This window comes from Rhinolophus sinicus, linkage group LG07 (genome assembly GCF_036562045.2).
Source record: "Rhinolophus sinicus isolate RSC01 linkage group LG07, ASM3656204v1, whole genome shotgun sequence".
NCBI classification, from domain to species: Eukaryota; Metazoa; Chordata; class Mammalia; order Chiroptera; family Rhinolophidae; genus Rhinolophus; species Rhinolophus sinicus.
In genome coordinates this window covers 81,204,933-81,318,744 of record NC_133757.1, presented here as the reverse complement: position 1 = coordinate 81,318,744, position 113,812 = coordinate 81,204,933, and the positions used below count along the sequence as shown (strand labels likewise).

At 55.7% G+C, this 113,812-nt stretch overlaps 3 protein-coding genes across 10 annotated transcripts; 1 reads left to right on the top strand and 2 right to left on the bottom strand.

Annotated features, from left to right (window-relative positions):
• Positions 1–528: 528 nt before the first annotated feature.
• Positions 529–3,956, top strand: LYL1 (LYL1 basic helix-loop-helix family member). 2 transcript variants are annotated; one of them, XM_074338063.1, is made up of 4 exons: positions 529–900; positions 1,752–2,173; positions 2,257–2,348; positions 3,267–3,956. In XM_074338063.1, exons 2-4 carry the CDS (start codon positions 1,842–1,844, stop codon positions 3,680–3,682), a joined length of 840 nt encoding a protein of 279 aa, XP_074194164.1. In that variant the 5' UTR covers positions 529–900; positions 1,752–1,841; the 3' UTR covers positions 3,683–3,956. The 2 variants fall into 2 exon arrangements, with proteins under 2 accessions (XP_074194164.1, XP_019601781.2); XM_019746222.2 differs by having other exon boundaries at positions 530–900; positions 1,821–2,173.
• A 225-nt stretch (positions 3,957–4,181) lies between these two features.
• Positions 4,182–98,184, bottom strand: NFIX (nuclear factor I X). Of its 7 annotated transcripts, none has more exons than XM_074338060.1 (11): positions 97,821–98,184; positions 69,939–70,470; positions 27,285–27,347; positions 26,900–26,974; positions 26,409–26,529; positions 25,133–25,269; positions 22,477–22,599; positions 20,353–20,528; positions 14,857–15,004; positions 12,610–12,701; positions 4,182–8,422 (listed from the first exon to the last, which is right to left on the bottom strand). In XM_074338060.1, the coding sequence occupies exons 1-11, from the start codon at positions 97,845–97,847 to the stop codon at positions 8,408–8,410; spliced, it is 1,509 nt and encodes a 502-aa protein (XP_074194161.1). In that variant the 5' UTR covers positions 97,848–98,184; the 3' UTR covers positions 4,182–8,407. The 7 variants fall into 7 exon arrangements, with proteins under 7 accessions (XP_074194161.1, XP_019601771.1, XP_019601770.1 ...); XM_019746212.2 differs by lacking the exon at positions 97,821–98,184 and adding an exon at positions 71,467–71,898; XM_019746211.2 differs by lacking the exon at positions 97,821–98,184 and adding an exon at positions 70,822–70,970.
• An 11,339-nt stretch (positions 98,185–109,523) lies between these two features.
• DAND5 (DAN domain BMP antagonist family member 5) lies at positions 109,524–113,062 on the bottom strand. The gene is made up of 2 exons (XM_019746210.2): positions 112,000–113,062; positions 109,524–110,438 (listed from the first exon to the last, which is right to left on the bottom strand). The coding sequence occupies exons 1-2, from the start codon at positions 112,324–112,326 to the stop codon at positions 110,193–110,195; spliced, it is 573 nt and encodes a 190-aa protein (XP_019601769.2). The 5' UTR covers positions 112,327–113,062; the 3' UTR covers positions 109,524–110,192.
• Positions 113,063–113,812: the final 750 nt, after the last annotated feature.

Here is a 113,812-nt window from a genome sequence, read left to right as displayed (position 1 = left end):
GACATCTCCCGAAGCTGTGGCTCTTCCTGTCACCCTCCTGGGCTGGAAAGGTGGTGGGATAGTACACTGGGGATGCAGGACATCTGCCACACTGGACACCCAAGATCAGACTGTTAGAACTGCCTTCCCACCAGTGCCCCACTCCAGGGTGAGGGTGGCAGTAAGGCCGGGAGGGGCTCTGTAAAAAGAGGAACCAGGCAGGGGGAGGAGAGAAGGAGCAGGAGGGAGCCCTGTGTCTGTCACGAGGCCCCAGCAGGGCCGGAAAGGGCTCTCCACCCCCATCAACATGGACATAGCTGGGGGTGTTCAAAGCTGTAGGCCAGATCCAAGCCACACAGGAGGCTACTGCTTCCCTGCCTCAGTTTTCCCTCTGCATGCACCTCACTCTCAGCTGTGCACTGGGGCTGGGTCCTTGGAGGGTCAGGGTCCCTCCAGTGATGGGGGAAGGGAAGGGAAGGCCCTGAGGGGTGAGGGCCACTCCTGACTGCCGGGGGCGGGGCATGAGGTTGCTCTCGGAGATCCCCGCCCTCCGGTTTCCTCCGGGGTCAGTCCGGCTCCTTATCAGTCTCAGCCAGGCAGCCAGGCCCTTATCTGCACTGGCCCAGCATCCTCCAGCCACTGCACCAGGGGTGAGAGGGAGGAAACCGGGCTGCCGGGGGCGGGGAGAGGGCAGGCCAGCCCGGAGCCGCTCACTTTCTCTCGAGGGACCCAGGCCCCTGCCCTGAGGCCCTTGGGAGCCTAAGAAGAGGTGAAGCCCAGACAGGGAGGCCAGCTGCCAGGGGCACAGAGTGAAGAGACTGGACGGAGCAAAGCCACGGAGCCTGGCCTGGAGCTGGAACCACATCTTGGCTCTGACCGACAGAGCCAGGGCACTCAGCAGGCAGCAGGACCAGCACAGGGGTAAGAGGGGAGCCGCATGAAGGTGGAGGATCCCCAATTCGCCTGCATTCATTCATTCATTCCTGCCTTCATTCATTCATCTATAAGAATTCACTGAGAGGCCAGGTCAGCTTCCCCAGAGACCTGCTAGGGAAGACAGGGAAGAGGGACTAGGTGTCCCCGATATTGCTGGGACACTCTAGGCCACGGGGCCAAGAGTGAACAGGGACATCTAAGCAGGGTGCAAAGGGGTGGATGCTGATGGGGCATGGGTTGGGGGGGGGTCACCAGGGCCAGGAGGATTGAGGCATGACTATTGTGTACTGAGCATGGGGTCACAGGGTTAGTGAGGTGGACACTTTCAGTGGGAGTGGTGATCATTGGAGTGATTATGGAGGTTGTTCCGGGTCTGACAGGGAGGCAATGGGAAAAGCCTCAGGGTCCTAGCTGAGGGCCATATGGTCCACCTGGGAAAGAAGGGAGTGGTCTGTGAAGGCCAGAGTCAATTATAGAGGGATCCCAAGGTCACACGGTGTCAATGAAGGTTGTCAGGATCAGATCTGAGGGTTACAAGGTCACCTTGGGAGCCTCAGGATCTGGCATGGGTTCCCTGCCTTGCCCCTCCCTACAGGCTCCAGGTGAGGGGATTCTGGAAGAAGAGAATTTGCGCAGGGGCTGGGCAGCTGAGTTCTTCACGGGTCACAAAGAGCTCAGAGACGGCACTGCTGGGCTCATTGCTGCACAGAATCTCATTGGGCACCTCCTGCCCTTGTATCAGACCCTCCTCCCATATTGTGGCAGTTTCTGGGCCTACGCTTCTACCTGCCTTTGCCCACTGAACTGTCACCTCACCACTATCCCTTCCATTGGAGGGCTCTGCTGGACTAAGGGAGTGTGTGGCATCTGATCCTCCTCCCCACTGGCTTCCTTCCCTTCCACAGGTGAGCACCCCCTTGGGGTCCATGTGCCCGCCCCAGGCCCAGGCAGAGGTGGGCCCCACCATGACTGAGAAGGCTGAGATGGTGTGTGGCCCCAGCCCAGCGCCTGCTTCTCCCCCAAAGCCTGCCTCCCCTGGGCCCCTGAAGGTGGAGGAGTTGGGCCATGGAGTTGCCTCATCCCCCAGGCTGCCCCCTGGCGTCCCGGTGATCAGTCTGGGCCACACCAGGCCCCCAGGGACAGCCATGGCCACCACGGAGCTAAGTGCCCTGCGGCCCCCGCTGCTACAACTCTCCACCCTGGGAAGCACCACAACCCCTCTGGCCCTGCATTACCATCCTCACCCCTTCCTCAACAGGTCAGTGGGGGGCTGGGGCCTGGAGGCAATCCAGGGCCAGGGTCCTTGCCCACAAGGCATTAGTGACCCATGAACCATTACAGCTTCTACATTGGGCCGGCAGGACCTTTCGGTATCTTCCCTAGCAGCCGGCTGAAGCGGAGACCAAGTCACTGTGAGCTGGAACTGACCGAGGGTGAGTGTGGGTTTGTGTCGGCGTGGGGCCCATGTCTGTTCCACACCTTTCCACAAAGAGAGGTGTGCGCACACACACACACACACACACACACACACACACACTCACACACACACAGGACAGCCCACACAGGCTCAGTACTCATGTTACACCCATGCACAAAACCAGTCCCATGGCCAGTCCCACACAACCACAGTCACCCAACAAGCCATAAAGAGTCTTGGCAAACAGCATGGCACAGGGGCCACAAAATGACAGCTCCACTCGAATGCACAGCCACCCAGGAAGCAGCTACACAACAATCACTATGCAAGAGACACCCACGGGACCACAACCACACAGGAGACAGCCACACAACCACAGCCACTTAGGATCATGGCCACACAAGAGTCAGCCACACAACCACAGCCATGCATGACCCAGCCACATGGCAACAATCACACACAACCACAGCCTTTTAGACAGACCATGAGTCACACAGCCACCTGCCACACGGACAGGACCACAATCACAATAAGAGTATCTCTCAGACCCACGAACTCCATTCCCACCCCCGGCCCACAAACAGGGGCACACCCAGAATGAGAACTACAGGGACGGCTTCCTAGACTGGCAGCCACAAGGAAACATTTCCCTGGGGAACCTCAGCCAGTGACATAAAGATGCAGACAGTCAGAGGTACAGAGGTCCCAGCTGTCTGCATTCTGAACCTGTCCTTGTCTAGGTGGCTCAGGATGAGGGGCGCCCAGGGTTGTTAACTGGCAGGGGAACCACACACAGATCCTATACATGGATCCTTTGGGTGGAGAAAGCCCCAGCTCACCGCCTGTGTGAAGTTCCCACCAGGGTGCTGGGTGCCTGAAGCGACGGCATGAGGGGGAGCCCCCTTGGCGACAACCCCGTCCCTGCTGTCCACAGGGCACCAGCCCCAGAAGGTGGCCCGGCGTGTGTTCACCAACAGCCGTGAGCGCTGGCGGCAGCAGAACGTGAACGGCGCCTTCGCCGAGCTCAGGAAACTGCTGCCCACGCACCCGCCGGACCGGAAGCTGAGCAAGAACGAGGTGCTCCGCCTCGCCATGAAGTACATCGGTTTCCTGGTGCGGCTGCTGCGAGACCAGGCGGCTGCTCTGGCCGCAGGCTCCACCCCTCCCGGGCCCCGCAAACGGCCGGCACACCAAGGCCTGGACGAGGGTGCCCGCCGCGGGCCGTGTCGCCGGGCAGAGGTGGTGGTGCGCCCTCAGCCAGCGCCCCAGTCTAGCCCCGATAGCAGCCCCGGTGGGGCTGCCCGGCCCATCAAGACGGAACAAGCGGCTATGAGCCCGGAGGTGCGGTGACCTCTGAGGTGTTGCCTCTGAGCCGAGGGGCACTGGGAACTCAGCGCAGGGCCATCGAGGAAGGGGCGGACCACGCACTGGGCCTGCTCTGGAGCGAAGTCCCCCGAAGAGGGACCAGTCAAGACGTCCCCTTGAGGGGAAAGGGCCAGGGGTCTGTCGCCCCCTGGGGCCCTGCAGACCTTTTTGTCACCTAACGCCCACTGCAAGTGGCCTTGCCCGCGTCCCCCTCCCGGAGGCGAGGTCCAGGAACCAACATGGCAGAGAGGTCATCGGACCCAAGTGGTGCCTCTTTTTTGCGGGCTGGGGCGGAGGTCACCGAGAGGTGGGGAGGGGCCCGGGAGCCTTCCCCTTCTCGCTAGCAGACTCAGGAATATACGCACCTCGACGGCGTCAGCAGCGCTCTTGGCGCGTGAAAAGAGGCACAGAGTCCGCGTGGGGCCCTATCCCACCTAGCCCGACCCGGCCCCGCACGATCGCGTTAGCGAAGGCTCAGGCGCTCTTGCTTTTGTTTTTCTTTATTTCTTTATTTCACATACACATTAGCCATTCAATGGAGAAGCCGGAGAGTCAGGCAAAGATGGTATAACAGAAGCGCAGTGACGGGGGCGGGGTTAGGGCGGGGCGGAGAGGGGACAGACGGGCTGGCTGCCTACTTGCATTCCGCTAGGACACTGAAAACCCAGAAAACAAAACAGACAGTAAACTACCCTTGTTTCTTATGTATCTCAGTGCAGAGACGGGGGTGGAGGGCAGAGAGAGGGGGAGACCAGGCTGAAGGAGGAAGGGGGGGACAGGGGGCGCTAAGGGGAAGCACACCAAATCCATTAGTACTATATATAGAGATACTCGTATATACTGCGTTTCTTAGCCTAAGAAGAAACTTGTTTGACGGGACGGGCGGCCTTTGCGGTCCGCGATGCTGGTGCTGGTCGGGCGCACGGATCTCCCGGGAGGGGCCGAAACGGGGCTGGCCCAGGCTGGCTTGCGGGGGGAGGGGGGGCGCCCCGAGGGTGGGTAGGTGGGGGGAGCAGAGGTGGGGCTGGGGTGCCCCTTGGGCTCTCGATTGGGGGACGAAAGTTATCGTGACTTTATTGCTCCTTTATTTTCTTTCGTGTGTGTGTGTGTGTGTGTGTGTGTGTGTGTGTGTGTGTGTATCCGTTCAGCACGGTCGGGGTGGGGAAGTGGTGGGTCGTCTGAGCCACCCGACCCCTCTGGGACCCAGAGCGCGGCGTCCGCTCCGCCAGCACGGGGGTGAGAAGAAGGCACTAGGTCGGCCGGCCAGCGCGGGGGTGGGTGTATAAGGCAGTCAGTCGACAGGGCTGGTTTCCGGGTGGGGTGGGCTGTGTGCGGGCCGTGTGCGTGCGTGCGGGCGGGCGCGGGCCTGGGCGAAATCGACCTGTCAGCTTGGCTGGTCCTGTCCTGGAGCTTCCAGCCTTTCCCGTGCTCCCCGGAGGGTAACGGGGGTGGGGATAGGGTGGGAGGAGTGATGTTGAGTCGGGGGCGCCGGGGAAGGCGGGGGAGGAAACTACCAACTTGCTGAGCGCGCTCCTGATAATGCTGGTGTGGGTCAAGTTGGCGTCTGGCTCAAAGAAGGGCGCTCGAAGCGGAGAGGGAGGGGAGGGAGGGGACATTTGTTCGTTGGCATTGACCTCTGCGGGGGAGGGGCTGGGGACCCCCGCTGCTCCCCCGTGCCCGGAAGGGGATGGGGCGAGGAGGGGGCGCCGGGCCCCGGGGATGGGGCGCCCGAGGAGACCCGCGGCCAGAGCAGCCCCGCCGCCGGGCGCACGCCGCTGTCCCGTTCCGTTAAACTCAACAAAGAAGGGATATGCGTGTTCCTAACAAGTGCAGGATATTTAATTGATTCATAAACTTATGTATAATAGTTTGTGGGTTTTTTAAAACGTACTTTATAATGTAAGAAGCACCAGGGTTTTTATGTTGAATTATCTTAAAAATAATTTTCTCTCGTCCTTTTCCTTTTTGATTTTGTGTTGATTTTTTTAAATGTCGAGGTGTTTTTATTTTTTTAACTCTAAAATGTGAACGTTTCCTTCAGCCCTCCCACCGAAACCGAGAACGAACGACGAAACAAATAAAAACCCCAGATCATCCTTGTCAACGCAGGAAAACGACTTAAAAAAAAAAACAACTGAAAACGAACAAAAAAAAAAAAAAAAAGGAAAAAACACTCAGCTTTCGTTATCCCCGCGAAGGGCGGGGCAGGCCCGGTTCTTTTAGCGTCCCCAGAGCCGCGAGGACATTACAACAAAAATAGAATTTTTTCTTAACAATCTCTTAACATACAAAGATAGGAAAACTCTCTGATGCATTGCACTTGGTTCAATGAAAAAAAAAGTTCATTTCCCCCATATATATTTTTGTGTTTTTTTTTTTCTCTTCTAACACGTCCCCACATCTCCTGTCGCCCTCGTCGCCACTCGCCTGCCCCTCACAACGACTCATGGGAACGGAGCGGCCCCCACCCCCCTGTCCGCCGGGGCAGCCCCGCCGGCGCGCTCCGTCCCGGCCCAGCTGGCCTGCAGCTTCCGACCTCGCCGGGGCGGGCGCCCCGCAGACCCCGGCTCCCGCGGGCCCGCACGCCCGCAGCCCCGATTGTCTTCGAGGGAAGGGGCAAATGTGGCCGGGCGGGGGGGGGGGGTCCCTTCCACTCCCCTCTCAGCTCTGACCCTGTTTAGCCAACCAAACTGAAAAATCATTGCACTTTGACCGCGCGTCACGCCCGGCCCACCCGGCCCCCCACCCCCCACCCTACTCCCTACACCCTCCAGGCTCCCGCAGGATCCACAGCCCCCGCTTCTCAGTCCCGGTCCTCCCTGAGGGCTGCACACGGATGGGGAGAGGGCGTTTGCTCAACTTCCAACAAAAGCCACCCTTGGGGCCAGCCACCTTGTGGCTTCCAGCTGGGGAGGAGACCCCACCCGCTGGCCCCCTCTGCCCCAGGTGAGGGTCCTTCTCCCCTCCCCAGCCAGCTCCCTCGCCTGCTTCCTTCCCCAGGCCTACTCTGCCCACAGCCTCACACACTAGATTCACAATAAATAAAGCCCATAACCCACCCCTGCGGTGCAATGTTGGGTTGATTGACTTTCGGAGGATCCTGACCTGTGTTTTGTGTTTTCATACGGTTAAGAAAGAGAGAGAAAGAGAGGCACAAGGACTTAGAAGGGGGCCAAGGAGGGGGAGATGCAGGGAGGAAGGAGTAAGGCACAGAAAGACAAGCCAGAGGGGCCAAGTCACACCCTGGAGCCGGGCTGGGCGTGCTCGTGCTCCCTCCCTCCCAGGGGGGGGCTTCTGAAGACCCTCTGGAGAGACCCCCAAACCTTCCCTTGGGGGAAGTGGGGGCTACAGTGGGGGGAGCTACTTCCTGTGGTGTGTTACCAAATTGTTCCCAAGTTGCTCAAATGGAGGAGTTCTTAATTGCAACAGCAAAAGACCCGAACAATGAATGCCCCACCCCGAAATAAAGAGTAAAGACATTACAGCTGAAATCCAGAGAGAAGTGGCCATGGGGGCGATATGGTGGGAAAAGTTGGGGAGGGGGACAGAGAAAGCTTCAAAACACTTTTGAAAAAGGACGACACCCAACACCCTCCAAAGGAACTGAAAGTGGGCGAGCAGGACGCCTACCTAGCGCAGGTGGCGGCTTAGCAGAGGGCAGCGGCGGCTGCCTGATCTTCTCGCTCAGATCCAGGGTCCCCTTTCTGCTCCACTCTCCGGGCCCGGCCACAGCAGGGCTGTCTGCATGAGGGGCAGGGGCAGGGACCAATGGGGTGTCGAGAGGGCACCTGCATGCGGGCTGGGGTGTGGGGTGACCTGGGACTCATCTCCCCTCACTTGGGCCACAGCGGGAGAGTGACCGCCCCAGCCTGCCAGCAGAGAGAGAAGAGGGGGCCTGTCCCAGGCTGCGACGGGACCTTCGAGAGCATTCTGACTTTTTTCTATGGACTGTACAGAGGGGTCTGGGGCTCAGGGAACTACCCCCGTGGCTCAGGGTGGGGTGGCAGAACACCCTCCATTAAGGGAGGACGAAACTAGCTCCAGGGGACGCCCCCTGTCCACCCAGGGGTCTTCTAGCCCAAGGGTGGGGCAGGGGAGTGCGGAGGTCACGCTGCCACGCCCAGTCCGGAGCAGCTAGGGGAAGAAGCCAGAGGCAAAGGTGGTCTGGGAGGGCTGGGGCGGGGTCTGGAGGGGAGGACCCTCTGGATCTGCACCCCTCATCTTTACAAGCTGGTCCTCTGAGCTCCCTAGTGAAGCTCCGGCCCCAGTCGAGGGTGGGATTCCCCCAGGAAGGACGAGGATGGGGTACAGGCCCCTTCGGAACGGTGCTGGTTGCTTTGTTTGGGGATTTCCTTCCTTCCCCAGAAGGCCAGGATGGGATGGGGAAGAAGGCAGTTCTGCTGCATCTTTTCTTTCTTTCTGTCCTCTGCTTGGCAGAGTCCGTTTTGCATGTTTCTTTCTGCTTGGCTGCTGGTGCACAGCTCCGCTGAGACCTCTTCCGAGGGCTCTCTGAGAACTGGGCTGCTTCGGGGGGCCTGCAGGGGTCCCTGGGCTGGAGGAGAGAAGGGCTGAGTGGCTGACGACGTCTAATTTTTGCTTTTCGGTGGGACTGGGCTGGGCTGGGGGATTATTTTCCACGTCTCAAAATTTCTTCTCCCCCCGTTTGAGGAACCTCTTCTTTTCATTTTGTCATTTCTTTTGTCGATCTTATCAGAGGAACCAGGACTGAAGCGGGACAAAAAAGAGGCAGTATTGAGAACAGCAGGGTCAGGTCCCTGCTCACTCCCACCTGGCCCTGTTACTGTAGGTGGTGCCCAAGGCCCCTGGAAGGTTTAGCTCCAGTGGAGGAAGGGACACCAACATACCATGCAGAAGTACGTCCCCATTCTATTGGTCCCTCCTGTGGGAACCCTGCCCCCCCAAAATACCCTGCCCCCCAGTGCTAGAGTCCAGCTGGCCTTCCCTTGGGCGCTGTGCCCAGCGGGTGGGACCCCTGTGGCTGGCGCTGGCACAGGCACAGACCTGCGATCTGGCCATGTTTCCAATTGTTTAGGTTTTTGTGTGGGTCCTGGAAGATGGGGTGGATGCCAGGCTGGAGCTTTTGTCCCCAGCAGTGTTTTCGGAGTGGGGTGGGGGTGGCCTAGCTTCTCGCTGAGTTTTCTTTCTGTCTCTTTGGATTAAAAGCAGAAATTCCCATCTGTACACCCCAGCCAAGGTCCCACAGGCTGAATGGCTGGGGAGAGGGGGACACCACATGGCTTCAGTCTCCAGCAGTGCTAGGCCTGTGGGAGGGGCCTGTAGACACCCACTCCTTTGATCCTCTGCCCTCACTCAGGGCAACAGCACTGGGGAAGGACCTGGAGGCTTCCTGGGGCAGGTGTCACTTCCCTTAGGATGCCAGCAGGGGGCGCCGCCTTCCCACAAACAGGCTTTGGTGGCCACTCAGCACAAAACATACCTAGGATGGACACCCACCGCAACAGTGGAATGCCTGGGAATCTCCTTTACCAAAGGCTCTGGCCCCACCTCGTGGCCAACGGCTGGGGGTGGGGGTGGGGCCGTCCTCTTCCATGGTCTACAGTGCCTGACCTGGGTACACCTGGTGGTACCCTTGGGGCAAAATCCCTGAAATGCATCCCAAGCTCTGGGTCACACACTCGGATCTGCAGGGGCATGCAGCGCTAACCACAGAGCACACAGCAGGACCTGACCTATTCTACCCTCACTCCAATGCTGCACAGAAGCAGGTAAAGAGAGGGTGGCTGACCTGCCTGAGGCCGCACAGGCTGAGCCATGACGCAAAAACAGGAGGAAGTTCAGAGGAGATGCTCCTAACTGCTGCATGTGGTGCTCACAGGGTCTGCGGTGGCCAGAATGCCCACACCCTGCCTAGAGCCAGGGCTGCCACATCACAGTGAGGGCCTGGGGCGGTGGCTACATCAGCCACCTTTTCAAAAGAAACTAAAAGTCCAGATAGAATTTCATGTGAAAATTTCTGATATTTAAAACATTTGTTTGGGTCACACAGATTATGCCTGCAGGCCGGACCTGTCCCTCAGGCTCTGGTTTGGGACCGCAGGCTGTTGTCCACAGTGAGATGGAGACACAGAGTTTTACAGTTAGAAAAGGCCTCAAAAATCATCTAGAACTTTCTGCAACAATGGAAATGTTCTCTATTTGTGCTGTCAAGTGTAGTAGCCGCTAGCCACGCGTGGCTTCTAAGCACTTGAAATGTGGCTAGTGTGATGGAGGGACTAAATTTTTCTCATTATTTTATTTAAATTTAAACAGCCACATGTGGCCAGTGGCTACCCCATTGTATGGTGTAGATGGAGGGCATTTGGAAACATGGGAGTTTGGGGTCATCACAGTGATTGGGGTGCTGTTGGTGCTTACTGAGTGGGCAGAGATGCTAAATTTCCTGCCACGTGCAGAACGACACGCACAGAGACCTGCCCAGAGTCCAACCCCATCAATGGCCAAAGGGAGGCTCACAGGGGCCTGGCAAGGCGTGAGAGAAACCCGGGCCTGGGCATCCCCAGTGTGGAAGGGGAGGGTCAACAGCCAGCTCTTGGGCTTCTGGTCCTGGACAGCAGAAGTGGGGAGCTGCCTGGGTGAGCCCCCTACCCAGCCTTGGTGCTCTCTGGGACCCCATTCCCAAGGGGAGGCTACACTGGAACCTTACACTAGTGCCCTGGCTGTGAGCTTACCCCTCCCCCTCCCTGTGAGGGGAAAGGCGGCTTGGGGACACCCAGGACAGCGAGGACCTGCTTGGCCCCTCTGCCCTTGGCTGACCAAGCCAACGCCCTATGCTGGCCCCTTTGGGGTCTCCTGAGCTGTGTGGCAGGGGGACAACCACCAATGCTCCCTCAGAGGAGGAAGACTTCTGTTACAGGCCTGGAATTAGGGACAAAGGCGGCTCCAATGGGGTCCCCAGCACCTCCCCACGAGTCCCAGGAATGGGGGATCTGCTGCCAAGCTCGGGGTGGCTTTTCTGCTCACCCCTCCCTGCTTCCTGAGCCAGGTCCAAAATTGATTAAAACTAAGTAAAAAGCGCTGCCCAGGGAATGACAAAATTGCTAAAATTTTCTTTTCTTCCCTCATTCTATTGTTCTCTCTCCATCTGGTGCTCCAGAGATCAGCTAAAGTCACTGGTTACTGTGGAAACCACCCCCCACTGTACCCCTGGCGCCCGCCCTGCCCGCTGCAGCCGCTTGCCTGCCCCCAGGCCCAAGGGCTCCCGGCTAGGCTTGTCCAGCTCTGGTCCCCCACCACCCCTGGACACACCTGCCTGCTTCGGGCTCAGGGCCCAGGCCCCTTGTGGGAACAACAGGGAGAAAAAGTGTTTCCCAAACTTGCTTCAAACTCTGACTTGGCCCCAAAGTCCAAGCAAAGTGAGCAAAGAAAGTGCAGAAGGGCGAACATATGGAGGCAGAAACGGGGTGAGCAGGGAGCTCTCGTGGCCCTGGTCCCTAAGAGCAAGACGAAAGCAAGCAGGGGAACACAGAACTGCAGGCAGCAAGCCGGCAGCAGGAGGGAGGGAGGGTAGGAGCGATGGAGCCCTGCCGCCTGGTGCCAGCCCAGAGCTGGGAGGGGAGGCCTGCCCGAGGTCCCTTCCTCTGGCACCCCCTCCTGCTCTCTGCCAGCAGGGCTCTCTCGGGCTCCCTGGCACAGAACGGAGGGGGCTGGCTCCAGCCCCTGCTCGGAGCCATTGTTTTTCTTCTCAACACCCCCAAGTTCAAGTTCATCTGGGTGTTACATCATGTCTGGTTGCTCCTGGAAACCAGACGGGTCAGACGTGACTCTGGGGAAAGGGGGTGGGAAGCTGGAGGGGGCTGAAGTTCTCCTCCCCTCCCCTCCTTGCCACTTGGGAGCTCTGAAGTTTGAAGTTTGACAAAGTTTTTGCTTTTTTTTGAGGGAGGGAAAGGAAAAGGGAAAAAAAAAACCCTCAAACCACACATACAAAACTTCTATCCACCAACTTTCTCTGGACTCAGGCCTCAGAGCAAAGAAGAAGCAGGAGCTGAAAGAGGTGGCCCAGGGCTCCGGGCCCAGGCGGATTTCCTGGGACTAAGGAAGCCTCCAAGGCCCTGGGCTCACAGGACGGTGTTTTTGTAAAATGTGCAAAAAGAAGCCCCACACTATAAAAGCTGCCTCTACACTGTTCCTGAGGAGAGTCCTCCCTGTGCCCTAAGGGTCCTGGGCTCTGTAGGCTATTCCCAGCCTCTTGGGGACAGGCATAGGAAAGGGGGGAACATATGTGCGTGTGCAGATACCTATGCAATGCGGGGTCCAGGGGCATCCAGCAGGAGAGCTGGGGGGTGGTTGGGTATTTCATTGTGAGAACTGTGGGGCAGATGGGAGCAGGATTGCAGACTCCTGCAGTCTGGCTGCCATTCTAACAGGATTCACAGGGACTTGGAGGCGGGGCCTCCAGGGCGGCAATGGGCCTTGCCCTGCCCTTGGTGCCAGAATCTCCAGGCACGTGGCCCACCAGAGTGGCTTTGTCCCTCCTCCACCCCTCGCCCAGCCCACCCAAAGCCAGGAAAAAGGGGAGGACAGGGGCCAGGGCTTCCAGTGGAGGAGAGCAACGGGGCAGATGCTATCCTCCTTCTGATGAGGACTCTGGCGTCCATCTTTGCTTTCACTACGCCTAGCGCTCTAGCCTTGGGTCCTTGGTCACTTTCTCCAAGTCAGGGGTTGTCGGAGCTAATTATCCAATTAGCTGATTAGCCGGGGTTCCTGGGGACTGCCTGAGGAGGCAGGCTCAGCTGGCCTTGCAAAAGCCTGGGTCCTCTAGCCCTGCCCCAGCCCCTTCTCCGGGACTGGCCCTAAAGACCCTGGCCTCTTCCGTGATACCAAGATGCCCCCACCCTGGCCTGCTCCCCCTGTGCCTGCCTCCACACTCCTACCTGAGACTGCTGTGGGATGTTCAGAAAGTTGCCGTCCCGGGGTCCGATGCTGACAAACCGGTTGGCAGAGGAGGCGCCTGTCGTTGCGAATGCTGTGGGGAGCAGGGGAGAGAGGAAGAGACCCTGTGAGGCCTTGGGGCCCACCTGGGCACTGCCCTTTGGGGCTGCTGAGAGAGGGAGAGACCGGGTTAGACCATGCTGCCCAGCCTTAGGCTGGTGGCGGGAAGGACAGGCCAGAGGGGCCCCCTCATCCTCTCACTGACCTGGAGCACAGTGTCCCCCAACCCTGGCACTCCGCCTCAGCCAGGCGTCTTCTTTCCTGCCCAGGGATGAGGGAGGGGCCCTGACGGCTTCAGCTGAGGTCCCATAGACCCAGTGCTGTCCCCTAACCAGGCACTGGGCAGGGCCAGAGATAACCCTCCTCCTGAAGGAGGAGGGTTAACCCACCCCAAAGGGGTGCCCTTGCTTTCCCACTGGCCCTCTTGGAGAAGAAGGAGCTTGGGGGAGTGGGAGTCTGGCGGACTGGCCCCACCCTGCTTGGGGAAGGCCATCTCAGCCAGGCCACCTCTCCAACAGGGGCAGTTAGTTGGGTTCTGTACCACTTACCATCCTGGGCAGTACCAAGGATTGGACTGGTGGCTCAGGGAACTTGAAGGGGCCCAAGGGAGGTCTAGCCTGGGTGGGATGGGGTCAGAAAGGGGCCTAGGAGCTGGCTGCCAGCGCAGGCCCAGGGGTGGCAAAGCTCAGGCCTGGCAGGCATTCTCCTCCTCTGATGGATGAGTCAGTTCCTTTGGTCCTGTGGTCTCCGGAGCCCAAGATGGGCCAAGGCTCAAGAGGGGGAGGAGGCTGGAGAGCCTGGCAGAATCCCCAGGCTTGGGTGCCCAGGGGCAGCTGTTCTGGGGCCTGAGGGAGCAAATGAGCCAAAGACCCCTGAGCTCTTCTCGGGAAGAGCTTGGGAAGCTCCTAGGGGTGAAAATGGGCCCTGCACCCCAGTAGGGAGGACACCCCCAGAGAGGACAAGGAGGGCCAAAGGCTGCCTGGGAGCCCCCCCCCCATACCCCACCCTGAACCAGATATACCCCAGGGACCCCACGCTCATTAGATTGTATCCAAAAGTGCCTCCCAGGCAACCTGTAGCCTGGTCTCCCTCTCCCACCCTGCCCACCTCCAATGACCATGACCATGACTGGATGTCTTATGGCAGATGCAGATGGGAAGATGTCATGAAGAGGATGGAGAGGGGGAAAGAACTCAAACCATGAGAGAGAAGGCGAGACAGAGAGCGCAAGACGGAGAAAAGTGGTGAGATGGGCCACCCCTCCCACCACTGCCCCGGAAGTCCTGGCCTGCGGCCTGCCAGCCCCCAGAGTGCCCAAAGCGCTGCCCACGCCCTGCCCGCAGACGGCACGCCGCCCACCCTCCACCTTTCCTGTCCCTCACATCGTCGGGTCTACCTTGGGCCTCCCAAATCAGATTTTTCTCTTCCCTTGGACAAAAGTTGTCATTGGTTTAAAAAAAAGAAAAGAAAAGAAAAGAAAGAGAGAGAAAGAGATGAAGTAAGCCAAGGCCCAGAGTCCTCCCTTGTCCTTGGAACATCCAACCACGGGAAGGAATTGAGGGAGGGGAGAGGGATGGGAAGGGAAAAAAAAAAAAAAAAAAGAGGAACAACGAGAAACCAAATGTGAGACTGAAGGGGTGGGGTCAGGGGCTGGCCTGCTGTACCTTTAGAGGCCTGAGGGCCCTGAATGGAGGGGTGGGGGGCACGGCAAAAAGGGGATGGTGGTGGCGTCGCCTTGTGGTCACATTTAATTTTCTTGGTGTGGGGGCACGACAAAACAAAAAAAAAAATCAAAAAACAAAACGAAAAACGAAAAAAACAGCAATCAGGCATGAAGATGGCATGGCTGCGCCTCCCTGTCCCCTCCCGTCCCAGCCAGCACCTGGCCTGTGCCCCACTGTGCTCCCCCTCCCGCCCCCCCAGGGACCTGGGCCAGGGGCCCAGGCTGGGAGCAGCGGGCAGGCAGGGGGGGCTCGTGGGGTGCTGGCTGGTGCGACTGAGGCCTGGGTGGCCGTGGTAGGGGGGTTCAGCTCTGCTCTCATCCGGGTGGGAGGCTCCGTGGCGCTCTGGGTTGGGAGGGATTTGGTGGTGGTGGGCGGGGGTAGGGGGGCTTTTCTTTTTGCAGTAGAGACTGTTTAGATGGGCCGGGGACGCTGGGCGTTGTGGTTTCGGTTTCATCGTCCACTTACAAGGTGATGGAGGAGTCAAGGCGGCGCCGTCTGGGGCAGTGCTGGTGGATTTGGAATCAGGCATAGGAAGGGGCACAGGTCTGGCCACTGGAGGCGGCGGCGGTAGCAAAAATGACCCCGGGACTTTGCCCTGGCCGCTACCGTTGGGCTGCGAACAACATAAATAGAGTGACGCATGAAGGCACATCACACACAGACACACGCTCCCCTGCGCGGCCACGCCAGCTCGCTCCTGAGAGCCGGCACTCCCGGCGGAAGGTGCAGGACAAGGTCCTCTCCTCCAGGACACGGGGTGCGTGAGGGTGGGAGGCCTTGATTTGGTCTCTCAGGTGTTTCTCTCTCTTTTTTTTTTTTTGTGATCTTTTGAAGTTGTGGGAGGAGGAAGGGGGGTGTCCGACGGGTTGTTTGTTATTTCTTAGGGAATGTGTTTTAGGTACCAAAACGTGCCACCTAACCACAGAGCAGCTGCACTTAGAACTCTCATGCTCCTGAAGACATCTAAAGGCAGGAAAGATGTACCAGCTTGCCCTCTCCCTTCTCCCTTGTGTCCCCTGAAAACGCACACGTGCCCCACTCTGCGGGTCCGTGGGGTGGGGCCAGCTGACTCAACTGAAAACGGCAGGCTTGCCATCACCTGCCCCACATCAGGGCGGGGAGTGGGGGAGGGGGGACACACGCGCTGGGCACTAGGGGACTCTCCCTCAGCTCCAACAGCCTGAGGATGGTAGGGCACTGGCCTGTATGCTACAGAAGAGCCCAGGAGGATCGTCCATTGCTGCCACTCCAGTTCCCATGAGGTTCTTCAAGTGGATTTCCTTGTACAACTCTCTCAGAAGCCAGGGATGCCTGGTCACTAGATCCACTCCTTGTCCTTTATTTCCTCTTGTGCCCCAAATTCCAATTTCCTCCTCCAGTCCCTGTATGTGGCCTTGCGTGCCTCAGCCTTTGGGCTTCTGGTGCCACAGGTGCCACAGGGGGTATAAAGGTCCCCAGCCTCTTGCAGGCACAGCTTCCCTAGAGAGACCTCCCTGGAGTTCTGGGCACACTCCTCTCCTGCTCTGGGCAATATCCTCCAGGACCACCGACAGCCGGAGCTCTGGCTGCAGACTGGCTCCTATTCCATGGGGCAAAGCTCTGCCCTCCCAGCCAGCCAGGTGCGAGAACTTGGGAGGCTCCTGTTCTACTTCTGCTGGTAGGCAAGTCCTGTGGAGCCCCTCTTCATGTCTCCAGTCAGCCCACCTTTCTGTCATCACTGGTTTTGCATGGACTATGACAGTGAAACGCGCAAGGGGTCTCTTCTATGCCAACAGTGCTCATCAGCTCAGTGCCCTTGGCGCCCGGCTCTGTACCAGGTGCTTTACTCAGTTTTTGTTTGGGGGCACTGGCCATGTCTATAGACATTTTGGTTAGCACAACTTGTGGGGTGCTACTGGCATCTAGTGGGTGGAAGCAAGGGATGCTGCTTAACATCCTACAACACCCAGGACAAAAGCTCTTGGTCCAAATGTTATCAGCGTTGTGGCTGGAAACCCTGCTGCAAGGGCAATTCTATTCTCCCCCTTTCACAACCAGGGAAATTGAGGCTCTGAGCAGCGAAGTGGTTTATCCAAAGTCACCAGCTGGAACTGGCTAGGCCTGCCATTCACAGCCATGTCCTTCTGACTCCAGGGGTCCTATCAATTCTCTTCAGCAGGTTCATCAATCCTCTTCCCCAAATCCAAAGGTGCTCAGACTTCTCCCATCCCCTGAAACCTTCCACAGCTCTGACTGCATCTGATATAAAATACGATCTCCCGAGTTGGGCATCCAAGGCCCCTATGGTGGAGACCAATGGGGTCTCCCAGCACGCATGCCCCATACTCCCTTCCCCCAAGTACTTCCCATTGCAAACTGACTGGGGCTTCCAAACACAGCCGAAGCAACTGGGCTGCACGCTTGCTCACTGCAGAACCCTGTCTGGAACGCCCTTTCCCACACCCTTCAAGGCCTGCTCCAAGAACACTGTCCCCAATGTGGGGACCAGCCAGACTCCCTGAACCACCATCCATCTCTCTCTGCCCTGTTCTTCCAGGATGCTCTTGACCTCCATTAGAGCCTTAGAAACACACTGCCCCCAGGTTCTCCAGAAAGCCACAGAATGTCACCACTGTGTGGCCCAGGCGTGCAGCATTTAAGTCCCTCTGACTGAGTTCAATAGACAAGTCCATCCTGCTGAACTTTAAAACCACAGAGCCCCATGGCTGACCAGTGTAGGCCACGCCCTTCTGAACTCTGGCCATTCCACCCATTGTCCTTCATATCTAATGACCAGCATAGGTCTGACACTGTCTCTCCAAATGGTTCCCCTGACTTGATCCTTCCTGCCTATTCAGAGGCCCCTGACAAAAGCAAGTAGTGGCTGCTGGTCCCTGCCTGTGTCCCAGGCTGGAGAACCCCTTTGTGCCAAGTGTCATTTTGGAAACAGACCATTCATTCCTAGGCACAGGCCAGAAGGATTTCCAGCTTTGCAGAGGTGATGCTGAGACACAAGAGGCAACTGTCTTCCTTCCTTTTTATAACCCATCTGATTCCTATCTCACTCTTCCATCAGGGCAGGAAACCCCACACAGATCATAGCCTCACTTCTCTCCAGGCCATCTTGAGCCTGGGCCCCTGGGGTGGGGGTGAAGGTGGGGGGAGGCTGGGGCACGGGGGCTTTCCAGATAGCCCTTGCTCCCACAGGGCAGCCTCTGCCTCCTCCTAGTCTCCAGGGTCTGTCTCCGCCCAGCGGGATCCATATCGCTAATCCCACCAATAAAGCTAATCCCAGCCCATATGGCAGGACATCGAACCTGCTGATTTACAGTATTCGGTTTCTAGAAGCAACTTCCAACCAGGTTAGGGTGTCACAGCTCTGGTTGGAGTACAAGTTGAGGTCTTTAAAATCTCAAGGTCTTGTGACTTTGCAACACCTTAAAACCTCGTGAGTTAAGAGCTAGAAGGAACCTAGAGGCTGGAGAGCTGCTTGCTTTCATCTGACAGATGAAGAGGCGGGCCAGGCTGCTCCCGCGTTGGTGATGGAGGCAGAGCTAGAACCAGGCCTCCTGCCTCCCAGAGTCACGCTCTCCTATTGGGCCGTGACTTCTCCATCGCATTCACTTGGCGGTCTCTTCTGTCTTTCAGAAATACAGCTAACCAGGCACCCTCTCTCTGCCCTTTGCAGGTCTTCTGAGTGGTGTCTCCATTTGGCCTTGGCTTTTACTGATGTGGTTCTTGTCAATCAGGGCCTTAGGCTGGGATCTGAGGACAGTCCACAGGGGAGCCCTTCTGCAAACCATCTGTAAAATTCTTGTGTGCATATATTTTTCTGCAAAGATGACCTGTAACTTCAAATTCTCATGGCAGTTATGAATTGACTCCCCTAGGCTCTTAGATCTGTGGCTCTCACAGTGGGTTCCCTGACCAAACGCAGCAAACACCATCTGGGAACTTGGGGAGAAATACAGATTCTCAGCCCCACCCCAGACCTGCTGAATCAGAATGAGGTGAGGCTCAGCCACCTGTGGGTTTGCGAGGAGTCCAGGTGACTGTTATACATGCAAAGACAGACCTACTGCTCCGGAGGCGGCCGCGGAGCGAGTGCAGCCGGTAGGACCATCCCCTGCTGCCCAGTCTCTCTCCTCCACAGCATGGTGCCATCTCTAGCCTCCTCTCAGAAGTGGGGCCCCCTGGAGTGGGCTCACTATAGACACCCCCTCCTCTCTTGGGCACAACAGACCACAAGAAGAAACCCAGAGAGGCTGCTCCCCAGCTGGGCTAGACTCCCTGTTTAACCAGGGTGGCTGTTTCTCCTCCTGTCTACAGTGTTTTGTCCACAGTCTACTCAGAGCAAGCACATGCCTCGAGAAGAGAACTTTCTAGGCCAAGTGAGATCCTAATTTTGAACAGTCAAGTCAAGGGAGAGGCTCAGGACCCAGCTGTCAGAATGCCCAGGGGACGGACTGGCTCTCTGGGCTAAACTGGTCCCCCAGGTTGGTCTCATTGATTCAAAAACCCCAACTGCCTCTGGAGGTGAGAAGGCGGGGTTCCTGGCCTCTGCTCCATACTCCAGACCCCAGGCTCCTTGGGGACTGGGAGTGGGGCTGGCAGTTCCCGTAGACACTGCCGGCATCTATGGAGGAAGTGCAGTAGTTGTCAGGGGTCACATTCGCTTTTCCCTGAATGCCCTTAAAAGTGAACAGAGCTTGTCCAGAGAGGCAGGCAAGGCTCTGAGTGTGCTAAGGAGCTGAAGAGCTAGCAAAAGAAACCCTCACAGGGCAAAGGGTTAAAGGAGCTGGAAAGCGGAAGGAGGGAGAGCAGGAGGGAGGGAAGAGGGAATGAGGAGACCCCTCCCCATAATCCACCAGCACTTAGCAAACTCCCACCCTGCACAGGGCACCCGGAGCTGGCACTGTTCTCCCTGGCGTCCTCTAGCATGGGTTTCTGACTGGCTTCCTCCACTGCGGTCCTTTGAGCCACCTCCCCACCCAACCTCACAGCCAGCAGGCTTCCAGGCTGGACAGGCTGCGGGAGACGAACTGGGCCTCTCAGAACGCAGCATACTGCTGGGGCTCCAGAACCTTCCCAGAGAGCACGAGACCACCGTGTTCCAACCCAGAGTGGTCTCCCTGGAACTGAGGACCACTATCCCATCTAGAGCGTTGCCTCTGGCCTACCACTGTCTGGGATAATTCCTTTGCTGAGCAATCCCCGCATTTCTGCTCATCAGTGACTGGACCCTAGGGCTCGTTGACATAGAAGGGCAGTGCCCCCCAAACCCCGCAGAGCACCACAGGAAGCCAGACTTTCCCAGGCTGAGGAGCAGGGCTTTGCTCCAGAACCATAAGCGACCTGGGAACCCCTTGTTGAGAGTCCTGCCAACAGGAGTCTCCATGACAGCCCCTGTGGACTGGGCCCTCTCACCCAGGGGTGATGATGCCCCCAGGGCACCCTGAGGTCTGTAGACATTCTTGATCATCATAACTGGGGAGAGGGCAGTGCTGCTGGCTTCCAGTGGGTGGGGGCCAGCACCCCAGTGCCCAGGATGGCCCCACACCACAGAGAGTGTACAGCCCCAAATGTCAAATCCTGAGGTTGGGAAACCTTGGTCTAGAACCTACCATGTTCTTGGCAGCCCTGAGGTTTAAGAGGGGTATTAGGAGGTAAGGGGCCTGGCCTAGGTTGGACAGCTCCCGGGTGCACTCCTGCTGGGGGAACAGAGACTGTAAGGAGGGCAAGGAGCCTGAACAAGGTGGGCCCAGCCGCTGCCCCCACCTTTCTGGACGGTAATGGAAAGGCCCCGGCAAGATACACAGACCCCTACCCCAGACCAGAAGGCTGAGGTGTTCGCACTTCTGGCTCTCTGCTGCTCCAGCCCCAGGTGGGCTCCTGGCTCTGGGGCCCTTTCCCTGTGACCCTGACACAGACGGACAGACGCAGAGATGAGCTGTGGCGGGGCTCCTGGGCCTCTGGACTCACCTGTCCAGTGGCCTGGCCCGAGCCATCTGAGCACACGAACTGCACAAACTCCTTCAGCGAGTCCTGCCCGTGGTGGTGGTGGTAGCGGATGGTCGGGTGCGTGAAGTACGGACTCGACTGCTGGATGATGGATGTGGAGGGGAAGTGCAGCGCTGACGCTGTGGCCCGAGGGCTCCCTGCATGCACATGGTCAGGAAGAAAAGGGCATCAGGGGATAGAAGATGAGGGGAACTGCTGGTCAGGGCACTGAGGATCCAGAGAAAAAGGGAAAATGGGCAGGAGCAGGGCTGGGACCAGGGTCAGGAGAGCCAGGCTCTGGTGCGAAAGTTGAAATGGTGCCAAAAAACCCAGTAATCAAGGTAAATAACATTTTAATGCAATATTTTTTAAAAAATCAAATTGGCAAACGAGGGCCTGCACGCCAGCTGCTTGTCTTCATAAATAAAGTTTGATTGGAACCAGGACAGGGGTTAAGGGCAGGATCATGCAAGTGCAGGGTCAGTCCCTTCTTTTGTGTAAAATGTTGACTGTTTGCTCATTGTCTGTTTTTGCAATAGCTGTAATTTTTAAAAATACTGCATTACAACATTTTTTATCTTGACAACTGAGATTTCTGAGGCCCCCTGACATTTGGTGCCGAAAGTTAGTAACTTATTCCCCTCACCCTGGTCCAGGGCTTGGGTGGGAGCCTGGATCAGGGAGGAGAGGAGGCAGACATGACCCCACACCTGTGCAGGACAGGCCCCCGCAATGCACACACATGGCTCCTGCATGTGAGCATGTGTGCACCTGGCCACTGCTGCGCAGGCCACATTCCTGTGTGTTCAGCCCTATCACACTCACACATGCATCCTTACACACCAGACCTCGCACACACGATCCCACCCCGGCAGTGGCCCCAGCTCCTCCCCAGCCATCCTCCCCCTCCCGTCTGTTTTCAATCAGCTTGCTCTTGCTCTCGGTTTCATTAGGGGGCTGAGGAAACTTGGCTTCTCTCTGGAGTTCATAAAAGCTGAGTGGAGCTGGGCCTGCTGCCTCCCGCAGCCCAGGGCCTGGGCTCCCTGCCCCCACCTTGAGGCCACCACGCCCTGCCCCAGCGCAGGCTGCCTCTGGGCTCCCAGCCAGGAGGCCCTGAGGAGGAAACTGGGAGGGTAAACCTTGCTATTCTCTGTGTCCTATTGAAGGGCCCAGGAGACGGCGGGCCGACACAGGGCAGCGTCCAGAGAAAGTCCAGGCCTCTTTCTGCCAGATGGGTGCCGAGGGCAGGAAGGAGCAAGTGAGGGAGTGGCAAGGCTGGGCACTCAGCTCCCACAACTTCCTGCCTGATTCTATCCCCTCAGGACACCGAGGTGTTCTCCCCACCAAGCGCCTTCTCTGGACACTGAAGCGAGATCCCCCAAGTCAGTGGGCAGGCCCCGTTCCCAGGAGAGCAGCTCAGGTGCCACCTTTGGTCCTCTTGGCCCAGCCCTTCACTTCTGGAAATGGGCTGGGAGGCCCCAAGAAGGAAACCTGGGCTCCTCTGAGTGAACTTGTCAATCTGCGCCCCACACCAATCTGGGTTGGTTCTAGGAAACCAGACCCTGGGCTTGGCCAGGAGCTGGGAGAGAAGAGCTGAAAGGAGGGCAGAGGAAGAAGCCTGAACTTTCCCACTCACAGCTGGCGGAGGAGAGGAGAATGGGGCAGGCCTGAGGACTCTGCAGTCCTCAGAAGACAGGCCTGTGCCTCACACAGCATACGTATGTACACACATCCACGCACACACACAAGTACACACTTATCCTGGCACCCATGTACGCACCCATGTGACACATACACCCAATGCATGCACACACACAGTACACGCACAAGCATACATACACATGTGCACATGGGGAGTGAGAAGCAAGTGGGAAGGTGCTTGGGAACAAAATGAGGAGGCCCAGGGGCCGGCTGGTGGCTGGTTCTCCAGCTGGTGCTGCAGTGGAAGGAGGGCCCATTCCCTTGCCCACCCGCTGCCATACCACAGCCCCCTCAGAGAGCTTGGGGCTGTCATTTGGGTGGACTCCGGCCCCTTCACCTGGCCAGCTGCCCCTCAGTGCTCGGCCACCTCCCCCATGGTCCCCTTCCGGGGCCCCCATTTCTCACCTGGTCTGACTCCAGCAAGCACAGGCAGCGGGTGGTGGGTGAAAGCCATGCGCGGGGAGCTGCCCTGAGAGGAGAGGGCACTGCAGAAGTCCAGCTTTCCTGACTTCTTTAGAGAAGCCGGGCCTGGGGGGAGGAATCAGCAACACAGGGCAGGTTTAACTGGGCCAGGGCGGGAGCAGGGGAAGGCGGGAAGCCAGCAGCTCACTCTTTCTCTCCTCCGCCCCCTCCCGGCTGCCCCTTCCCCCACTGTGCGCCTTCCTGCCTCCTCTGCCCCATCGGGCTGGCCGTGGGTGCTTCTCTGATAGGAGAGGAAAATGAGGCTCTTGGGAGCGCTGGGCAGGGAGTAAGTGGGGGGGCCCATCTTGCCCCCTGATAAGTGGATAACAAGCTGAGGGGACACAGATGAAAGGGCTCCAGGAAGGGCACTGGGGGCAGAGGCAGACAGGAAAGGTCTCCCTCCACCAGAGGACCCAGATGCTGGGTCATTTCAAGCCTTTATTTTGCTCTCAGAGCCAGAGATGGGGTGGCATTCAGCAGGAGACAGGGCCACAGCGAACTCTCCTCTAGGAGCCTGAAGATGCCAACCAAGGTCATCTCTGTGCCCAGTGGACACCATGTCCGAATGATGCTATGACAAAGCAGTGCCCCAGGGCCAGGTCCTCTAGGAGAGCTTGTCTCTTGCCTGGGCTGAGCCTCAAGGCCGTGCCCAGCCTGGGAGGGGTAAGGTGGACTCCGGGCAGATCTCCAGAGCTGCCATCTTGGAGACACAAATCAAGGCAGTTTGGGTGGGTGGGGGGGCTGCAGAACAGAGAAATAAGAGCCATCTTAACCACAGAGGGAAGAGGGTGGGGAGCGAACTCCCAGCCAGAAGAGGTGTTATCTGGCGGCAGCTGTGTGCCACCTGATAGCTGGCATGGTGAGGGGGGGGTGGAGTGCCCCCACCAGCTGTGCACAGCTGTTCCTGCTGCCGCACAGTGCCTCCCCAGCTGTTCCCAGTCCTGCAGCTGGGCTGCTTAATTGGCGATTTGTCTCAGCACAGGGAAACAACATGGGAAGGGGGTAAGGAGGAAAAGAGGGAAAAGCAAGGAAGCTGGGGTGCTGCAAAAGAATGTTGGGGGCCATGCATGGCAGGACTGATGGAAGGAGCAGAAATGATGGGCTCTACAGCAGACAGCCAAGAAAGGAAAGAGCAGGAGCCTGGAGGGGAGGGCTCCTTGGGAACCAGGTCTGGGCAGCAGTATCTAAGGGCCACCAACCTTGGTGGGGGCACGTGAGGCCTTGTGGAAGCAGTCACTTAATTGAGACCCTGGCTGGAGAGTCTTTAGGGCTTTCTCAACCCCTTCTCTCTGCACCTCCCGAGGTTCCTCAGGGAGGCATCTGGGCTATGCTGGCCCAGGTCCCCTCCTGCCACCACGAGATCCTGGAAGGGGCACCCAAAGTCATGTGGAGCGATGTCCCACAAAGGTGAGCCTCAGTGGTGGTCTAGAGCCTGTTCCCTCAGCCCAAGGCCTGGAGGCGAGCCCTCCTCCCCTCCTCCTAGGTACCGAGAGCAGAAGCTGATTCTGTGTCTGGGGCAGCAAAAAAGCAGGAGTGCTTCCCCCACCCTTCTGCCTTGCTTCTCCCCCAGCCCGGCCCTGCCCATCCACTTGGCCCTTCCCAACAGGGGCACATATGGAAAACACCAGGCAAAGCCCCCATCGGGTCAGACCCTCATCTTCCTGCGTTGAAGATCGAAGCCCCTGTCCCTAGGCCTGAGCAGAGCAGAAGTGACCTGTGTACATTCCACACACTCAGGGCTGAACTCCTCAGCCCCACATCTCAAGGACACACACAGGCTGCACCACCAGTGTGTAAAGCAGAAGTATCCTGCAGCCAGCCTCCTCATACACACCTGCACACACACAGGCGCAAACACACACACACACACACACACACACACACACACACACTACTCCTTCTATTCCACCTGGGCTCTCCCGGTGAGCCCACGCCTCCTATCAAGACCGGAAGTGACAGTGGGTGGGTTCGCTAGGAAGAGGGTGGTCTGTGGGGGTTTGGAGGACTGAAGACAATTCCCCTCACTCTTTACTCTGTGAAGCCGGGCTCCTTAGACCAGTAGCTCTGAGCTTGGTCAGCCCAGGGAGATTCTGTCCCCTGCTACCTGTGGGACATTCAGCAATGTCTGGAGACATTTTTGGCAGTCACACCTGGTGTGTGTGGGGTGGGTGCTACTGGCATCTAGTGGGTGGAGGCCAGGGCTGCTGCCCAACACCCCAGAGTGCACAGGACGCCCCCCCACCCCCGAGAATGCTCTGGCCCCAAATGTCAGCAGTGCTCAGGCAGAGAAACTGCTTTAAACCACAAAGACCATAGGGTTGGAGCAACCTTTCTAGAAAAATACCAAGAGAACCAAGCTAAGAAGGCTCTGAAGAGGCCATAGCCCCCACTTCTTCCCGCCAGAGCAGAGTGGACTCTGCTGCCCACTCAGGGACAGCCCAGCACCTCATCTCTGCTCCCTCCTTTGGCCTAGATCTTCCTCTGGAAGACCAGGAGATGAGCAGCTGGGTAGTGCCACCGACAGCGGGAGAATCGCCAGGTAACCTGATGGGGAAGAAGAGGCTCTGGGCTGCCCTTGCTCTGGGTCAGGCGCCCATACCTGCATCCACATCGTTGGGCCACCCGCTGGACTGGCTGCTGCCAGCTGCTGGGGAGCGGCCTGTCCCAGGATAGAAGACATCGTCGACAGGGCTCTCCATCTCGCTGTCATCGATGGACTTGGGGCGCTTGGTGGTGCTGGGAAAGGAGAAGAAGGATCAGGTGAGCCAAGGTACTGGTACTCAGGCTGGTCCTCTGTGTTAGGAGCAGGCGCCTACTGACAGCAGCACTTCAGGGCACTCACTGTGTGCCCACCCCAAGACCAGCCCTAGAGCCCCTTAGGCCCAGCCTGCCCACTCCTTCTCCTCCTCCTCAAGCCTCTTCTTGGTCTGTGATGCCATTAGCCACCAAGCTGCCCAAGTCAGAGAAGCGGGCAAAACCCTCAAATGCTTCTTTGGCCCTACCTTCTACTTCCCATCAGCCCCCAGGACCAGGCGAGGTGACTGAGGCACTCACCAGTAATAAAAATGCCAGTGGATGCCACAAAACTCTGTCATCAAGCTATTATTTGATATTAAATATTAAATATGAAAATATTGCAGTTTTAATGCAATATTTAGACAAATCAAAATGAATACCAAAAAACCACACAATGAATGAACTAAAATGTTCAAGTGTTTTTTATAAAGAGACAGGATCCCACCCTGTCCTTCATGACTGGCCATGACCAGGAGCTACTGTGTCCACCCCCAAATATCTCTCAACTACACCCCTCCCTCTCATGCCACTCCCCCACCTCCAGGACTCAGCTCTCTTCCACCCCAGCCTGGCCAAGGCTGCAAGGAGGTGCTTTCTGGAACACACATCCCCAGATCTTAGAACCCTTCAGTGGGTTTTAAGTCTAAAGGCCTTCCTCTGGCCCCCGACGCCCTCTGTGGGGTGGTCCTGCCAGCCTGGGGTGCCCTCAGCTGGGACAGAGAGCACTGTCTGTAGCTGGAGTGTCTACCCATGTCCTTACCACCCCCCTGTATATCTGGGCTCAAATGTCACATCCCCAAAAGAGAGATCCCCATTGGGACTGCCTCCCAGGCAGAGCCCTGCCTTGTTTAGGTTTGTGTTCCCAGGGCTGAGGGCCCAGGACAGCACAAAGTAGGACAGCACAAACAAAGTAGGAGCTTCAGGGGGTGGGGAGCACAGTGGGCCCTGGCTGCTCTGGAGCCAGTGCCCTCCATGAGGGGTGACATTTTGAAGCACCCAAGGAACTGTGGTACAGCTGCCCACAATACCCGAGATGGCCTGAGGGGCAGGGGGAAGGAAGGCTGCAGGACTCGGCTCACCTGGTGGAAGGAGGGGAGGTGATGGACCGCCGCCCCAGGGTCACCTGGTTTATGTTGTAGTAGCTGGGACTTTCCAGGTCCGCCAGCGAGAAGTTGGGCCCTGATGCTGTTGCAACAGGAGCTGGGAAGAAGAGAGAGGATGATTAGCTTGGAAGGTATGGGAGGCCCTGTGGGGCCTGTTTTGTTGCCACGAGCAGCTCCCCAGAAACCCCAGGGCAAGTTCACTGGGAAGCCGGCTGAGGAAACCTCCTCTGGCTGAGGGTCATTGGAGAAGAGCCCTTAGTTGTGATTTTTTTCCCTCTAAAGCAGAAATTAGAGATGGGGCTCTCTGGACGCCTCCGCTCCACCCAGCCTGGTGCCAACGTCGCAGACATTGTCCCAGGAAACCCTGTCTGCCCCCTCCCCCAGCAAGACCCCCTCAGTGGGAGGCCACCTCCTCACCCCTGTCCCTGCGGACTTAAGTCGTGACCCCAAAGGAAGGACTCACTTACTCTGTGATACTCTGACCAGCTCCGTCACATTCCAGACCCCAGAAGTCACAAAACAGTCCTGGAAACTTAAGTGCCCTGAGAGGGAAAAGAGGGAGTGAGTGGAGGCGCTTCCACTCACTTCCACCTCCCCACTTGCTCCATCCCAAGCCCCAAGTCCCAGGCTCAGGCTGGCCCTCAGGGGTCCTCAGGTCTACAGGGAAGAGGGGGTATGCTCCAGGTGAGCCCCTCCCGTCCAGCTGGCAGTTCACCTGAGGGACAGCTGAGTAAAGGGGAAGAACCAGGGAAGGATAGACCAGCCAAGGTATGGGAGGGCAGAGGACGGCGTGGGGGGTAGGGTAGGCAGGGAGGTTGCAGGCGGGAGGGCAGGTGGGCCCGGGACACTGACCGTTGGGCAGTGGTTTGATGTCCGCATCTCCTTGCTGGTTTGAACTATCTGATTGTCCGGATTCTGCAGGAAACACAAAGGGGGTTTGGGTTAAGACCAAAGTGCCTCACGAACAGCTACTCCTCCAGCCCTGTAAACGCCTTCACCCTCCCTCTCCCAGCAGCCCAGGGAGACCCATAAGACCAGAAGAGGGAGAAGAAACTACTGTGGTGGGCAGTCCTGGGCAGTGCAGGGTGTTTGGTAGCACCCCCGGCCTCCACCCACTAGATGCCAGTAGCACCCCAGTTGTGATAACCAAAACTGTCTCCAGAAACTGACTGATGTGCCCTGGGGGCAAAGCCGTCTGTGGGTGAGCAGCACTGTCAGAGTCAGGGCAAGAAGGGCGCCCAGGAGAGAAGCCAACGACCATCTCTGCACAGCTGGGATGGACCCAAGGGTCCCCCATCCTCCACCCGGGTCAAGCGCCCAGAGAAGCAACCCTTTCCTTCCCTCACTTCATTAATTAGAGCCATTCCTGTCTGCCTGCGCCACCCCCACCTCACCTTTATGCTTATAGGCAGTGCCTGGCAACACGGAGGGGGGAGATCTGCCCTGACGCCGTCGCCCGCTCTGTGCCAGCCTGTCTGGGCTGTCTCATGCCCCAGTGCCACAGCTGCTCAGAGGGAGCCCCGAGACAAGGGCCCATTGTGCGGTGGGAGCTCACAGAGGACTGGGGGCAGGGTGGAGTGTGTGTGTGAATATTTTGCTGAGCTTGGGAAAGCCCCCTGCCCCCGCCCCCCAGGTCCTCAAAGCTTTGTATGCCAGGGGCACAACGGGGACCTCCAGAATGCCTGCCTGGGCATGACAGCTGGAGAGAGGGTGGCGGAGGGGGGCCAGGGCAGGTTGTGGGGCAGGAGGAAGGCAGGCATTGGGTAGAGAATCAGCTGCTCGCAGTGGGACAACACAGGGTGGCATTGGGAAAACTGGGCACTGGTGTTGGTCAGGGCTTTGCCTGATGCTTTGGAGCAATCCTGCCTCCTGGGTCTCACCCACCACCCTGCGGTCAGTCCGCTGGCCAGGAGTCCGCCCCCCCGCCCCGCCAGCCTCACAGCTGAGCTGCTCACGTTGGGGAGTGACCAGCAAGGAGATTCCTAAATGGTAACGTGGGACCCCACTGGGGCTGGCATGCCGAGCAGCAGCCTTCTCAGAGCACAGGCCTCATCACGGCTCCAACCAGTTCCTGGCCGCCTGCCTCAGTGTAGCCAGTGGGGAAGGATAGGCTGCCCCCAGTACGGTTTCAGGCTCCATTTCCCCCATTCTTTACCTTGTTCAATTTTTTTATGTCAAAGATTAATAATAAATTTTGTCACAAACCAAGAAAATAGAGGTTTAAAGGGAAAGTGCTCACCCCCTCTGGTTTGGGATGCATCCTTCTGCACTACCCCTTTGGAGTGGTGTGTTTGGAGATGGCTGATCCCACCCCAGGCCACCTCTTTGCTAGTGGCACTCTACTCTGTGCTGTGGAGAGACCCTACTGGACCTCCTCCTAAGTTCTGGGGAGGGCAGCCTCTGCCGTGGCATCTCGTGGGTGTGAATTTTCTGTTGCTCTCTCACCTTGGTCCATTCCTGGCTTTCTAGGTCTGACTGAAGCTCTAGCTGGGCCAGGAGGGAGCAGGTGAGGGGTCCAAGGCAGCAGGCAGCTCACCCTAGGGCCTCACTGGACCCAGGCACGGAGCCTGCTGCCTCTCAGGGCTGCCTTTTCCCCAATTCCTAAGTCAGGAAGGGCAGAGGCCCAGGACCAGCTTGTGGAGCCTAGCAAGGGGCACATGCTCTAGCCTCTGCTGCCCAGAAATCCCTGCTACCAAACCACCTGTCCTAGGACCGACTCAGTCCCCACCAAGCCCTCCAGGCCTGAGTCAGTGAAGTGGGGGAGACGGAGGAGGCTCTGGACTCCACCCCACAGGAGTGGTTCTCGCCCTCTGAAAATGGACAGGTGGAGACAGAAAGCCTTGCGCACGCGCACACCCAGCACAGGGACAGGAAGACTAGAGAGAACCCGACAAAGAGATGGAGGTGGGCCAGCGACTGAGGCAGAGACAAATGGGGCTCCAGGAGAGCGCGACAGACAGGAAATCCTCCTAAACCAGGACACTGCCCCGAACGTTATTGCTGTTATTACTATTAGTTCCATGTAGAGAAGCAAGCAGGAGCGAAGATCGGCGTGGGCGAGGCGGCTGCCACGCGCCTCTGGGCGCTGCTCCGGGCACTGCTGGCAGCCATTTTAGCCCTTGGCAGCCATCTTACGGCTGGCGGCCCCAGCCGGCGGCCCCACAATGCCACCACCGCCGGCCGGGCATGCTCAGCTTAGCTCCAGGACAAAAGGCAGAGACACTGGAAATCTGGACCCAGACTCAGAGGCACAGGAGCCAGCCCTGTGGCCTGGGCAGCTGTGGCCAGGGCCCCGCCATCCTGTTCAAGCTGCACCCGCGCAGAGCAGAAGGGACAGGGAAGGCTGAGCCCAGGCATCTGGGAACACCATGCCTCGCTCAAAAGCGGCTGAAGCCCCCACGGGCCGTCCTCAGGCCCAAGGGCTCCACTAGTTCAGCAAGAGTGGACCCCTGTACCCCAGGACAGTACGGGACGTGATGGGGGCAGGCCTGTGTCCACCTAGTCAGTTTGGACAGAGAGGGGAAGGGAGCTGGCAGGAACCCAGCCAGCGGCTGCAGGGCCCAGACAGGCTGCTGGGCCCATGGTGCACAGGCTCCCGGGGAGGACATGGAGAAGCCCTCCCCACGCAGAGGTGGGGGATAGCCAGGCCAGCTTTCTTAAACGAGGGGCTCTTTGGGGAGCCATGCCCTCAGGTCAGGGCCTGCTCTGGACAGCCACTGGGGAGCACACAACGCCCCAGCACCTTGACTCCCTTCCCTGTCTGGGCTCCCCAGGGGAGGGGATAACCCCAGGCCTCGGGACAGACAGGAGGAAGGCTCCAGGCCCCGCCTCATGGCTGCTCAGCTTTTATCTGGCAGAATGGGGCTTATCAGAACCACCAGCTGAACAAACACACAAATCCACGGTTAGTGAGAGAAAACCCTCTGCCTGAACTCTTTATCTCCTGTTCGCAGGCCCCACGCACTGCCCCCTGCCAACAGCACAGGAGGAGACCTGACTGCTACACAAGCGGGGGCTCTTCTCTCCACCGCCCCCTTTCTCCTCTCGCCCCTGACCCAGCACGGGGTGGCTCTCCCCTGGCAGTCCCTGCCAGGCAGGCGTGCATGAGTGAGCTTCTGCCACATAGGAGCCCCCCTCCAGTGTCTGCTTTCTCACCGGGGACAATGGGCCAGCTGGTGGCCTTCGGGCCAGTGGAGGGGCAGGGACGGTGTTGGCTGGCACAAGGCAGGCAGGTGCCTAGCTCCATCTTTTATCCTCTCCCACCCAGCCCACATCCCCGAGGCTGTCACTCTGATTCCCCAGCCTTCCGGGGCCACATCCTCTGGCAGACTTTCCAGCCTCAGCCTTCCCTCTGGCCTGGTCACCCTAAGCACCCCCCTGCCCCCAGTTCAGGGCCACCCTGACTAAGGCCAGCACAGAAACCCAGACACCCCCCCCCCCCACGCCTGCACCTCTCTTCAGAGGCTACTGCTGCCTTCACTTCCTACAGAGACTAAATATGGGACAGAGGGGCTAGGACGCCACTACCTCCCCTCAGCCCCGAGACAACTCAGCGTATTCCTACATCCTGCATCCTGTGTTGAGGACCGGAGAGTGCCTTTTGTGTTCTAAGCTTCCTCCCACAATGCCCATCCTATGAGGCCTCCTCAAAACTGAGTCCAGCCGCTATGTCCTACAACGATGGATGCCTGGGCAGACATCAGGACCCCTGCCAGGTTGGGGATGGAGAGAATTTTGGAGCCCACAGCTCGTTTGTATGCTTCCAGGGGGTCAGGCCGGTTCGTGTCACACACGCAAGCATGCTCTGCTGACTGTCCTCCATAAGTCTGCCTCTCAGGACCTGGGCTACTCGTGAGATCCACACTTTGGAGGCAGAGGCCTCGCCTGCCAGTGGTGCCTGGGGGCCCTGGCCACTGAGAAGGCTCCCAAAAGGGAGGACTATGCAGGAGCAGCTGACAAATCTGGACTGTCTCAGCATGGACTTGAGTGGGCTCTGTAGAGCAAGGCTCTGAAATTGGATTTGGCTCCTGGGTCTGGGGCTTCTGCCATTCACCCACACACATCATCGGTCACCCCCATGTCAATGGCTTGTGGACTGGCGGACATATGTAGCACCTGGGTGAGGCACAGTGGGCAGTTGGCAGTGTGGGCCCCTCTCTTACTCTGCCCCTCCATATGCCCTGGAACAGCCAAAAGCCCCGCCAGTACTGTTTTTCTCACCCTCACCATCCCCCACCCCCCACCCACCAGCTCTACCTTCTCAGTCCTTGAAGTCCCCACTTCATTCAGCTCTTAGCCTTTCCCTTCGGAATCTGCTGCTTTGACTCTGCACCCCTCTCACTGTCCTTTCTTCTCCTTTACTTTCCCCCTCTCCGGCCTCCTTTCCTCTCCCAATCCTGCCTGTTTGCATGCATGTGTGCATGTGCACACGTGTGCGTGTTTCCAAAAGGGCTCTGCCTCTTTGTCAGAGCTCTGGAGCTCTCCAGCTGCCACGAGGAGCCTAGCGCCGCACATGCACCCGACTAACAGCACGTTTTTTTATATATATTTTTTCCAGTCACAGGCAGGGAGATATTTATGGCTCTTGCTAGGTGAGGAGGAATTCCTGCTCATTGCAGCAAACACTCTGCCTCAGCTCCCACCCAAGACAAATTCTGAGAGAAGGCCACATGTAAGTCGTGGGCCAGCCAACCCCACACTCACTGATGGAACAAGTTCTTCAGGGCTGAGAGGGGCACACAGACCTGGCTCAACTACACTCACACAAGCACACGTACCCGAGCACATGTGACCACAACTTGGAGATGCCACTGGCCACTTCCTGCTGTGCTTGGCGCTAAGCAATGGGCCAGAGGAACCACCTCTAGTGGCCTTTCGGGGCTGGAGAGGACAGCCCTCAGAGTGCGCCTGTACTTCCCCTGGCTCTCCCCAGGCCTGAGGTTCAAGAAGCAGGTGGGGTGTGCTCTGTTCTGGGGGTGCCATCCTTTGAAGGGCTGATGCAATTCAGGAGCCAATCCTAGCCCTCGCCAGCATGGCACACCCCTCCCCCACTCCTGTGCGAGGAGCGTCCAGGGCACGGGAAACCCAATCTCAAGGGGAACCAGAGGCCCAGCCTGCAGCAATCAGAGCTGCAGAATGTAACTATTGTGCCTCTTGAAACCTAAGTCCGAGAATCTGAGACACCCTGAGGAGGGGAGCGGGACAGATGGGGGGCTAGGAGGATGGGTCACAGAGGGGTTCGCCCCATCTCAACAAACAGGAGACTGGGGACCAGGAAGTCCTTGAGAACACAGGGCAGCCAGAGGGCAGAGGGGGGCGGGGCTTAGCCTGGGCCAGGCCCAGGGGGCTTCTAGGATCTTCCCCTCCTTCCTGCCACTCCTCACTCCACCCCCAAAAGCCAGTTTGCATTGGCACAGGCCCTGGGGCCATCCTGAGGTTTTTCCCTCCTGTCATCCCTAGACCCCCGTATGGTTGGAGACAGAAGCCTGACCTAGAAGCAGAGCCCTGGTCAGCACTGAAGCTGTGGGTAGGGGGGGTGGGCGTGTGGGGAGACATGTAACTCCCCATATCACCGTCATCTCTCCTTTTCTCATTTCTCCTCCACTCATTGATCCAAAGGGGCTTGAGCCTTTGACCTGACTCACCTGCACAGAGGAGGAGGGGATGAGTGACAGGGAAGAAGAGGCCTAGTCACAGGTGGTCTAGATCTGTTCTGGCTGCCCCTGAGTCCTGGGCTCAAGAAAGGCCATCAAGGCGGAAGCAGGAAGCAGATCAAGCCACAGGGACCAGGCAGGCCAAGGGCCAGCATCTGGATGGAGCATTTCGACAGTACCGCCTTCTCCACCTCAACCCAGCCCACCTCCATAGGTGCTGTGTAGGGTCCCCTAGGAACTAGGGCCAGGTCTGGCTACTGCAGAGCTCACCGCCTGGCCATAAAGCTACGGGAAGGGAGGGGAAGGTTAAGTCTGTGGGCTCATCTGGTGCCCAGAAGACCAGCAGAGTGAGCTCTGATGGCAAGAAGCCCTGGGGCCTCCAGGGTGCTCCTGTGGTGTGAGCTGCTCAGCATTCCCCACCCTGAACCTGCCAGGAGAAACTTCCTTAGCATTGCCCCCAAGAACTAGAGATGGGGCCTGGGCACTGGAGCCTAGGGGCACTGGGTGCCCAGTTGCTCATCCCCATGGGATGAATCAGTGGCCAGCAATGGAGAGAGGAGGGATGCACCCCAGTGCAGGGCAGAGCAGAGCACCCAGCAGGTGGATAGAGCCTGTCAGCTGCCAATCCAAGCGCAGCCCAGCATTAACGAATGAGACCCCCTACCCATAGCAGCACTGGGAAATGAGGGTGAGCCGGCAGGGGACCCAGTGCTGACCAGCACCTCAGACATCAGGGCTCCACGGCTATCTGTGCAGTGAATGAGCAGACCCAGGACCTGGCAGTAACACCATCCCAGATGTTCCAGAGGTGCCCAGAGGCTAGGAAGTCCCACCAAAGAGGGATTGAAGGTGAAGCAGCCACTACTGAAGGATGCAAATGGAGGAAGCTGCGGGGAAATGGAGGGAGGCAGGAAGGAGGTCCTGGCCCCAGGCCTGTCTCCACCTCTGCCCTGAGCTCGCCTTTGGCCTGCCCAGGGAGGTGTCCTTGGTCTGGACCCCATGCCTGCTCAAGGGGGTACAATGATGCTCTACCAGTAAGGACACCCCACCCTGGGGTGGGCGGGCTGGACTTACCCCAGCACAGAGGGGACAAAGGGGGCACACCAATAGCAGGACGAGGGGAGATGGAGGTGGGCAGCCAGCCATAGTGGCAAGGGCTCCCTGTTCACATTGTGCTCCAGAACCTACCGGCCCAGTGACCTTGGCCAAGTTCTGAACTATTTCCTCATCTGTGACGTGGAGATATACCACCCATTCCCTAGGGTTCCTGGGCAAGGAATAAATGAGAAAACAGGTCTAAGGTGCTTAGCTCAGGGCCTGGCTCATAGTAGGGGCTCCATGAACACCAGCTGTTCTTCTGCCTGGATCACCATTTCCCTTCACCTCCATTGGCTGAAACTCTACTCCTCATTCCGGGCTCAGCTCAAATGCCTCCTCAGTGGGGTAACTGTGGCTAACCCTCAGCTCCCCTCCCACAGGAGTTCAAACACTATGACACATTAAGTTTGCCCTAGATTATAGTTTTTAGTGTCTTGCCCCAGAGACTATGGCCAGTGAGCCGAGGGGCTCCCTTGGGGCCTGGCCCATTACCATCTGCAAAGAGGGGCAGAGAGGTTTTCCTGCAAATAAAAGACAGAGCCAGACACTTTCGACAGGTGCATCCCCCACACTGTCAGCAGCTGCAGTATATGGTCTCAGGATGGTCACCACATTGGAAATGGTAAGAGAGGGGCAGGGGTAGGGAAGGCCAGGAGACAGGCAAGGCCAACAGGGAAGGGGAAAAAATGCTTGTGCCCCTAGATTCTGAGGGTGTTGGGCCGTAGGCCCTGCCCATCTTAGCACAACCCTGGGGATGGAGAGAGCCAAGGACACACGAGCATAGGCACTGCCCCACCGGCTGCTGGGCGCCATTCCTGGCAGCACTTCCTGGTGCCACAACTCAGCTGCAGCTGGAGCCAGCACATCCGGGAGGGCCTGGGGCCAGGAGTCATATGACAGCGGGGTCCAGAAAAGTGGCCCCCAGCCCCTGCAGCTTCTGTCCCCTCTCCAACCTGATGGATAGAAACTGACGGTAGAGAATGTCCCCATACCCTGGATGTCAAGAAAACACGGGGGCCCGATGGAGCAGGTGCCCACATCCAGGCCAGAAGCCTGCAGACCTGCTCCCCCACTCCCACCATTCTATTTCCAGCACTGCCCTTGCTGGCCCTTTGAGCTGCCCAGGCCAGGCCAGGCCAGACAACGGCCGCCACCCCCCAGCTGCTCTTAGGACTATTAATAGTGTCCCTACCTCCCAGGGCCGGGCATCACCCTCCTCCACCCCCCAAATATACTTGCCCTTGGTCTAATTATTTGTAAAGGGAAAGAGTCCTCCGGATGCTAATGCCAACCCAGGATGAGAAGGGGGAGGCAGAGGCTCTGGAGGCCACTTAAGGGACAGGACTGGGACGAGCCGTAGTTTGGGGAAAGGAGAGAAGGAAGCATTAAACCCCAGAGCAAGAGAATGACTAAAAGACAAAATTAAAACTATGAGAAAGGGAGGAGACAACACAGAAAATCAGGGCCAAAGCAAAGTAGTTCAAAAAGAGAAGGCTAAATTAGAAAGGATCAGAGGAGTAGAAGGTTCCAAGAGAGGCAGGGAAAGGGGGAGAAAGTAGAGCGAAAGAGAAAGCAAAAGAGGAAATGACTCCTTAAAAAAAAAAACTGAAGGGGGAGAAACTTCCCTAAAAAATACTTAGGAGTGGCTTCGTGAATGCAGCTGCCAATATGTGTCTGGAGGGTGCTCAGCAGTGGGAGACCCTCCCCATGCTCTGGGGAAGAGAGGGGAAGCAGGACAAGGACGAGGTGCAGAGAAAGAAAAACTGACCGGGAAAATAAGGTGGTAAAAGCAAATCCACACAGAGAGAAAACTAACTCTCAGCCCTGTGGAGGGGAAGGCCCCACACTCAGCATGTCTTCACCTATGGAAAGGGGGCCAGGTGGGCCAGAGGATGGCAGGGATGAAGAAGGAGAACACACCTACCTCCATTCACCCTGTGGCGAAGCAGAAACAGGCCAAAGCCACCTGCCTCCCATCCTTAGGTGCTCTAACTTCCTCAGCCCCTAAGGGACAGCACCTGGTACCCAGGCCAGTGACCCCCAAAGGAATTTCCTCTACTGGGGACTTGCCTTGTTAGGGGAGATGGACTCTGGCTCCCAGAAGAGCAACAAACACAAAAGAATGCCATAATCAAATGTCTAAGTGGAGCCCTTCTGCCTGCAGGCTGGAAGCCCAGCAACCCTTCCTTCAAATCCCGCCCCCACACTGACAGCCTCTGGACAGCACAGGAGCCCTAAGGACCTGGTCACCAGGACTCCCAGGCTGGTGGTTCCTGGCCAGGAGCATGCCACCAGGCCATCAGCCCTCTGGGGGTAAGTCCTGTCCGTGTTGTTCATTACTGTATCTCCCACACCTCAAAGCACAGTTGAAGTAGATACGTAGCAAGACTCTGAAGAGACACTTCTAGATCCTTCTTCCAACCGTGGCTACACTGACCACGCAGGAGACAGAAGAGCCAGTTAGTTGGCACCTACCCCACTCCCGAGAAGAGAACATCTTTCCTGCAGACCCAAACCTTGACACTCACACCCGAGGACGTGATGTAGAAGCCCCGGTACAGCTAATCCTCCTGCGAAGCCCAATTGGGCCCCGGGTGCAGGATTGGACACACTGCCCTCACGCCTGAGGGTTGGACTGACCAGAGGAGGGAATAGAAGGTTCCCTGTGAAGGGCAGGGCAGGGCAGCACTCTAGCAGGTCTGCTCCTTTCCCCACCCTGGAGGCCTTAAGGCAGCTGCTGTCCAGAGCTGTCCAGATGAGACATGAGGAATTTGGGCCTTTGACTCCAAATCTCCAACTCAGCCCTGAGAGCCCAGGCTGGGCCAAATGGGTGGGCGGGCAGGTGTCCTCCCAAAGAGCTGAACAGCGCTGGGTGCTGGAAGGAGCCCTGAACCTGGAATCAGGAGCCTGAATGCTAGACCTGCTGCTACTGGGTACCCAGCGTATCTCCTGGGCCTCCTCTCCCTCCATGTGCAACAACACAAGCCAGCTTTGCCTCAGACAGCAGGATGAGACGGTGAGATGTGAGCAAGAATTTTTTTTACCGAGAATGAAAAGTGAAGGTTTTATACACCGTAAAGCACCAAGCACACATAAGGAAAGCATGATGGGGCAAGGGGAAACTTGCGGGACCCTGTATTTCAGCGTTGCTGCTATCCTGAGGAGCAGCCAAGGGGCGACTTCCAGAAGCCTGGACCCACAGAATACAGAGCCTGGCATCTGGTGGAGAGCAGCTACCCAGACTAAAGGCTGGGACAGCCCAGGCTGCTGAAAGGACAAAATGACATTCTCCAGGCTGGCAGGTGCCAAATTCCCCACTCACAACTCCCCGAAGGACCAAAAGGAGCCGCGGGACAGCAGGCTCAGCGACCGCACCCCTCGGGAGCCGCGCGACGCACTCCCCGACGCCGTAGCTAGGTGGCGCAGCGAGTTAACACTAACTGCCCTTCGCCTGCCGCGGCGGGGTGCGGGGTGGGGGCGGCGAACCTGCGCGCCGCCCGCGAGGGTCTAGGGGGCCCGGGTTCCTTCTGTACACCCACGAGACCGGAGCAGGAAGGAGGAGGACCTGCCCAGGCCTAGGCCACTCGGACCCCGGGTTGTGCCGCCCAAGGCAGCGGCTCTCGCTGCTGCTGCCAAGCACATCCCGTGATGTGATGTGAGGGCCGAGCTTCCCGTTCTCATTGATTAGGAACAGCTTGCGGTGCGGGGGCCGGATGGAAGGGGGCCGGGGAATGGCGAGCTAGGAGAAGCGGGAGGTGGGGGGCTGCCAGGTGCATGGCTGGGGGGATAATCCAGTGAGCCGGGGCCCGCCCTGCGCAGCCGCCACTGCGGCTCTGAGTCCCGGTTTGCCTCCCCCAGAGCGGGGCTGCCCTGGGAGAGTCTGCGGCCGCATGACTCTAGGTGTGTTCCCAACACGTCCACGACGTCCCCACCTTTTGGCTGCACAGACCTGCCTCTTCGATTGATAAATGCTCGAAAAGGGAAGATTTCCTCCCCACCTCCATCAAAAAGTGAAAAATGGAGGCTAAAAGTCAGAGATCAGGAACCAAAGAGGGAGAGAAATGGAGAAAAGTCAGGAAGAAAAAAAAAACAGAAACAGCGCTTTCTGCAGTGGCGGCAGCAGTTGGGCAGGCACACCCTCCAGGGCAGGCGTGGAGAAAGGCCGCTTTGTTCAGCAGGGAGGTTAGCTGAGGTGAGGCCGCCCCCCCAAACCCCCCCTGACCCTGGCCAGTGCAGATTGCTTCTCAGGGCTCCCGACTGGCCTGACTGCTTCCCCGGCCCCCCAATCCTTCTCCCAGTCCTCCTGCCAGCCGGCAGAGCCGCCTGGGGAGGACTGCTCCCTACCCACTGCCTTGCCCAAGCACCAAGGGTCACACATGCGGGGCTGGGCTGGGCTTCTCTAATGGGCCCCCTGAATGCCCGCACTGTGGGCCATTAGTAGTTTAACCAGGCTGCTCTTAAGCTGCGCGGTTTGGGGGTTAGATTCTGCACTCAGCAGGTCCCCCACAAAGGCTAGTGAGTGCTAGGAGATTGCGCCCCAAGAGGCACAGGCCGGCTAACCAAGCCCCTGTCACCTACAGTGAGGCTGCAAGGGGCTTCTCCTATACCCTTTCCAGAAACGGCCCTTTCCAATGCCCTGGGCTAAAAGTGGCTCTTCTGGGCTTCCTGAAAGTGAGGGCTGGGCTCTGGTGCTGGGGTTACCTTCAGATAAGAGGCAGAGCCTGAGCTCACTCCTTGGCTTCCCGAGGAGGGGCCAGGATGGGGTCATAAAGGGGGGCTGAGAACAATTTCACCCCCAGAGTCTACCAAAGCAGAGGCTGAAGAGGGGCTAGGCAGGGGTGGAAGGGGAGAGATACTGAAAAGCACCCCTTTGCTCTGCAGCACACCCCACCCCCATCACACCCACTGGCTCAGGTAGAGCAGGGGACCCTAGAGATGGCAGTCCCCCAAATCCAGTGTGCCTTCCACTGCACCCTCACCCCACCCACTAGGGTTTCTGGCCACTCTTGCAGGGATGCAGGATCTCCAGAGCCCTACGACCTTTCAGGCAGAGCTTAGTGGCTTTACACTTGGCCAAGAAGCGCATCCCATTTCCAACTCCCTCCAGCTCCCATCACAGACGAGGGCAGCAGAAAACCTGGAATGGGGGATTGACGTGAATGGTTTTGCTCCCTACATTCCCCAGGCCTCCCTCATGCTGGGGGTGGGTACCTGCTCCTCAGGAGGCCACAACCGCCTTCCAGCAGCGATGGAAATCAAGGCTGTGAGAGAAGGGAGGAGTGGGGTGTTGCCAACCCTGCCCTCCCTTGGCCTCTGGCCTGGGAAGTGGGGGAAGGGGAGAGGGGAGAGGAGCAGCAGCAGCTGGAATCGCAGGGAGCCCCCGTCCTGTCCGGCAGCGCTGAACCGGCTGCAAGAAGCTGCAGCTCAGATACACAATGTCCTGCCAAATCCCAGGCCTTTAATTCAATTAAGTGCAGGACAGACTTCCCAGATTTTTCTGTGTGTGAGTGCATGTGAAAACCTTGATGTGTGTGAATCCCGGGAGCTGTGAGCATACACCCATGTGGATGTGTGAATCCTGATGGTGGAGGCAGGAAGACTCGGGGAGAGTGGGTACCTAAATCTTCTAGCAGGGCCAGACTCCAGATCAGGATTCTCAACCCCCACCCCATGGACCATTCTTGATAGTGGGGCCATCCTGAGTGGATAGGATGCCAGTATCTCTGGCCTCCACCCACTAGATGCCAGTAGCATCACGCCCCCTCAGTCGTGACAGCTGAAAATGTCTCTGCCATTGCCAAACATCCCCTGGGGGCAGAATCAACTCTGGTGGGACCTGCTGCTCTGGGGCACCAGATGAAACAGCCTGTGTATTTACCACCGGCGCTTCGCCTCACCTCTCCCGCTTTGGGCTTAAATACCAGTGTGCTTGGCTTCCCAAGTGTCTCTGGTCTGGCTCTTTTTTCTAAGATATTCTCCCCACCTTACCCATCTGGCCAGAGGCTGCCTAGAGCAACTCCTGTTCAGTGATAATTTTATAAAGCAGCACGGTGCTGGGAAGTGTCTGGCCCCCTTGGACAAGGGAAAGGAAAAGTCAGAGTGCCTATAGTCATAAGGTCATGCCGGGTCCAGACAGAAGTCTGAGCTCTACCTCGCTGGGGGCAGAGCCCACAGGAGAGGTGGGGACTTGCCTGGGGTCAGACTCCTGGAAAGGTGCTCTGCTCTGCTCAGTCCCTGGAGGCCAGCGGAAGCCCCTGCACAGCACTCTCTCCATCTGACCACCTCTCCTGCTTGGGGGCTCCAGAGAAGCAGGAGCTGGAGACAGCTCAGCCCCAATCCAGGCCAACTCCCCTTCCTGTTCCCGGGGTCACCTGTAGCTGTCCTGGCGGGGGTTAGGGGGAACCCAGTTCTAGAGGCTCATCTCGCCTCAGGCCCAGGAAGCTTGCCTCTTTCCCCAGCCCTCCAGGAACCCTGAACAGCCCCTTTCTGGGAGCAGAGCCAAAAAGATGGGAGAAGGATGTTTATAAGCTGCTAAAAGGAAAAAGGAAAAAACTGGGAGGTGGGGCAGAGAGGCCCAGGCCTCCAGGTAGTGTGGACTGGGGCCTCGGTGGGGAGAGGGTGAGGGATGTAGCCTTCCCCAGGGAGCCCGACATCCACCTAATCAAGCAAGGTGGCACACCCCTGCCCTGCCCCATGGACCACAACCAGGCCTAACTTATGCACATACGGGGGTCTCTCGCCCCACAGTGCCCTGACAAATGAGTTTCTTGACATTCTTATCCTGACCCACAGGACTCTGAGACAATTCTGGTATTAGCTTAACAAGGGCAGAACCAGGAAAGGGCCCAGGACCCTGGGGAACAGGGGCTGGAGGTATGGCAACAGGAGCCAGGCTCCGCAGGATCAAAAGCTGAGTCCCCAGCTCGTAGGGCTCGGCACACAGCTAATGGGAGGCTGGCAGCAGCAAATTGTTGTTTACTTTTAATTAAGTAAACAATGTCGGCTTTCCGCCTCCTCCCCTGCCATCCCAGCCAGTAATTTGGGGGATGACAATGGGGTTGTTTCCTTCCTCCTGCCTTCTTCCCTCCCTCCAAGCACTCCTGCTCACTCCCTGCTCTGCTCAGCCGTTATAACTTGCCAGTGCAGGGTGAGGCTCCACCCCAGGGATGGTGGGGGACAGGAAGGTCCTGGCTGACCCACTGCCTGCTAGGCCCAGTGGGAAGCAGTTTCCACCGTCAGGTTCACCAGAGGGTGGCAAGGGCCACCTTGCCCTGAGAATCTCTAAAGATGTGGCCCATTCTCTCTCTGCCTCTTCCCCCTACAACCCTCTCTCTAAACTTCATCTCAAAAATCCAGAAACGGGGGCATCAAGACTCTGAGCTACTCGCAGCAGAGACCAAAGCCCCAGGTGAGGAAGAGATTTTGCCAGGAGTCAGGTCTGCTTCAGAGGTAATCAGAAGGCAGAACCTTCTGGTCCACCCAAGCAGGTCAATGGCTGGTGGATCCGTGGGGCCAGAGCTCACTAAGCCACCTGGCTGCTGGGCTGTGGGTACCAGCTTTCCTCGGAAGTAGGGCTGACTTCGTGGCTTTGGTTTCTGCCATTCCTTGACATTTTAAATTTTTGAACAATGGGCCCTGAATTTTCATTCTGCACTGGGCTCCACAAATTTTGTAGGTGGTTCTGCTCAAAGGGCCAAGTGAGTGAGGAACAGGAAGAAAAGAAAGCTAGGTCCCCCAGCCTGGGGTAGGGACACTGGGCTCTCCTGAGTGGAGGGGCAGAAAAGAAGGGGGAACCCTGAGTCTCTGGGGGAGGCTGAATTTCAAATGACTCCACATAGACAGACTCATTCGTACACAGGATCTATGCAGAAACAAAGTGCTCCTCATGCCCTTTCTCAGTAAGACTGTACATGGGCCCACCTCTCCAAGAACCTCTGTGCAGTGGGTACTCTGCACGCCCCGAAAGTGAGCAGAAGGGAGAGGAGGGAATTTGCTCCGTCCCCTCTCCTGCCTCTGCCTCCCAAAGATCCAGCAGTCAGGTCCCGAGCCAAGCCTGGCCCGGGCGCTCACACGCACCCCCTCCTCCCTGAAAAGCAAAGGAGTCTCTCCAAGGTGTTGGGGGGTGGGGGACGGCTGAGTCGTGTGCAAGCCCTGCTCCTTCCCCGGCCTGGCTGCTCCCCCACCTCCTTCCGAAGGGCGGGGACTGCGGCGGCAGAGTTGGCTGGGGCTGGATGCAATTTCAGCCGCAGAGCAGGGCTCCCTGGCTGGAAGCAATTTTCTCATTAGGACCCCAGGCCTGCCTGCCCGTTGGTTCTCAGCCCTCACTCCCCTCCTGCGAAACCGCACCCCACAGGCCTCCCCACAGACCACTCACACGCACAGGGAACCACACATGTACGAGTTGGAGGGGCGACGGTGGGGTCACCGCAGTGGGGCCCGGTGCAGAGGGGTGCCGGTGCAAAGCCCCACTCCCCCCCAAAAAAAAGACTCAGCACGAGGTCAGGACTTCTCATCCACCTCCTAGTCGTCCGTTTCAGGCTCTTCCACCCTTCTTGCCCGCAACAGGGAGAGAGGATCCCAGACCCCAGGACTGAAAGGGGAGGTCGGAGACCCAAAGCCGGGCAGAGCACAACACACTCGAGAGAAAGCTCCCAGCGCTCAGCCGTTTCTGGCCCATCCCCTTCTGGTGCAGCAGGGCCTGGGGCGAGCAGATGGGCTCTCGGGAGGCAGCCCCCCTCCCCCAGCCCCAAGGCTGCTCCGAGTGGAGGGTGGTCTCGGGCAAGGGAGGGGGACCGAGGCCCTGTGAGGGGCGGCTCCGTGCTCCACAGACACATGTGGTTGGACTTAAAAAGCTATTAGGGAGCGAGGCGCTGGCGGGAGTGCGGCAGCCCTCGCACCAGGGGCGGGGGGAGGGCAGATGCCGAGGTGGTGAGCTCAGCACCTCCCGCTCCCTCCCCGGCGGGGCCCCTGGACTCGGGGAGGACTCGGGGGACCCTCACTCAGCAGGAGAGTGGGACAACCCCTCGGGGAGGAAAGGCAGGCTGCCGGGCCTGGGTCCCAGCATGGAGTTGGGGAGGCACTGCCATCTAAAGACTCCAGGGCCTTGAAGGCAATTTCTGGGGGCAGAAGGCAGGGGGGCTTGGCTGGGGCCCTGGAGGCACAGACAAGTCCTCGGCCTTCCTTCCGCTTTCTTGGGGTGACAGCCGGCTGGAGATCCCCTAAAGGGTGTGTGTGTGTGTGTTTGGATGGGCTGGGGAGGGGGTATTATTAGGAAAGCGGGAAAGGGAAGGGAAAAGTGGGCCCCACCCATCACGAGGCCAGAAAGAACCGACGGAAAGTTCCCTAGAGCGGCCAGCTTGTAAAAAGCTCCTTTTCTTTCCAAATTATGAACATTTTTTTTAACGAGGGGGGTAAAAACCCAGAGCAGCAATCTAGGACTTCATCAGGACCGTGTGTGACTGTGAGTGGCTGGTGACTGGAGGTGACGGAGTGTATCTGCAGACCTTCCAAAACGTTCTACTCGAAAAGCCTGGCCTTCTCTCCCTGGGGCTCTGACTTCACCCTCTTCAGGTCCCCTTATTTTCAAGATATAACCTCCCTGTCCCGTGCCTAATCCAAATAGGGTACCCCCTGCTGTTACAGATCAAGGTCGGTACCAGGAGAGGTGGGGGCACAGGAAGCAGGCCCAGGCCTGGGATCGGTGGGCCACTTGCTAAGGACCCAGCTCCATCCCTTAGGAGGGGAAGGAATCCCTGGGGTGCTGGCCTCAGTGCCCTCCAGGAGTAAGCCTTAAGCTCTAGGTCCCCCACAAGACTTTAGGGAAATGTCCCACTCAAGGCTCTCAGGACCCTCCAAACTCCTCAGCCATCCACCGAGGTCACCGCTAGTCCCCCAGCCCCCCAGGGATCAGTGTGGAAGTGGGAGCTCGAGTTACACAGTGCCTCCGCTGTGTGGCAGGCCAGAGCTGGGTGTTTGGGAGACATTTAATCTGCCTGACAGCCCCATGGGGTGGCTGTTATTTTCCCCATTTTTATAGGTGAGTACATGGAGGCGAGGCTGGGTGGAACTAACCAGATCAGTCAGAGCCCTGATGAATGGACTCTCCACTTGCCCCTGATGGCTCTGCAGCCCCAGGGGCCAAGCTCCTAGGGCTCTCTCTTCTTGGCCCAGATCCACTGACAGGAGGGATGTGAGCTATGGGAGGAGGGATGTGAGTTGTGGGAGGACCCAGGGCTAGGCGGCAAAGCAGGGACTGCTCTGAGTCCTGAGGAGTCAGCCGGCCAGTGGGGGAGGAGCTGACCACGGAGGGAGCGGGAGCAGGGATCCGCGCTCAGGAAACACGCAAAGAATGCAGCTGGCAGCAGGCCAGTGGGCCAGGACCACAAAGAGGCCTTTGTTTTAGGAGGTGTCCAGGGAGTGGATGGACAGAACAGCAAAGGTGGGGGGAGCACCCCTTGGGGTGGGACTGGGGGACGGAAGCGATGCCTGTGCTGTCCCCACATACCCCCCTCCCGTTGGCCCCCCTCACTCCTGGCCCCCAGTAGATTCTCATATCAGGCCTCAGACTCCAGGGGAGGGAGCCCATAGGGCCAGGATTACCCCCTTCTCAGCTTCTGACCTCCGTTAACTAGGGGGGTTGGTCTGTCCCAAATCCACCCTTCTGAACCCCAGAAGTCACTTCCCTTATAATGAGAAGCTGCAGTTCTTGGAAACCCTGCTGACATTCTCCTCTGACTCTGCCTCCCTATGCAGGCTGGGGATTTTCAGAGTAGGGATGGCTAAGGGGCTCTCTGACCTCCAGGTGAGCTATCTGGGGCACCCGAGTACCCCTGCTCCCCTAGGTGTCTCCTCCTTTCACCAAGGAGGAGAGGGAAAGGTCTTGGAACATGTTCCCTCTTCCTCCCCGCTCTGCAGTTGCAGGGTTTCTCTGGCCCCTTCTTGGCATCTGGAAAAGTTTGGGAAACTTAAAAAAAATTTTTTTTGAAGAGTTTGTCTATTGCTCCCCAGCCTTGCCAGGGAGCCACGGCCAAGAGGAAGAAGGAAAGGAGGGGTGTGGGGGAGTAGGGGACAGAGCAGAAAGTCCAAAGAGAAGCAGAGCATACAGGGAAGGTGGGGAGCACTCTAGGATGCCTCACTAGCCAGCCACCCTGACCCCCAGCTGGGTTTCCTGGGCCTACTAGTGTCTCACAGCAGGTAAGAAAGACCCCCCCATAAAACACTGTCAAGCACACCCGGCCTGTGGGCCTGTGGTGGCTGCTCCCTTCAGAACCCCACCCAGTGCTCTGCTCAGCACCTTCCGAGGGCTACCCTCTGCCAAACACTGCACACTGTGGCTGTGGACCCAGGGAAGGAGGACGGCAGTAATAGCAGCTCCATGTGGGGACGGTGGAGAAGCAGGGGGACTCTAGACCTGTGGGGTTTCCATCTCCAGATGAGCATGAGGGCAACATGGACGCCAGGGGCCAGACAGGATAGGGACACCAATCAACGTCCTGTGCCCAGCACTCCCTCTCCTCTGGTGTGTGTGTGTGTGTGTGTGTGTGTGTGTGTGCATGTGAATGGGGTGGGGGCTGGCCCCAGCAGCACAGGGCAGCCGGGCTGGGCTGAGATAGCCTATAGTTTGGGTTGTTCAATGGTTAGGGTTAATGGTATAGTATAAGCAGACGTTTGGGTTGTCCCAAGAATGGGGAAACATGTGACACATGACTGTTTCTCTGAGAGGACCCAGATCATCTTGCCTAAGTCAGGGGGGTTCCCCCTTCACCCTGACATGGCTCCCAGAAGAGTGAAGGCCAGGGGTGGCAGGAGGCTCCTTTGTATGACCCCAGTGAAACATGGTGGGCCCCATCTGGCAGCCCCTGCGTTGTCACCAGGCTGTCCTTAGGTGACCCACCCCTGTGCTACCAGAATGCAATGCTCAGAGAAGTTCATACCCCACTGGACGGCTCCTATCTCAGCTCCCAGCACAGGTGGCCAGCAGTGTGCCCCCTTAGCAGTACCTGGGAACTAGCTGGAAATGCAGATGCCCTAAGGAGGGCCCAGGGATCTTTGCTGTAACAAGCCCTCTAGGGAACTCTGATACAGGCTCTGGCCCGGGGAAGGATCCTGACGGGGCTACAAATAGGAGAAGGAGAAAGAGAGAGGGCGAGCAGATGGGGGGGTGATGAGGGGATAAGGGCAGCACCACCTGTGCATAAGGGGGCATTTGGTTCCAAATCCTACAGGAAGAGTGGAGAGCAAAGGACAGACAGACAGAGGGGAAGTGGTGGTGGAGAGGAGAAAACAGTGGGCAGGACAGGATCTGCAGAGGAAGGACAGAATCCTAGAGAGCAGGACAGGGGGAGTGGGAGGGCGGGCGCAGTGGGGCAGGCGTGTTGTGGAAGCTCCTTCCCGCCACCCCGCCGCCTGCACTCCCAGGAGCTGCCCCGCCCCCTCTAGGCACCTGCTAAGGCGGCAGCAGCGGCAGCGGCAGCAGCAACAGCAGCAGCGGGTTGTGTTTCTTTAACCCCTGGGGCCTGTTGACACAGATTAGTATCGCTGGTCAGGGGTCAACAGGGAAGGCTCTTGAGGTCAAGACCTGAACAACTGGAGTTGTAATGAGCCACGTGGGGAAGAGGCCCAAGGAGAGGAGAGGGGAGGAGGAGGAGAGCCTGGCTACAACTAGAAGGCGGCTGTCACCAGGAGGGGGGCCCCTGGGCCTCCAGCTCGCCTGGGGAAACGCCTGCTTGGGGCTTAGAGACAATGGGTGTGAGAGATGAGCTGGGAGGATGCAGTGGGAGAAGATAAGAGGTGAAGCGTAGACCACTGACTCGTGTGGACCCCCTCAGGTGCAAACGGCATCCCTCTCCAGTCTCTCTCCATCCAGCATACGGCACCCCTATTCCTCCCTGGGCCTGTGGTGGGGTGGCTGGGGTGGCGCTGCACCCACTTGAGCTGCCTGCTTGCCTTGGGCCACCTGGCAGAGCCTGAGCTCGGTGACTCATTTGGAGCCTGAGTAGAGCTGGTGTGCGTGTGTGTGGGGGGGGCGGGCGGGCGGGCAGCATCCCAAACACCTTCTACAAGGGGATCTGAGGTGTTGAAGCACTCACCGAAGCCCAGGGCAGCTGCTCCCCAACTCCTCTGCTCACCCCCATCCTGGCCTCAGGAAGGTCCCAGAGGTACAAGGTGCTCTAGGCCAGCCTGCGCTCACAGCAAACAACACCGGGCCCTGGAGGCTTCTCTGAGGCCACCTCCAGAGGGGCTGGTCTGGATGGGAGGAGAGCACAACCCCTCTGTGCTTAGAGGAGGAACGAAGGAGATCAGCTAGAAACCAGGCCACGTGTGAGCTGCTGTTCACCTATTTGGGTTAGAGGCGGCTGGATCCCCCCAGAATTGCCTCTGAAGCTCCTGGACTCCTGTAACATGCACTTCCCTTAATTGCTCCTGGGAGGCCATGGGAAGCATATGCGAGGACCCTGACACCCCAGGGCCCAGAGGGTGATGGGAGGCACACTGCAGAGGTATGTTCATTTGTAGGTTTGCAGGGGCACCGGAGTGGGTACATACAGGTCTGTGACATGCAAGAAAAGTGAATACAGTCTTAACATTAATTCGACACAGTTGTTAAGCACCTATGACCTGCTAGATGCTGCAAATACAGAACCAGAAAAGCTGCCCTGGGCAACTCTCCCTGCAGTTGGAAGCTGGGTGAGTAATGGACAAAATGCAAGGCCCCTCAGAGAAGGAGGAATGGGCTCCAAGCGTGAGAAGTGAGGTGGGAGAAATCTGCACCAAGGGGGATGACAGCTGGACTGGGTGAGAAAGATGGAGGCATTTGGACAACGGGGGGAAGAGAAAGGCAGACTGGAGAGAAGTGTGAGCATAAGCCCAGAGGCACGAAACAGCACGGCACATGCAGGGTCTGCAGAGAGCTCTGTGTGCTGGAATACAGAGCCAGGGGTATGATGGGAGATGATGCTAGAATGGACAGCAGAGGCCCGACTGTGAGAGACCCTAAGAAGACGGCACCTCTGGGAGATGGTGGGACCAGCTGCCCATTTGAAGGTGGTTACAAATTCCAGTCGAGAGCAATTCCCCTCCTAGGTATATACTCTAGAGAATCAAAGACATATGTCCACGTAAATACTTGTACACAAATGTTCACAGCAGCACTATTCACAATCGCCAAAAAGTAGAAAAACCCCAAATGTCCAACAACAGAAAGATGGATGAACAAAATGTGGTCCATCCATACAATGGAATATTACTCAGACACAAAGAGGAATGAAGTCCTGATGTGTACCACAACATGGATGAACCTTGAAAGCATTGTGCTCAGAGAAAGAAGCCGGTCACAAAAGGCACATTGTGTGTGATTCCATTGATATGAAATGTCCAGAACAGGCAAATTCATAAGAGACAGAAAGCAGATTGGTGGTTGCCAGTTGCTGGGAGGAAAGAGGAATTGGGACAAACTGCTAATAGGTATGGGGTTTTGGGGGAACAGGGGTGATGGAATTAGACAGTGGCAATGGTTGCACAACGTTGTGAATTGTGCACTTATTTCCTGGACGAAGCAGCCAAAATCGTTCTGCACCTTTGTTCGCGAGCATGGTACACTCGGAGCCGACATTTTCTAATGGGGCCGAGGAAGAGCAACTCAAAATGGATTCAGGGAGGATGTCGGCTGAGGAGAAGCTGAAACGCAGAGCATTCGCAGGTCTGGAAGGCTGATGGGAAAATGGACGTGGCCAAGTTTATAAAGTCAAGTACACCACAGTTTTTAGTGAGTTTGCTGTAAATCAAATCCTGGGATAAGCCACCTGAAGCTTTAAAAGGAACTGGTTTGGGGTGGCCGGTTAGCTCAGTTGGTTAGAGCGTGGTGCTGATAACACCAAGGTTGCCGGTTCAATCCCTCCCTGCATGAGCCACTGTGAGCTGTGCCCTCCTTAAAAGAAATGGGGGGGGGGGAATGCTGGTCTGGCATCCAGTGAAGATGGTGGAGTAAGTAAATGTTGTGCTCACCTCACCACAACCACAACAAAATTACAACTAAACTACAGAACCGCCCTCATTGAGCATCGTCTGAAGTCTAACGGAACAGAAGTCCTATAACTAAGGATATACAGAAGAAGGCATGTCGATACTGGCATTAGATATTATTTTCATTGTCTTTAAAAATAATGACAAGTGAAAAATAACCACAGAAACTAAAAAAATTGGGGGGGTCATTTAAAGCAACAGTCTTAAAAAAAAAAAAAAAAAAAAAGAACAGGGAGTAGCCTTCTAGCTAAGAGACAGCCTCGTGTCCAGGGAAAAACGGGCTCCCATTCATGGGTGGAAGACCAGCATTGCTCCTGAGAATACAGGGCGATCGATCGATGCTGAACAGGAGGAATAATTCCCTCCAGAACCCACCTCTCCGGGCCTTATGGGGGAGGACAAGCCCACCGTCCCATTCCAGCTCTGAACAGCCAGTCCAGTGACGGAATGCAGTGGCTTCTTTTTTGATGTTCTCCTTGGCCCTTAAAGGTTCTGAGCCTCTGGCTGTCTCCTGCTCAGGGCCTGTGATTTAGATCGAGACAATGTCCCAGAAGGAACAGTACCATCACAGGGCCCCCAGAAGCCATCCCTCTCCTCTCTCCTTCCTTCTTCTTGTTCTCTTCCCTTTCTCTCTTTCTGCTCCTAACACTCACACGTGCCAAGACGTGCATAGACACAATAAGACGCCCTCGTGCACCCGTGCACCCGTGTAGAATCATCGCCTCGCAGCCTATTTACAGACATTTTACCAAACAAAACATCAACTCCCAATGTTTGACAGGAGGCCCCTCCCCTCTTGTCAGGAGAGATCCCTCCTAACAGGGGTTCCCTTCGATGAGCAGCAAAAACCCCAGGAAAGGGAGAGGGAAGAAAAGGAGCATGTATGAGGCGGGAGAAGGTAAAATTATAAGGTTGGAGCTGTCAAGACAAAAAAAGGGGGGGAAAGCAAAGTGACTCCACTATTAGGGACTCGGTGTGAAACCTGGAATTCACAACAGCTGAAAATTGCCTCGCTTTGTCTGCAGAAAACAGAGACACAGAGGTCTAAGGCCTGGGAGGACATCAGAAGCCCCTCCACCCGCAAACACGCACAGGGTCTGCACGTGGCCCGCTGGCAAGCAGTGCACATACCCTAAGATATAGGGCCGAGTGTCTGCGCCCACTTCAACCAGCGTGCAGGCCACTCCCCATAATGCAATCCTGTCCTGCCACGGGCCACCTAGGATAGTGCCAAAGGTGGAAACAAAAGTGGGAAGGGGACAGTAGTGCTGGCCCATAGCAGCACCCCTTCTGTGGACAGGCACAAATGGTGGAGGAAGGCTTCCTGTGCGTACCCAGAGAAGTGCACACAAGGAGTTACTGGTAAGGCCTCCGCCCTGCTCAGCTCATGCCTCAGAGCAGAGGACGGGCCACATGTGTGTTCTAGAGAAGCCAGGGTGTGGCCGGTGTCCTTGCAGGATGGGAGTGAGAGGGTGCAAGCCCTTCTCATCCCTGCACACCTTCCTCCCGACTCTTCCCACCCAAAGGGGCCTATGAGGCTGAGGGACAGGGTCTGAGCCCCTCACTCCCAGGGGCCACAGTGGGCAATGATGACATGGGTGGGTGTGAGGGGGAGCAAGGGCAAGTGCTCCAATCCAGGCTCAGCTCTTGCTGCCCAAGGAGGGAAGGGCCTGCCAGAAAAGGAACGGGAGTGGATTGTAACGTCCACGGCCTGTAGTCCTCTGACACTCACCACGGAGTCAACATGCTGGGGTTGTCAACCTGGGGTGCCTGCTCTCCTAGTGACAGACCTGCTGAGCACCCTGGGCCGAGGTCTCCAGACACAGCACCAGGGAGTCCTCGGGCCCTCCTCAGGCCTGACTTGCCCTTTCTTCTCTTACGGTCAGGGTTCCCCACCATCATCCTCTGCTCTGAGGGACCGTCCCTTTTGTTGTAGGACAGTTAGCTGCATCCTTGGCCACAGCCCACTAGATAGCTGCCAATAGTGAAACCCCCACCCCCAGTAGTGACAACCAAAAATATCTCCAGATATCGCCAGCAGTCCCCCGGGGGCAGAATCGCCTCCACTGAGAACCCCGGTGCTGTAAGACCACCTGAGTCCTCTTCTCCAAGGAGCACATGGCACAAGCTCTGGGCCAGTGCCGGCATAGACCAGACACTTCTGTTTGTCCACACAAATCAACGGAGGCTGGTGGCTGCGGGGCCCCTCAGAAGACAGCCACTGCCCCACCCTGACGAGTGCCACCATGTTTCCTCCATTCTATGCCTCCGAAGGCCTGTTCCTTCAGCATGGGGCCTGTGAGGTCAGGATGCCCCAGGGGGCCTCCTCTGCTATCCCTGTCCTCAGCCCTGCTGACCTCCTGTGTCATGCCAGAGCCTGTAGTGGAATCCCAGCCCGCCCCCCACCCCACGGCCTGCCCAGCTCCTGGGGAAAGGTTGTTGTCCCTGCATCATATCAAAACACAGGGCTTTTAATAGCAGCTTCCTGTGGGGCTGGTCTCCCCCACCTCTCTCCTCTCACTCAGCCCGGCTCCTGCCGGTGGAGCCCCAGCGCCCTGTAATTACGGCAATTGTAATCTCTTTTACTAACAGGTAGATTAATAGCGAGGCAGGTTCACAAAGAGCCCCAGAAAGGAGCTGCTCAGCAGCTGAGCAGGCAGGAAGGGCCTGACACTCCGCAGCAAGTGCGCACATTGCAGATACAGACACTTACTTGCTCCAGGCCCAAGGTGTTCAGGGCCTGGAGTAGACGGCTATGCCCCTGGGTGATCTGAGTACTCCCTGGGTGACTGGGGGGCTGGTAACTGCACTCTCTGTGGGCTTCTGTGTCCTTGTGAAAGCAACAAGGGTTTGAACCTTATGACCTTCAAAGTTTCCTCTTACATCTTTGGGGTGTGATTCGCACTGACACACACAAACGCCCACCCATACTGGTGCACGCATGCACACACACACACACACTCACTCACAACGCAATGCATGCGGAGCACACACAGAGGAAGAGAACAGACCAAGCTTCGTAAACACGAATCCCACCCATGATGGTACAGACACAGGCCTTCTAGCCGGATGCCCGGCACTGCCACCACAAGAAGAGGGAAGAAAGGCTTCCGTTGCCTCTCCTGCCCGGCAGAATCTCCTCCACTGCTGCACCCCCAGGCTTCCCGCCGGGTCTCAGGGGCAGCTCCCACCATCCAAGTCCTGAGGACAGTCAAGTTCTGGGCAAGACAGAGCATCGAGTAGATGGGATAAGGGATGAGGAGCAGCAGAGACCCAAGACACTGAAGCCTTGATAGGCCAAACAGATGTAGAAAGTGATGTAAGGCCAGGTTCTAGGTCAACGAGCGCACATGTGTGCACACGCGGATATGGGGACACGTGGCAAGAGCCAGCAGGGACAGAACCTGAGAAAGCACTCACTCACACACGCATGCCTAGGGACTTGATGGGGAGACAGTCCTGGCCCTGGGGCATGCAGTCTCTGGAGGCACAGTGTGTGTGTGTGTGTGTGTGTGTGTGTGTGTGTGTGTGTGTGTGTGAAGAACGTCCAAAATCCAGATGGAGGGAAGGAGGGGCTTGCACTCCTTTAACCTCCCCTCCAATCATAGGAGGACGCGCACCTCACCAGGCAAGCCTAGGGTCCTCAGGGTAGGGTAGCCTCAGGGGTCAGCAGCAGCTCCTTCCTGAGGAACTCTCTGGACACCACGGGCTTGCACTTCGGTGGTGGTGCGGGGGGACTGCTGCCATTCAAACGTCTGGCCAGCACCTGCTCACCGCCAGGCAGTCCCTGGTCTCCCCTGCCAGCTCCTGGCCCAAGGGAACCAACACTGTAATGCTGGGGGCCCTGAGGACCCCTCCCCTTCTAGCAGTGCTAACAGAGAGGCCTGTGGGGGGGGGTCCTCAGATTCACATAAAAACATGAGTTTGAGGGTGCAAGTGTGTGGGGTGAGTCCAAAATTAACTCTTACAGAAGACGATAGCGTGTGTCCATCAGGGGACTGTGAGCCGATGGGGACAACATTCACCTATGACAGGGCTCCTAGGTACGTACCGTGTTTCCCCAAAAATAAGACCTAGCCAGACAATCAGCTCTAATGCGTCTCTTGGAACAAATATTAATATAAGACCTGGTCTAATTTTACTATAAGACTGGGTCTATATAATATAATACAATGTAATATAATGTAATATAATATAATATGATATGATATGATATGATATGATATGATATATGATATGATACTGGGTATAATATAATATAATACCGGGTCTTATATTAATTTTTGCTCCGAAGGACGCATTAGAGCTGATTGTCCGGCTAGGTCTTATTTTTAGGGAAACACGGTCATAGGTACGTGATATGGGTGAATGATGGTAGTGTCTTTCTGGGGCTCTGGAATGAACAGGGTACAGCTGGGGATGAGGCAGCATAGGCCCTCAAATGCCATCTGTGGGCATCAAATTTCCAGACAGCAATTTAACAATATATATGAAGAGTCTGTACCCTTTGCCTTGTAATTCAAGTGCTAGGAAGCCTTGTCTGAAGTTCATAAACAGAGATACAAAGCTTAGTGCACCAGGATGTCCATCCTGGCAGAATTTACAACTTAAAGGCCTCCACAGGTGAGGGCTTACATCAAATCTGGCATGCTGAAGTCTCAGGCAGATGTTTAGAAAGCATGTTTGTATTTTTTTAAATAAGCACTATTACATTTATAATAAAAGGTAATTTATCATTTTCAAAATGAAAAGGGGATAGACGTCATTAGAGATGTCAAGAATTAGGGGCAACGCAGCTAATAGGAAGAGATGCTAAACCACCACAAATTAGTTTTTGAAAAACTGTGATGTGGTAGAATACACAATGGGTTACATTTTAAAAGTAGCACCCAAAAGTGTTTATATCATACACTCTAATTTAAAAAAAAAAAATGTACATGAATATAAAAATGCAACAAAAGGTTAACAGTGGCTAAGCGGTAGAATTTTGCTAATTGTTTTGTATCCCTCTAGACCTTGTGCTTATTTGGTATTTTTATGATGGTATAAATGTGCACTAGTCTTACAATCAGAAAAATACCTTTTTAAAAACAGGGCATGGAGGAGCGACTCTATGTATGTGACTCTCTCCCCGAGTTGTAGAACATAATAAGGTGATGGCAAACCACTGTCTGCGGGTCCGGCTGTGTTCCCGTGAGCCAGGCAGACCTCAGCCTCCAGAACTTTCATGCTCAAGTGGACGCCAGGCCAAATGACACAGAACAGGAAGCAGGGCGACACCCCTAAACCACCGTCACACTGCAGCACATCACACTCCCGCAGGCCACACTCCTGAGACTGGGCACTGGGCCACCCCTCCACTGGACAAGAGGGACTTTGGAGGGGAAAACAGCTTTCCAAGAAAGTCCAGGACAGGCACGTGGGGCCCAGAGAAAGAGATTCAGGACCAGAAAGGAAGTGGCTGGCTGCAGAGTCCTATGGTGGAGCGGGGAGAGCTGGGAATTCACTCAAAAACTAATGAGACTAACTCTAAAGTCAGAGACAAGTGAAGAGGCAACAACAGCAGTGCTGACTTTGGGGTTCAGTTCAGAGAAGTGGCTATGCATGTGCAAGTGTGAGAAACGCACTGCTCGCATTTGTCTAACAACTCATGGTTGAGAACGAAATCCAACCACCAGAAGTGGGAGTACATGTACCAGGTAGGGGATGGCAGCCATCTTCCAAATGGGAGGCAGAGGCCCGAGGGATCCTCAGGAGAGAGAGGGCAGGAAGAGCCAGCCACGTGTCTGCCTCTGCATCCACAGGAGAGACCTGAAGACCAGGGCTTCTGGGAAAAGGGGTGGGGGCCCAGGAAGCCTCTGAGCAAAAGGAAAACAATCCGGACTGCTCTGTACAAGCGACTGCTCCCTACCAACCCATGCCTCAGGGCACCTGCTAGACTATCAGGGAGAGGAGGATCTGACATGGGTGGAGATCCCGTCAGGAGTGAGTGAACTTGGACCACAGGCTGTGTCTGTAGAGGATGTGGGCTGGAGGTCCGCGGGCTGGGGGTCCGTGTGCTGCGATGCCTGGGGACGCCCTTCTGTCTAGCAAGGACAGCTAAGGAGACAAAAGGAAGGTCTGGGTGAGGGTAGGGCGGGCTGAGCTGGGCCTGTGGCCCACCCAGCAATGACCCCTCTAACAAGGGGCCAGGGAGTAGAGGAGGGGGCCAGGAAGAGGGCTGCTCTTTCCCCATTTCCTGACACCTCATTCCCATAAAAGGAAAAAAAATGTTTTGCGAAACCAAGTCCCTTTCAACCCATTAACCCATAGTTTTTCACTTGCCTTCCACATCCCTCCAGAAACTGCCACCACTCCTTATCTGTCAGGATTCTCCGCATGTGATACCCACTCAGAAAGCACACCAGCCACTCTCCCTGCCTTCACTCCCTTTATTTATCAGCCCTGTTTCTGACGTGTATGACATTTCATGCCTTTGTGTCCTCTCAAGGATGGACCCTTGGCTGCTTTTCGTCTGAAGGTAATTCAATATTCAAAATAGGTTTATGTATAAAACTATACGCTGGGCAAGAGACCGATGCAAAGGCAGATAAAATATAGTCCCAGTTCCAAGAGTCCAGCCTAGTGAGAGAAGCCTACAAAAGTAAACGCAAAGTGTCACAGGAGGGTAGCAACATTACCCAGCCCCCAGCCGAGCCCTGGGGCCACCTTGCGTTCCAACAGGGCCTCACCCAACTGACTGCTCACTTCTGCCACAGGCTCTCCAGAGAGGCCTGGCTCATGGTGAGACACACAAAGGCAGGACTTGCCCCCATGGGAATGCCCAGCCTCTCCCAGGGAAGGTACACTAAGGAGGCCAAGACATGCCTCTGCCCACTGTCCAGAAACGAGGGAGCGAGGTTCTAGCTCATCACGGGCATCCCTGCAGCCAGAGTGCTTTGTTGGAGGGGAACACAATTCAAGAGGCCTTGCCAAGCCAGGCTGGCATCTGAGTAATTATATTAATGAATCTGAGTTACAAAATCTAATATTAGATGGTGGCTTCAGGACCATCATCCTCAGTTACTGTCCCACGTGGCTGGGAACACTACTCCTGGGCAGCAGCACGGCTTGAACAGACTGTGTGTGTGTGTGTGTGTGTGTGTGTGTGTGTGTGTGTTCGCACGTGCACGCGCGCATGTGTGTTGTTTAATTTAAAAGAAATGCATGTATTTGAAACTATGCCCAGAGTTCTGTGTGCTGGGCCCACGTTATAAACCACAACACCATAAATAAGTGAGAGAAATCTGGCCCATCCTAGGGGCAGGGGCCTCTCATTTGGCCCTATCTCGTGGGCTGGCAATCCCCTGAGAAGCAGTGGAGCAGTGGCCTTTGTGTTGGAAGCCAGCATTTCTCCCCACTGAGTTCCCCTTGGCACAGCAGCAGGGCCTCGCCTGCAAACCTGCGGGCCCTGCCTCCCCATCCGTGCTCATTAGCTGCCTCGATCCGAAGTCCAAACTCAAAAGTTGGGCTTGACACACACAAAGGGCAGCGTGAGGGCCAGCTGATCCTCCTGCTCTGGCCAGCGACCCAGTGCCGACCAGACGACCGCACCGCCATCTTGGCCATTGTCTGCGGCCCTGTCCCAGGCCAGCAGAAACGGTGACCCAGTTGGCCACACTATGCATGTGGTCAGGGCCAGAGGGCGCCAAGCAAACTGCAGCCATGTAGTAAATTAAACAGGCACGAAACACAGGTGAGTAAGAAAGTGTTCACTATAGGCTCGCAATCACAGTTCATATATGCCATGTGCAATGTAATCGGCTAGAAATGATATCAGGTAGCGTAGAACCCAGATTTCTGCAAACTCCACATTCCAGAATGGGATTCAATGCCTTCATCTGGCCCAGTGGCCAAAGTGGCCTGCTCAGGTCTACGCAGGAAGAGCTGGCCTGAAAGGTGTGGGAAACAGATAGGTCTTGCCTCTTGGAAACTATCTGGTAGGCAATCAGGGATGGCTGTTTAATGATTTTTCCATTATTATTTTTTTAAATAACAAGCAAAAGATCCACACCGGAGCCACGCTTCCTGGCAGGGCTTACACTCAGCATTGTCTTAGGTTTGAAGGGCCTCTGAGCTTTGAGAAGGGGAAGAGTCTGTCAGAAGCCTCGTGATTCCGTAGAAAAGGTCTCTCAGCCCCAGAACACTACACACAACCAATCAAATCATGGAAAATAGAGCAGCAAGAAATTCAAAGAGGCCAGGAGGCCCTTCCGCTCGCAGGGGCAAGGGCTGTCTTGAAGAGAAACAGGTAGGTTCTGCTTACTCTCCCTCCAAGGCAGGGCTTCTCGGCCTTGCCACTGGTGACGTTTGGGGCCAGATGAGTCCTTGTGGAGGGCCTGTCCTGTGCACTGGCCTCGACTCACCAGATGCCAACAGCACCCTCCCCTGGTGGTGACAACTAAAAGTGTCTATGGACATTGCCAAATGTTCCCTGGGGGCCAAATAGACCCAGGTTGAAAAACCACTGTTCTAGGGTGATTAACCATCTGGTTTGGGAGACAGAGGGGTTTCTCGAGGACGAGGGACCTTCAGTGCTGAAACCAGCAAGTTCCTGGGCAAACTGGGATGATTTGGTCACTCACCCTCCCTCCCAACTAACTCCAGTGTCCCCATCTGCCAACAAATTTCCTTCTCTACCCTCAGGGCTGGGAAGAGTAGCTCTTCACTGCCTTGTATGAAACTACCTCTCATACACCTACAAAGATGAAACCCCACCCCACAGCTTCTTCTGCAGCCAAAATATTATTATCCTTGTCTCCTCCTTCCCCCGGGCGCCATCTCCCAGTGCCATGACTTCCACGAGGCTCTCTCAGTCGCACGCCAAATTGCTCACATATTTCTTATATTACTAAGGCTGAAATTGGCCTAAAACCTCTGGTAGAGGAAGCAGCTCCGCCCTGGGGAGGCCATGACTGGGGTGCAGAGCTTTGATTTGCCCACGTTCAGCTCCCCTTCGTAAGTGTGACCAGAGCCATGAAGAAGTCACCGGGGAGAAGAAAGGACAGGGAGAGACCATTTGGCTCCCCTGTTCTCCCTGACACAGGGTCTTGCATGGTCTGCTACCCATGGGAGGGGATCTGAGACCCTCGAAAGAAGAGATGAAATGAAATGGAGTTTCCTGCCCTGGCTCTGGTTAAACACCTGAGAGTAGATGGCCTGTCTCACTCCACTCAGTCCTCCACCCAGGGGACCCCACCCCACTCAGCCCCACGCTCAGCACCTTCCACCCAAGCTTTCTATCCATTTGCCTCCTCCCTTTAAAGGCCTCTCATCACTTGGTACCCCTGGAAGCGTTCTTGTTACTACGGAAACAATGATGTCATATGGCTGGGTGAGGCTGCTGTCCCTCCTACCTCCGCCTAACTAGGTACCATGCCTGCCTTCGTCATCGCTTAGAAATTTATAGCCCAGCACCGAGTATTTATAAGGTGGCTCTGGTGTGACCACAGATTCAGTGCAGGGCTGGTGACTATTTATAGCCAGAGGATATACACTTATTACACCCCCCGCCCCTGTATTCTGGGCCATGTGTTATATAACTGCCATTATGCAATAATGCCCATTATATAATAATTATGCGCTAATGGGGATATAATCTGCAGGTATAATAAGGACACGCTCCCCAAGGGCTGCACTCAGTTGGCCTCCTGCAGGCGGCCTCCAGGGATCTTCTGATCTCTCCGCACACTCCGCCCAGTCCAGAAGAGTCACCAGGTGTCACCCTTCTCCCGCCTGTCATCTGCAGCCTACCCTAGACCAGCCGGCCCAGCCGCAAAGCTCTCTCCAGATTCCTTTTCCCTGTCTTGTCCCTGCCCCTGACCTGGAAAGAACATTCTTCTCTCTGCAGTATCTGTAAGCCCGACACAAAGAATTATAATGGGATAAATCCTGGAAGGCTGAGGGACACTTCACCCCCATTTTTAAGAAAGGAAACAAACCACTGCCTCCCCTGGAAGAAGCCTGTAGGGTCTAGAAAAGCCTTAGGACACCAGGCCAGTTGGTAGAGAGTCAGCCCCACCCAGAGGATCACCTTGGCCCTCCAGGAAAGAGCTGGAAAGCCGGCTCCAGAGGTAAGAGTTCGGGACCAAGCTGGTTGACGCCAAGCAAACCACTGCTCAGCAACCCCTCCTTTCCTCAGCTCCTCCCCACCCCTGCCTCGTGGTGGCCACGCTTTTTATTTTTGGTGGGGTCTTAGCGCTGGCTGAGGCTGGAACCCTAACTTCCACTGTCGGGAGTTACACCATTACACCGACACCAGGAATGCCCCAGAGCAGGATCCTGGCTACTCAGACACCAACACATGCTCTGTTGGTCACCCTGCTCGCAGGAAGGACAAGCAGAAACTGTCACCGCAAGGGAAAAGAGGACAGGGACCTCGGCTCTACACCTGGGGTGATGGGAACACGGGTAGAATGAGCAGGGGAAAAGTTAAGACCACAGTGGCACTTGATGGAGCCAATTCAATTAGTCCAAACATACTGCCTGCTCTTAAAATAGTTTATCTCTATATTTAAGTTATTTGATATATGAATTGATGAAAAAAATTAGACAGACTTGGGAAGTTTCTCTCTGGCACAGGAGGGTGGTTTGGGGAGACTGTCTGTCTCTTACATTTCTCTATTGTTTGGATTTTTTACAAAGAGAGTCTTGTACTACTGTAATTTTAAAAAATCAAATACATCATTTAAAAAGAAAAGTACTTTGGCTCAGGTGACATTTCTGATGTCTGCATCCCATACTGCAGAAACAAATGCCTCCTGCTCTTTGGGGTCTGGGATGGGCTTGATGGGGTCCCTGGCTCACCAGCTAGGCCTGGGTCGGTGGGGTAGCAGATCCCTTCTTCCAGCCCCGCAATCAGCAGCCCTGGCACACAGAGACCACAACACAAGCTATCAGAGGGATATTCAGCAGGAGCCTTGGACGGGGCTCATGATTCCCTCGAGGGGTCCTGCTGCCCACAAAGGAGAAAACCACACACGATACGGAGGAGAACAGCTGGGGCTCAGAGGTGCTGTGGCCATGTGAGAAAAGGTAAATGAAGTCCTAAACTGGAGGAGAGGCAAGAGGTGAACACAGGTGACATTCCGTCTGAATCCCTCTGTTTGTCTCAGGCCAGAGGTTCTCAGCTGGAGCAATTCTGTCCCCAGTGACACTTGGAAATGTCTGGAGATATTCTGGTTGCCACACCTGGTGTGGAGGGTTGCCAGTGGCATCTCATGGTCAAGGCCAGAGATGTAGCTGACCATCATGTAATGCACAGGACGGTCCCCATGACACAGAATAATATGGCCACTAAAGTCAACAGGGCTGTGGTTGGGATGCTGTGCTCTGTGGGAGCTGCTATTAATGGTTAAGAGGTTAAGTCCCAGTCTTATTAGCCACGGAAACAGGAAAATCTCTAGCCATGAGCTAGCCTCTCTCACAACCCAGCCCCTCGGCATGTTGGGAGAGTTTTTATACACACGGCCCCGAAGTTTGCAAACTTGAAGAAAGGCACGAGGGCGAGAATTTACGTGGAGGATTATAGAAGGCAATGAAGAGCAGTTTACTGCAAAACTTCCATCGATCATCGGGTTAATTAGGACAACTACATTTTTATTTCAAACCGCTATTCCAAGCAGACTCCCAGGGAAAGGGCACGACAGAGCAAGGATCAGGGATCCCAGGATCCAGCCAAGCCCTCCTGGCCCCATGCCTGGACTTCCTGCACACTCTACCTGCCCTCCCCCTTGCTCCAGGGAGAGGGCCAAGAAGCTGAGCTGGCTGCAGCAGGGTGGGGTGTCCAGCTGACCTTCCCCGTTGATGTGAGCATGCTGCCTCTAAGGTGGGAGGCAGGGGCTGGTGGACGGTGAGGGAGGCCAGTGTCAAGGACAGGCCAGGTGCCCCCCTCTCTGTCTCCACGCCACCTGGTCAGCGGCTAGGGAAGCCCTTGAGCTGAGCCTCAGGCTGGGCTCAGCGCCTCCATCACAGCTCCTAGAGAACAACGGAGACCATGGGGTCCTACATGGCTTTCTCTTATGAGACTCTGCCATGGCCAGCAATCCCGTTCAAGTTCAAGAGAGGTGAGGCCCACAGAGGGAAGTCAAGGTGACCTAGAACCTGAGATCCTTCTGCTGAAAACTCATAGTGTGACCCAAGTGCCTTGACCTCTCTGTACGGTGGGGATAATAAGACCTGCCCTGCCTATATCACTCAACCATTGTGAGGCGCGATCAGCTCCCAGCAGGCCAAAGAGGCTCGGCGAGATGACAAAAACGAGCTAATGCCTCCCATCTTTCAAGGTGTGGTTCAAGCAGGTCACCTTCCAGGAAGCCTCCCAGGTCTCTGGGTCTGGTTCACCGACACCTCACTACACACACGGAGACCCCTCAGTGTGCCACCTGAGCGCGTGCACACACACACAGCCAGGAGCACAGGTTTGAAGCTAGAATTGGTGTGAGAATCTGGGTGGTTGACACATGGACCAGACTCAGCATGGGACCTCGGCCATACTGGGCCTTTGCTGGAAAACTGGAATTGAAGCAGGAGACGGAGACCAAGGGTGGCTCCCTCCTCCATCAACAGGGGACAGGGAGTTGTTGGAAGCCTGGACAAATGGGTGCCCCTTAAATTATTGGATACCCTAAAATAAGAGCAACGATGGCCCTGAACCTGGGGCAGGGACATGCCAGGCCATCATTAACACATCAAAAATGAAGAGAAGAGCCAGAACGTCCCCCACAGATAGACAGGCCACAGTGGCTGGTGGGGGGACAAGTCACTTGGAAGACAGGCTCCCAAAGGGCAACCCCAAAATATTAAAGAAAAAAATCCCCAGAAGGCCAGAAAAATCAGACATTAGATATCCATATGGACAAAGTAAGGAACCCAGGCATGCAGGGTAGGGAGGCCCAGTCCCGCCAAACCTCCCTGCCACAGCCCCAACGCCTGCTGGGACCCTCCTGTAATGCCAACAACCCTTCGGCTCAAACATGCTTAAAATGGCGACGACGGTCTGTGGGGCCAGGCGCTTGTCGTGCTGTTTTCCACAGTGCCCTCGGTGCCAAGAAAAACCTATCATCAGAAATGCCATCAGCTATATTTATCTATCTCTCAGCCCCCCAGCCTCCTCCTCCCGTCTGCCAACCAGGCCCTGCGGAGCCCCCCTCACCCAGTGGGCACACTTCCCTGTTGCTGACGCTCGCTCGTGACCACCTGCCCAAGCCTCACTCTCCGGCACTCTCTTCCTGAGCCCCAGCAATCAGGCCTCCACACGGGCATGACAACCTTCTTACTGGTATGTCAGGGCACACCCACGTGTACTTCAAATACGCACCCCGACAGGCACTGGTCTGGGTCTTTCTAGTCCCAAACCACAGGCCTCCCTTTCAGCCTCAGCTCCCTGCTGGGCGGGGCCTCTACTGGCCTGCCCGCAATGTCCTCCACAAGCCATGAGCCGGGTCCTCTGGGAGGGGTACCCACGCTGAAGAGTCTCCCACTCTGGTCATCATGGAGAGGCAGGAAGCGCTGTGTGAGAGAGCAAGCCTGAGAGGACAGGGGCTCCTCCTGGGCCTCTGGGCACCCTTTCGGCAGGACACTTGGCTGCTGGATAGACTTCTCACCCCTCTTCATTCCCTGATGGAAAATGGGGAGCCCCAGCCTGTATTTCAAGGTACTAAGAATTTCCAAGGCACGTGTATGCGAGAAGGATGCCCACCCTTTTCCCATCCAACCAAGGGGAAAACGACAAAATCTGGGAGGATAAAGAGAAAACGGTCAAGTCAAGGTTCAGGACTACTCACAGCCTCCAGCTGTCACCAGGCCTCTGCTAGGGGAATGTCCTTCGGTGCCAGGCACTTGGGACCTTTCCCTACCCAAGCAGCGGGGCTCCAACCTGACCCTTCCCACCCTGTGGCCCAGCACATAACTTTTGAAGGTGAATCAATGACTATATCCTAACCCCCATCCCTGTACCTCCTCCTTGCTCTTGGGGGTACGGCCGTCCCCACTTCCTGCCATAGCCTTCTCCCCAGAAGGCTGCCCCTTGCCTCTGAGCCCCTAACTCAGAAAGGAGTTCCAGGGAGCCGACCTCTCTGAGAATGAAGCAACCCAAATAAAAATTTTAAAACCCAGAAGCTCTTTCTCTCCTGCCCCCTCCCCCTTCACTGGCAAATGAAAACAAACAAGAAATCAAAGAGGCCTTTTGTGCGAGCACCGCGCTGACACGGCTGGGGCCTTTGAAAGGACTTCTGAATCGGACACTGAAGGATAAAATAACTGAAGCGTGGCAGCTCCTGAGACAGGGGGGTGGTGGGGCTGATGGGGCAAAGAGAAAAAGGGGTAGGGAGGGAGCCACCTTCTTCCCGGGGGTTGGGGGTTTGGGGGGTGGGGAAGGAGGACTTTCAGCTGTGTCCTCTCTGACTAGCTGCTGCGGGACACCAGGACAGAGGGAGACCATGGCACAGCCCTCTGCCCTTCCTGCCCACCCTTCCTCGGCTCCCCAGGTCTCTGCAATACTAGAAGGTTGCCCAGATGGGCCCTGCCTCCCTCTTCATGGCCCATCGAGAACAGCCCCTGATGAAACTCTGCTGGGTCTTCCCTCTCCTCCAGCATGGATCACTGCACACTTCATGCCTGCAGGATGGTGCCTTCTAGAAGTCATCATGAGGCCTTCACCCACACCCTGCCAGCAGCGTGCAAGACTCTCATTCTTAGAAGGGCCCTGCTCACAGTAGGTTCACCAAATGCGTATTTCATGAATAAAGAAAAATTCAGCCATCCTTTGGCAGTGCCAAAAAGTAAATGAAATCCTCAGAAAGTCCTTCTGCGTGTCTGGACCCCAGCCCTCCTGCTGCAGAGCGGCCCCGTTTCCTCTGGGTGGGCGGCACAGCACAGCTGGTCACCATACTCGGGCATACAGTTCCCTTCTAGTTTATCCATGGCCCACACTCTGCCAGCTCAAGCTCAGACAAGGGGGGTTCTTTTTTGCCTTGAGCTACAGCTTCTAACTCAGCCAGCAGAGTGAGCACTCCACCAACGTCCCCTGTGCATCGCAGCCACCGGGGACTCCTGACTGATTGGGCGGACAGTCAGTGGACAAAGGGGACAGGAGCAGATGGTCAAGGGAGGCCCACAACAAGACTAAGCCCAAGGACAGCGTCTGGGCATTTCTGATGTCCAATTTGGGGTCACACTCCCTCTGAAGCCAGCCTGAGCCCAATCACCCTCCCATACCAGCCAGGGTCAAGAACCCATGTTACATTAACAGAGCAAAGGTGACCTGGGCAGGACTCATGGGTGTGTGACCTGGGCAGTTGCCCAGGCCCCATGCTTGGTTTAATGCTGTAACTGTTATCATGTTGCAATTCCTAATCATTTTGAACTAGGAGCCCCGCATTTTCATTTTGCAGTGGGCCCGCAAATTATGTAGCTAGAAGGCCCCACAAATCGTGTAGCAGCTACCCTGGGATCTGGTCGCACCCGGAGTTTCTGTGTTCAATACCAGCTGCTCCAGTTTAGGAGGCCCTCCAGGGGTGGTGACCAAAATGGCAAGGGCACGAGAAGCTGCGTCAAATGCAGGAGGCATGAGGGACTGGCAAGTTTAACCTGGAGAAGAGACAGCTTTCTAGGGAGAGGGGTGGGAAGGAACCATGAGAGCTGTCTTAAGCATTTAAAAGGCTACCGTCTTACATCTGGGTCATCCTTTAAGACAAAAATAAGACCGACAGGTAAAGGTGAGAGGAAGACGGCCTTGGGCTCACGACATCATAACAACAGTAATCGCAGCAGTAATCCACTGCCTGCTATGTGCCGGCCGGTGTTTTTACATATTGGCTGGTTTAATCCTTTAACTGTCCTTGGAGTTAGATGAATAGAAAAATTTTACAACCAAAGCTGAACAACAGTGATCTCTCTCCCAGGATGTTCTAAAGGGGTTAAAAGATAATCCGTATATCTTCTCACTTGATGAATCTGGGCCCTGCAATCTTCGCTGGCCCTGGCACCAGATGGCGCTGCCTCAAAGACGCAGACTAATGGCATTTCTGGGCCTTGAAAAAGGAAGCAGTGGGTGAAGTGGCACAGTGGCCACAGTAGGGGTTAGCCCCCCACCCCCCACTTCCAGGGCAGCTGGTGCTCCTGTGGTCCTTCCCACGCACTCACACCCGAGCCACCAGACGGGCTGGGAGTTCAGCAAAGGCTTGGGGGGGCAATGCTGGCAACAGCCATATCTTGGCACAGCTGACGTGGCCTCCACTGCCGAGAAAGGACGCAATCAGGAGCCCTCACTCAGTCCTAAAGACCAGTGCTCAATGCAAAGCCCCAAACCCTGAAGCAGAAAGCGAAAACCAGGGAGATTTTATACTTGAGAAGGGCGACCTTGCACTCAAAAAAAGTTCACTTAGACAAATCCTCAGGTGCTAATCCATTTCCTTTGACAGGTAAGGCCTGGAGGCGAGGAGAGAGGCAGAATCTCCTTTCATAACAGCGCAAGGACTGACCCAGGGGATCCTGCAGAGTCCAGACAGGGAAACTCTATAGGACAAATGCGGCTCCTTCCACAACAACCCAAAAACTGCTAGAAAAGAAACCAGGAGGAAGGAGAAAGAGGAGGGACCACCTAAAGATTGAGATGAGGCTTGAAAGATCAACCCATTGTAATGCATGGTCCTGCTTTGGATCCTGATCTAGACAAACAAAATTAGGAGATAATAGAGGAAATGTGAACGCTGACTACCTGACCATACTAAAGAAATTAATGATTATTTTCAGGAATGACAGTGATATTGCGGTTACATTTTTCAAGAGTCCTTATCTTTGGAAACACGTACAGAAATATTTACAGAGGACAAGCTACGATGCCTGGATTTTCTTCTACACAACCCAGCGTGGGTGGGCAGTGGGGAATATGGATAATCGAGATTGGCCATAAGTCGGCAACTGTTGGCATTGGTGATGTGGCTTCCTTCTACCTGTGAATTACCGCGTTTCCCCAAAAATAAGACCTAGCCGGACAGTCAGCTCTAATGCGTCTTTTGGAGCAAAAATTAATATAAGACCTGGTATTATATTATATTGACCCAGTCTTATTTTACTATAAAACCGGGTCTATAATATAATATAATATAATATAATATAATATAATATAATATAATATAATACCAGGTTTAATGTAATATAGTATAATATAATCCCAGGTCTTACATTAATTTTTGCTCCCAAAGGCACATTAGAGCTGATTTCCGGCTAGGTCTTATTTTCAGGGAAATGCGGTACTCCGTAATGACAAAGCTGAGCTAAAGAAAGGAGCCACCACCGGATAACCTGGACTTCGTGAACCGTCACTGAGGGCCCATTGGAGGGATCTAAGGGGGGAAGCTGACATTTCCATTGGGTAAAACATTTCGTTACTTTCAGATTGTTTTTCTTTCCTAGGTTAGGGCCTACGTTAAGGAAGCTATAAAGGTGCCAGTTCACCTTCAGGTCCTTGAATAAGCTTTGGAGATAGTCCAGCAGCACTTACAGACCAGCTTAGCCATTCTTCCTCACACAAGCAAGGGCATCCTGGCCCCACACTCCTCTCTACCTCCGGCCACCTGCCCTGGGACACCCCCTTTGAATGGAAGGACATCACCATGAGTGTACCTCCTTCTCCCGATGGCAGTGCTCTCTGAGCCTGCTCTGCCTCAACTTCCCCTCCTAAATGGGACAGACAAACTGCGAGATTCCTTCCTAGAAGGAAGGCTGCCCTCACACAGGCCCGGAGGCCGCGGCACACTCTGGGCTGCCTTTTGGACTCCGTATTCTGGAAGCAGAGCTCCTGACATCACACTTGCGTCCTTTATTCCCTTTCAACTATGCCACCTCTTGAAGCTTCGTATGGGGCAGAACAAGGGCTTGCAAAGGCCACAGATGAGGATGGTGACTGGAGCTAAAGCCACGCTCCCATACTTTCCACCATGTCAAGTTGGCTTGTCATCAAACCCGGCACCATCAGCTCAGCCCAGATCGAGTTCTTCAGCCCAGTTTTAAGGAAAGAAAATACTTCTTTTAGAGTCCAAAGCAACTCTTGTCTGAGCCCTTGACAGCCCCGCCCCCATCCCGCCCCCCAGTTTACACTGGGAGGAAGGAGCATGTCTTCCAGTGTGGGCATAGAGAAGGCCATGCTGTCAGATCAATGCCATTTGGGGGCTCAGTCAGGAGAAGACCTTTTCTAGCAAACTGGGGTAACTTGGAGAAGCTATTCCTGCTCCACACCATCCCAAGACCACCTATCCAAGGCCCAGTGGTGACTCAGGCCGCACCAATTCACCCCCATTCTTTCAGTAAGGCACACTTAAATTAAAGCAATTCCAGCAAGAAAAACCTTATTGAAACGCTCTGGAGGCCAGGGGCTGGAATTATAGACAAATTATAACAAACATCCTTAGTTCTCCACTCATCTTTTGTCAAGGAACTCGGCCTCAGTCTGGACAGAGATGGCCATGGTGAGATGGGGCATGAATTCACTCATATTCCTGGGCAAATGATCTCACTACAGTTGGGGGCAGGCGGGGGCACCTCTCTTCTCCCAACACCTGCCTGGTCAGTCCAGGAGCCAAGAGGCTGGCCAGGAAATGGTCTCCTTTCTCACACACACTTCATCGTACCTCAGCCCCATGCTGGCAGCAGTCAAAAATTTGGCCTAAAATAAGAGGCCAGGAAAACAGCTCAGCTCCAGGGACCCAGCTAGAGAGCAGGGTAGGAGGAAACTAGCTCAGGAGGAAGATGAGTATTAATTTCTGTCTTAGAGGCCCTAGTTCTAAATCAGAAGGTACAGACTCCCCTTATGGAGGAGGTAGCTGACCAACACAAGCTTGAGGCTCCAAGGCTTCCCCAAGCCACCTCCGACACCATCAGACACACACCCTCCCCACTCTGACTTGCTGTGTAGATGAAGAATGAGGGCATAACTTTAAAATTTTTCTTTAGTCTCTTTTCTGGAAAGAAAGAGGACTAACGGGGGGAGAAGACTGGCAGTTGCTCATTCTTTGTGAGGGGTCATGATAGTCACACAGGGTTAGGTGCAGGCCTAGAAAGATCCATGGAGGGAGGTAGGGTGGTGGGGGGGTCCACTGCCTCCAAACAACTACCAAAGCCACCACCTCTCAGAACAAGAGAAAATGAGCAAGAAGAGAGACCTCAAATGCCCCCTTTTCCTCCCCAGAGTTCTCCAACATACAAACTCTCAGTGCTAATCTCAGTTCAGGTTATGTTCCTGACGCAATGCTGAAAGCACCCCAAAAATTCATTTCTGGATTAAGTCATACCGCTCCTCCCAGCTTCCCAAACAGGCAAGGGGGTGACCACAGCAGAAAAGTCAGTCGCTTTTCTTTTTTGTGAATGAACAGGAAGGAAGACACACACACACACACACACACATACACACGGGAAAGAACATTCACTAGAGTTGAAGTTAAGCCACATTCTCTTACATTCGCATAAAGAGAGAAAGAAGGAAAACAAGGGGAAAAATTACTGGAATGGTGGAAAGGAAAAAACACACACGCGCACACACACACAGAGAAAGGTTTGGTAGCCCTCTCATTACAAGTTGGTTGGGCATAATGTAAACACACTTCTGCCTTGCTTAATCACAGAGTGCCGCCCGTTTAGGTTTGAAAGGCGGCAGTAAATTGGGCGTAGCTGAGTGGAGGCTAAAAATTAACCAGCCATCTCTGTTTCAATTTGTAAGAAAACAAAAGCGGAAAGAAATTATAAAAAAGGAAAGAGTGGGGGGGGGGAAGGAAGAAGAGGAGAACTGAACCACTCTGACCCAAAATGCAGGGTAAAATTGGAAAAGCAATAGAGGAGAACTGGAACTACTTGGAACACAAAAGGAAAAGGAAATTTTAGGGTTTTTTGACTGTTTGTTTCTTTAAGACCTCTCCTGCACTCCCTTACATGTCTGTGCCCCCACCCCAGCAGAAGTGCGAAGGCTACTGGGTAAGATCCTGGGGTCTTACCAATTCAGCGAAACACAGGTGAAAGGGAAGAGAGAGCATAAGGAATCTCGTGCTCCTTTTTACTCTCTATGAAATCAAATGACTTTCCTAACTCTCCAACAGCCAAATCCCAGCCAAAACAGGTCCTGCCTGGGCACCTGGGCCCCAGAATCTGCCTGCTTCTGCTTTCTCTCCTCTTTTCTATTCATTGTGTCTCATATCCTGGGGTTTTATGCACCCCTCTCTCCACGGAACTGCTGTCCATCCCGCTTGTGCCAAATCCGGCTTTTCCCCAGAACTTGAGGGGAAGCAGCAGGAAAGCCACTACCTGCCCCCCAATACTATTTCTGATTCATTTAAAATAAGAGCAACCAGTGATTTTTTTGGAGAGGGGTGTTCATCAGAAACTCTCACCATCATGGGTAATTCTGGGACATCATGGCCCCAGTCCTAAGACCTGCAGCATCTCTTGGGTAAGATGAGTCCTCCAAAGATGGAGATGCAAGAAAATCAGGGACATGGCAAGGGAGCCAAGGAGGAAGAATGGAGAGGGTGGAGGTAAACAGAAAAAGGGAAAAGGCAACATCAAATGTGCTGCAGGCCTCCACAGGACGGGGCACTCGGTAGGCCCATTGGGTGTATGGTTTGGACAGAAGAGGAACAATAAACAGAACAAATGCCAGCAAGTAAAATAAAATGATGGGGGGGGGGCGCGACTGAGAGCGACCTACCGGGAGTGTGGACAAAGTAAGCCAGATAAAGATCCAGTTCTTTGATTGTGACTCCAATGTGATGTGGCTGGACGCACAGGCCGGGGTTCGAGCACTGGGGCGACTTGTAGAGCCGCTCTCCATCAGTACTTTCCAGGGGGATCCCCTTAAACAAAATCACCATGACCAGGTCCAGTCGCCACACCTTGTCGGCCTGGCGCAGGCAGTCAATCCGCCGGATCTTGCCCTTCTGGTCGGGGTTGGAGAGCACGCAGCAGGGGGGCTTCTTGCCCGTGATGGTCAGCACGAAGTCCTCTCGGAACTCGGGCCGGATGTCTTTGCGCAGCTTGGCCAGCAGCCGGGATGCCCACTTCTGCTTGATCTCGGGCTTCTCGCCCAGCAGCTCGTCCTTCACCGCCCGCTCCTCGTCCTTCGACATCCGCTTCTCGTGCTTCTTGAAGTACTTGCGCTTCCGCGCCTGCAGGTTGAACCAGGTGTAGGAGAAGGCGCGGACGTGAGGCAGCAGTGCCTCGATGAACGGGTGGAACTCATCCTGCAGGCGGCAAGCCGGGAGCATGCGGGGCGAGGGAGGACGGGAGGAGGGGAAAAGAGAGAAGGAGAAAAGAAGCGTTAGAAGGGGGTACAGGAGAAACCCTCTTCTCCTCCTCCCCCCCAACGACAATTTCCTCTTGCGATTGTTCTAGGAAAGTGTGGTCCGGAGCCACCACCAGTCTAGCCAGCCGCTTGCTCCCATCTCAGCCTCAGCAGCCAGACAGAGGCATCCGGAGCCTGAGCACACACCTATTCTCTCTCTCTCTCTCTCTCTCTCTCTCTCTCTCTCTCTCTCTCTCTCTCTCTCTCACTCACACACACGCGCGCACAGACAACGTTGCCGTCCACACACACACGCTGCTGGTATCCCCGCCAGGCTCTGTCGCGCCCATGACATCTCCATGTTCTATCGCAGCCTGGAACTCGTGTCAGCTCGCCCCAGCGCGGTGTCCGATCTGCACAGACGTCTGCCCGTGGACGCACACTCAGGGCGTGTGGAGGCCGCCTCGCGCCCCAACACCAGTCGGTTTTTGGCCACCCCCAAGAAGAGAGAACATGACATCCACCAGCGAGAGAGCGAGGAAACGGATTTGGCTTCCTCCTCCCCGGCCTGTTTTCATTTTCTTTTTTCCTGCTCCAACTGGAACATCCACCCCAGCATTTTTAAAAATCAGATCTAAATTCGAAATATGTGATTTCAGCTTTGTTATCGACACCAATATTAATGTTAATCACAGTAATAAGGAACAAAACACTTCTTGTTAGCACAAATAAGGTGGTTGTCTCGGCCACATTAGGGTTAAAAGCTACATGGGGTGTCCTGCACCCCGTCCCCACTGACCCCGTCACCCTCTTTCGCACTCAGGTGACAGAGGGCCAGGCTCTCGCTGTCGGGGTTTTTTTTTTTTTTTTTTTTTTGCTTGTTTGCTTGTTTGAAGTTTAAATAATAATTGATTTCTGTTTACAAAAATAAAACTGGAAAAAAATAAATAATTACCATTGATCTGAAGCACCCGGCAAAGCCCAACGCCCGATTCTGAGCTTCTGGACTCAACAGAGTTGTGAGTTGGGGGCGGGTGGGGGGAGGGGGAGGGGGAGGAGCAGGGGAGGAAGGTAAATGTTTTAAAGGGGGTTATTATTGGTGTTCTGGGGAATAGGGGCCGGGCTTGGGTGGATTCTCAAACCCTTCCCCCTCCCCCCCCACGCTCCATTGCACAGAAGGGGGAAATTAATATTTTTTTTTGAAAAGGAGCAAAAAGAAAGAAAGGTCAGGGATAGCAAGCAGAGAGAGGGAGCGAGCCAGTTGCCACACACGCCAGGTAAACAAAAGCCAACAAAATTGTTTTTTTCAGTTTTGCCCCCTGTGCATCCTCTTCCAGTTAAAAAAAGAGAAAAATATGCAAAATTTAAAAATCAAAATCTACCTCCCAACGCCCCCAACCCACAACACGCCCTACCCCACCCCCCGTGCAAAACAAAACAAAAACAAAAACCAGGAGAGGGAAAAGCAGCAGCTGAAGAAAAAGGCTTTCGGCTTTGGCAGCGGCACAGGGGTGTAAACTTGGAGCTGCCTCCCTCCGCCTCTGAGCCTGATCGCCGGCAAAGGGGGAGCTCGCAGATTCCCGGGGAAGGGGACGAGTTCGGACCGGCTGCAGACCGTCTCTGGCAGACGCGTGCTAAAGAGAGAGGGAGCGAGGGAGGGAGGGAAGAAGAGAGAAAGAGAAAGAGGGAGAGAGAGAGAAAGAGGGAGAGAGAGAGGGAGGACGTGGATGGGATGGGTGTGTGTGTGTGTGTGTGTGTGTGTGTGTGTGTGCGCGCGCGCTGCTTGGGTTTTGGGTGGTTTTTTTTTTTCCTTCTTTTCTCTCAAACTCCCTCTCTCTCTCCCCTTTCATGCTCAATCCCTATCCATTTGCTTGTGCCAAAGCCAGTAAAGGGGGGGAGGAGGAAGGAGAGAGAGAGAGAGAGAGAGAGAGAGAGAGAGAGAGAGAGAGAGAGAGAGAGATCCACCTATTTGGCAATGAGACATCCTGGAGCAGCCAATGGCTGCGTCCGAGGGGAGGAGGAAACCGGGCGAGCAGGGAGGGTGGGGAGAGCCCCCGGCAGTTGGAGACCAAAAACAATTTGCCCAATCGACAAGTTCACGTCTAATGAACAAGCAAAGTCCAGCAGTTATGAATTTTTCATTCCAGGCTCCCACTCGGGTCCATTTGGCAGCGGCCACCCAGCAAATTTGAAGTGGGTGGGGTGGGGTGGAGGCTAGGATGGAGGAAGACTCGCAATCTTTTTTTCAAGCCAGAAAAATAAATAAATAAAGGCCTGACTCCCGCGGGCTGGAGGGCAGGCGGGCAGGAGCCCCAGAAGGCCTTGGGGAAAGCAGCTGCGCCTTCTCTCTGTGTTTTGGTTTCAGTCTCTTTCTCTCAGGCCTGCACACTCTTTTTCTGGTTCTATTTCTTTTTTTATTTATGGAGCGCACAGGGGCGAGTGGAAGTTTTCCTCCCCGGCCATACAGGAGCCGTGCTATGAATAGAAAGAGAAAAAAGAGAGCTCCAAAGTGTCGATGCCAGCAGGACTTCCAGGGCAGGGACCCGGTGCCCAGGGTGCAGCCACCTCTTCATCTTGGGGTCTGGCAGCTGCTCACAAGAGCACTCCCAGACCAGGCGGCCCCCAGCACCCCGCAACTCCCTTCCCCAGCCCCCCAGCAAGCTCGGCAGCCTCCCTGGGCCCACACCCAGCCACGCACGCTCCATTAGCAGTGACAAGGGATGCCAACGCAATGCAGCTCGGCTCGAGAAACTGCAACAGTTTATGAAAATAGCCTCCTGTCACAGCACTCCGCTGACAAGCACTCCATGCAGCCACAAACACAACAGCCAACCCCGGGAGAAGTGACAAAGGCAGGAAGATGGACACTACTTCCCAACACTGAGTCCTACTGACACCTCCCCCCACCACCCAGAGCTTAATTCTTTGCTTTCTCCCGCTCTGTCTCCTCCACTTGACTGGTGTTTAGTGTTTCTTGGTTGGAGGAGGGGAACACTCATCGTTCCCCCAATTCAATTCAGACTCAAGGGCCTGAATCATACGGAGCAAGGTGCAAGAGCATAAAATAAGAAACCTGAAGGGAGAGAGCTAAGAAAGCAAACAACAGAAGAGAAAGACAAGGAAAATTGAGACAACCTTGGGGAAACTGAGTCACAGAGAAGCGGCCCACCATGGAGCCCCTGTTCCTGGGCCTTCCTCCCAGGAAGGCCAAAAGGTGAGCATTGCAGAGGAAAGCCAAAGTGTGTCTCCACGGGGGTTTTCTCTGGGAGGGGCTATTGAGCAGCCTTGCCTCAGCCTTGCCTCAGAAGCAATAAGCAGGATACAGTTATTAAAGAAACAAATTGCAGAGGAGGATGAGAACATCACCAGGGAGAGACTGCTCCTGCTCAGGGACCATCCCTACAGCTGCCCTCTGCTCAGGTGAGCTCAGCCCTCAGCTGGCAACGAAAAAAGGTCACTGCTCACTGGCGCCCTTCTTTCCCATCTGAAACTCTGTGCTTGGTGGCCTTTATGTTCTGCGAAAAGGTTCCCGGAAGAGTGCCTGGGGTGTGCCAAAACAAAACATGCAGCCCTGGACTGGCACTGAACCCTGACAATGGGAAAGGTGCCGCCCAGCACCTGGGACCCCAGACTTGGGACTCCAGTCTGGGCCCTGAATGGTCTGAAGTAAGCTCATGGTTGACCCTGACTGAAACCGTTAGAGGTGAGACAGAGGGAGGCAGATGTCATTTCGGATAGGCCTCTTAGGGTGGTGTTCAATAATTAACATCATGTTAATAACCAGCTTCGGTCCAATTAGCCAAAGATGTTAGCTGAGTGACATAAGATACCAGACCATGCCTCTCCACCTTGAGAGAAGCAATCTTACTTTCTAAAGTCAAGATGAAACAGTAGAAACTACAAGTTGAGTTTATATTTGGCACGGCGGTGTTTTTCTGGTATTTTGATTTACATCAAATATTAGACACCGAACAGAAAATGGCCAACGTGAGCCTCCTGGAGAATTCTGGTATGTTCAGTCTCACAGACCACAGTGCCGAGTAGAAGAGACTCGCTGAACATGGGTTGATTCTGAATCTGGTGGTACAACTACGGTAGGTAGGTGGTGGGGAGATGGCAGATGGAAGGATCCACATGGAAGTTAGAGTAGCAGGAGGAGATCCATGATTCACTCCTGGATGGAGGGAGGGATCAAAGGTCGAGAGTGGTGGAGAGACTGGACATACAAGTGACCTAGGAGGGCCAGTGGAGTGTCTCAGTGGAGCTTCAGGGACCCACGCAGAGCCCATCTCACCCCCTCAACATTCCCTTAACAGGAGCAACAGGCCCTTCCTAGGACAATCATCAATTGTCCTTCTTCTGCCAGGGGCCATAACCTTGAAGGTGAGCAGAGAGGATTCCCTGGAGAGCAGCGCTCTCCCTTCACCTAGTTCCCCCAGTAGAAGAGGTATTCCGAATGCTTGGGGAGGGAGGGGAGAAGGTCTCCCTCTCTCTCCAGTGGGCAAACACAGAGAAGAATCTCACTCAGGTTCCATTAGAAACACTTGGCACACCTCCACCCATGCAGCCCCCTTCTCCTGCATGCCAGTGGTGGTGGCTCTAAGCCCTGGACACGCCCCTCAGGAGGACCAGACAAAGGGGGACTGTCCCCCTTTTGTTAAGAGAATGGAGGCTCCTGTTGGAAGATTACCTGTCCCAGACCCAGACTCCTTCTCTTCTTCCTTCCTGTAGCCCCTTGGTCTCCTGCAGGGAGCTCAGTTGCTCAGCACCCTGAATCCAGAATAGAGCCAAGACAAAAACCCGCAGACAACACAAGGTTCCTCCAGGGCTGAGTTATCCACAAGTCCAAGGGTTCATAGGATAGAGGGAGCAAAGGGACAGGCAGGCCTCTGAGGAAAATGCGAGGGGAAGGGGGAATGGGAATTAGAAATAACAACCAAAAACCAAGGGGAAAGGAAGTTAGTGATGCTCGTGAGAGTAGTGAGCGGAAAAGAAAATTAAAAACGAGAAGTGGAAAAAATAAAGGAAAAGCAGCGAAACTTTTGGGGGAAAGTTATTTTCCCCATTTAAAAGAAATACCGAGAAGCCAGAGATAAGAATTTAAAAATTCACGAGCTTTTGGTTTGTGGAAAGCAATTTTTCTGTCTTTGTGAGGGAGAGGCCTCTCTTGTTATTGTCGAGTATATAGAATTTTATTTAAAAAAAACAGCAACAGTTTACACTGAAACATTTCTAAAATACCCATCACTAGGAGAAATGTGGTCCCAAAAGGAAAAGACTGAGCAGGCCACCAAAAAAAAAAAAAAAAAAAAAAAAAAAATAGAGAGAGAGAGAGAAAAAAAACAAGCCTCGAGAGAGAGAGCCAAAACTGCAAAGAGAGAGAAGGATGACGATGGAGGGGAAAAGGGCTCTGGGACCGGAGGGGGGAAATAAAAGCTAAGGAAAATGACTGTTTCGGTCGCAAGAAAGTGAAACATGTGGTTTTCCAAAATTCCACAAAACAAATGAGGCCTTGTAGATTATTTAAGGGAAAATAGAAAAATAAGTACAGAACCTCACATATACAATATTCAAAAGTATTCAGGAAACAAAATAATTTTCCCAGCCTGAGATCAGCGTCTTAACTGGCCCATAGCTGCTAATAGTGAAACATCTAGAAGCTCAAGAAGTTGTTTCTTTAAAGACAGGGCCACTGTTTGGAGGTCTCTTTATCTTTAAAAAAAATCCTATTTGTCCACATCCTGCTTGCTTTAAGGCCCAGGTTTATTTTTTTAGATCCTGAATACATGCTAATTTTATACATATACATATATATACATATATATATATGTATATGTGTGTGTGTGTATATATATATATATATATATATATATATATATATATATATATATATATAAATCCATGTTAATTTGGATAACTATACACAGTTAGTGCAAATAATTGACAGCCTACACAGAAATTACCAGATATTTCAGTATCTATTTTACTACTGCATATCAGCAGCTTGGGTGAAAAAGGACACAGGAAATTTTAAAAGGCCCCAATTAGTCTGCCCAATTCCTGGCATTTCATAATTCAGTCTTGGACCGAACCAAAAAAGCAGACTTCGACTTTGTATCTCAGAGATCTCCCATCTTGTCCCACAGAAGGGACACAAGAAGGCAGTGGCGGCCTCTGGGACAGATAGAGAGAGAACTGTAGGCAGAAAAAGGAAGGATCCCGGCTGCTTGTCCTAGAGGTAGGTGGGGCCTCCCCTCTGGGGGGGTGGGGGGCAGGCTGGAAGGGGCTCTGCCGCCAGAGTAAAATCATCCAAGAGTCCGGAAAAGCCAGACATGGAAACCAGAAATGTACTTTGCGAGGAGGCTCGGAGAATTTGGATAAAGCGGGTTTTTGGCTGCCTTGGGCCTGTTTTCCTCTGCTCAGGAAAGGCGGCCCCGCAAGGTTTTCCCAGCGTCCTCAAGCTGGCTGAATGGATTTGTCCCACACCCCAGTGCTGGGTCTAGGACTGGGCCTGCCTCAGAACCAGGCTGCACACTACTCTCCTACAAAACCGCCCCCCCCCCTGCCCTTCCTTTTCTCCTCCTGACTACAAACCGGGAGTAGTGGTCTGGGATCGGGCCAACAGGCAGCCTCGTTCTGGCTCTAAACACTACCCTGCTCCAGGCACATCTCCCCTCACCCTCCTGGCACCGAATGAAATAGGGTAGGAACAGGGGACTGGGGGAGACAATCTTTTCTCTCTAGTGTAACTGGAAAGTGTTTACTTTCATCCTCTACAGGGGATGGGAAACAAAAACCCTAGTCTTTAATTCATTATTTAGCTTGAAACTTCCTTGTGTCACCAAATATTATAGAAGTAAAAGACGGGAAGACCAGAGCCCTCTTCTCCAACCGGGGGGGCTATGTGGAGATGGGGCCCTTCGCAGAGCGCACAGGACAGATGACAGCCAAGAGCTTCAAGGGGCAAGGGCAGTGCAGAGCCTGCACCTCACCCACCTCTTAGGCCTGAAAAGTGTCACACCAGGTGGCCAAGAGCCTTGGAAGAAGGAAGAACGCCTGGGCCAGCTTTACAAGTTTCTCTAAAAGAACTGAAAAATGGACAAAAGGCCAGGGAAGGGAAGACCAGCACGTGAAGATGAGCTCTGCGCCCAGCACACTGTGAAAACGTCCACAGGGCAAGAGAGAAGGCCAGAGCAAAAGGCAAAATGTTGAAAACTTGCTGGAGGCAAACTGCCAACTACCGACCCCCAAAAAGTATTGGGGTGCCTACAGGGGAGATGTTCCTCTCCCTACCCCCCACCAGGAGTCCTGCACCTCAGAGACTCCACCGGCAACCTTGCCAGGCCCTCTGCCAGAGATCCACCAGGATCCGCTGTGACACCCTTTTGCTTTATTAGGTCTATTCCCCCTGCCACAGGAGAGAAGGGTCAGGGTGAGCGAGGAGAGTTTCTCTGAGGCCCTGTGCCCTTGCCTGGTCTGCACTCCCCGCACCCTTGGCCTAGAGAGAGCCTCTTTCTTGCAGTTGCTGCGGCAACAGGCAGTGCCCAGAGCCCAGGGCAGACAGCGGGAGGCCGGGATGGGAACAGCCCAGGGTTTTCACAGCTTCAGGGCTCAGGAGAGCTGGGCGGGCTCTGTCTGGGCAAGTGGCTTCCCCAAAAAGTACAATTTTAGGAGTTGGAAGGAAGACATTTTTCAATCCCTCAAAATGTATTGCTCCCCACAACTATTTTATTATCAGGATCATTGCCAAAGAAACCCAAGAATCCTCATTCCCCTGGTGTGTAGCCCCTTTGGAGGCCGGCATGGAGGGTGCCCGGAGCTCAAGACCGTGCACACCCCTCGGCCACAATCCGTTCCACCGCGGCTCCCTTTTTTTCTCCCCCTCTCTCCCCCTCTGTGTCCTCGAGCTCCAACACAAACTGTTTGCACGGGAAGTCTCCCTCTATGACCCGATTCAGCACACACAAGAGAAAACTGTGGGCGACAGACCCAACGTCCTAACGAACTTGAGTTAATTAATGCTAAGGAAGAAAAGAGGCTCCCTCGCTCTGTTGAATCACGGTTCACTAGCCCTTTCAGTGTGCTGTGGGTGGAGGAAAAAAAAAGAACTTTTTGGTTCAAATATTTTTGGGGGGCGAAAGGAAAACAAAAACACCGCAGAAGGGCCTCAGAGGGCGAAGCTGTCAGTACCTGCCGGGAGGAGCAGAGGCCACGGCAGCGAGTGTCCTCCCCCAGCTTCTGGCCTGAGCGGCAGCACTGGAAAGGCCAAGAGGGTAAAGAAAAGGCAGGGGATTATCAATTGATTTCAGACCTGTTCAAATAAATTGCTCCAAATATTGTACTGTCAGACTATAAGACTATATATATATATATATATATATATATATATATATATGAATATTTTTAAGCTCAAACCCAACAACTCAGTTTGAGTAGAGCCGTGAAAATGCTTTAACATTGCAGAAAAACGAAGTACGTATGGCACGCATACAAAAAATTTAAGTGTGCAGAAAAAAAGAAGAGGTGGTAATGGAGGGGCAGGAGAACAGCTGCAATTTTGCTTTCCAGATGTTGACAGCAAAGTGTAATTGGCAAGTAACTTCCTTCTTACCACTTTTTATCCTTTGGTCCTGAGATGTTAAAATACTACAGCTAGACTTAAGTCTGCAGGCGGTCTCCAGGCACTCTGCACACGTGGACAGGTCAGGAAGCCTCGTGGGCCACACGCGTGCGAGTTTTATTATCAGCCCACTAATTTTTACAAGCCCTTCCACCATCCCTTAGCAGGGAGGCCTGAGCAAAGCAGGCTGGAGGACATTCTTATTTAAATTATTATTATTATCATTATTATTATTATTATTATTATTATTATTATTATTATTTTGTAATGCACAGCCTTTACTTTTGAGACTGGGACTTCCTTTAAAAATAAACTTTTTAACTGAAGTGTGGTAGGTATAAAGAAGAGCGCACAGCTCTAAGTCTGACGCATGATATATTTTCACAAAGTGAACACACCTGTGTAACCCCACCCAGGTTAAGCAATAGAACATTTTCAGCACTGTCGAACGGGCCTTGAGTTTTTAAGCTATAGAGTTCTTGCAATTCATATGCCTTAGAAATAGTTCCTGCCCACACCACTAACTTCACGTTTGAGCACCTATGTACACACGTGTGTTACAAAGCATGGTGCAGTACTCATGTGACCACAAAAACCCATAGTGAAAAAAAGCCCCTCACCTCCTCACTGCTGCAGAGGGGTTTCTATGCCTCTCTCACTCGGTGCCTCTGATCCCATCAACAGGGCAACCAACAGTGCAGCAGCGTTAGCACACTAGTGGATGTGTGCGTGGGGGGGGAACAGTCAGGGCCCACCAAACTGAAAACCTGAACAGCCATAGTGACAGTGGGGAATAAGCAGGCAGGAACTGAGGGGCCTCGGTACATGTGGGTTATGGGGGGAAGAGGCTCTGCAGAGTCCGGGGTTCCTGACAATCGAGGCACGGGGCCCTCAGCTCAGTCCATTCGAGCCTTGCAGGGAGAGGAAGGAGGTGGAAAAGGCACGAAGGGGGCCTTGAGAGTGAGGGGATCCTGGGGCAGGGTTGCCGCGGGAAGGGAGGCCCAGCCCAGCGGCATCTGCCTCCCCCTTCCCTGGCTCCAGCCCCAGCTGGCTTCCCCCTCACTTTCACTCACACTAAATTTACTTTATAATTTTAAAATTAAATTTTTTAAAAAGCAGGAAAGAGAAAGCACTTGAAGGCAAAATACCTCCCACAATATCTCTCCGAGAGGAGGGAAAAGTTTCTGCTTATGTAAAAAGACGAATGCAAGGGATCACTGAAAAGTAAGCATCGAATAACAAGGAAAATAAAAGAGAAACACATTTAATTAAAAACACCTGAAGCAAATAAATAAAAAACTCCCTTTGCAAGGCAAAAGCACTACACAGCCACTGGCGCCAGTGGGCACCAGCCCTTACCCCCATTTCTTACCCACTGTCCCCTTTTCTTTTCTCTTGGGTAGCTGCGTGTTCCCCAAGCACTGCGGAAGCCCCTTTTCCTCTCCAGCCGTCCACCCCACACCTGGGGGAAGGACCAAGGCAGCCTTTTAGCCTCCCACCAGACTGGAGCAAACCTGTGCAACCCTGACAAAGAGCCCGTTCCTCTATTTCCACATCTTCCCAGGCGGTGCCCACCGAAAGCCCTGAACCGTGCACTCCTGCTCCAGATCTAGGCCCTGTGGTTGGTGGCATTGTCCTGGGGCTGGACGCCAGGCCCAGCCCAAAGTGGGTAGCTCTCTCCCCTATCAAGGGTGTGGGGCTGCCAAGGCGGGTTCTTGAGGACCGCATTCTCTTTTCCTACTGCATATTGGGCTGGGAAGAAAGAACTATTCAGCTTAATTGAAAATATGACATGGGATCTGAGCTCTCTGAGCCTGTGATCTTTAGAAGCAGTTGATTACTTGATCCCTTTTTTGGGGGGTTGTTCAGAGTAGGCGTGGAGACTCTGCATCTGAGACCCCCACCAGTCTTACGCTCCCACCAGCCCCGCCGCCTGGGAAACGCGCCCTCGGCTGGCACGGTGGTACCAGAGCCCAGAGCCCGGCTCCTTTCTTCCTTTCTTTCTTTTTTAAATCGCTCTAGCGCAAACCAGGCAGTGGGTCAGGGCCCAGAGGCGGGGGAGGGAAGAGGAGAGGGTAGTCTCTGAAAGAGGGTAAAAAAGGAAAGCGAGGTTCCAACTCTGGGAGAAGAACGGCCGCCGCAAGTTTCCCGGCTTGTGCCAGTTTAGGGATTTGCGAATCAGACCGGAGCGGAGGGAAAGGCGGGTGAGAAAAAAAGCCCGCATTAAAACCAACCAGCTCTGCCTAAAAGCGCACTTTCCACTCTTAAATAAGACAATGCTGAAAGGAGAGGAGAGACGAGTTATTTCTCACTCTTTAATTATTCCAATGCTTAGCGTTATTAAAAAAACCACACACATTAGCCAATGATATATTCTAACCTTCAACAAAGCTGGTATTTTTCTCTGATTACAGACTTTGCCGTGGCAAACCCGGGCTCCAACGACAGAGACAGCGCAGAAGCGCGCTCCTAAATGGGACACACTTTTATTAAAATCGTAATAATCCTTGCAATTCTACAGTGCCTTTTCAGCGGTGCAGATCCCAGGTGCCCCACACCGAGTTCTACCAGGGAACCGGCGACCAAAGGCTCCGTCGAAAGGCAGGCAAGGCTCGCCAGCTCCACGGAGCGCCACGGGCACATATTTTTCTTTCTTTTTTTAACAGCCTGTTTCCATCATTCAGCTTTTTTCTCGTGCTGTTTTTTTTTTTTTTTAAGTAAAACTCCTTTAAATTTTTAAAATACCTATTTTTAAGAGGGAAAAGATGACCCAAAATATAAGGGGGGAGAAGGGGCCAAGTGTGATCTGGGAGCTTGAGGGGTGGGCAGGGGAGTTGCTGCTGGGATGGGCAGCCTCTGGGTCCAGGGTGCCCCAGATCACCTCCCCCAGCGCAACTGGAGCAGGGTGAGTCATTTGCACGTGGAAAAGGAAAGGGACCTAACACCACCAGCGCTCATTTAAGTAATTCGGGTGATGAGAAGTTGGGTTTATGACTGGCTTCCGATGGGGCCGCTGGGAGGCCCCTGGGCGCTTTCTCTGAATGTCCAGGGGCTGCTAGGGCTCTAGTGGGTGGCTGGGGGTGGGCATTAGCCGGACACCAGCCTCTTCGTCCAACAGGTTAAGTCGGGCCCATTGGGCGCATACCGTTCTTTTTCCATTTTTCCACCTCCTCCCCAGGCCTGCCCAGGAAGTGCTGCAAAACGGCTGGTAGTAATGGCTGGGGAGACCTTAGCGGCCCAAATTCAAGAAGCCCACCTGAGAGGAAAGGCGGTGTTGAACAGAGAATCTGGGAGAACTTTTTTTTTTTAAAAAATAAAAGGTTCTTGGAGGCTGTGCAACTGCGCGGCCTGAAGGCAGAGGAGACGGAAAGGGAAAGCGCATTTTCTGCCACTTAGTCACATTTCTTCCCCGTGCTCGCTGGAGGCCAAACGCCCCCAAACCCAGCCAACCCTCGAAACAAACAAAAATCTCCCCTGGTAAATTTCCCCACCCTTATTCCCAAAAATGAGGCGGCTTGGAGTTAAATGGAGAGGCTCCTGCGAGTCCTGAGGTCTGGAGGCGGTGACACGCACCAAGCGGCGCGGAAGAGGGAACCCTCTCCAATCGATGTCTCTAAGTTGCCCTCGGATTCTGGGGCACTTAAACCCAAAAGTCCCCGGAGCAGCCACAGAATAACAGGGCTCATCAACGTTGCATTCATTTCCAAAGCCCTCACGCGCATTAGCCCGTCTGGTATGAGTGGGCACAGGAGGGAAACTGAGGTAAAGGCGGCCCTGAGCTCTACCCTGCGCGCCTGGGAACTAAACCCGCCTAGAGGCCAAAACGTCCGCCTCCATTTGAGCACTTAATGGCGACGGCCTTCGATCCTGCAAAAGGCCAGCGCCCCAGAACGCTAACCACGCGGGTTCTCGATGCCTACATCCGGAGTCACGTTTTTTAGGGATCGCTGTGAGGGGTGAGACCGCGCTGGGCAGCAGGGAGCCGCGCCTGCGCAGTGTGGGGCAGAAGGACGCAACAGGGGACACCCTTCTCACCCAGGGTCTACAAGGTGACACCATTTGGGGTGCCCCATCTATCGCAGCAGCTCCTTTACACCTGTTCCCAGTGTCCTGTGACCTGCCCGCAGGGGCAGCAGTCCTCACTCCTCGCTCAACGCCTGAAGCCGGTCGACATTAGCGATCCAACCCCGTGCCACAGGCGCTTCCCACTTCAGGGTTCTCCATGCGCCTCTTCCCGCCTTTTCGCCTCTGCGCCCCCGCGCACTTCCGACCTTGTTCAGAGCCTGCTGGTGGCTGGCGGCGCTCTAGGGCCCCAGAGACAGCTGTCCGTACCGTCGAGGCTGTGCTGTCCCCTCCCACCCCGTGGTGCCAGAGCAAGTGACCTTGAGAGTCAGCACCCATGTTCTGCGGGGTGGAAAACACAGTCCTCCCCCTACCTGAGGTTTCCCCACTACCTCTACCTACCTGTGTCTGCCCCCCTAGACGTGAGCCAATTGCGGAGGGTCCCGAAAATGCCACGAGCAAAGAACACCCGGGAGGTGACAATGAAAGGAACCCGTAGGCAGAGGGCACCTGCTGATGGGCACACCCAGGGGCTAGCACACAGGGCACAGGCAGTATGTCTTTGCTGAGGTTTGCACAGGCACACGAGGTGATTAATGCACACGTGGACTGGGTAGGCTCCATGGCGATGTGGGGGGCTGAAAAGGGAGGCGTGGAGGGACGTTTTACTGTAACTTTATTCAGCCAGGTTGTGGCACCGAAGGGAGTCCTGGGACACCCCCACACCTGCCTTAAGGAATGTGCTTATATTTTAAGCTATCTCCCCCCACACCTCCAAAACCCACCCACACTTACTCCTGAGGTCCATGGTTTGCAGAGGGTCCCGCCCCCACGCCCTGGGTGCACCTGAGGGGAAAGCCAGGAGGGCTAGTAGCGCAGGGCCTGAACTGCCAAGCTGGACTCAGGGGGCAAATGGAAGTTTCGCCTGAGGAGGGGAGAAATTAAATGGCCTCTTTGTGAAGAGGAATTGCGGGCCGTCACTCAGGATTAATTTAAGCAGCAACAGCAAACACACCAAAAAGCAACATCTCGCCACCAGCACCCACCCCCGCAACTGTGTTTCGGGGAGGACCTTTTCAGGGGAGGAGGGGGTGTTCCTGGCCTTTAAAAACATGGGGCATCCACAATCGGAAAGCGAAAGACTGCACCCACCTCGCCCCACATCCCTGCTTGGTGAAATGGGTTTTGCAGGTTTGGGAGGAAGCCGAGTGGGGGTGGTAAAAATCCAAGTACAGACGTGGAGCAGGAATGGGGGGAGGTTCTTAACATATAAAAATATATAGAGAGGTACAAATTTTCAATATAAATATAGCACACGCAGGGGAGCTACTGGGCAGCCTGGGTCATCTCACCTGTGCCCCCAGGGACATTTGGGAAAGCGGTGTTCTAAGAGAAATGGGGGCAGTGGGAATTAGGCCTCCACTTCCCAGTCCCCTCCCCCAACAACCTGAATGCGGCTTTGGAGCCAGGTGCCCAGGGCGGCCTGGCAGGTGTGCGATTCACGTGAAACACACGCATATGCAGGCTGGGAAGGTGAGTGCCCACGTGGGCCTGGAGCCACGTGCGTGCTTGTGCAGGCTCACGAACCCACCTGAGCCCGGGACCCCCATGGGAATGTAGGACAGTACCTAATGGGTGCAAGAGGAGGGGGGGGAAGAGGAGAGAGAGAGAGAGAGAGAGAGAGAGAGAGAGAGAGAGAGTTCGGGACCCCGATGATCTGCTGTTGGGCAAGGGCGTGTTTATGGGCATGTGCTACCTGGCAGCCCCATTGGGCTGTCAGGCCTGGTTGTGCATATAAGCTGGCGGTGCCTGGGATCCCGGTCTGGCGCCGGGCAAGGGCGTACTGGACCCCAGGCGGAGCCACTCTGAAGGATCTGAAGGAGCGTGCTTCTGTGCGTGCATGTATCTGAGTGCCCGCTGAGGTTTCAGACATGGGCGCACGTGCGTCCGGGTGTCCCATCCGGCCGCCACGCAGAACTGTGCGCATGTACTTGCACGCGCCCTAGGAGTGGCCACGTGCGCCCGGGGCCACTGTCGTGGCTGGGTTGAGCCCGGATCTACCCCCAAGCGGGCCAGGGGGCAGGGCCGGCCGCCCCGCGGGCTTTGGCGGGATGTCGTCGGAGCAGTGTTGGTTTTGGCCGGGGCAGCTCTAATGGGGGAAGCCCCGGGGAGCGGGCGGGGGTGGAACAAAGAAGAAAAAAGCAAGGGAAGGCGGACTGCAGAGGAGGAAGAGGAGGAAGCGCCTTGGAATGCGGAGTGCCCTGGGGAGTAAGGGTGCAGGGTGCCTGAGGCTTCTGGGCCGGGCTTGCGCGGAGGGGGCCTAGGAGCCCATGGCTGTCACTTCTCCCATGTGAGCAGGGGCAGAGCTTTTGAGGACCCTGAACTTTTCTGTCTCCCTGGCTCCAGCCAAAAGGCTCCTACACAAGGAAATCTCACAAGTCAGCAAGCTGCACCGCAGTGGGCTACAAAAAGCCAAGTAGCATTTGGGGTGGAGGGCATGGCTCAAATTTCCTCAGCCAAGGTTAGACAGTTTGAGGGCCCTTTCCCCTGTTTCTTGACTGGACTGCTTAGAACCTCACTTTTCCCAATCTGGGGAATGGGAAGGGACTCTCCATGGGGTAGGTGAGGAGGGGTGGCTTCAAGTAGATAGGAGTGGGTTGAAAAGCAGGATGACCTGTTTGAGTCTTGCTTGCCCTGTGGGCCTAATTCCTGCCACCCCACTTCTAGCCCCATGACCTTGGCACTTGACTTTTTGGCCTCTGTTTCCTCATCTGTAAAACAGGTTACTCATACCTGCCTCATATTGGGTTACAGGAGGTCACGTGCACCCGCCCATTGCCCTGGCATAACTGCTCTGGAGTTGGTAGCTGTTATTTTTATTGTGAGGAGTCTATGGCTGTGACAAGCTGTGATGCTTGGTGTGATCGCGTGAGGCTGGCTGTGTGTGCGACTGTGCTGCTGTGTGTGTGCGCGTGTGACAGGTTGTGTGTGAGACTGTGCGTGGACGACAGATTGTGCCGGTGTGTGGCAGTGCCTGTGACAGGCTGTCACTGTGTGACAGACTGCGGGTGGTGGGGTGTTGTGAGTACCGACTGTGAGTGGAAATGAGGCAGTGTGTGGGGCTGGGACCGGGGGACCCCAGCAAAGCTACCTTGGTGAGGGTCTGGCTGACAGTAAGACTGGGAGGCTCTTGCGGACTGGGGGGGGGGGACGTCTAGTGTCCCCTGGGGCCTTGGCCTTTCTTTTGTGTTGAGTGAGACCCCACCAGCTTGCAAACCTCAGGAGGTGACAAGTCAGAGGGACCCTATGACAGAGCCTCATTTTTACCTACTGTGTCAGTTCAGATGCCCACCCCCAGCTTCATGCCTGGGTTTGTGGGACCCCAGGAGGGACATCAGTGACCTCCAGGCATGGAGGACTCCAGGCCTGGCTGGCTTTAATGAGGGACATACACCCTGAGCCTGTTTCCCACACTTTCCCTGAGCTCCAGGCCTGGGAAGGGCTGGTGAGACCAGGAGAAGGAGGGATTTGGGGAAAGATCAAGAAAAGCCAGGAAATGGACAGAGAAGGTAAGAAAACCCTGGGACCTGGAGACCCTGGAGCTGCTTGGAGTCCAAGCCTCTAGTCAGGTGGATGCAAGTCAGGTTTGTGGGGTCAGGACTGGCAGCCATGCCAGCAAACACTATGAGCCCTGCTTGTACCCTGACCCCATGCTAAGCCCCTGTCTGCTTTTAGGGACTCACTCCTCAAATCAACCCTGGTGGAGTGACAAGAAAACCCAGGCATTTTCCTAATCAGTGTGGGATTCCACTTCGCACACCACCCAGGCCCACCAATTCCTTCTATAGTTGGGAAAGCTTGAGTCTGGGAGAGGAGAGGGGACACTTCCTAGCACCCAATCATGACCAGGAGACCAAAGAATATAGGACTCCAGTCTCTGAGAAACCTCCAGCTGGAAAAATTCCGGGACCCATGGGCGGGGGGCAGCACCCTATGAACCCCGCCCTCCCCCCCTTGGTGTGTCAGTATGTGTATGTTGTGTGTGTTAGGGTGTGTGCTGTGGTCCCCAGCTGTCATGCACCTGGTGTGCAAGCTGCATGATGTGTGTGTCTCTCGGTCAGAGCGGGCCTCTGTGTGTCTGTGTGTCCATTCAGGGCCAGCCCCTGTCACCAAGGGGGGAGAGGCATGGAAGCACCCCACCCCCCCCGAAAGTGTGTCTTTGATACTTGCAGCCTCGGCAGCGAAAAGCAAGTTTCCACAGGGCCGTCTTGGGCTGAGGCCAGGCCGTCCTCAAATAACATTTGAAGTTACTTAGCAAACTTTGTTTAGTGCCGAGAGAGGCACAGGCAGCGGGCTGGGGGGGGGGCAGTAAACCGGTTCCTCCAAAGTCCCTTGGCCCTCTGGGGGCACGAGTGCCCAATGTGGGGCTTGGTTTCCCACCCAGGCTCTGGGGAGGAGAGCAGGAACTTGAAGCCTTGGGGGAAACTTGGGGGGAGAGGGGGTAGGGCATCCTACAGATGTAGCCTCCCTTTGGAAAATCCAGGCTCTGGCTAGGGCAGAAAAGCCCACCCTGGTCTCCCAGTTGCCCAGAGGCTGACACTGGGCTTCAAGGACTGACCAGAAATGGAAGGGTCTGCACTTTCTCTGCCACCCCTTTTCTGCAGCCTCGCTCTGCCAACCTCAAGGCAGGTGGCACAAGCTGGTTTGGAGCATGTGTCCCCATCCAGACACACACACGCAAGCACTCAGAAAGTCCTTGGTGCCCACATGCCCGGCCCCTCAAGCTCTCATTCCCAGGATCCCAGCCCTTAGGCAGCAGAGATCAGTGATGGTGATGGCAGAGGGTTTGGGAGTGAAGTTGGCGCCTATGGGAGGGGGAGGGGAGGAGATGCCAAAATGGTGAGCCATTACAGGAGAGAAGAAGAGGGAGGGAGGAAGTGAGCAGGAAGACGGGAGCCAGGCAGGCATCGTCACCGAGTTCCAGGCTGCAAAGGGGCAGCGGGAAAGCAGTCTGGGCGTGGTAGCAGGCAAGGGGGACAAGCCCCAGGTGGCACAGGACAGGCAGGGGGCAGGGAGGCACCCAGTGTTCCCCCACCCCCACCTTAAACTTCAAAATGGAGACTGGCAGCAGCAGCCGCTCGGCTCTGCCCGGGCATGGGGTGGGGGTGGCGGGCAGGCAGGGCGCCAAACCAAATGCCACCAGCCTGGGCACGGTGGTTGCCAGCCAATAGTGCCGACCCCACCAGCCCCAGCCCAGGGCCCTCATGCCTGGAGCTTCAGGGTTGGAGGAAGATGGGGGCCCAGCAGAAATCAGGGGTCTGGCAGACAAAGCCAGGTCCCCCCCAAGCCGTGAACAGGTCCCCAAGACCCTACAAAGATGGCGCTGCCTGGCACTGCCAGGGTGACGGGCTGCGGTAAAAATAAACTGGGCCCGCCCCGGGGGAGCTAAATCGAGGGGCCCAGGTGGAAGTGCCACTCCAGGCCGCCAGCTGCCCCTGCCCCACCCCCAGGCTCAGAGAAGCAGGATTGAGAACGCCCGGTGCCCATTGAGGCCCAGTTTCTGCACAGGAGAGGCCCCAGCCATCTTGTCCTCAGGTCTGGGGCAGGCAGCATACATCGTATCTACAAGTACACATAATGGGTGACCTCAGGCTGCAGCAACAGGCCATGCGTTCAAGGCAGAGGGTACGGCGACCATGCTAAGCCACATACCCTTGACCTCCAGACTGCCCCTTTGAGAGGGAAAGGGCCTACACTTGAGCTCTGGCAGAGGGACATTGAGTTGAAAGTCAGCCTCGCTGACCATCTCTGCTAAAACCGCAGCTGCCCAGCACTTCCGTGGGTACTACCTGTTCTCTCCCTGTACATCTATTGCTGCCTCAAGTATTGGAAACTCCCTTGTTTATCGGGTTCATTGCCCTCCCACCAGGGCTGGCACTTCAGTTGATTTTGCTCCCTGCTGAGCCCCCAGGGCCCAGGACAGGGCCTGGAACCCAGGAGGTGCTTGGTAAATATTTGTTGAAGGAATGAACAGGCCCCCGGCTGCACCCCTAGCATGCAGGCTCTGGCTGGGTGTCCAGCAAGGTGTGGGACAGGGCATTAGGCCCTGCTGGGGTAAAGGTGAGCCTAGCCAGTGGGGGTGAGACGACCATCTACTCTTATTCTGAGCGTTGGACAGAAGACGATCTGATGGTCAGAGCGGTAAGGAGGATTCAAGGGCCGACAGCTGGGGCAAGCTTCAAATGGGGATATGGAGACACACAGGCCCACTCTGAAATTTGGTAAAGGCCAGAGAATAAGCTGCAATTCTGTCCCATTAGTAGGATTTAGGATGGTGGCAATCAGAGAAGTGGCCTAGGCTCCACCATCTCCTAGCCCTTGACCCTGGCACTGGATGCTCTTCTCTGAATGTTTTTGACCTATAAAATCAAGCACTTATTTCACATCAAGCACTGTTTCAAAGCACTTTCTGTAAACCGACTCCTCTAATCCTTACTACAACCCTGTAAGAAGACATTGAGGCCCAGAGAGGTTGAGTGACTTTCCCAAGGTCACACAGCTAGTGAGTAGCAGAGCCAGGATTCAAACCCAGGAAGTTGGCTCAGAGACTACACTCTCCTAATAATGTGCAAATGTCCCAAATATCAACAGTGTCAAAGTGGAGAAACCCCGCCCTAATATACTGTCAGATACACATAGTAACACACACATGGGCACAGCTAACCCCTGCCATACCTGTCTCACATGGAAGGACTCAGAGAGACAAGCTGGGAAGGCCCTTAATACAGGGTGAGACACAGTGAACACAGACTTTAGCCATCGCTCTGATTTTTAGGACAAATGCTCATTTCATTATTATCCTACAAAAGGCTTTCTTCTTGTTTGAATTTACCAGCCATCTTTCTTCGCTCTTTTTTCATATTCAGAAACGAAGAGTCAGAAGCCAGAATATTAGCGAGACAGCCCTACAGAGGACAAGAGTCTCAGACGTTAGCCTCACCTCCACCCCAGACTGTCTTGGTGGCTGCCAGAAGCAAGACAGTGAGAATGGAGCCTTCGTCCACTGGGCCCACCTCTGGGTCCAGAGGGCCAGGAGTGGCCTGGGCAGGGATGGCATGTGGTCTCCCAGATTTCAGCAAACCAGCGCAGGGACTCAGAGCTCCAAATTCCATCAGGAGAGGTTACGGTGGTTGAATCTGCTGCTCAGAGACAGTCAGAGGGCCGGTAGATGGAGGGGAGATGCCAGGAGGGCAGGTCTCATCTCTCAGGTGCCATTTCCAAGCAGGGCCAGGTGTGGCCCAGGTGCAAGTGTGGGTATGACACTCATCCCTGTGTGCTGAGGCAACACGGGGCTGTGTACATGCCATAGCCTTTGTGCCTGGACTTGCGGAGGACTGTATTTGTAACAGCAGCTGGGTCCTGGTGAGCAAGACTGTGTGAGACACTGTGTCAGCTGGCCTCCTGTCTGTGTGTGTCTGTGAGTGTGAGATGGGTGTCAGGGGTTAGCTGTTCCTATGTGTGTCTGACAATATATTAGGGCTGACGTTCTCCACTTTAGCACTGTTGATATCTGGGCCGTCCTGTGCCCTATAGGGTGTTGGGCAGCATCCCCGACCTCCACCCACTAGGTGCCAGTGGACAAACCACCCTCCCCGTGTAACAACCAAAAATGTCTCCAGACACTTCCAAGTGTGTATGCCTCACCGCAAGTCTCGGAGCGCGCTACTGTGCATGCGTGGGCTCCTGTGTCTCTGATGGTAGTGGGGGTATATCGGGGCTCCTGTGTGAGTTTCTGGGGTCTGACGGTGTTACTGCATGTGTCCCGGGTGCTTCTCACTGAGTGTCTGTGGGTCCATGCACTCCTGTGTGTTTGGCAGGGGCAGTGCATACGTCTGTGCTGTGTATCTCACGGCATGTTATTGTGTGACTTGTGTGCGCCTGAGAGTCTGAGCCCACGTGTGTTCCTGTACCGATGTGTTCGGGTGTGGCAGACATCTCTAGGTGTCTGTGTGTGAAGACGACCATCTTTGTGAGGGGATGCCTGTGTCTGTGCTTGATTAAGGGAGGTGTGTTGTGCCAGGGTGTGCCGCGCCTGTGTGCAACAGCATGGTTCTTTGTGCCCGTGTGCACCAGTGAGAGAGTGCGACTTGGTGTGAGATGGACCTAGAATAAACCCCCGAGATGATTCGACCGAAGCCCCTATACAGACAGACCCTCCTTGATGATTTGGCCTCTACCCCCAACTCCTGCTGCCTCCCGAGGCCAAGGAGGTGGGGTACACCGCTGAGCTGCCCCTTCCTGCGGCTTGGCTCCCACCAATTCAGATGGGGACAGACCCCCGCCCTTTGCCCTATCTGTGCCAGGAAGGCTGACACCAAGCTGTCAGCCAAGGCGGCAGGGTCCTCGGCAGTGGTGGTGGCACTGTCCCCTACTTGCTGCTGGCCACCACCCCTGGCTCCCCTCAGGATGGGGCCCAGTGGGGGAAGAACTCCCAGTGCAACCCCGGCTTCCAATTGGCCACAAAGTGCCGCAGTGCCCGCCACCCACCTCCCCCTCCCCGGCTGGCGCAGCCACATCGGTAGTGGTGGCAAACGCAGCTCAGAGTTCTGGGCACAGCTGCGCCTCACAGAGGCCTGCCAGCCCCACCAGAAGCCAGACACCCCAGCTCCGTGCCCCCAACCCCTCCCCACCTGCCCGCCCGCTCAGCCGGGTAGCACAGTCACCACGGCCGCTGCCTCTAACGCTGCCAGGCCCAATCCTCCCGGCCCCCTCACCCACCAGGCCTGTGCCCCCTTGGCCAAGCCCACTCAGGGGGCCTAGGTCCCTGCATATGGCCACTCCCGCCCTCAGAGGGGCTCTTCAGGAGTGGGGAAGCGGTGAGGGGGGGCAGGGAGGGAGGGAGCTAGCCCTTCTTCTTTTAGTGAACGCGCCCAGAGCTGGAGCCAAAAATCGAGGAGGAGAGATATTCAGACAGAGCCAAGACGCGTTTGGCAGGAGGAGAGAGAGAGGGAGAGAGGGAGCGGGAGGAGGGGAGGAGAGAGGGAGGAAAGGGGGGGGAGAGGGGGACCTCAGTTTCCAAATCCACGCTCTCAGAGCCTCAGAGGGACAGCCTTGGGTGTGGGACCCAGGGCAGGCCTGGCTCTGGGAGCAGTGGGCTCAGGCCCACGGAGACAACCGGACACCCCAGCTGGCCAGGCCAGGACGGACACAGGCAGAAGCCAAGATCAATGCACAGCGGGCACAGAGGGAGGCCTGTGGGCGGCCCCAACACATACCCGCACCTCGCCACACAACGGGCTTCTGTCCATGCCGGGCCAGGGGCACAGGCGGGGCCCACAGCGGGGCCACCACGGCCGCCCAACCTCATGGGAAGCTATGGAGAGGCCAGCAAGCTCCCAGCTGCTCGCTGGCCTGGCCGCCATAGTGGGCATTTCACACTATGCCGAGAGGATGAGCGAGGCCAGGGAGAGGGGCTGGTGTGGTAAGACACACAGTGTTCACGGGGACGAGCCCAGAATGCACAGTGCCATGAGGGCAGTATCCATAGGCACACACATCAACACGTGTGCCGACACAGGGCAACACGGACAAGTCGACACGCAAGGCAAGGCACATGGATACACTCCCTCCCCTGATGGTCAGACACCCAGAGGATACAAGTCGTTGTACAGTAACACACCACAGGGGTACCATGACACAAAGACCATATCAGGCACCTGACACGTCTGGTGACTCAGACCCCTGACCCCACTGTCACCCAAATACACAGAGACGGCGCTTGGGGTGACCCTCAGGCAGGCAGGCATGTACCCAGTGATGGACACTCAGAGATAGAGGGACACTTGAAAAGGGACCTATGCAGACATGCATGGCCACATGGCTCTGCGAGAAAATGGTGGCTCTGAGACCCAAGATGCGGATGAACATGTGCAAATCTGGGAGAACCCAGGTAGCAGCTCATAGCTGGCCACTGGCCTCTTCACCTCAACATCCGGGGTTCTGGGGGGCAGGAAAGTGAAGATACCCACCCCTTTTCCCCAACCCAGCTGGAGCCCTCCTCAGTGCTATGTTGGAGGGAATCACAGGCTTCCCGGACTCCTCTCCTATCTCTTGGTCCAGCTGGAGGAAAGTGCAAGACCCCAAATTCGCGCTTCAAGAGCAGAGGACAGGGACTAAGCAAACAAAAAAGGCTGGGTTCCCAGCAGGTTGGACATGAAGGTCAGCAGTCAGACACAAAGCACCAGAGGAATTTTGCCACAGCCACGGCTGCACGCCCACCTCTACACACACCCACGATGACCAGTGGACACTGTGAAGTGCCCATACAGGGTCCCACACATGCATCCTGGCCCCATGGTGGACCCAGGTGATAAGGCCTGGGTACAGATGCAGAAAAGGCTCTGGAGCCATGCAGAAGACCCTGAAGCCACCATCAGGACCCATCCTCATCCCCAGGTCCTTTACCCCATTCACACTTGTACGCACACATACTTCTTCACACTCCCGCACAAAGCCCCAGAGATCAGACCCAAAGCGCACTCAGTGTCAAGATGAGGGAAAGGACCGGGACAACCAGAGCCCCAAGAAAGCCATCTGGTCCCCACAGGGCAGCACGGGCCTTGTCTCTTTCCTCCTGCCCCCTGTCCTCCACCATCCCTGCCTTGAACACCTGCTGCCCTCCACTTGGTGTACAGGACCCCACCCAGGAGAAAACTGCTAAGCCATGAGTTGGCCTCTCTCCTTACAAACTCTTCTCTTGCTTCCTCTTCCAGGTAGTCCATTTGGATTTCTATGGTTAAGAAGTGTTCAACGATGCCTCTCACCCCACTAAAGTAGCCTTCCCTCAGTTTGGAAGGCCTGGGAGTGGCCTAACAATAGTAATCAAATGACAACCAAATGTCATTTTGTTTCTTGAGCACATGCTACATGCCTGAGCCTAATACAGCCCGAAAGGTAAGCACTATTATTAACTAATTTACAGACCAGGAAAATCCTGTGCTTCAGGTCACAGGATTAGAAGATACAGAGCTGGAGCTCAAACAGCTCTCAACGTTTGCTCCCTCTTCTATCTGGGAGCCCTTGAGGCCACACAAGACATTCCTAGCTTGGCCAGGATGCCTGGTTCCAGGCCCCAGGAGAGGGGAGCACCCTGCCTCCCGCAATAACCCAGCAGAGCCCTCAACTCCGAGCTCAGCCTGGCCCAGCCTCAAAATATCTCATGGAGCCCAACCCAGGCTCAAGAGGACCCTACCCCATCCCAGCTCATGCTGCGTACACCTCCCACCCAGCCATGGCTATGAAGCAGGAAGGGCCAGCACAAGAGAGAAAATGTGCCATAAAAAGGGGGCCCCACATGGGTGCCAGGACAGGGAGTGACAGCTTCACAGGGACAGAAGGGTGGTCACAGTGACCCACAGAGAAAGCTAAGGGGGGGAGGGCATCAGGGAAGCTCCAGCCCATCCCCCTCCTCTGGAACCATTGTGTGTGCAGCTTCACAGAAATAAAGGTACATAAACATTCTGCTGCTCGTGTGGCTGTGTGGCAGGGAACGTCGGTGAGAGTGTGTGTCTGAGGGCGTGCATATCTGTGTACAAACCTGGGTGAGCCAAGAGCATTGTGTAAAGGTGTGTGTCCATCCATCCATCCATTCCTGGATCTGTGTAAGCAAGTGTGGGGGTGAACACACCCTTGGTTCAGCCTGTACCAGTGGTATGGCCATGTGTCCACAAGCCGACGTCGATACACATGTCCCATTTTGAGGGGTGTGTGTGTTTGTGTGTGTGTGTTGGGCAGGGAGGGAACACAGATCCACCATCTCCTGTGTCTGTAAGTTTGTCAGTGGCCATGTGTCTGGACATCAGTGTGAGCATGTCGTTTATGTCCCCATCTTGGCGGTGGCAGTGGTGTGTGCGTGTGCTGACATTCTGGTGTGCATCTCTGTTTATTGGAGGGGGAGTCCCATCCATCTGCCCCCTCCTATCCACTGAGGACTCAGGTCTGTGGCTGCAGCAGGCTCAAGCAGCTCCAGCAAGCGCCCCGCCCAGCCGCCCTGGATTTCGATGCTTTTTCCAGAAGGAGATTTTCCCCCGTCGCCCTTCCCCCTCGCCCACAGAGCCTTTCCCCGCCAGGGCCCCGCTGCTCCAAGCTCATTCCTGCTCAATCATTTATTGACTTTAAAATCGAAGCCAATTCTGGTTTGAAAAAAAGAAAAAAGAGAGAGAGAGAGAGAGAGAGAGAGAGAGAGAGAGAGAGAGAGACACGGAGGCCAGAGAGAGACAGAGTCCAAGACGCAGAGGGGAGGGGCTGCAGAGATGGGGCCGGAATCAGAGACAGAGACAGGGAGAGACAGGGACAAAGATAGGACAGAAAGAGAGAGAGAAAAAAAAGAGAGAGAGAGAGAAAGAGAAAGAGACTGGCAGGGTAAACTATGGAAGCAAAAAAATTCGTAAAAACAGAGACTCTGGATTCAAGAGATGTAGCTGTCAGAGGAGTAGCCCCTGCTGACCCGCGGACAGCAGCCACCCTTTCAGACCGTGCCCACTTTCCTACCCACCTGCCCTGGCACACCCCAGCTGTCGAAGCTGAGGCCTGTGACAGAGCTGAGCCCTTGCTCCCTTCTGGAGTGTCACAGAGTCAAGCACTGGCCATCACCCTGAGTCTGGGGTTTGCCCCAGCCCCTTCCTAGTCTTGTCACAGTGGATCAGTCGGCATTTTCTTCCCCAGGGTACTGTGAAATCTGATGGCCAGAATCTCACCCAGGCCTTAGGTGGCACGCCAGGGAGCTGGACTGGCAGCTGGTGGTCAAGGGGCTGCTTGAGTGTAGGGTCTTGGTCCCACTAGGCCCGAAACACCAGCCATGCAGACTAGCCAAGCGTAACTCCAAAGGCAGCCATGGCTCAGACCCAGCTAGGTGGGCAAGATCATCATGTAGAAGCCCAAAATGGGGTGAACTGCCAGTGAGAGGCACAGATGTCGGGGTCCCCACACTGCTACAGTGACCAGAGTGCCTGCTCACACTTGCATGCACACCATGATACATAACCTCGCTAATGTGCACCTCACTGACATATACTCACACCTGTACAGGAAAACCTGTTCCCTGGGTCACACACATGTCTATGCCATGCAGGCCTGCCCACGGCCAATCCACAGAAGCCACACGCAGACCCCTGAGATCTACTCACACACATACACACGCACACACCACACAGTTGCATCTGTTGACACACACAAGAGCATGGTGTGGCCACAGCTGACACTAATCCCAGAAATACCCTCTTGCCCATGGCCACACACCAGGCTTATGTAGCAGCCATATTCACGCAGACTCCCGCTCCCAGTTGTGGGCACACCTGGCATACAGTTAGCAAGGCTCAGACTGGCAGAGAGGAGAATTAGGACCCCTGGCCTAGAGATTCCCCACACAAACAGGTCCTGCTGGTAGGCACCGCTGGGCAGGCCCTTGGTGTCCCCTCTGTGGAGTCTGTGTTGCCAGCCTAGGCCTGGCCCTGCAGGCAACGTTGCCAGGACTGCTGTGGGACTCTGGTCAGTTCCTGCGCCCTCTCCGAGTCTGGGGCTACAGCCCAAAGAGGGTGGCGTAGAAAGGCAGGCATCCTCAGGGCCTTTGCCTCCGCGGAGCGCTGCGCAGGGAACTTCGCTGGAGGCGGGACGCGGGACGCGCTCTCACAGCGCGCCAAGGTCGGCGCTGTTTTGCTCGCTGCTGACCCGACGGCGTGGCCGCAGCACTGTAGGCGGCGTCCACGGCTGCCTCCCGCCCTCGCGCCTCCGGGCGGCGGGACGGGATTCCCCGGGCCCGCTTGGTCCACCGCACTGCAACCGGAGTAGCGGGGGCCAGAAAGTTTGCGCGGAGAAAAGTTGGGCGGAGGGGAGGGGGCGCGAGGCGGCGACGTCCAGGGTCGGTGGAGAGGCGCGGCCCCGGCTGGCAGCGCGCCCACTTCTCCCTCCCCTCCCCTGCCCCTCCGAAATTTGGGAGCCCCGCCATTTTCTTAGCCCCGCTCCCATGTGAGGCCTGAACAAAGACTTTGGGGAGACGCCCGGGCCGCTCGGCCCGTCCCGGGCACCCCGGCCGCACGTAGGGGCCGCCGCCACGCACGCCAGCCGCTGCCACCCTCGAGAACCGCTGCGCCCGCCCCTGGGAGCTCGGCCGGACAGATCCAGGCTCTGAGCCCTCGGGATCACCCCCTGCCACTCTGTCACCCCCGCAAACACTGCCAGCGGCCACGCTGCCCGGGTGCCGCCACAGTCGCCCACAAGTCGTCCGGAGTCCCGCTGCCCACCGCACCCCAGCCGAGCGCGCGCGCGCGTACACACACACACACACACACACACACACACACGCACTCCCGCTCAGCGCTCCAGGGCAGCGCCACGCACGCAGCCGGCCACCCCCGGGTTCCCCAACAGGAGTCTGCCGGTGACCAGGGTCGCACGCGCACTGTGGTGCCCGCACGCGTGCCCGGACTCCCCACGACACCGCTTGCACCCCTCCGCTGCCCGCGGGCTGACTCCCCCGGCCGCCGCACGGCCCCTCCGCCCGCCCGCCCGCGCTGCCGGCCGGCCTCCTGCGCCCTCTCCCCTCCCCGGTCGCGCGGGGCGGCGGCCGGTACCTGGGTGAGGCAATACGGGGAATACATAGCTGGGCGCCCGGGCGAGAGCGCGGCGGCCGGCCGCGGCGAGGGGAGGCCCGGCAGGCGGCAGCCGCGCTCGGGCTCGGGCTCCGGCTCGGCTCCTCCGGCCTCCGCCGCGCGGCTCCCGCCCGGCCCGCGGCCCCGCTCTCGGCCCGGCGCCGCTCCTCGCTCGCCGCTCGCAGGCTCGGTCCCGCCGGCTCCGGGTCCGCCGCCGCCGCGCTTGCCGCTGTCTCTCGCGTCCGCCGCCGCCGCCGCCGCCGCCGCCGCACGTCTACTCCATGCCGCCGCCGCTCGGCCGGTCACCCTCGCCCGCCGCCGCCGCCGCCGCCGCCGCCGCCGCGCTGTGAAAGTGAAAGTTTAGACAAAGTTTGGAAGCGGCGCACTCCGGGGAGAGGGAGCGGGCGGGCGGGCGGGCGGGAGGAGGGGCACGGGGAGGGGCGGGCGGGCGGGGAGCGGGGAGCGGCGGCCGGCGCGCACACACACACACATGCACGCACACACATGCACGCAGACACACACAAGCGCACACACGCGCGCGCGCGCGGGGGTGCACACCGACACAGCCACCCCGACACGTGCTGGCTCGCGTTCCAACGCAGACACGCTGACACGCAGACACGGACCCCACCACACATGTCATATACAGAATGCTTTGCCACACGTACCACACATTGCGACAACAAAGCACAGGCAGACACCTACGCACATATAGCATGGACACACGCCAAGCACACACACACACACACACACACACATCCCAAGACTAAGAAACCAACCCACGACCCACACACAGACATGCACACAGGCCCACGATCACATGATGAAACCTGTGCACACACATTCCAACAACAAACCATGTTTAGACACTCAGGTATAAACACACACCAACACCAACTTCACACAGACACCAAGATACACACACACTAGTACCTGTTGACACATACAGATTCACACTGACACACACACACACACACACACACACGACACCTTGACATGTTCCAGACACTCAACTCCTATACATAGACATACACAAAGCCACACCAAAACATCTTGGCAGTTGTGGCAATACAGAGGACACACCCAGGCATGCAGAATGACACTGATAAAAGGAAGATGCACTAACACATCATCACACAAACACACACCATCAGCACCTCTACTTATATGCCAAACAACACAAGGAATACCCTGACCCTAATACAAAGAGATACAGCGTCACTGATATTGGCAGTTACGACAACACACAGGCATACACACCGCTCACCTGATGCCCAGATGTATCCCCAGGCCTCAGGCACACTGACCAATAGTCTTGATACCCAGTTAACTGGCAATCCCCCTTGGGGAATCATCCAGCCATGCACACAGGTGCCACACACATGCATCCACGCCCCTCCCTCATACACCCACACACACATAACACATGCACTCATACTTGGCCCTGATCAGGGACATACACAGGTCTAGCAGGGGCCACACAGCCCAACCTGCAAGGACAAAAATGGGCATGGAGGCCTCAGGTACATATATACACACACCCTGGTGAGGCTCCAGTCCTTCATGCAGGCCCCTGACCCCCAATTTCCACAGCAGAAAAGAACTGGGGGAGATACAGTGCTAGGGACCCTGGCATGGGTGCAGGGGGAGCCCTTGGGCGACACCTGGGGTGGGCGGGGAAGTGGTGCTACCGCCCTAAGGGAGCTCCTGCTGAGACAAAGCTCCCTCCTGCTGCCAGGTGCAGCCAGCACCATCTCGCCCTCCCAGGCCAAGAAGCTGTGGCAATGCTCAAGTATGCATTGTCTGTCAGAGAGGTGTTGGTGCCCAGGTGTGTGGGGGTGTGTGCGGGGGTGTGTATACAGGGCTAGCTGTGTGGGAACACAGGGTGTGTGAGAGAGAGAGAAAGAAAATGTCCCTGAGGGGGTGTGCAGGGTGGCTGGAGTTGTGTCCTCAGGTGTCTGGGTTGGTCTGGGTGTCCTCTGGGGGAAAATAGACACAGGTCAGTGGACATCCAGGAGTCCCTTTGTGTGGACCAGTGTTGTATAGTGGTGATTCGGATCTGGCTGTGTGCCTGGGAGGTGTCTGGGAGTCAGAGAAGGTGAGCATCTGTCAGGCCCTGTGCCAAGCATTGGGGACATAGTGGGGATCAAACAAAAGACCTGTTCCCAGGGAGCTAACTGTGCTAGTGGGAGTCAAATATATATGGGGTCTGAGTTTGACAGGAAGTGCTGGTGATGGGGTGCCTGGATGAGCATGTGTGTTTCAAGCTGACTGCCATGTGTGCACCAGCTCTGAGGATCTTTCTGTCAGAAGGTGTCAGTGTGTGTGTGATGAACTTGTGTATGTGTGTCAGGGATGTGGGTCCCTCTGTGCCCTGGAGTGTGTGTGACCAAGTGGGCAAGTAAGTGTACGAGAGTCCCAATTGGTCTGTCTGCATTCAGGGTCTGTGTGGCAGAAAGTGTCAATGGGTATCACTAGAAGTGTGTTTCTTTCTGTGGGGTGGTCCCTGTGAGTCTGGAACAGAGATGAGGAGCTGTGTGTTCCAGAGTATATGTGCACAAGTGCTTGTGTGTCAAGGAGAGGGGCTCTGTGTCTTTGTCAGGGATGATGGTCTGTGTGTGACAGGCTGTGTTGGTGTGTGTGACTAGGTTTGTGTGTGTGTGTGTGTGTGTGTGTGTGTGTCAGGAAGGGGTGTGTGGGCACTTGTGTCAGGAAGGAGGGGTCTCTGTCTGGGTACATGAGTCTGTCATTCTGTACTTGGGGGTCTCTGTCCCTGGGATCCCTGGGTCCAACCCAGCCTCCCCCCTGTGTGTCAAAGCCACTCTACTGCAAGGCCCTGGCGGAGGGAATCGATACGTCCTTAAAAATTCAAGGGCTTCTCGTAAACAGAAACTTTTAACACCGTTTAAAGTTTCAGGGCCGCTGTGGCTGCCTCTGCAGCCGCTGCAGGAGTGGGGGAGGGGGAGGGGAAAGGGTTGGGGGGACTCTGAGGGGAAGGGGCGGGGCTACCAGATGGGGGAGGGGATTGGGGACTGTGAGCGGCTGAGGAAAGGGGCTTGGGGATCAGAGGGGCCTGGATGACTCAGGAAAGGGGCAGGGTGGGGGATAGGTTAGAGGACGGGGAAGGGAGGAGAAGGGAGCAGGAAGACGCAGGGGATGGGTGTAAATGGGTCTGGGGGCCTTTGAGGAGGCCCAAGAGAGACTGGAATATCTGGGAGGAGCTGGGGATATGTGGGCCCAGAAGGAGTTTGGGGAGCCAAGGGGGAGCTTGGATGGCTAAGAGAAAAGAGGAGAGGTTTGGGGATTATGGAGCCTGGGTGAAGGGGACACTGGAGTAGTGTGGGCCTGTAAAGTGCTTGAGGAGGGAGCATGGGAAAGGTGTGGGGAGGAGGAAGAAATGGTGGAAGACTTTGGGGTGTCTGGGACTTTAATGTAGCTGTGGGCTAGGGGGGAATCTTGAGATCCAGATGGACCCTCCTTGGTCCTCTGCAAATGAGCCACAAAGGGGGTGTGCCCTCTGAAGCCCCCCACCATGGGCCTAGTCCTCACTTCACCTGCCTGCCTGTTTTCCCAGCCCTGTCCACCAGCCATGCCAGACCCCGGGGCTGGGGTCTGTCTACTTCCTTATCACCCTCCCAGTCCTGCATCTGGCCCCAAACCTGGGCTCTGCTGGAACCCGCATTCCATTCTCGTATCACACACACACACACACCACACTTCCACTTGCACACACACACAATACCCATCCTTCATTCATTCACACACACACTGACACCATAATATTCAACCCTCCATTCATACACACCCAGGACATCCATCCTTCCATTCAGACACACACAGACACATACAATACCCGTTCTTCTATTCCAACACACACACAAGGCCTATCCTTCCATTCAGAAATACAGGAACACACACAGCATCCAGACACACACACAGGATACCTATCCTTCCACTCATCACACACAGATACACAGCATACATACACACACATATATACACACGACATCCATAAACACAGAGAACACCCATCTTTCCTCTCTCTCTCTCTCTCTTTTTCTCTCTCACACACACAGTATCCATACATACACAGAGCACCCATCTTACACACACACACACAAAACCCACAACAACACCCATTCATCCATTCAGGTACACACACACACAGACACACAACACCCATCCTTCATTCATGCACAACACCCATCCTTTTCTTCACACACACACTCACACCACAACACCCTTCCTGTATGCAGACACACACTCTTCCTTACTCGCACCACTTCTATTCATATTCACACAAACAAAACACTTGCCCATGTTCAGGCACATATCCATACTCAGAATTCTCTCCCGGGGCAGCCAGTTGGCTCAGTGGGTTAGAGCACAGTGCTCATAACACCAAGGTTGCAGATATGATTCCCACAAGGGTCAGTGAGCAGCACCCTCCACAATTAGATTGAAAACAACGACTTGACTTGGAGCTGATGGGTCCTGTAAAAAACACTGTTCCCCAATACTCCCCAATAAAAAAAAAGAATTCTCTCCACACATTCAGACACCCCCCTATCCCCCGGTACCTACAACACACCCCGGGCCCCCACACACACATCCACTCTACTCCCTCCTCCACAGCTGCCAGCTGGGATGATTTTTATGGGGAGACAGAGGGAATGCTCTGGAGGACATCCATGCCCCTATGTCCCCTCACCCCCAGAGCCCAGGTCTCAGGGCACACCTGGCCCTTGAGAAATCCCCGGGGAGGGGGGTGCTGCCAGGGGGCTACACACAGCTGGGATGCCACAGCTGGAATCCCCCACATTCCTCCATCCCAGTCTGCCCAACTGGCTGCAGCTGGCAGCGGTGTGTTCTTCCAACGCAGGTGTGTGGGTAGAGGAGGAGGGGGAGGAGCAGGAACCAGGCCCATGCATGGCACTACCTGGCCAGGATGCTGGCGTGGGGCACTGAAACATCTGGGTTCAGGCAGCCATGTCCTGGGGCACTGAAGGTGGGGTCAGGTATTGCTGGGCTTCAGCATAGCTGGGCAGGCCTCTCGGAGGAGGTGGCAAACATCTGCCACACAGGATAAGTGAAGAGCTAGGCTATGGGTCCTGCTGGGGGTGGGGACAGGGAGACAAGTGCTCTAGGGCCCTCCTGGCAGGACTGGGGATCCCCACTCCCTAAGAGGGCCCAATGCCTCCCCTGCCCAGCCTGGTGGGCATGGTTTATGCCCCAGACCTGGGGTCCTAGCCGTTCACTCACTGCCGCATCCATGGGCTGGGAGCCCTAGTGGGGTCCGAGCCTGAAGAGTTATAGGCCCCACTTTCAAGGCACACTGACCAGGCACCCGGGAGCACATCACACACACACACACACACACACAACATCACAAAGACTCACACAGGTGTACTCAGACACACAAAGATACAGACTCTCCTCCTCTGGGGAGTCACATAAAATGCCCTAATCACACAGACACAGGATCACCCAGAGATGCTATCGTGTACCCTTCCAGAATAGCACACACACACAGAGAAACACACACACAGCCACACAGACCTTCCCAGAGCCACTTACAAAGTGACACCAATAGCAGCGCCCTAATAACACACAAGGACCCTCACCATCACATAGACCCCCACAGAGACTCAGAAATACACCAACTCACAAAGACACACCCACACACAGTTACATGGACTCCCAGAATCACACACTGAGCCTAATTACACAGATACACACAAGGCCATTGTGTGGGACAAACCCATTGGGTCACACATAAAGCTAGTCCCAAAATCATCCATAGGTTTGGCACACACAAAGTCACACCATGATATGCAGATGACATGCACACATGGATATACAAGATCACTCATGGTCACAAACGGTTTCACACAGCTGGTCACAGACTACCCGAAAATACATGCAAGCATCACCAAATCACAAACAGGGACACAAAGGCCAGCCCGCAGCTGCACACAAAGTCCTATAGGCACACACTGCCATATGCCGCAGAGGCACAGCCCGGCCAGGTCCCAGGACAGGCAAGAGGCAAGGCCTCTGGTAGCAGGCGCTCATCTGGAGGCAAAGAGAAGGACTTGGGGAAATGTTTCATTTGCAGCCGGCAAGAGACCCACCCACCCACCCTGGAAACCTGGCCCTGGCTCCTGAATGAGGCCTCTGTATGTGGCCACCGCCCAGCCATCCCAGGGAGTGGATATGGGGGGGGGGGGGTGTTGTGGGGGGGGGTTTAGCCGGCTGTACCATGTCCCTGGCCAAGCCTCAGGGGCCACCCAGCCACACACCAGGGCTCAGGCTGGAGTCCCCCAGCCTGGAGGAACCCTCCCCAACCCTGTTCCTTTTATATCTGGAGGCCACTCCCCAAACCCAGGCTGCACAGGGAAGACAGAGCAGCAAGACCATGGCCCCACTGGTGCTGAATGTCCAGGTCTCCCTGTCTCAGGCCTACGTGCATCCCCAGGCTGGGTGGGCTGTCAGTCCCACACCACAAGGCCTCTCCCTCTAGCATGAAGGTGTGACAGCATGGCTGAGGAAGTGACTGTAGTCGTGTGTGGCGGGGCTCCCTGTGCAGCATGGGGGTAGGGGTGGGGCAGTCATAGCCACTTGGCTCCTGTCAGCACACACACTGTCACACCATGGATCACACAGCCACACACATAGCCACCCTGTCTCATCTTCAGTCACACTGTCACACGCAACCACCCTGTCACACCTGCTGTTATACACAGCCATGCTGTCACACCTTTAACCACACACAGAACCACACTGTCACACCTTCAACCAGCAACACTTCACAGCCTCAGCCAGGCTGTCACACAGAAATACTGTCACACTTGCAATGATTCTGGTCACACACGCCTTCAGCCACATGGTCTCACACTTCCGCATGGTTAGCCTGCCACACTGACCCTCCTACTGTGTGAGGTTAGCCTCCTACACTGACCCGCAGACGCACACTGACGTATATGTACTCCTGCAGCTGTGTTAGCCACAGGGACACCTAGAGTCACTGCCCCACTCAGCCACAAGGAGGGGAAGCAGATCTGATCACTTCATCCCCAGGGCGTAGCATACAGCTGTCCCTAGATCAATGTTTGAACCAAACCAGTCGCTCTCACTGTCAGGGTCACAGCAAACATCCAGCAAGTAAGGTCACTAGAAAATTGCTCAAAGATACTCTGCTGACACACGCTCAGGGCCTCACTGTTGCAGGTGACAGGCACACATCTCACACTACCACACAAGGCCCATAGTCCCCGGACAGAGCTACAAAAAACCACCGCATCACCATTAGAAGTAAGTACATCCTATCACACAACAGTTGCTCTCCCCAGTGTCTGTCACAACATTGAGACAGCCCCTTAGCTGTCCCCATAGGCAGACAAGCATGCTAACACGGCCGCCACAATAGTCACTAGGCCACCACCCAGCCCCCCAGTCGTAGAGAAAGGGACAAGCCCGTGCTGACATCCCTCCTCCCCGCTGTCGTTGGTACATGGAGAGTGGGGGGGGGGGGGCTAATGGACGCACAGCTGTCAGCAGTGGGTGCCAGCCCCCCACCTCATGAATATTCATCATCTGGGGCTCTCCTGAACCTGTGGGGAGTCTGAGGTCCCACGCAGCTGGGCACCCCCTTCTGTGCCAGAAGGCCCTCAGGTGAGGGGGGGCACTCAGCAAGGCCCCAATAGTCCTCAGAACCTACAACCAGTCCCATACATAAGTACATACGAGTTTGTGAACAGACTCCCCCAGACACACAAACAATGGTCACAAACTCACAACCACACCCCAAAACACGGCCATCCACCATCATACACACACACACACACACACACACACACACACACACCCCTCAGGCATGCAAACACAGGCATAGTCACATGAACTCACAACCACACAATCACACACACAGACATACACACACACCCCAGGTATGCAAACACAGGGGCACACAAACTCGGTCACATGACCACAAACATATGTAAATCATCACACCCAAATGACACACTCACCATTACATTCAGGAATGAAAATACACACACATTTCCAAACACACGGACACACAGCCACCTCAAAACTACAACCACTTTTCATAAAACATCCACACAGTGTGCAAACTGGACTCACAAATTTGCACATACAGTCCCACTGACTCAAATGCACTCACATACTACCACCCTAAAGGGCACACCTTCACTGACCATCACACACACACACACACACACACACACACACACACACACTACGATCTCACTTGGCCCGCCCCTGACGGTTTACAGAAGGGGAAACTGAGGCACTGAGTGGCTGAAGGCCCCTAGGAGGACGCCCCTCCTGACTCCGGACAGAGGCTGAGACCAGGCGCCCCCTGCCGGTCTGGCCCCTCCAAGAGCGCGCGGGACGGCGGCGCGCGGGGCGGCGGCGCGCGGGATGGGCACGCGCCTGACGTAACCATGGCATCCTCTTGGCGCTTGCGGCCCGCGCACGGGGAGGGCGGGGCGGGAGCGTTGCCATGGCGCCGACAGGCCGCGTGAATGGGGCATTGTTCGCCTCGGCGCCCGGGCCGGGCTGTCCTGGACCCACCCGGACCCACTCAGGCGGGCAGAGACGGAGAGACACAGAGATTGGGGAGAGACACAGATAGGGAGAGACAGAGATAAGGAGAGACAAGAGATGGAGAGAGACAGACAAAGCTGTAGATGGGGAAAGAAAGACATTTAGAAGCCAAGAAGGAGAGACAGAGACGGGGAAAGACAGGTGGGGGAGACCTGAGAGATGGAAAGAAATGCACCAACGAGGAAAGACGGACAGAGGGACAGAACCAAGGAGAGGCAGGTCCGGGGATCATGATGTAAGACGAAGGGCTGGGGGCGGGGGTGGGAGAAAGGGCACGACCAGACAGCCAACAGTGCCAGAGCCCACTGTGCCTGGCGCTGTGCCTGCCAACCTAACCAGGCAGAGGACCACGACCCCCAGACAAAGTCAGAGACGCTGAGAGGTAGGAGGAGACAGCCATAGAGAGACTCAGTGAGACGGAGGTTCAGAGATACCAGGAAGGGAATGAAGGGAGTGTCTGGAGGGTCTCTGGCCCCACCCATCTCAGTCCTTCCTCCTTTCCCCTTTGGACAACAGCCTTCCCCCGGTTTGACACTCTTGGAAGGCATACCTTTCTCCTACACATCTACACGCACCCGCTAACAAGACACCATCAACACAGGGACCTAGTCTTTGGTGACACTACCCCAGACACTCCAAGACACCGGCTTGGACCCAGTGACACCTACAGATACACCCACAGACACCCAGTGACAGTCATGGTCGGACACCCCCATTTGACAGGTATTCCAGGATAACAGAGATACAGCCCCATAGATGCATTGTCACGTGAGGACCCTGCCAGACATGAGGTGCCAGACATGGCCACACACCACCACACTGGCTCACTCCATGGGAAACACTGTTATATGTGGCCACCCAGCCATGGTGCACCCTCACACCTGCACACATTTCCCTACACTCATTGACACCATCAGGGACACATGCACTCTTTATACCGGGCATTTGACCCAATGACTGGGTGCCCTGGCCCCCGGCCCCGACTGTGGGGATCTGTGAGGCTGCTAGGTCCAGTTCTCCAAGTTTGACAGACATCAATCACCAGCCGAGATGAGGAGGGGAAGGAGGTGAAGCTCCACCCCCCGCCCCCTCAAGGGGCTGGGTCAAACAAGGCATGTGTAGCCCCTGAACTCCTCCATGTCTGAGTCATCTTGGCCCAAATCTGGACCAAGGGTGTCCCCTGGTGGCCATGTGAGGTCTCTGCATCCATCTGGTGGGGTGATGGCAGGCAGCCCGGTTGCCCAGCCTTGAAGAGAAGGGCAGAGAGGAGAGACCCAGGCTCAGCACACAGAGCCCAGAGGCCGGAAGCCAGGGTCCAGAAGCCAGAACTCAAAGCCAGAATTCAGAGCCTGGAATCCAGATCCCAGAATCCAGAATCCGAATCTAGATTCTGTCTTCAGAATCTAGATCCTGTCTTCAGAATCTGGAATTGAGGACCCAGAATCCAGATCCAAGAACAGAGCCCAGAGCCCTCCTCAGAGCCTGCCCCCTGCCTTCCCTGAGCCCCCAGGTTAGAGCAGGGCAGAGGGGTTGATGAGAACAGGAACGGACTGAAGGGGCAGAAGACCCTCCCGGCTGCTGCCCCCGTGTGTTTACACACACACAACAGGCTCTTACACACAGACTCACGTGCCCAAATATACAGCCTCTGATCATTAGATGTACATCACAGCCCACCCTCAGATACATACACATAATCACACCATCACACATACACCCTGACACACCATCAGACAGCCAGACCCACCTTTCTCTCCTCTCCCAGCACACGGACACACTCTTACCTGTGTACCCAAACCATCTCAGAGTTGCTCCCCACCCTCAGCCATCCCACTAAGCTTGGACACATAGCCACCACACCCAGAGATGCATAAAAATCCAGACTCCCAATCCCACACCCTGACAAGCTCACAGAATTGTGCAGGCTGACATGCACGTATACACACACACACACACACACACACACACACTCCCCCAAGCACAGAGAAGCCCCATGCCTTGGCAGCCACAAAGCCCCCGGGACTGGGACCCCCGGGACGGGGCTCGCCTCGCACCCCTGTGCACACTCCAGCCCTCCCCTGCCTGGCCGGCTGGCGGGCTTTAATACAGATGCCAAACTCATAATTGTAACTGAGGGTGACAGGGTCACCTTGAGCCCCAGATGCTCGTATGGTGACAGATGGCGTTGGCAAACCTGATTAGCAGCCCCCGTGCCAGCGCCTGTGGCACCTGCATCCCTGCCCCTCCCCCGCTCCCCCAGCACTCATTACCCACCCATTACTGGGCCTGGGGGGTGGGGGTGGGGGCTGGCTGGCACTGCCCAAGAGGGGGCAGGGACTCCAGGGCCCCCCTGGCATCAAGGTTCCCAGCTGGCTCCCTGGCTGGCAGGAGGTGGACACAGCTGAAATGGGGGGAGCAGGCGCTTCATATGCCTGAGAGAGGGGTGCCCACAGTGCCAAGGCTGGGATGCCCACTCAGACACTGCCTGGGGTTTGGCACAAAATCTTGGAGGGAGGAGGGAGAATGCACCCCCCCACACCATGGGCCCCTGCTGACCCTCCCCCGCCAGGGCCCTTGAAGCAGGGCCTTGGGAGCTGCCTGCCTGGCCTATTCCCATCCTTCTGTGCAGATCTGTGGGGTCAGAGGTCACAGGCTCCCACGCCCAGCTGGCCTCACTGGCCCATCTGTTTCCTCGGGTCCCCTCCTCCTGCTCCCCTCACCTGAGGCCTTCCTTCCTGAGGCAGGAAGAGGGCTGAGGGGGGCCTGGCCGCCCCGCCTCCCTGTGCGCTCCGGGGAGCATTTGGAGGCAACCCTGACAGCGCCACATGTCCCTGTGTCTGTGCCAGACGGGCCCATCTGCTAGGGCCCTGGTTCCAGCCGCCCAAAGCCAGGTTGCCCTCGTCCGCTGCAGACTCTGCGCCCAGCTGAGGAGGGAGTACTCCCCATGCCCACATTCCACAGGGCCACCCACTCCCAGGGAACCCCATTTGGAGGAGCAAACATAAAATACACACATATACACACAACTGGGCTTGGCCAACCTTTATGGTTCCTGTAGAATGCCACACTGGGCATGGGACTGGGAGGAGACTGGACGGGGGGTGGGGGGACAGCTGGGAACACATGGATCCTGCCTCTGACTTGGGGAACACAGCTTCCTCCAGCAGCTACATCTGCCTTCCTGCCTTGGTTACTTGGGGTCCCTAGGACAGGGTCGTCACTGTATCTCCTGGTCTGGGTGGGACCGTCTGTCTCCACTGCAGTTTGGAATGTGTCTTTGACTCAGTCTGTGAGAGGAAATCCAGCCTGGTGGTTAAAAGCAGGTGCCATACTGTCTTGGGTTTGAATGCCAGTTCTGCCACATACTGTTGTGCGATCCTGAGCAAGTGGCTTTGCCTCTTGGGGTCTCAGTTTCCTTCTCTGTAAAATGGAGTGATACCCCTATGTCGTCAGGCAGCTCTAAGGATATGAGTAAGCTTAGAGCCAGGCCTGGTTAACAGTGGGCGCTTAATAAATGCATGCTATGACTATAAGTGGTCCACCTCTATAGCTGGGGCTGTGTCTGGTGTCCCCGGGAGCAGGGCAAGGACTCTGGAGGCCCAAATGGCTGTCCCTGCATCCTTGGTCTCTTTGACCCACTGTACATGGTCCAGGTCAGCGTCATTCATCTCCCCACAGCTTTCCAAGGTGCGTGCATCTGTGTGTCTGTCCATGATGCTCAGCTCATGCCTTCGGGCTGCACTGACACTCCTCGACCAGTACTGTGGACGTCTTCACCCGCCGACGGAAGGCTGGACTGCCCAATTGACACCAAAGGACCACAGGCGCCCAGCGCCTGCGAGTGGGGGCACAGCTGTTGCAGAGGACAAGTGGGGTGGAGTCCACACCAGGGATGTAGATCGAGGAGCAGTGGCCAAAGCAGAGGTGATTGCGGAGATGCACGGCCGTGCAGCCCAGCCGGGAGAGCACCTGGGTCCAGAGGCAGGGAGATGGGTCAAGGGCAGTGGAGTCTGGGGCTAGAGTGGCAAGAATAATCGCCCATCCACTTCCACCCCACCTTGACAAGCATAGATGCCTGGGCTCAAATCGTGACTCTGCCATCTTCTGACTGTGTGACTTGGGGTAAGTTACTCAACCTCTCTGAGCCAGAGTTTCCTCATCTTTGAAATCAAAGTCCAACCAGGAAAAAAAGAAACCACTCTAGGCCCTTCAACAGAGAGGATTAATACAGAGAATGGTGAAGGGACAACAAGAAGGGGGGCATTACAGGAGTCTGGAGGGGATTACACAGAAGCCCTTAGCCCATTACCTAGAACACAGTCAGTGCTCAGTAAATGTTAGTTCCTCCTATGATCCCCTCCAACTAAGTGGATTTATCAACTCCCCCTGATCGTGGCCCTTCTCTATTTGAACCCTGCACTCCTGCCTCTGCTTGTCTCCCACCCCTCAGCTCCCACCCTCCCCCTCACTCTGCCCTAACCACCCCAGCCTCTTGCCCTGAGTCATACAGAAATCAGCAGTTAAGGCAGACCTTGAACCCAAATACACCTGGCTCCAAAGACTGGGCCATAACATACAGTATGAATTCCTACAGCCCTTATGGAGCATCAACAGAATGAAGCTGTGAGAGTGCTGCCCATACCCCTCTCATTCAGGCTGCTCAACAGAGCCTAGGAGGCAGGTACTACTATGATTCATTATTCAACAAACACTGAGCTCCTGCTATGTGCTTGGCTCTATTCTAGGCCCTGGAGACAGGAATACAGAAGTGAACAAGCTATAAAAATCCCTGCCCTGGTGGAGCAGACATTCTACTGAAGGAGACAGACAATAAATGCAATTACAGAATCAGTTTCACTTGTTAGGTGATTATGGGTACTACAGCGAGAAATAAAGCAGAAAGGGAGGAACAGGGTGGGAGGTGCTGCATGTTTAAATGATGTTTGAGTAAAAACCTGAAGGAGGTGAAAGAAGGAGCCATCAAATGTGTGTGTGTTGGGGGTGGGGGGGAAGGAAGGGTTGCTAAAGGCAAAGGAACAGCTAGTGCAAAGGCCCTGAGGTATATAACATTGGTGTGTCTGGGGGAAAGCAAGGAAGCAGGTGTGGAAGGAGTAAAGTGGATGAGAAGATGGGAGGAGGTGAGGGCAGGGAAGGGAGAGGCAGATGGTGCAGAGCCTTGTGGGCCAAGGGTAGGACTTGAGCCTTTGCTCTGAGTGAGGTGGGGGCCATGGAGGGTTCTGAGCGAAGGAGGGATGTGATCTGACTCAGGTGTTCACAGGCGCCCTCTAACCACTAAATGCAAAACCAGACTTGGGCAACGCTGGTGATGGCAGAAGCTGGGTGACCAGGATGGGGGCAATTGCATTGGCCCCAGTGGGAGAGGCTGAACCCCAATTTTATAAGGGAGGAAACTGAGGATCAGAGATAGTTAGGTAAGGGATGCAGGGCTGACCCCAAATCTGGCGCCACAGCCCATGCTCTCTTCCAAGGCTGAGACCCAGCCCTCTCCTTCCCCCACCCACATACTCACCTGAGTAAAGGGCACAGCCTTACACCTCTCCTGGGCCACTTCCTGTGGATCCAGTGGGAGAAACATGGTGGTCGCCACCTCCTGCCCACGCTGCAGCCCACCTGTCCCCAGCCGTCCAGTTTTCTGCAGGTCCAAGAAGGCCTTCCAGCTGCCAAGGGCAGAGGATGACACCAAGGAGGCTAGGGCCCCTCTGCCCAGAGTTCCGGTCTGATTGGTGGCAGCCCAGGGTTGGGGTAAGGGACCGTGGGGTCCAGGCCTCCCCAAGACTATAGGCAGCCAGGCCCCACTGAACAGGCTCAGGAGAATGGTCAGCTGGCCGGGGAGCATCTGTCTGTCTGAAACTGGGCTCAGGGTCCCGGGCAGTCGACCCTGCTGTCTGGTGAGTAGAGTCTAGGCCTTCCAGACCCGCTTTTAATGGCCTGCCCTCCACCTGGCAGCCTGGGAGGCAGGCGCCTCTGCAAACCTACCATGGGGAGAAGAGTAAACCCAGACCTGCTGGGTTCCCACCCCTCCCCCATACCCCAGCCTGGCAGGGGATCTGAGGGCTGGGCCTGCGGGTGTGTGGGCTGGGGGACCAGGAAAGGCAGGTCTAGAGACAGGGGCTTGGAGCACAATGCCGAAGCCTCTGAGGGCTCCTTTTCCCATTGGGGCCCCATTCATCCATTTAGCAAAACCAGACTTTGCAATTAAGCTACTCCGGTTTCAATCCCAGCATTGCAACTTCCTGGCTGTGCAGCGCTGGTCAAGTCCCTTAACCACTCTGGGCCTTGGCTTCCTTTTCTGGAATATGGAGATAATAACAGTCCTTACATGGTAGGGTGGTTCTGAGGATTCAAGGAAATAGAGAATTTATGGAAGAAGTTTAAATTAGAGGCTGGTACACAGTAGCACCATGAGTAAGCTATGATTAACATTATTGCTGTTGGTTTTCTTTTAGCACCTGTTAGAGGCCAGTCATAATTCTGAGCCCTAGGGATACAAACTGATAAGACAGAAAACAGGTCCCCCTGCCATGAATTTTACATTGTAGTGCAGAAAACAGACACTACAAGATAAATAAGATAATTTTAGAGTCTTGAGTTTTAACAAGATATTAAAAAGGGATGTGCCTTAGAGGTGTCTTAGAGGGGGCTTCTGCCCCAGAGGTGGTCAGGGAAGGCCTCCCTGAGGAGGTGACATTTTTGCAGAGTCCTGAGGTGCTGTCACAGGCGATATGAACAGCCTGGTTGGGGGCGGGGTAGGTTGGAGTGCTTGAAGCACTAGGGGTGGGAGCCGAGTACCAGGCTTTTGGGCCCCGGGGGATCCCCGCGGGTCCTGACACCTCTAAGGCCCCCATCTCGCACCCAGGTGAGGCGCTGCAGGCCGCGGGGCCGTGGGAAGCTGCAGGGCGGGTCCTTCCCGCGCCCCACAGGCTGTGCGTGCGATGGAGGCGCGCTCGCCCTCTGGCGGCGGCTCTCGGGACTGCGCGTCGGGCTCTCGGAACGTGCCTCCCAGGCGACCCACCTGGAGGTCCGCGGGCGCCTCCCATGCATCCCCGCTACATCTGAGTTCCTGGGTGTCCCCCAGCTTGCCTTTCGGCTGTCCTCTAGGCCCAGCTAACCGCAGCTCCATTCGGCCAGGTGCTAAGGCTTCAAACTTTAGAGCATCCTTGACGCCTCTCTCCGATCCCACCCCCTCCCCAATTTTATATGAAAGCCAAGTCCCGTCCACTTCAAAATCTACCCAGAACCCGCCCACTTCTCATTCCTTCCTCAGTCCCCCACCTGTACACGGCCCCCATTATCTCCCACCTGAACCAGTATAGTCCCTCAGC

Excerpts from the sequence above, each read along its gene's own strand:
- LYL1 (XM_074338063.1), top strand. The coding sequence starts at position 1,842 with ATGTGCCCGCCCCAGGCCCAGGCAGAGGTGGGCCCCACCATGACTGAG. Across the intron at positions 2,174-2,256 it reads CCTCACCCCTTCCTCAACAG|CTTCTACATTGGGCCGGCAG; the intron begins GTCAGTGGGGGG and ends GAACCATTACAG. Across the intron at positions 2,349-3,266 it reads TGAGCTGGAACTGACCGAGG|GGCACCAGCCCCAGAAGGTG; the intron begins GTGAGTGTGGGT and ends TGCTGTCCACAG.
- NFIX (XM_019746211.2), bottom strand. The coding sequence starts at position 70,872 with ATGGAGATGTCATGGGCGCGACAGAGCCTGGCGGGGATACCAGCAGCG. Across the intron at positions 27,348-69,938 it reads TTACTTTGTCCACACTCCCG|AATCCGGACAATCAGATAGT; the intron begins GTAGGTCGCTCT and ends TGTTTCCTGCAG. Across the intron at positions 26,530-26,899 it reads GCTGGTCAGAGTATCACAGA|CTCCTGTTGCAACAGCATCA; the intron begins GTAAGTGAGTCC and ends TCTTCTTCCCAG.
- DAND5 (XM_019746210.2), bottom strand. The coding sequence starts at position 112,326 with ATGCTCCCCGGCCAGCTGACCATTCTCCTGAGCCTGTTCAGTGGGGCC. Across the intron at positions 110,439-111,999 it reads AGGCTGTGCCCTTTACTCAG|GTGCTCTCCCGGCTGGGCTG; the intron begins GTGAGTATGTGG and ends CTCTGGACCCAG.